The sequence below is a fragment of the Hypanus sabinus genome, chromosome 3, assembly GCF_030144855.1.
Source record: "Hypanus sabinus isolate sHypSab1 chromosome 3, sHypSab1.hap1, whole genome shotgun sequence".
NCBI lineage: Eukaryota > Metazoa > Chordata > Chondrichthyes > Myliobatiformes > Dasyatidae > Hypanus > Hypanus sabinus.
The window spans coordinates 84,880,819-85,006,619 of record NC_082708.1 but is presented as its reverse complement, the minus strand read 5'-3'; the positions used below and the strand labels follow the sequence as shown (position 1 = coordinate 85,006,619).

Here is a 125,801-nt window from a genome sequence, read left to right as displayed (position 1 = left end):
TTTTTAGAGTTTATTTGTAGACAGCCTAACAGCACAGGTAGCCAAATAAAACTAAGCAAATACGCATAGCTGAAGCATTTGCCTGTAAATCCTCACACTGTTTCATTTGCACTTGATAATTGGAAACAATGCAGTTCTTCACAAATCTCATTACTGTTTTATTGGGATAAAGGGAGATGAAAGTGGGTGAACAGTGGAAATGTCCTTCGTTCGTCAAATACAATATCACGTCAATAAACTGGTAAAGCTTACACTTTATAATATGGTTCCCTGGAATCCCCAGCGAATTTTCCTTTAATGGAGCAACTATGTTACTTTGCAGTGGGGGAGGGGCGGGAAGGAGAAGGATTTCGCGAGTTAAATGAGGAATGAAATCCAAATCGTTAAAATAAAAGTCGCAGAGTGAATAACTGCGCAGTTAACTGGAAGTGCATAGATACACACTGTTCAGTCCCTTGCTGCCATGTCATATCGTTCTGCTGAACTGAAGGAACGACACGCCCAGGCTGGGCACCAAATGCAGTGATGTAAAAGGTAGACATTGCATCGCGCCAGCCAGAACCCGACCGACCTTCGCTTGTTCCGTGGATCCACAGCGCCCACTAGAGCTTTTATCTGAACATTTCGCAAGGTTGGCATCGACATATCAGTCCGGAGGCACGCTCATGGCCAATCCACCGCACGGTAAACTTTCTTTTCGATGTAATAGTAATCACTAAAATACTATCAAGATCCCTCTGACCTGGTCAGTTAGTTTCTTTCGAAGTCATTGGAATAATTTAGGAGGTTCACGGGAATTAAACATCGGGGAAAAAAGCTAAAAGAAAACGTTGAACTCTTTAAGACATCGAAGTCGCCGAAGATGATATTTTCTCATGCACTAACCATCTTTGGTTGTTTTCTGTTTGTATAAAGCGAATCGTTAAAATATGAAACCACGATGGACCGCAGTTACAGCCAAAGTGATTGATGTTCCATTGACCAGTCTATTCCACCCCCCCCCCCCCCCCTTTGCAAAGCGGTTGTAATCTTCCAAATCTATACCAGTTCGATATACTTTCGGAAATGCGAAGTACGATCAACTGAAAGCACGCTTTTCCAATCAATGGCAAATATAGTGTACAATTAGTAGAAATTGTATTTTCACATTCAAGTAGGAAATGCAAAATTGGTTTGGATTGGACAAAGGCCCCAAATTGTACGTGTTCTTTATTTATGTATTATATCTAATCGTACAAGGACACGGAAGGTTTGAAGAGTGTGATAGTTTGATAAATCAACCAAACGTTCAAGTCGACAGACATGATCTAATTTTCAACTGGGTTCAGAAAGGCGACTGGCCGGAATCCTGGGCTCCTAATCCTAATTGGATTTTAATTATAAACCTGTATTGTGGCTTTAAATAAAACAAAATCTCTGTAGGTGATTGAATCATCCTGAGCGGTGCCAAGTTTTCTAAAGATAGAGATTTTTTAAAAATTTCGGCTTTAGCCATCGGAATTTGAAAATATTGCAAAGTTTAAAACAAAACTCTCATAGAACGCGTTTCAATTTAATTTCAGTTCTCAATGTTAGGTTGATAGTAAATAGTTTTAAATAATGAATCGAAGGCGGAACGTTCAGGTGGATTTTGATTTATGGGTCAGCCCACATGAAAATATCCTAAAAAAGGTCCCATACTGATGCTGATAATCTTGAATTCAAATAATTCCCCATGAGGTGAATTTAGTGTTGACTGTTTCATCTGTCTGAGTCCTCTAATTCAACTGTCGTCTTAGTCCCATTTCCTTGTTGCCTTCAGTTTCTCAAGCAAAGAAACAAAGCATGAAGTAACAACGAATACTTTTCTGATGGACCCCAATCCAAGTTCGCACATTCTTATCTAGATCAATTATCACCCCATTTCGCATTTGATTAAAACTGCATCAGCATTTTTTGGTGATTTACTGTTGTGATAATCTGGGCATTTTCTTCCTTTGCCCACCAATCTGGGAATAAATGAGTTGAACAGAAATCGTCACGCGTGTCTCCCAACAACAGCAAAACATTAGAAACGATCGTAAACCCTTTCAACATCACCCCTAACGACTACAGCTGTCGACACGTTTACTGCAGAATTTTATGTGGTAATTTACACGATGCTCATCAATTCGATGGAACGGTTGGTAATTAATAGGCGGGAAAGGAAATAAGCTTTGAGAAGCGTTGAGGTGACCGCAACAAAATGTAAATCCACCTAAAGACCGTCTTTTTTCAGTGGGGAACTCCACAGCTAGCTCGCAGCATTTCCCTTGGCTGGGCCGAATTAATTGGCAACAGCCGTCGAAAAGTTTTTTCTTTGTAAAACCTTGTCTCCACTAAATTTCCTGTTATTATTCGGCTTGCGTTACGCACGGACCGTGGGCTCACAATTAGTGAGAACTGCATTTCCGTATTGAACAAGCAGTTCAGAATACAAGTGAGGGGCAGGGGAAGCGAATTCGCGCCCGCCAGTGCTTTGTAACATTATTTAAAAAGTGGTTATTATATTGCTAACAAGTAGCCAAAATAGCCGAAAATCCACGTTGTTTATGGAGGTGGATCTGTGGAACTTTGACCTGTTTTAGTTTTAACCTCAAACGTACAGGCGGATTTGCTAACCGTATGATCTTTCCCGTTTTACTGTGACCCAAACAACAAGAATAATTGGCAGCACCGCGAGGCCAAAGGAATAGGAACTACCAGCCCTGTACGCGATCTATAATGAAACTAGACGACGACCCAGAATTGTATCGGTTACACGTTGCACTGGACCCAGAAAGCTGTTTCAAAGCAAATTCACCAGCCCATTAAATCAGCTTTATCCTACAATGTTCCTCAGTGCGTTCGTTATGCGCGGCAGACCATTATAAACTACTATTTATCACTTGAAAAAGCACTAGACATTTCAAGAGCGTTTGATAGTGTTACTGGTCGAGTATTGTCTCCAGGTCTAAAATATAGAAACGAATATAAAACGTGGCAGCGGAGTTCACTATCGAGTTTGAGCCCTTCTTAATATTTATCTCACCTCTTTAAAAATAGAACATCTTTTCGGAATTCATATTAAGCAACTAGTCATAATAATTAGTTTCAGCTGATTTCGTTTTGTCTGTTTTTTTATTTTATTGATGTGATTCCCTCATTCCATTTTTTTGTCAAGTCAATATTTATTTACTTTGAAATGGATCAAAATTTAAAACAATCTATAATATGGTGTATTTTTTACATTTTGATCACAAGAAGTAACTCTAAACGTAGTTTTTAATATTAAATGGGGAATCTACAGTTTTTCAGTGAATGTTGAACATGTAGAGGTAGAGTGTAGTGAGGTATTTATATATGTTGTCAATTCTCAATGTCTGATAAATCCATGTCACGCGGTGAAACACTTTGAGAATGAAATATAAACTTCTTACAAGATGCTGTAGTTATCCTAAGAGACACTAATACAAAAATCTGTACGTCTCCAACTACAATGTCATATGACTCCTCCTAATCCGCTATTTATATTACTAAAACAATGGAGGAGCGAATCAAATGAAAAGCTTCTGAGCAAGTCTGCTTCAGCTATTCAGCGTAAAGAAAGTCACATCATGGAATTTCACGTTTAAAATGTAAAGTGTTTAAAAAGTATTAGAACTGTTTGAGTAACAAGGTGAATTCACAGCTCGTGCTGCACCGAGGGTGGACACGAGCTCACTTTTCGCATGTTTTTAAAAAATCTTTTATCTTTATTTCTCATTTCAGATTAACATGCAATTAAGAGCAATTTTTTTTGTTAAACTTGTTTACAAGTCTTGCTCTTGTTTTATGAAGATGTTGTTTAACCGCGATTTAATTCCCGCGTTCGATTGTTACATGTGCATATCTGCGAGCGAGAGAAGGCGATACAATCTCACTTGGAGAAGGACTAAACTAGTGTTCATTCAGGGACAGGTGAGGCAAGTCTCTACAGACGAGCTTTTGAAAGATGTATGGGTAGATTTCCGGTTCAGTGAACCCAGATAAACGACAATCAGCAGAAATTGCTTTAAAAGCTAACCCGGAAATCCTGGCTTTTACACTTAAAGTTTTTAGTTTAAAAATCTTTGCCTTAGTTTTATCTCACGAAAGGCTCGGGAATTCATAGAAGTGTCACAACCGCACACAATTTCACAACAGGAATTATTTTATTGTAATAATTTCAAAAGGGCGGTTTATCTAATTCCGTGGAAGTCATCAAAGCGAGCGAATGGTAATCTGACGGAAGAGCAGACGGCAGACGGGCTCGTAATCCAACAACGAGGCTCCGCTTTAAGAGACCAGTATTTCAAAGCATTATAATGACTTGTATACTTTCTGAACTCGAATTCTATTACACTGTTTGATTTATTTTAACTGTTGTCATTCTTTCATCTTTAATATTTCTGTTGGTTCTTTTCCTGTTTTAATGAGTACAGCCCGATCCTATTTTTATCCCGGGGGCTTAAGGGTCCCTGTTTGAATCGGCTACCTGAAATTTTAATACTAGTGCGCTGTAGTTTCGAGAACTGCGATAAAGGGCCCAGGGCCAACAGCAGGTAGCCTGCAGGGAGACGCTGCTAGCTTCTGTTTCGTGAACAATTAGACCCGAGGCTACCGTCAGAACAATGCAACAGTGACATCATAAACCGGGGGAAAATGAAAGCCGGTTATTTCTCTAAAATGAAATCGCTCTCATGTAGCTATCTGCTGTAATTGCTGGGATGTTTTCATTCTATAATAATTTATTGTTCAATCAATGATTATCAGCATTATTCATGTTTACTTAAGATGATGTCTCAATACAATTTTATTCACTATACTCTTACCAAGTGATGAATCAAATTTCTCCCCTCTCTCCCCTCCCCCATATAACACGTATTCACTATCTCATAAAACAATGAAATACAAACGCGAAATTCACGGTGATCAGAAAAGCGGAACGCCTTTCAGGACCTATGTCTCTGGCTTTCGCTAATTAATAGAAATGATTCTAAATCAGATTTGTATTGGTAGCAGTGCGTTAAAATCCCATTTGATAGATGATGCACGTGTGATTTATGGGAGTTTGCGTTATTCTATATCTTGCAAACATTTAATAAACAAATATAGAACATACAGGCAGCAGCTTTACGGTTACATTAATGAAGTAGCTTCTAATTCTCGGAGTTGACCAGACCGAAGTGTTTGTAGCTGGTACGATTTTACTGCATCTGCCCCCCACCCCCCACTCAGAATGTTATTTGCTGTGGCAGCTTCGCCATATCGAACCAAACCATCCTTACGGTTGCTTCAGACTTCTGAAGCAAAACCTAAATTAACGCTTTTGGCGCGGTGGATTAGATCATGTGACCAGGACAAACGATTAACCTACCTTTGGCTCCCCCTAGTGCAAACTCGTACTGTGAAACAGACCAGCTGGTCAAAACATTTCAGGTTAATTCCCTTTACTGGATGAATTGGTGCCAATTCTCGGGCAGTCATTGATAGATTTCCAGAGTGAGATGCAGAATAGGGGTGAAAAATAACTGCAAATAGACCAAGATATTTAAACACAAAGTACACTGCAGATGCTGTGGTTAAAGCGGGCAGCATCGGTGATATTTATTGTGCAAACTGGACAGGTACCTTGCAGGGTTCAAAGGTACATTTAAATATACATCCTGAAATGCTTTTTTTCACAAGTAAAAGGAAGATTTCCATAGTTAAGGTTCCTGAATGACTTAAAATAAGACGTTTAAAATTTCAAAGAAGTCAAGATTCTGTAAATAGTCCAGTTGAATGTTTGGGGTGGTACGAGACGTGGTGGCTAGCCAGCACAAGGCTTTACAATACCAGCAACCTGGGTTCAATTCCCACCGCTAGCTGCAAGGAGCTTATACATTTTCCCCGTGACTGTGTGGGTTTCCTCCTGGTGCTCTGGTTTCCTCCCACAGTTTGAAGACGGACTGGTTGGTAGGTAAATTGTCCCGTGATTAGGTTAGCATTAAATTAGGGGAGTGCTGGGCGACACGGCTCGAAGGGCCAGAAGGGCCTAATCCCCACTGGATGTCGAGAAATAAATAAAGACACCTGAAGTATATAGAAGCATGGAATAAGACAACGAGAGGCAAAGAAAGAAAGTAGGATATACTAACATGTAACATAAAAGGATACTCAATTTACAGTCAGTCATGATGGAATAGCACTTCCCATTTACCTCAACTAGATATTCTGCAGAAACACCCAGTCATCTCAGTATAAGCTTCCCACTTTCCCACATCTGCCATAGTCAGGCATCACTTGAAGGGATTCCGTGTGGTCAGCAACCTGTCTGGGGAGCCAGTCACTTTACACGGTTCTCACATACGAGGATCCAGAAAGCAATCTTTAATTAACCTTTTAAATATTAGAACTAAAGATTGCAACAAATATATGATTAAAGTAAAAGCTGGATTATCGTTAAGGGAAATTAAAATATATTAAAGCATTTCATATTTTAAAATATTCAACTACAACATCATGAACCTGGTTTTTAGGAGGCAAATAATCTTCTGTAACTATGGTTTCATCTTTAAATACTCATTTAGACATCATTTAACTGAGCATAAGATTCTCTTTTTAACTGCATTGCTTTGCAAATCTTGTCAATTCCGATAATTTCATCTTAACTGTGGCACTGAAAGCTAACACCACAGCCCGTGGAAGGATACTGAATCACTCATAGCAGCTTTCATGCTGCTGCATTAAACCATATCTGTACAAAAATCCTGAAATTATTTTCATTCAGAATAATGATGACTTTGGTTAGGTTCCCTGGACCTGGAGACTACACAGTGATAGAGTCACGCCCTTCAGCCCTACTCATTCATGCTGACCAAGTTTCCAACCTGCAATTAGCGTAAATCTCTCTGAACCTCGCATATCCACTTACCTGTCCAAATGTTTTTTTTTAAAACATTGTAATAGATTTCCATTCATCAGGATGAGCGGGGTGTCATCTTCCGAATGGCATTGTAGCCTCTAATGCATCAACTATAAATACTTAAATGTAGATTTGAAACTAAAGTGGGCCTCTTTAAGGAGCAAACAAAAAATCCTGTGGAGGTAAAGAGGTCTCCAGAGTACTAAGTGAGTCTGCTGTATACATGTTCACGATGTCAGATGGTACTATCGACATAATTATAAAGATGGGAGTAATGTAATAAAAGCACAAGATAGAGTGGAAGGGGTTCTTGAGGTTGATGTTATTCAAAGTAGAGAATTTACTCAGTTTGTGTCTCACATTGTTGAATTAACTACTGGTAGAGATGGCAGCTGCTTTTCATCCTCAGATATCTAACAGAGCAATAGAGGAATATTCTAAAAAGGGAGAAGATTGCTAGTGCCATATTCTATGTATTATAATTGTTTTTTACCTTCTCCCCCCTTACCCCACCCCCAACCCTTTGATGGGTGTTTGTGTTAAATTCTCTATGTTACCTTTGAAGACACTAGAGAGAATAAGGAACAACATTATTAGAATGGTCCAAGAGTTGGATGTTGGTTACGTGACAAATCAGAATCAAGTTTATTATCACCGGTATGTGGAATTATTCCCCTCAAGGCAGGGAGGTTGCATAAATAACCAACTGAGATGTTGAAATCATGAAGGATATTGATGAAAACCCAGGATATTTTCAACAGCAGAGATATCAGTAACTACAGAATATAGATTTCAGGTAATTGACAATAATTGAGAGAGACTTATTCTCTGCAGTTGCTGACAACTGAAGAGTTAAGAGATGTATGTCACATTCCTGTTGACTCTCAATAAGCTAAAATATCGGTGGACTAATAACAACAAGATTCCATTTGGCATAGTTTTATTTACCCATCTTCCCTCTTCCATTAAAATGAAAACCATAGGACAATAGAGGGAACAACATTAAGTAGTTAGCTCAGTAAGTGTTGTGAGAGTGCATGGTGAATATATGGTCAGATGCTTAGCTGTCACAACCAATAAAGAACTGCTCAGTCCCGTTGTGTGCTGCAACCCAAGTGTGAAATCTTACAGCACAAGATTACAAGCTGTCATGCCTCCCACGGGAAGGTTAGTAGAGGTGTACCTTATGGCATTTAAACTGCAAGATACCGTGAGTTCAAGTTATCTTGTTAAATAATTGAATGTATATATTTAAAGTCTAACTTCTTTCCCAGATCCTAATGCACAATGTTTAGTTAATGGGTGGACAGCTCTAAATTACCTCGTGTCTGACTTTAATCCACACAGTATAACACATTCAGATGCATATGCCAAGTGTTTTCTCGATGAAAATTCAGTTATGTTAACATCATAATTTTTTAAAATATACCTCATTTAATAGATTGATCAATTTCACTGATAGGGTAAAATTTTTGCCATTAAGGTCATGTGCTTCCTTTGGCCTACAGAGCTGCCCATGATTTAATAGAGGTGAGTCTATGCTTCAACTACTGCCATTGTGTGTTGTAGGTACTTGCACAATGATATTAGGCAGGGAGCTCAAAGACTTTGATCCATTAATAATAAATTAACGAGATATATAACTAAGTTCAGGCATGTCCTGCTTGGCAGTGATATTTATGGGTTTGGGAGGACGCTGACAGAAGAGCCCTGATATAGTGCTCTGAGAGTTAGACAGTGCAGCTGTGGTGTGATGCCAGAGGAAACCAGCATTTCATGCAATGGATGAAAAATCAGATTGAAGGATTATTTTGTCTTGGGTTGTGTTGAGTGTCTTGAATATTGTTGCAGCTGCCTCCAGACATTAGTGCAAAGATATTGTACTTCTGATATACCGCATACCCTTAGGTGGTGGAAAGCCGCTGGGAGATTGAGAGGGAGGTAGGAGGCCTGAGTACTGGACCATGGACCTGATATAATAGTCACACCAATTTTTATGGTGAGTATATTTAAGATTCAGACCAATGGCAACTGCTGTTGATGATGCTATGAAGTATCAAGTTGGTTTACCTGTTTTTTTTTAGGATAGTCAGTACTTGATACTTGTTTGGTGCAAGTGTTTTTATTTTATCTTTACAACATGGTAACAGACCCATGTGGCACAACGAGCACGTCAGCCAGTACACCCATGTGACCAATTAGCCTTCTAAACAGTATGTCTTTTGAATTTGGGAGGAAACCCAAGCAGTTGTGGGGAGAACGTACAAGCTCCTTATGGAGAGCTACGGGAATTAAAGCAAGGTTGCGGCGCTGTACTGATTTGACACTAACTGCTACACCACCATGCTGCTCCCTCTGTCTTGTTTGTTTAGTACCTGGCCAAATTTGGGATGTTGTCCAGGACATGCTGAATGCAAACATAGTTTGCTTAATTATCAACAAAATTGTAAACAGAGCTGACTTCTCTGCAACCATCTGACTGTACAGTGGAGAAAGCTGATGGATAAGGAGCAATGCCTCGGGTGTGGTATGATTGGTTTCCCATAACCATAATAAATTTCCTTTGTGCTAGGCATAACTGTAACCATTGACTGCCTTGAGCGGCTTTACTAGATCTCTGTGTTGTCATGTCAGATCAAATGGAAGAAGGGTCTTGGCCCAAAACATCGACTATCTATTCCTCTCCATAGACCTGCTGCACTCCTCCAACATTTTGTGTGTGACCTTGATTATAGTCTCAAATGAACTGAGGTGTGAGCTAAGTGGTCCTGGAGGAATGAGAATCAGAATCGGGGCTAATATCATAGGCATATGTCATGAAATCAGTTGTTTTGTGGCAGCAATATATTGCAATACATAATAATAAAATGACTATAAATGACAATAAAAATATATATATATAAATTAAGTTAAAAGTTAAGTTAAATAAGTTGTGCAAAAAGAGAACAAAAAATAGAGAAAAATATAGTGTACATGGGTTTGTTGTTAATTCAGAAAGGTGATGGCAGAGAAGAAGCTGTTCCTGACACGTTGAGTGTGTGTCTTCAGTATCTCCTCTTATTGGACTCCTGGCTCGACTGTGGTTGGCTTTGTGGCTATGGACTCACTTTTGTAAACTTCAGTATAGAATGGTATTTGCTTACTTTTTTTTGTTTGCAAAATTAATTTTTTTCCCTACCCATTGGTTTTTGATGGTCTTTTCTTATTGGGTTTCTTCATTTTGTGGCTGCTTGTAAGGAGATAAATCTCAAGGTTGAAGATAGCATTTGTATTTTGATAATAAATATCCTTTGAACTTGGAACTTTTTATCCTGATGGCAGCAATGAGAAGAGGGCATGACCTGGGTGATGGGGGTTCTTAACAATGAATACTGCCTTTTTGAGGCATTGCCTTATGAAGATGACATCTCTTCCCAACCCCCACCCCCCCCACCAGACCAGCAGAATCTAGAGCTAGCTGGCACAGAGAAGAGACATTAAAGGTGATCTGAAGGGCAAGTTTTTCATGTAGAGGGTGGTGAATATTTGAGATGAACTTCTAGAAGCTGGTGGTGAAAATGTGTACAATTACAATGTTTAGAAGATATTTGGACAGATACTTTGATGGGACATTAAGGGCCCATTTCTGAGTTGTACCCTTCTGTGATTCTTTGATGAGTTGGTACCACAGCACAAGTGATGGCTGGGTAGGTAGGGATTATTCTGCTTCTTATGGACAACACATGACTGGCAATGTAACACATACTGATAAACATACTGATTTGCTGGAATATTGGGTTACGCAGTGAGGAATATTCTAAAGTACAGGTGTTCATCTCAGAGCAGCGATGCGATTGGGTCCAAAATATGTATTCCACTGTGCATCTTGATCTTGTGATAAGACCAGAAGGCATAGGAGCAGAATTAGGGCCAAATGGCCCATTTGGTCTGCCCCACCATTCCATCATGGCTGATTTATTAACTATCTCAACCCCATTCTCCTGCCGTCTCCCCGTGACCTTTGACACTCTTATTGATCAAGAACCTATCAACCTCCACTTTAAATATAGCCAATTACTGCTGCCACAGCCATCCGTGGCAACATATTCCTCAGATTCACTACCCTCTGGCTAAAGAAATTCCTCATTGTCTATGTTCTAAATGGATGTCCCTTATCTGAGGCTGTGCCCTCTGGTCCTGTACTACCCCATAGTAAGAAACATCCTCTCTACATCCACTCTATCTAGGCCCTTCAATACTCAGCGGGTTACACCCACCCCCACCTCATTCTTTTAAATTCCAGCAAATATAGGCCTAGAAGCATCAAACTCTCCTCACAGATAACCATTTCATTCCTGGAATCATTCTCATGAACCTTCCTTGGACCCTCTCCAATGCCAACACATCCTTCCTTAGATAAGTGGCCCAAAACTGCTCACAATACTCTATGTGGGTCTGACCAATTCCTTCAGAGCCTCAACATTACATCTTTGCTTTTACAAAGTATATTCTAGTCCTCTCGAAATGAATGCTAACACTGTATTTGCCTTCCTGAATCAATCTGAAAGTAAACCTTTAGGGAATACTGCACACAAGGATTCCCAAATACCTTTGCAACTTTAATTTCTGAATTTGCTCTCCATTTAGAAAATAGTCTATGCCTTTATTCCGACTACCAAAATGCATGACCATACATTTTACTAGACTATTCCATCTGGCACATCTTTGCCATTCTCTTAATCTAAGTCCTTCTGCAGACTCTCAACTGTACCTGGTCATCCACCTGTATTTGTTTGCAAACCTGGCCTCAATGCCATCAATTCCATCATCCAAATCATTAATATGAAAAGAAGCACTTCCAACAATGACCCCTACAGATAGTCACTGGCAGCCAATCAGAGTAGGCCCATTTATTCCAACTCTTTTCTTCCTGCCAGTCTTCTATTCATGCTAGTATTTTTCCTATAGAACCATGGACCTCATCTTGTTTAGCAGCCTCCATAAGCAGCGTCTTGTTAAAGGCCTTCTGAAAATCTAACAAAACATCCACTGACACTTTTTTCTATCATGGCCTCTATTTCCTCAAAGATTCCAACAGGTTTGTCAGGCAAGATTTCCCCTTAAGGAAACCATGCTCACTTCAGCCTATTTTATTACATACCTCCAAGTACCCCAAAACCTCATCCTTAATAATGGACACCAATATCTTCCCAACCACTGAAGTCCGGCTAATTAGCCTTTCATTTCCTGTCATTATTATCCCTTACTCCTTAAAGAGTAGAATGATATCTGCAACTTTTCAGCCTTCTGGAACCATTATGAAATCTAGTCATTCTCAGAAGATCACTACTAATGCCTCCACGATCTCCACATCTTCATCTTTCAGAGCCCTAGGGTTTAGTCCATCGGGTTCAGGTGACTTATCTAACTTAAGACCTTTCAGGTTCACAAGCACCTTCTTCTTAGTAATAATGATTACACTCACTTCTGCATGCTGACATTCCTGAATTTCTGGCATACTGCTGGTGCCTTCCAGTGAAGACTGCCATTCCTTTGTCTGACATTACTACCTCTCCAGTATCATTTTCTGGCAGTACAATATCCACTTTCACCTCTCTTTTACTGTTATAGATCTTAAAAAATGTTTGGTTTCCTCTTTTACATTATTAGCTAACCTACCTTCATATTTCATTTTTTCTCTTCCTGGGGTTTTTATTGGTTGTTTTCTGTTGATTTTTTAAAGCTTCAAAGTTCTCTAATTTCCCACTAATATTTGCTATATTATATGTCCTCTTTTTTAAAAATCTGTATTTGAGTTTCCTTGTCAGCTAGGGTTGTCTCACTCTCCCTTTAGAATACTTCATCTTTGGGATGTATCCACTGTAACTTTCATCTACCAAATTGCCCTCAGAACTCCAGCCATTGCTGTTCAGTCACCATCCTTGTCAATGTCCCCTTCCAGGCAACTTTGGCCAGCTCCAATCTCATGCCTCCGCAATTCGCTTTATTACTCTGTAATATTGATACATCTGAATTTATCATCTTCTCAAACTGCAGGGTGAATTCTATCACATTATGATAACTGTCTCCTAAAGGTTCTTTTACCTTAAGCTCACTAGTCAAATCCAGTTCATTATACAGCACCCAATCTAGACTTTCCTTATCCCTAGTGGGCTCAACCATAAGCTGCTCAAAAAGGCCTCATAGGCATTCTGCAACTTCCTTCTCTTTGGATCCTGCACCAACTTGATTATCCCAATGTACCTGCGTATTGAAATTCTCCATGACCTTGCCTTTTTTACATGTCTTTCCTATCTCGTAATTTGTACCATACATCCTGGCTACTGTTTGGAGGCCTGTGTATAATTTCCATTGGGGCATTTTTACCCTTGCAGTTTAATGTGTATCATAGGATACACATTATGCTCCCAACTATGATCTTCTTTCAGCCACGACTCAGAGGTGCTCCAAGCATCATTCCTACCAAACTCTAACTGCGCTTCAAATTCATGTATCTTTTTCCATATACAGCATGCATTCGAAAATAACACCTACAGTCTGTATTCATCACCCTTTTCAGTTTTTCTTCCATATTACCAGAAGTTGAATTCTTATTCCTTTTAAACATTTTGTCTTTTTATTTATTCTGGAGACTTTTGCAATCTCTCCTGTAGTGTCCTTCTCTTTTACTTTATCCTCACTTTTCCAAATTGCTGAACTTACTGTTTGGATTAAAAACACATTTCAACCCAACCTACTGATTGCAATTTTTGCATATCATCCTTCCTCACACCTCTTAAAGTCTAACCCTACGTCCTCATTTTGAGAGATGGGAACAGTTAAGGCCAGCTAACAGGGCTCTGTTGAAGCTTTACAGGCCAATCTCCTGTACGGTGGACACAATGGATCACAGAAACATTGATGATCCCCAACCATATCATCAACTCTGGATGATGGTGATGTGAGGATAACAAGGGCCTATATTCTACTGGGAGCTAAGGGCCCAAGAAGAATAATTCCTCACAGTCTAACTAAATACTGCATCTACTTGTATACCACGTGCCACATCTTCTGTGCTATCACTCCCATTCTCCACCCCCATCAAAACAATTTAAACATCCCCATCAGCTCTAGCAATGCTGCCTGCAAGAATATTTGTTCCCCTTGAGTTCAGGTGTAACCTGTCCTTTTTGTACAGGTCATATCTTCTCCAGAGGAGATCCCAATGAAATCTGAAACCTAGTACCAATTCATCAGCCATATATTCATCTGTCAAATTATCTTATTCTTACCATCACTGCTGCATGGCATGGGCAGACATCCAGTGATTACCATCCATGAAGTCCTACCTTTCAGCTTTCTACCTAGTTCCCTATATTCTCTCTACAGGACTTCATCCCTTTTCCTACCTATGTTGCTGATATCAATATGTACCATGACTTCTGCCTGCTCAGCCTCCCACTTTAAAATGCTGTGGCCCTGATCTGAGATATCCCTGGCATGTGGGAGGCAATAAACTATCCAGGAGTCTTTTTCACATCCTTTGAATTTCCTGTCTACTCCTCTAACTATGGAATCCCCTATGACTACTACACTCCTCTTCTCCCTCCTTCCCTTTTGAGCTACAGAACCAGACTAGGTTCCAGACACCTGTTGCTGCAGCTTTCCCCTCCCAACAGCATCGAAAAGTCATCTGCTTATTATTGAGGGGAATAGTCACAGGGAGAGTCTGCGCTGTCAGCCTATTCCTTTACCCTCTCCTGACAGACACTCAGCCTCCTGTCTCATGCAACTTAGGAATGACTACCTCCTTGTAGCTCCTATTACCTCCTCATGCTCCCAAATGAGCAGAAGGTCATCCAGTTCCCTGACACACTTTGTAAGGAGCGGCAGCTGGATGAAACTCGTATAGTGAGACTGGTGGTCTCCTAGGGTTACCACATCTCACATGAAGAACATAACACTAATCCCAGTCCCATTCTCACTGCACTAGCTATGCATTAATAGGCAAAGAAAGATGGAACTTCCCCAGAAACCTACCTGGAGCCTTTGCCTCTCTGAAGCTTCTTGATCTAAAGCCTGAAATTAGATACTCTTAACGTTGGCTCATGCCCACAATGGCTGCTCTGCTTAAACATAACTTATTGGCCTTTACCAACTGTCTAATAGATTATTATAATAGAGGCATGCCAAATGTTCCAAAAGCCCGCGAGCTCTTTTTAACTCTTGCCACCAAGCTTGCGACGATTCAAGCCTGCTGAAAAAAAAACGTGGTGCAATCCTAAGGAGGCCAAGATAGATAGTGCTCTCAATGGTTATTGGTAAAAATGGTTGCAAACATTTTGATCTTGTTTATTGATTGATATTTATGACGTTCCTCCACCAGATAGTTATTTTATTTTCCATCATAATTAAAATTTAATGTGGCAGAACTCATAGCTTTCATCGGATTCATTCATTGTGGGATAATTTTGCTCTCTGTAGCAACAAACACAAAATGCTGAAGAAAATCAGCAGGTCTGGCAGCTTTCGGAATGAGCCCCTTCATCTTGACTGGAAAGGAAAGAGGCAGAAGACAGAAGAATGCAAGCTGGCAGGAGAGGGGGAATAAAGTGATCGTTAGAAAAGGTTAAGGGTTAAGAAAAAATCTGATAGGAGAGTGGACCATGGGAGAATGGAAAGGAGGGAGGTGATGGGCAGATGAGGAGGACAAGTGGTAAGAGGAGAGCCAGAATTAGGAATTGAGAAAGAGAGAAGGGTAGGGGAAGAAATTATTGAAGTTGGAGAAATTTATGTTCATGTGGCCAGGTGGGAGGTTACCCAGATGGAATATGAGGTGTTGCTCCTCCAACCTGACGGCCTCATCATGGCAGTAGAGGAAGCCGTGGACCGACATGTATCTGCAACATAGTGATTTGACCATAAACTTCACAAATGTTACTTTAATATTGAGTCAACTTATGCAGTTAACAGATTCTTACCATTAAAAGCAGTTTTTCAGTGCGCATGATTTTATTTCCCAGAATGATGTTTCTGGCTAAATGATGTTAGATTTTAGAAGGTGGAATGTAATTTAATTTTAATTTGCTAATTATGATCATCATCCAACATTAAATATTTTTTTAATTTATTCACATTTTGTCAGTTATTTGCTGAGTAATTTGACATGCCAAGACACATTAGTCAGTCACTTATTTTTGTCCAAATGACGTACGTTGCTTGAAAGTACATTTGATGTGTGACACTAATGAAAAGTGCATTGTGAAGGATATGATAGATCAGTAACTTTTAATTATATAGGTATGTATTGATCAGCAATCAGTTTCCTTTATACAAGCTCTGTTCTCACAGTAACATTTTGATCCTGGTGTCTAAGGATTTTTATCAGTATTGAGATTGAGATAGTCCAATGGCAAAATATGTTTGCAACTGAACATTATAAATGGTTAATGTTGAGAGAAAAGCTTTGTGACTACTTTTAAACATGAATGTCTTTTGCAGTACAGAAATAATATATTGATTATTTTGCAGTATAATTACTTATGATGCAATGAACCATACAAAAGCTTACAATGTGTAAATTAAATCTAATTAGCACAAGCCAATAATGCATTAACTAACAGAAAAGCTGACAAGCTTTATTTTAGCAAAAAGCTATTTCTTATGATTTTGAATTATAGGAGAAAGCATAGCAAAGAGACAATTTGAATATGTATATTAGACTAATTAACTTCATCACACCCTAATAATATCTTTGAACCAGCACAAAGAACCTTACACACGGAAAATACAATTGAGCCCTATTCACTTCTGATAAAGAAAGTAATTTTTAATTAACTCAAACTGTTTTATGAAATTGGAGTAATTTGCATAATTTATGTTATCTTAGTAACAATGGTAGTAAATTTCTAACTTCTGGGAATGATGACTCTTTAGGGAAATGAAAAGCAATGATGCCCAGAACTTTATCTCCATCTAGTACCACTGGTCTCATTACATTGTAGCGATAATAGTGTGACATATTCTGTCTCCAAAATATATTCCAATTTACTTGGTAAGTTTTTCCGGTTATTATACAAAACTAAGGACCATGAATGTTGGGTGTGCAGGCCTGCATTTGACACTTACCTGGAGAGGTAGGGAGAAGAATCATATTCATGATCTGAACCTTGACATTACATGTCAGGTTATCTCACCAGCTCTATAAGTCACAAAGATGACTAAGTCACCTTTTCTCACTTCCTTCTGCTGACCTCATCATTAACATCAGAATGGACCACAGAAAGGACTACTGACATCAATTCTTTTATTCCAATGTAATTCATTATCCCATGACTGATTTCTCTCATCTGGTTACCATCTTCTTAAGAACATAAGATTGTAAGGAATGGGAACACATTGTAATGTGACCATCTCTCATTCTTCTAAACTTGGAAATCTGGAAACTATTCAAATTGCTTGTGGAATCTGTGAAATATTCTTTCAGTCCTACTTGGGCCCCCTCTCAATCTGTTTTTTCCACATTTTGGTTGCTCCTTCCTGCTCTGTTCAAGAATTTGTAAGCTTCATCACCATTGCTGCTAGATCTCACTTTCCATCTCAAGAGTTTACTGACAGAATTAGACATAGGATTGGGTAATATACCAGTCTGGATTGAGGGTTAGTTCACATTAGTTCAGCAGTGTAAAGATTGTTGATAGTATCCTAACTGCTTACTGTCAACATCAATGATTTGGATGAGGGAAACACGAGTAAATCTGCAAATGCTGGAAATTCAAGTAACACACACAAAATGCTGGTGGAACACAGCAGGCCAGGCGGCATCTACAGGAAGAACTGTCAACGTTTTGGGCCGAGATCCTTCGTCAGGACTAACTGAAAGGTAGTAAGAGATTTGGAAGTAGGAGGGGGAGGGAGAAATCCAAAATGATAGGAGAAAACCTGAGGGGGTGGGGTGAAGCTAAAAGCTGGAAAGATGATTGGCAAAAGGGAGACTGAGCTGGAGAAGGGAAAGGGTCATGGGAAAGGAGGCCTAGGGAGAAAGAAAGGGGGAGGGGAGCACCAGAGGGAGATGGAGAACAGGCAGAGTGAAGGGCAGAGAGAGAAAATAAAAGGGGAGGGGGAAAAACTAAATATATCAGGGTTGGGGTAAGAAGGGGAGGAGGGGCATTAACGGAAGTTAGAGAAGTCAATGTTCATGCCATCAGGTTGGAGGCAACCCAGACGGTATATAAGGTGTTGTTCCTCCAACCTGAGTGTGGCTTCATCTGACGGTAGAGGAGGACATGGATAGACATATCAGAATGGGAATGGGAATGGGATGTGGAATTAAAATGTGTGGCCACTGGGAGATCCTGCTTTCTCTGGCGTACAGAGCGTAGGTGTTCAGCGAAACAGTCTCCCAGTCTGTGTTGGGTCTCACCAATATATAAAAGGCTGCATCGGGGGCACCGGACACAGTTTATCACACCAGCCCACTCACAGGTGAAGTGTTGCTTCACCTGGAAGGACTGTCTGGGGCCCTGAATGATGGTGAAGGAGGAAGTGTAAGGGCAGGTGTAGCACTTGTTCCGCTTACAAGGATAAGTGCCAGGAGGGAGATTGGTGGGAAGGGACACAAATGGACAAGGGACCCATGTAGGGAGCGATCCCTGCAGAAAGCAGAACGGGGGGGGGGGTGGGAAAGATGTGCTTGGTAGTGGGATCCAGTTGGAGGTGGCGGAAGTTACAAGAGAATTATACGTTGGACCTGGAGGCTGGTGGGGTGGTAGGTGAGGACAAGGGGAACCCTATCCTGAGTGGGGTCGTGGGCGGATGGGGTGAGGGCAGATGTATGGGAAATGGGAGAAATGCTTTTGACAACAGTTGATGGTGGAAGAAGGGAAACCCCTTTGTTTAAAAAAGGAAGACATCTCCTTCGTCCTGGAATGAAAAGCCTCATCCTGAGAACAGATGCGGTGGAGATGAAGGAGTTATGAGAAGGGGATAGCATTTTTGCAAGAGACAGGGCGGGAAAAGGAATAGTCCAGGTAACTGTGAGAGTCAGTGGGCTTATAGTAGATAAGCCATCTCCATAGATGGACACAGAAAGATCAAGAAAGGGGAGGGAGGTGTCGCGAATGGACCAGGTAAATTTGAGGGCAGGGTGAAAGTTGAAGGCAATGTTAATGAAGTCAACGAGCTCAGCATACGTGCAGGAGGCAGCGCCAATGCAGTCATCAATGTAGGAAAGGAAAACGGGGACGGATACCTGTATAGGCTTGGAACATGGACTGTTCCACAAAGCCAACAAAAAAGCAGGCATAACTTGGGCCCATGCGGGTACCCATGGCTAAACCTTTGGTTTGGAGGAAGTGGGAGGAGCCAAAGGAGAAATTATTGAGAGTAAGAACTAATTCTGCTGGATGTTGAGTGGTGGTAGAGGGGAATTATTTAGGTCTGGAATCCAAAAAAGGAGAGAGCTTTGAGACCTTCCTGGTGGGGGGTGGAGGTATATAGGGACTGGATGTCCATGGTGAAAATAAGGTGGTGGGGGCCAGGGAACTTAAAATCATTGAAAAATTCAAAGCGTGATAAGTGTCACGAACATTGGTGGGATAAAACAGTGTTAAGGTATGCAGAAATGAATTCCATGGGGCAGGAGCAAGCTGAGACAATGGGTCCACCTGGACAGGCAGGTTTGTGGATCTTGGGTAGGAGGTAGAAACAGCACGTGTGGGGTGTGGGAACTATGAGGTTGGTGGCAGTGGATGGGAGATACCTAGAGCTGATACGGCTGGTGATGGTACGGGAGACAGTGGCCTGATGCTTCCTAGTGGGGTCGATCGAGGGGTAAATAAGAGGTGGTATCAGAGAGTTGTCACTGTGCCTCGGATAGGTAGAGGTCAGTATGCTGGACTACAACAGCGCCCCCTTATCAGTGGGTTTTATAGTAAGGTTGGGATTGGTGTGGAGAAAGTGGACAGCAGAGCGTTTGAAGGAGTGAGGTCAGAATTGGAACATGGTGTGGTGAAGTCGAGACAGTTGATGTTCCGTCTGCAATTAGCAATAAGGAGGTCCAATCCAGGCAGAAGACCAGAGGACGATGTCCATGAAGAGGAGGGGGGTTGAAGACATGAGAAGGGGTCATCGGTGGGGGTGCGAGAGTCCTTGTCAAAGAAGTAGGCTCAAAGATGGAGGCAACTGAATGAGGGAATCAGGCACAATCGATTCACATGTGCTGACGATGTCTGCCACTCTAGGTTTTTAATAGGGATGCAGAGGCTTCAAGAGATAGAAACAAATGGAAAATATTTAAACAGCAAAAGGTTAAAAAATAATTGTATTTTATGATTTCTGTGTTCTTATATATAAATAACTGAAAAGCAGTCTGTGTGGATTGGTGATAACATATGACTAGGCATAGCTCAAATATCATCTATAAGTTTGCTGACGATACAACCACTGTTGGTAGAATCTCAGGTGGTGACGAGATGGCGTACAGGAGTGAGATATGCCAACTAGTGGAACAATGCTGTAGCAACACTTCTCCGTGGATTGTCACCTTGTTGTGGTGGAGAAGCTTGTGTGGTCCTGAGATTCCGAGAGCGATGCCATCTGGAGCTATGCTCCTGGTTGGGTCACCCATGGCGGTAAGGTCGAAGGTGAGGCCCCTGACAAAGAACAATCTAATCAAGACCTGAATGGTGGAACAGGCGGATGAAGGCTGCAACAAATCCATCAGCTCCAATCGTCGTGGTTTCCATGCCATTGGAATCGGTTGATTTGTGAAGTATCAAGCGCTTCTTGGAGTGCAACATCAAGTACACGTTAAACAAATACACAGGTGTCTAAATGGAACAAAGACCATCATCCTTGACCTCGACGGCTGTAGCAACAATCTGGCACTCAACGAAAGAGCTGATTGTGGACTTCAGGAAGAGTAAGATGAAGTAACACATACCAATCCTCAGAGTGATCAGAAAGTGGAGAGAGTGAGCAGCTTCAAGCTCCAGAGTGTCAACATCTCTGAGGATCTAACCTAGTTCCAACATATTGATGCAGTCATAAAGAAGGCAAGACAGTGGCTATACTTCATTAGAAGTTTGAAGAGATTTGGCATGTCAACAAATACAATCAAAAACTTCTATATACTGTGCAGAGCACTCTGACAGGCTGCATCACTGTCTGGTATGGAGGGGCTACTGCAAAGGATCAAAAGAAGCTGCAGAAGGTTGTAAATCTAGACAGCTCCATCTTAGGCACTAGCCTACAAAGTACCCAGGACATGCCTTTTTCTCACTGTTAGCATCAGATAGGAGGTACAGAAGCCTGAAGGCACACACACAATTCAGGAACAGCTTCTTCCCTTCTGCCATCCGATTCCTAAATGGACATTGAAGCTTTGGACACTACCTCACTTTTTTAATATACAGCATTTCTCTACTTGCACATTAAAAAAATCTATTCAATATACATTATTGATTTACTTGTTTATTTATGTTTTTTTTTCTCGCTGCTGGATTACGTATTGCATTGTACTGCTGTTGGTAAATTAACATTTCATGTCACATGCCAGTGATAAAAAACCTGATTCTGATTAACTAGAAGTTAACATGCTGGTACAGCAAACAGTCAGGAAGGCAAATAGAATGTGGGCCTTTTTACAAGAGGATTTGAGTTCAGGATTAAAGGCATCTTATTACAATGCTCAACCAGATTGATTCATGTGATGAGAGATTAAACTGACAACAACTAATATTCTGGCTCTGAATATTCCTTTAATTAAGAATACAGGAAAATGGAAGTGAGGTAAAGTACAAGTTAGGATTGTATTTGACTGGGAGACCAGGCATGTGGGGGGGGGGGGGGGGAGAGGGAGAGATAGGGGGAGCAAGTAACAGACTCCTACTTCTATTTATGTTCTGAATCTTCCTCACCCTCTCTGACTTCACAGAATAAGTTAAAGAATTTTTTAAATGTTATTTGATATTATTTCAATAGATTGTTTCCAGGCATATATGCATCATTTGCAGGGGTGACAGAATAAATTTCACTAACTATGACAGGTGCACTAAACATCTAATTTGGCTGAGCAGTCAGGTTTTCGATTAAATTCCTTCCTATGGAGCACAATAATGTTATGCAAAAGTGAAGTGTTATTACTGTAACTGTTTGCTTGAAGCAAAGTAGCATCCCAATTGATTTCATGTGTTTACTGAAAGTACCTTCAAAATAATTGAAGAAATACAAGCACTGAAAACAATTATTTCATATAAATCACAAGGGAACACTTGGGTCATGTAATTGTACCCATTAAATAAATGAAAATGCAGGGCAATTAGCAGGCTGGCATTAACCATGTGAGTATCAAAGACCTGAAGTAGTAACAGAAATTGTACTAATTTTCATTTAGTTTTTATAGTGTGGAACAGGGATTCTGGTTCAATAAGCCACACTGCCCAGAAACCCACCCAATTAATCACAGGAATTTTTACATTGACCAATGAACCTACCAACTGGTATGTAGGAGCACTCGGAGAAAAAAAAAACAAGCTCACGGGAAGGACATATGAACTTCTTAGACAGCACTGGAATTGAACTCCAATGTCCCAAGCAGTCATAATGTCATGCTAACTGCGACACTACAGAGGCGCCCCAGTTGTGTAGCTACTGGGTATGAGGTAAATTCTATTTGGATTGTATACCATAAATTCCAAGTGAATTATTAAATACAAATACATTTGACAAGAGGGATAAAACAGCGACAACATTAATGAAAATTTGGTCTAAGGATGAAAAATATCATGGCAAACCATTTCTCTTCAGGTTGAAGGAAAGCACATAGTGGTCCTCAGGATTAGTGTTTAATAAATTGGGTACTCTTGGTGCCATTTTTTAAATGTGCAGATCACACAGACTTGGAAATATAGAGAACAATAAGGGTGGTAGTGTTAAGACTGATGGTTCAGAAGGGGTATGTGACAGATGGAATTTATAGCATAGAATACAATTTGATAGGAAAAAGGGGCAAATCTAAAGAGGGTACAGGAAGAGAAATGCAAATGCATCTGTAAATAAATCTTTCAAAGAAGCAGGACAGAATCAGAAAATGCACATTGGACAGAGTCACGAAATGCAACAGTAAGGAATTTATGAAAAAGCAATGGCTTGGCTGCAATTGGAATATCATGCCCAATTCCGTAAACTGTTTTTGAGAAGACATGATGGTTTAATTGGAATGAAGAAAAGATTTACTTGCAGGAGCAAAGGATTTATGTTACAGAAGCTATTCCTGTCAGATTGACAAATGTGGCACACTCCAATTAATAATAAGCTGAGACAGCACACTAGAAAAACTTCTCAACAGATTTAAATACATTAAAAAACCAAGAAAGATGCATTGCTTAACAGCATGGTGTTTATAAATTCAGTTGTAGGTTTTCTACAGGGACCAGTATCAATGTTTTAATAGAAGGGCTTTGGTCAGAGGTGGAAGAGGAAAAGGAACAGAGTGTGTAAACTTGAGATTAAAGCTTAGGACTCAATGTGGTACTTAAACTCATCATAAACAATGCATAACAGGCACAGATCAGGCACTGTTTGTGTTTTAAACAGCCAATGTGCAGTAGCAGTATAAGTACCAAACATAACACATTATGGATTCTGGTTAATTGGGGCAGCCATTTATTTGGGCCAACTCTTAAAAAACAAAAACTAAATCAAGAAAATAGGCAGGATTTCCTTCATTTATTTGGGACACTATGCCACTATTGGGACAGGAGATTATTGCCAAACAGTTTCTGTCTGGCAGTAGTTGCATATGTTTTGTGTTCAAAAAGCAGTGATTTTTGTCACTGATAGTTGGCGAGAAATAAGTCATAAAACAATTCTGATGAAGGGCCTTGGCCTAAAACATTGACTGTTTACTCTTTTCCATAGATGCTGCCTAGTCTGCTGAGTTCCTCCAGTACTTTGCGTGTGTTGCTTCGATTGCCTGCATCTGCAGACTTCCTCGTTCAGATCAATTTTGGTCAACACAGTTTCAAGCATTCAGTTTTGGAAATGCTGGGAGTGAAACTTAAGATCTTGGCGGATGCAATTGTGGAAAACAATTCAACAAAATTGTCTGATGCAGGCAGAGGCAGAGTCATGATGGTGCTAAGTTGCAACTCCTTTGTTTTCATCTACGAAAAAAGCTTAATTTCTACCTTTGGTGTCACTCCTTTTCAGGGTGGATGGGGTTCTGTTGAAGATCCTGATCTGGAGTTACACTCAGAGTTCAGTTATTCGCAGTTGTGGGACCTGCTCCCTGGGCCTCACAGCTGGGCACTTTTCAATATCCCACGGACAATGCCTAGAAGACAAGCACACCTTCGGGGTTCTGTAGTTTTATGGCCCTGTGGATTCTAAGCCAGTGCTGCTAACTTAAGTGTCGCAGGAGAGAACAGAACACTGGGAACAGAGTATCAGGTGTCGAAGCTGTGTATAGTGAGCTGTGCCCTCTCTCTCTCTCTCTCTCTCTCACTCACTGGTGGGGGAGAGATCCTTGATGACTCTTGGGTCATCAAAACTTGGGGAGAAAACTGGTCTGGCAGACATTTAACACCTGCATTTTTCAGGTATCGAATGGAACTACTGAAGACATTGCCTGAAGGCAGTCCAATATCTGCACTAGGCATCTGTGCTGATTAGTCAATCAAAAGAATGAGCCTACTTACACTGGGCAAATTCACCCATCAATAATTTTAGGAACTAATACACAATTTTATCGTACTGTAGAGGTATTGGTGTTCTAATTTCTTCTGCATTTCATTTAAATAACTGTTACTCAGTTAAACTATGATTAGTCTTTTAAAAAAAAATACTTTTTAACTATTTCCATGAAACTGGCCAATTGGGGCAGCCACATAATTGGGCCAAAATATACTGGTCCCAATGTATTCTAATTAACCAGAATCCACTGTACCATCATTTATTGTATGGCTTATATGGAGTGCAGACATTTGACGAGTTGGCGCTTGGCCTAGTGGATAAGGTCACTGGTTCGAGCCTCAGCGGCAGTGCACTGTGTCCTTGAGCAAGGCACTTAACAACACATTGCTCCTCGGCGACACCAGTGCCAAGCTGCTTGGGTCCTATTGCCCTTCCCTTGGACAACATCAGTGGTGTAGAGAGGGGAAGGCTTGCAGCTTGGGCAACTGCCGGTCTCCCATACAAACCTGCCCAGGCCTGCGCCCTGGAAACCTTCCAAGGCACAAATCCATGGTCTCACGAGACTAACGGATGCCTATTAATCATTTGATGTTTCCAAATGCCTTTTTTTCCTGGTCATAATGTCTATTTGCAACATGCCTATGAAATATTTTGATTAAAGGAACTTTAATCCATTAGAAACTTGGTTGGTTATTTTCACAAATAAAGGTATATGACAATTTGCAATTGCAATGTTTGGCAAAGTGCTTTAGAGTAACGTATAGCAGCTCTATCATTTCGTTTAAGACCTTATTTTATTTGTGAAGTTTGTACATTTACAACATGGGAAAAAAAAGCAGGCTAATTCGTGCTAAATAATGAAAAACAAATCAGAACATTAAGAGGTGCATGTACTGTGGATCCAGAACAATAATTCCTTTCACCCCCATAAATACAATTAATAATCTTACCTGTGAATGACGGGAGCCATTCCACTGACAACAGCATTATATTTGTTAACACACCACAGAGACTCCTAAGTTCATCAGGGTTGGTTGGGCAGTCAATTCTGATTGCAGATCCAAAATGTTTTTAAAATGTTATGTTTTCCAATTTGTTTCATTTACAATTGATATTACTACATCATCCCAATACTACTTAACATTTACATCAAATTGGGTTTGCTAAGTTAACTACAGCGGAACCCATTTTTAGAACATCTCTGAGCGTTTTGAACTCCCTAAATCTTTTGAAGTCTCAAACCTGCTGAAGCCAATTTGTTGTGGAAACTGATGAGGATGATCTCTGCATCAGCAAATCAGAGATGGTCTATACAGGGTTCCATTGCATTTGTAGATGTATGAATTTCAGTTTTAAAATCACATTTCTCATTCTGATAAGAAATGTTGTAGAGCACAGCCCACATCTGATCATTCGAACTTTATCTTTCCCAAAAACACTTCAACATGAAGCTACAAGGTTTAAAAAAAGAACACAAGCACAAAGTTATCCAACAGAGCTTTTCAGTGAGAAGGACAGCTTTGGCCTGGACTTCCCCTTGCCCAGGATCAGTTTTTGTTCTTCCTTTTGTTGACGCTGTCTTTCTTGCTCAAGCTTCATCCTTTCTTCATGGATTTTTCTTTGCTCTTCAACAATTTTCAATTGCTCCTCAGCCTGTAAATCACACAGATATTATTTAAAATTTTTCTATCAGTTGTTCCCATGCAAAAAGTGGTAGCATTATGCAATTAGCTCAACACAATTGCTTTCTCTCTAGAAATACTTTAGCTTCCACAATCATTGGAATAGTAAATTTGTTTTACAGTCCTATTCATATTCTCTTTAATAAGATTATTCTGAAGGTTAACATCTAACAATAGTTCAGATAAACATTACTGATACCTTGCAATCCTCAACTTGCATTGCATCACCATTAACAGCTGTGACTATAAATCTAAACTGCTGAATTATTTCTCCCCCTAAATCTCTTTCTACCTTTTATGTTCAAGGTTCACAAAAATTTGGATGCTTGGTAAGAGTTAAGGGGTTATGAAAAGGTGAGAGAATGGGTGAAAAAATAATCAGTAATAATAAATAATCGTCATCATAATAATCATCGGCCATAGTGGGGTGTGTCAGGAATGGTCAGGAGGAAGAGTATAGGAAACTGATACAGGATTTTGTGATATGGTGCAACTCAAACTACCTGCGTCTCAATATCACCAAGACCAAGGAGATGGTGGTGGACTTTAGGAGACCTAGGCTTCATATGGAGCCAGTGATCATTAATGGAGAATGTGTGGAGCAGGTTAAGACATACAAGTATCTGGGAGTGCAGTTAGATGAGAAGCTAGACTGGACTGCCAACACAGATGCCCTGTGCAGGAAAGCACAGAGTCGACTGTACTTCCTCAGAAGGCTGGCATCATACAATGTTTGTAGTGAGATGCTGAAGATGTTCTATCGGTCAGTTGTGGAGAGCGCCCTCTTCTTTGTGGTGGCGTGCTGGGGAGGCAGCATTAAGAGGAGGGATGCCTCACGTCTTAATAAGCTGGTAAGGAAGGCGGGCTCTGTCGTGGGCACAGAACTGGAGAGTATGACATTGGTGGCAGAGGAGGGCGCTGAGTAGGCTACGGTCAATCATGGAAAACCCTGAACATCCTCTGCACAGCACCATTCAGAGACAGAGAAGCAGCTTCAGCAGCAGGTTGCTGTCAATGCAATGCTCCTCAGACAGGATGAAGAGATCATTACTCCCCAACGCCATTCAGCTCTACAATTCAACCACCAGGGGCAAGACATGTTAAAGTGCCGGGGTTAGGACTGAGCTTAAGTTATCACTCAATGCACTTTAGTAAACTATTTAAGAACTTTTTAAAAGCTATTATTGCTTTTTGGGAGGGTGATTTTAGATGCATAATCATATTTATACAGAGTTAAATACTGTACGTAATTAGTTTTGCTACAATAAGTGCATGGGACACTGGAAAAATGTTGAATTTCCCCTTGGGGATGAATAAAGTATCTATCTATCTATCTAAAGCAGGTTCAATAGGCCAAATGGCCCAATTTTGCTCCAATAACTTATGATCCATTTTTTCTAATCTCGGACCTTTTTTGTCTGATTTCACTTCTTTGAGGTGCCTTGGGGGTATGTTATGCAAAAGCACCACACAAATATTTATAATGATTATTATTGGGTCACCTTGTTTGTATTGAAACAACTGATTTTTTTGATAAAATTATTACACAATAATATAAAAAAGCACTTATTTTCTGCAATATAAACTTTTCCAAAAGGAGGTTGCCTATTTTGGCCATATACAGAAAACAGTTACATTTTTAACACTGACTTTAGTTATTTAATTTATGGATGTCACACATCCAGGCAAATTTTTCACACAATATGCTTTTCAAATGGCTTGCTGCATCACTGGCAGCAGCTGCAAGCAATAAAATAAAGGCAATCAATTAAAGTACTTGGATTTCCTTCATAATTATATTTGCAATTTGGGGCAATTCTGCTAAATGTAGATCTGAATTCTCAAGTACTGTAATGAATATTTTACTTGACATAACAGAATTAGCTATGGATGTCCTTTGAACTTTACCCTGCAAATAAAGGTTGTATTAGAATTCTGCTGATTACAGGCAACTCTTAGATGCTTCAAAAAATATAAAATTTTAACCAGCTTAGTGAGCAAGGTACAATCAATGTGTTGATTACCAATTTTAAGAAGTAGTACTAGAAAAGGATATGGTTTAAAAAAAAACAAGAGAGCTAAGTGTTCCATTTAAAATTGTGTAATTGAGATGTGCTTCATTGGTCAGTAACCAGAAAATACGAAAAACATTCTCCAGCCATTTTTATTGAATAAAAGAACTGTGTACATTGAGGGAAATGTGGAAGGTGGATGACTGAAGCTTTAAGAGTCATAGAGTACCATAGCACACAGAATCACACCCTTCGTCTTATCGAGTCCATGCTGACGTAATCTTCTGGCTAGTCCCATCTACCTGCACTCAGACCAAATCTCTCCAAATGCCTCCCATCAATGTACCTACCCAAACTTCTTTTGAATGTTAAAATTGAACCCACAGCTTCTAAGTCCATTGCCAGTTTGTTTCACAATTGCACCACTCTGTAAGTCAAGAAGCTCCCCTATTCCACTTAAATATTTTACTTTCACCATTAACTTAAGATCTCTAGTTTTAGACACATCCAACACAAAGGTAAAAGCCTGCATACATTCACCCCATCAATACCCTTCATAATTTTCTATATCTCTATATGACTTTCCCTCATTCTGCTACACTCCTAACCTATCTCAGGATCTCAAGACCTAGCAAAATCCTTGTAAATGTTTTTCTATACTCTTTCATGCTTAAGAATATTTTTTTCCTGTAGGTAGGTCATCAGAATTGCTCACAGTATTCCAAACTTGGCCTCACCAACCTTTGAACAACTTCAACATAATATCGAAACTCCCGTACTCAATGCCCTGTTTTTATAAAAACCAATGTCCAGAAACACTCTGTACAACCCTTCAAGGAATTATGGACCTGTAATCACAGGTTCCTTTAAGAGAGCCATACAGCATTATGGCTTTGAAATAGATCCCATGCTCATCTAGTCCATCCAGAAGTTTTATTTTGCCTAGTCCAGGGGTCGGCAACGTTTACCACTGAAAGAGCCAATATGGACCCATTTCCCACAGAAAAGAAAACACTGGGAGCCACAAAATGAAATAACACTGCATACAACGGTTTTTTTTGCCTTTATGCTATGTATAAACAAACTATAATGTGTTGCATTTATGAAATTGATGAACTCCTGCAGAGAAAACGAAATTACATTTCTGCATGCAACAAAAACATTTTGAACTCCGAAAAAAAGACGTTGGGTTGAAGGTTACTCCGTAGGTAGCCTACCTTGGATCGAAGAATTAAAAGAAAGCGCACACTGGCGGGTGTCAGGCATTGGCAGTGGTGATGTATATTAATAGCAATAAAAAACACGTTGTAGCGGTGTGCTACACGCAGCGCTAAAATAAAGACACTGCAGTCAAAGATAACTTTATTCGAACTAAACAGCCTTGCTTTAAAGCCTCCCTCAACCCGTCCCCTTGGGCGCGGATGCTCCAAAAGACACGTACTCACAAACCCCCGTAGGCTATCTCCCTTCCGGAACAGAGGCTAATTGTGAGCCGGTTCGGATGTGCTAGGAAACGGTGTCTCCGCAAAGTTTTCAGATTGTACAAGATCACCATAATCTTCAAATTTCGAATTACATTTCAAAAGCTAACAAACCACGGGGAGCCGCATCACAGAGATCAAAGAGCCGCACGTGGCTCCGGAGCCGCAGGTTGCCGACCTCTGGCCTAGTCCCATCAACCTGCACCCAGATCAAAGACCTCCATAAACCATCCCATCCATGCACTTCTCAAATGTTGAAATCAAAACTGCATTCACCAAGACCACTGGCAGCTCGTTCCAATCTCACCACTCTCTAAGTGAATATGTTCCCCCTCATATACCCCTAAAACACTTCACCTTTCACCCATGACGTCTAGTTCTAGTCTTACCCAATCTCAGTGAAATAAGCCTGCTTGCATTTACCCTATCTATACCCCTCATCATTTTGTATACCATAATTTTATATAAAACAAGGTGAGCTCAATGTCAAATGATACGAAAATTCTGCTACCCTTTCGAGATATACCATGTGTTGATTTGGAAAACATTATTGATGCACAAAACCTTTGGGAAATTGAGCAGCAGGCTGGTTCAAACGTTCAGATGTTAGAAAACTTCAGTGAAGTGCTTCCATTCAGATTCATCTCAACAGCTCTTGATCAGGTTATCTTTTACTGTCAAACCTAAGTTTATCTTATATTTCAGCTTCAATGTTGGTGTAATGTTACATAGGTTGTAACATTTTTGAGTTGGTGAGAATGATAGTTCAGGAAGGGCAGAATTTGTTAGGTGTGTCCAGAAAGGATTCCTGAGACAATGTGTGTTCAGGCCTAAAGGAGTAATCCAGCGATTACTAAAAGAAAGGTCATACTGGATCCAGTACTAGGCAATGAACTGTATCAGAGGTGGGACTCTCAACAGATAATTCCAATGTTCGAGAAAGGCCCTAAAAATAAGCAGGGGAATTATAGGCTGGTGAGTCTGACATCAGACACGGGTAAATCATTGGAAGATATTCTAAGGGATCAGGTATATATGAATCCATGGGATTACTGTCCATGTTTACTATCTCTAATCAGGGCCTGTCTACCAAAGTACTTACACAGTATATCCTTATAGTACAAGTATTTGGATAGATAAAACCAGATTAGGGATAGTAAATATGCTTTGTGTGTGATATATTATTTTCTGGAGTTTTCAGAGATTATGAAGGTGGATGAAGGAAAGGCAGTGGACGATGTTTACATGGACTTTAAGCAAGACACACCCCTGAAAGCTATAAGGATGCTGTAAATAACTCAACCAGGACTCCTGCCAGTTATGCACCAGGTCTGAGAGACACCAAGCCATGGGGTTTTATCCACCCTAACTCACATGAAGAAAGCTAGCACCTCCTTTTCCATAATCCAGATACAGGCCATGACCACACTACTCCTTTGCTTCAGTTCTGTAGTTGGTGTCTGTCTCCACAGTAAATACAGATGCAGAAATATTATTTCTAAATCTCCCTCACCTTTTTTGGCTCCTTGTATAGATGACCATGCTCATCTTCAAGAAGACCCATCTTGTCCAATGCTACCCTTTTTCTCTCAATAAGGTTTCCCTTTTACCTTGTCTACCAGAGGAACTCTGGTCTTCTTTGAGCCCTCCTGATTTCAGTCTCAAGTGTTCTCTTGCATTGTTTATACACCCCATTTGTTCCTAACTGCCCATACCCGATTTGCACAGTGTTGTTTTTTTCTTTGCCAATGTCTCAATATTCCCTAATAACCAGATTCTGTACTCTCAATATTTCATTTCTGAAGGCCTCCCAGTACAAACATAGAAACATAGAAAACAATACAGGCCTTCGGCCCACAAAGCTCTGCTGAACATATCCCTACCTTAGAACCACCTAGGCTTTACCCATAGCCCTCTATTTTTCTAAGCTCCATGTAGCCATCCAGGAGTCTCAAAGACGCTATCATTTCCACCTCTGGCAGCTCATTCCACGCACTCACCACTTTCTGCATAAAAAAGTTACCCTGACATCTACTCCGTACCTACTTCCAAGCACCACAAGACCTTCAACCCATGACATTGCACAGACTTTTTAACCTACTCCCCTATCAATCTAACCTTTCCCAACACACAGGCCTCCATTTTTCTTTCATCTGTGTGCCTATGTAAGAGTTCATTAAATGTTCTTAATGTACCTGCCACTATCAGCTGTGAAAAATGCACTGACAGTCCACTATCGATGCCTCGTATCATTTTAAACACCTTTATCAAACCACCTCTTATCCTCCATCACTCATGCTAATTCAACCTTTCCACTGTTCACTAATCTAGGCAGCACCCTGGTAAAGTTCTGCACCCTCTCTCAAGCTTTCACATTCTTCCTATTATGAGGCAACCAGAACTGAATACAATACTCCGAAGTGTGGTCTAAACAGAATTTTATAAAGCTGCAATATCGCCTCGCTGTTTTTGAACTCAATCTGACGAATGAAGACCAATACACCATACACCTTTTTAACCACTTCATTAACTTGTATGGCAACTTTGATGGGTCTATGGATCTGGACCCCAGGATCCCTCTGTTCCTCCACAGCTAAAATTCCTGCCATTAACCCTGCACTTTAAGTATAAACCACTTCTATCACTAATCTGTCTATGCTCCTCCAAATGCTCATGAATCCTGTCTCTAAGAATCCTCTCCAAGTTTGCCCACCACTGACGGAAGATTCATTGGTCCATAATTCCTAGGATTAACCACATTACTTTTCTGAAGAGATGAATAACACTTATCACTTTCCAATTTCTAATAGTGTAATATTCCTGTGGCCAGTGAGAAGACAAAGATCATCAATCTCTTCCCTAGATTCCCAGAGAGATCTGGGTATATCCTGCCAAGCTTCGGGAACTCATCTATCCTATTGTTTCTCAAAAATTCCATCACATCTACTTTCTTAATGCCAACAAGTTTCAGTATTTAAGTCTGTTTACATTCTTCAAAATCCCTCTCACTGATGAATACTGAAGCATGCATTAAGGACTTCTTCTAACTCCAGGCACATTTCCTGTCTTATTGCTGATTGGTCCAACTCTCACTTCAGTCATCTTCCTGTTCTCCACAGGTGTAAAATGCCTTGGGGTTTTCCTTAATTCTACTTGTCAAAGCTTTCTTATGCCCCCTCTTAGCTCTTCTGAGTCCCTTAAGCTTCTTTTTGACTACCTTATAACTCTTCAGATCCCATCTGCCACCCTCCAAACATCTGTTACTACTCCTGTGGCCAGTGAAGATGCAAAGATCATCGCCAAAGGCACAGCAATCCTTCCCTCACCTCCTGTGGTAACCTGTGGTTTAGCCTGTCTGGCCCCAGGGAGTTACCTACCCCAATGTTTTTCAAAAGAAGCTAACACGTCGTCTTTCTTAACGTCAACTTGTTACAACATATTAGACTGTTCTACACTGACCTCATATCTGTCCAGGTCCATCTTACTGGTGAATAATGAAGCAAAGTATTCATTAAGGACCTAACCTACCTCTCTTCTGATTTCAGGTACATGACTCCTCTATTATCAATCATCTGTCTTATACTCATTCTAGTCAACCTCCCGTTTTTCACATACGTGTAGGGATTTTCCTTAATCCTACTTACTGAGGCCTTCTTGTGTCCCCTTTTAACTCTAAGTCCCTTCTTAAGCTCCCTCCTGGCTACCTTATAACTCTCCAGACCCCAGGCGACATTGTGGAATCATGGGAAGTTCACATCTACAGATGTGCTGGGCTATCTGCACCACCCTTTGCAGAGTCCTGCAATTAATGGAGATACAGTTCTCATACCAGGCAGTAATACAGCCAGTCAGGATGTTCTCAATTGTGAGGGAGCAACCTCCACATTTCTGCTGTAATTTTCCTGCATATATCTGTTCCCAACTTACACTCCCAAATTTCTGCCCAATAGCATTATAATTTGCCTACTTCCAATTAAATACTTCCTCATACTGTCTATGGCTATGTTAAAGGTATTTGTGGTCAGTCTCCAAAATGCTGGTTGTGCATTACAGAAGGGATGGAGATGGGCTAACCCCTACTGACAAAAATGGATCTGAGGTTGAGAGGGTAAACAGCTTTAAGTTCCTCACCATCCACATCACCGAGGACCTTGTGGTCTGTATACACCAACTATGTGGTGAAACATAGAAAGCCTACTGCACAATACAGGCCCTTTGGCCCACAAAGTTGAGTCAAATATGGCCCTACCGTAGAAATTACTGAGCTTACCCACAGCCCTCCATTTTTGTAAGCTCCACGTACCTATCCAAAAGTCTCTTAAAAGACCCTGCCATATCCGCCTCCACCACCACTGCCAGTAGCCCATTCCACGCACTCACCACTCTCTGTGTAAAAAAACTTACCCCTGACATCTCCTCTGTACCTACACCCTAGCACCTTAAACCTGTGTCCTTTTGTGGCAACCATTTCAGCCCTGGGAAAAAGCCTCTGACTAACCACACGATCAATGCCTCTCATCATCTTATACACCTCTATTAGATCACCTCTCATCCTCCTTCGCTCCAAGGAGAAAAGGCTGAGTTCACTCAATCTATTCTCATAACGCATGCTCCCCAATCCAGGCAACATCCTTGTAAATCTCCTCTGCACCCTTTCTATGGTTTCCACATCCTTCCTGTAGTGAGGTGACTACAACTGAGCACAGTACTTCAACTGGGGTCTGACTAGGGTCCTACATACCTGCAACATTACCTCTCTGCTCCTAAATTCAATTTCACGATTGATGAAGGCCAATACACTGTATGCCTTCTTAACCACAGAGACAACCTGCGCAGCTGCTCTGAGCGTCCTATGGACTCGGAACCCAAGATCCCTCTGATCCTCCACACTGCCAACAGATTTACCATTAATACTATATTCTTCCATCATATTTGACCTACCAAAATGAACCACTTCACACTTAATCTGGGTTGAACTCCATCTGCCACTTCTCAGCCCAGTTTTGCATCCTATCAATGTCCCACTGTAACCTCCTACAGCCCCCAACACTATCCACAAACCCTCCAACCTTTGTGTCATCAGCTAACTTACTAACCTATCCCTCCATTTCCTCTTCCAGGTCAGTTATAAAAATCACGGAGAATAAGTGTCCCAGAACAGATCCCTGAGACACAACACTGGTCACCGACCTCCATGCAGAATATGACCCCTCTACAACCATTCTTTACACTCTGTGGGCAAGCCAGTTCTGGATCCACAAAGCAATGTCCTCTTGGATCCCATGCCTCCTTACTTTCTCAATAAGCCTTGCATGGGGTACCTTATCAAATGCCTTGCTGAAATCTACAAACCCCATTTCCAGAAAAGTTGGGATATTTTCCAAAATGCAATAAAAAACAAAAATCTGTGATATGTTAGTTCACGTGAACTTTTATTTAACTGACAAAAGTACAAAGAAAAGATTTTCAATAGTTTTACTGACCAACTTAATTGTATTTTGTAAATATACACAAATTTAGAATTTGATGGCTGCAACACACTCAACAAAAGTTGGGACAGAGGCATGTTTACCATTATGTTACATCACCTTTCCTTTTAATAACACTTTTTAATCGTTTTGGAACTGAGGATACTAATTGTAGTAGATTTGCAATTGGAAATTTTGTCCATTCTTGCTTGATGTAAGACTTCAGCTGCTCAACAGTCTGTGATCTCCGTTGTCTGATTCTTCTCTTCATGATGCGCCATACATTTTCAATAGGAGATAGATCTGGACTGGCAGCAGGCCAGTCAAGCACACGCACTCTGTGTCTACAAAGCCACGCTGTTGTAGCCCGTGCAGAATGTGGGCTGGCATTGTCCTGCTGAAATAAGCATGGGCGCCCCGGGAAGAGACATCGCCTTGATGGCAACATGTCTCTCTCTAAAATCCTAATATACGCCTCAGAGTCAATGGTACCTTCACATACATGCAACTCACCCACGCTGTGGGCACTGATGCACCCTCATACCATCATAGATGCTGGCTTTTGCACCTTTCGCTGATAACAATCAGGATGGTCATTTTCATCTTTGGCACGGAGAACTCGATGCCCGTTTTTACCGAAAACTAGCTGAAATGTGGACTCATCTGACCACAGCACATGGTTCCACAGTGTTTCGGTCCACCTGAGATGAGCTCGGGCCCAGAGAACTCGCCCGCGTTTCTGCATAGAGTTGATGTATGGCTTCCTCCTTGCGAAATACAGTTTCAAGTTGCATTTCTGGATGCAGTGACGGACTGTGTTAAGTGACAATGGTTTTCCGAAGTACTCACAAGCCCAGGTGGCTATAATTGTTACAGTAGCATGACGGTTTCTTAAGCAGTGCCGCCTGAGGGCTCGAAGATCATGCACATTCAAACGGTGGTTTCCGACCTTGCCCTTTACGCACTGCAATGTCTCTGAATCTTTTCACAATATTATGTACTGTAGATGTTGAAAAACCTAAATTCTTTGCAATCTTGCATTGGGAAATGTTCCTTTTGAACTGACTAACAATTCTCTCATGAATTTTGACACAAAGGGGTGAGCCACGACCCATCCTTGCTTGCAAAGACTGAGTCTTTGATGGACGCTACTTTTAAACCCAGTCATGATACCTCACCTGCTACCAATTAGCCTGCTTAATGTGGAGTCTTCCAAACCGGTGTTACTTGAATATTCTGTGCACTTTTCAATCTTATTTTAACTCTGTCCCAACTTTTGTTGAGTGTGTTGCAGCCATCAAATTCTAAATTTGTGTATATTTACAAAATACAATTGGTCAGTAAAACTATTGAAAATCTTTTCTTTGTACTTTTGTCAGTTAAATAAAGGTTCACGTGAATTAACATATTACAGATTTTTGTTTTTATTGCATTTTGGAAAATATCCCAACTTTTCTGGAAATGGGGTTGTATATACACTACATCCACTGCTCTTCCTTGATCAATGACTTTAGTCACATCCTCAAAAAATCAATCAGGCTTGTAAGGCACAACCTGCCCTTGACAAAGCCATGCTGACTATTCCTAATCATATTATACCTCTCCAAATGTTCATAAATCCTGCCTCTCAGGATCTTCTCCATCAACTTACCAACCACTGAGGTAAGACTCACTGGTCTATAATTTCCTGAGCTATCTCTACTCTCTTTCTTGAATAAGGGAACAATATCGGCAACTCTCCAATCCTCTGGAATCTCTCGTCCCCGCTGATGATGCAAAGATCATCGCCAGAGGCCGAGCAATCTCCTGCCTCGCTTCCTACAGTAGCCTGGGGGTACATCTCATTCAGTCCCGGCGACTTATCCAACTTGATGCTTTCCAAAAGCCCCAGCACATTTGCTTTCTTAATATCTACATGCTTAACCTTTTCAGTCTGCTGCAAGTCATCACTGCAATCACCAAGATCCTTTTCCAAGGTGAATACTGAAGTATTCATTAAGTACCTCTGCTACTTCCTCCGGTTCCATACATACTTTCCAATTTCACACTTGATAGGTCTTATGCTCTTGCTCTTCACACACCTGTAGAATGCCTTGGGGTGTTGCTTAATCCTGCCCGCCAAGACCTTCTCATTGCTCCTTCTGGCTCTCCTAATTTCCTTCTTAAGCTCCTTCCTGTTAGCTTGATAATCTTCCAGATCTCAACATTACCTAGCTCTCTGAACCTTCTGTAAGCTTTTTCTTCTTGCCTAGATTTATTACAGCCTTTGTACACCACGGTTCCTGTACTCTACCATAATTTCCCTGTCTCACTGGAACGTACCTATGCAGAACTCCACACAAAGTATCCCCTGAACATTTGCCACATTTCTTCTGTACTTTCCCGAGAACATCTCTTTCCAATTTAAGCCTCCAATTTCCTGCCTGATAGCCTCATAATTCCCCTTACTCCAATTAAACGCTTTTCTAACTTGTCTGTTCCTAACTCTCTAAAATGCTATTGTAAAGGAGATAGAATTATGATCACCATCTCCAAAATGCTCTCCCACTGAGAGATCTGACACCTGACCAGGTTCATTTCCCAATACCAAATCAAGTACAGCTTCTCCTCTTGTAGGCTTATCTACATATTGTATCAAGAAACCTTCCTGAACACAACTAACAAACTCTATCTCATCTAAGCCCCTCTCTCTAGGGAGATGCCAATTGATATTTGGGAAATTAAAATCTCCCGTCATGACAACTCTGTTATTATTACACCTTTCAGGATCTGTTTCCCTATCTGCTCCTCAATATCCCTGTTACTATTGGGCAGCCTATAAAAAACACCTAGTAAAGTTATTGACCCCTTCCTGCTCCTAATCTCCACCCAAAGAGACTCTGGTGACAATCCCTCCCATGGTGTACACCTTTACTACAGCCATTACACCCCACCCATGAAGTTGATACCAAAGTGTACCATAACTTCTGGCTGCTCACCCACCCCTTTCTCTGTGGATAGCACATGGGAAGCAACATACAATCCAGGAGTCTCTTTCACATCCACAGAATTTCTTGTTTGTTACCCTAGCTACTGAATCCTTAAAACCACCTCTCTCCTCTTCCTCCCACCCCCAAACCCGAGCCACTGAATCAGACTAATACCTGCGGCTTTCCAGTGGCAGACTTGTTATTGAGGGGAATGGGTGACTGGACACAGTGGTACTGTGCACTCTCTCTCTAACCCCTTTCCCTCTCCTTACAGTCACTCAGCTAGTTGCCTCCTGCAACTTGGGTGTTACTGCCTCCCTCTAATCCTATTTATTAACTCTTCATTATCTTGAATCTTGAATTGTCCAGCTCCAGTTCACTAATACAGGTCTGTAAGGAGCTGCACCAACATGCACTCAGATTTACCAGGCATCTCTGCCAGAAAGGAAGCTTTCCCAATCCAAACTGCTAAATCCCTTCTGGTTTTATTCCAATTTAGAATCTCAACCTGAGGACCTGTCCTCCCTTCATCCAAAGTGTTCCCCTGCATACACTTCCATCACCTATCCTACACCTGATTAGGAAAAAAAAACGGAAGTGTATGCTAAGTATATGAAATTGGTTTCAAACAAATCTCAAGGTTTATAGAGAATGTAAGCGAAAATTTAAAAGAAATAAGGAGGGCAAAGGGGGCCATGAAATTACCTTGGAAGAAGGAGTATTGAAAATCCTATGAAATCCTATGGAAAATCCTATCTAAGGAATGAAGGAATAAGTACCCTAGGTACTGGAGGGATAATATACAGAACCAGGAGATATGACTGAGATCTTAAATAAATATATAAACAATCCTAAAATAAAAAATAAATCCTTCTCATCACTATTCACTAGTGAAAAGGATATGGAGATTGGACAGTTAAGGAACGGTACAATTGTATTCTGGAGTATGATGGTATCAGGATGGACACTTAGGCTTGAAAGGATCCATCCTAGGATCTCACAGGAATAAAGCAAACACTGCTGGAGCTCTGACAGAGAATTTTGTATTATATCAGCCATAGATGAAACACCAAAAGACTGGAAGATAGCTATATGTTGTCTCCTTGTTCAAAAAGGCCAGAAACTTAAAGGCTGTCAAATCTTACATCTTTGATTAGGAAGTTGTTGAACATTCTGAGATCATGATTATGTTCACTTCAGAAGGCTATTAGGAGCCAACATGGTTTTGTGTGCGAGAGATTATGCCTCACAAATCTGACTGAGACATCTGAGGTAATCAGAAAATTGAAGATAAAGTGAACACATGGCTTATGCAGCAGTACTAAATGGTAGGCTAGTCAAGGACAAGGCACAAAGAACTTGAGGTGTTTTGGCAAAATGGACCCAAAATTGACTATGTTTTAAGAAGCAGAGGGTAATCACAAAGAAGATACGCCAGTGGCTATGCTTCATGAGGAAACTTGGTATGTCACCAAAAACTAGCAAATTTCTATAATGGAGAGCATTCTGAATAGTTGCATCACCACCTGGTTAGGAGGCACCAATACACAGGTTCGGAAAAATTAGCTGAGGGTCGTCAACTCAGCCAGCTCCAACATGGACATGATTCTCCCCACCATCAAGAACTTCTTCAAAAGGCAATGCCTCAAGAAAGCAGGATCCATCGTTGAAGGATCTTACCATCTGGAACATGCCCTCTTCTCATTACTACCATCAGGAGGTGGTACAGGAATCTGAGACACACACTTAACATGAAAAGAACAGCCTCTTCTCTACTTTTGAATAGTCCATGAACATTTCCTCTCTATTCGTCTTATGCACTATTTATTTTTTATTGTAACATAGTAACTTTTTGTCCTGCATTGTACTGCTTCCACAAAAACAAGTTTCACATCATATGATAATAAACCTGATTCTGATGGTGGATAGGTGGTGATGACTGAAAATCTGTGTAGTTATACACACATGAACTTCTGCTGTTATGAACGACTTGGATGACACTTGGATGAAAATGAAGTGGGTATGATTAGGAAGTTTACAGATGACATAAAATTGATACAGATACAGAGCAAAAACGGGTGTCTAAGGATAAAAGAAAACATTAAATATGAAAACAAGCTAGCAAACAATATCAAAGTGGATAGTAACAGCTTTTTCAAAATATATAAAATATAAGAAAGTAGATATAAGACCTCCAGAAAATGAGGCTGGAGAAATAATGGGGGGACAAGGATATGGCAGCTGAACTAAATGAGCATTTGCATCAGTCTTCACTGTGGAAGACACTAGCAGTGTGCCAGATGTTGAACAGCACAAAGGAAGTGAAGTGGGTTCAGTTACTATTACAAGGGAGAAGGTGCTTAAAAAGTTGGAAGCCATAAGGGTATACAAGATACCCGGACCAGATGAACTGCACCCCTAGGGAGGTAGCAATAGAGAATACGGAAGCATTAGGAATGAGCTTTCAAAAATCATTGGCACCATGCCAGACTGCAGAGGGCTGGAAAACTGAAAATGTCACTCCACTCTTTAAGAAAGGTGGAAGGCAGCAAAAAGGGAATTATAAATCAGTTAGCCTGACTTCAATGGTTGGGAAGATCTTAGAGTCAATTGTCAAGGATGATGTTATGGAGTACTTGGTGACATAGGACAAGATAGAACAAAGTCAGCATGATTTCCTAAACGGAAAATCTTGTCCAACAAGCCTTTTGGAATTCTTTGAGAAGATTACACGTAGGATAGATAAAGGGATGCAGTGGATATTGTATATTTGGACTTTCAGAAGGCCTTTGACAAGGTGTCACACATGAAGCTGCTTACCAAGTGAAGAGCCCATGGTATTACAGGAAAGTTACCGGCACTATTAGAGCATCGGCTGATTGGTAGGAGGTAGCGAGTGGGGATAAAAGGATCCTTTTCTGGTTGGCTGCAAGTGGCCAGTGGTGTTCTGCAGGAGTCAGTGCTGGGACCGCTTCTTTTATGCTGTATATCAATGATTTAGATGATGGAGAAGATAGCTTTGTTGCCAAGTTTGCAGACGATACAAAGATTTGTAGAGGAGCAGGTAGTGTTGAGGAAACAAGTAGGCTGCAGAAGAACATAAGACAGATTAGGAGAACGGGCAAGAAAGTGGCAAATGAAATATGTTGGAAAATGCATGGTCAAGCACTTTGGTAGAAGATATAAATGTGCAGACTATTGTCTAAATGGGAAGAAAATCCAAGAATCTGAGTTGCAAAGGGATTTGGGAGTTCTTGTGCAAAACACCCTATAGGTTAACTTGCAGCTAGTCGATGGTGAGGAAGGCAAATGCAATGTTTGCATTCATTTCAAGAGGTCCAGAATACAAGAGCAGCGATGTGTTGCTGAGGCTTTATAAGGCACTGGTGAGGCTTAACATGAATATTGTGAACAGTTTTGTGCTCCTCATCTAAGAAAAAGATACGCTGAGATTGGAGAGGGTTCAGAGGAGGCTCCTAAGGATAATTATGGGAATGAAAGGGTTATCGTACATGGAACATTTGATAGATCTAGATGTGTTCTTGCTGGAATTTAGAAGGATGGGGGGGGTGTGGAATTCTCATTGAAACCTTTTGAATGTTGAAAGGTCTAGACAGAGCAGATGTGTAAAGGATGTTTCCCATGGTGGAGGACTCTAGAACAAGAGGGTACAGCCTCAGGATAGAAGGGCGTCCATTTAAAATAGAGATGCGGAGAAATTTCTTTAGTCAGAGGGTGGTAAATTTGCGGAATTTAATACTATGGACAACCGTGGAGGCCAGGTCGTTGGATGTATTTAAGGTAGAGCTTGATAGGTTCTTGATTGGACACTGCATCAATGGTTATGGGGAGAAGGCTGCTGAGTGGGGCTGAGGAGGATAAAGAAAGGATCAGCCATGATTGAATGGAGGAGCAGACTTGATGGGCCAAATGGCCTATTTCTTCTCCTATGAAATAGAGGACCTGGAAAGTTGGGCAAAGTGCTGACAATTTAATCCAGTACTTGTGAGGTAATACACACTAGGATATCAAATGGCTAGAAGTTTTGGAGCAATGATATGCAAGAGGCTTTGGGATGCATGTTGATAACTCCTTCCAAATGACAAAGGCTGAATAGGGTAACGAAGAAGGCATTAGTTAGACCTCACAGCGTATTGTGTATTATTCTAGTTGCCACATTACAGGAAGAATACAGTGAGGCATAGAAGAAATTCACCTTGAATTTGTCTGGAATGTTAAGTTATAAGGAGATATTAGATAGGCTAGGTTTAGATAGGAAGCTGAGGGAACCTTACAGAGGCTTACAAATTTAAAAGGCACAGATAGGATACACAAAGTACACTGCAGATGCTGTGGTCAAATCAACACATACAAACACGCTGGAGGAGCTCAGCAGGTCGGGCAGCAATTGACTGCTCATTTCCACGGATGCTGCCCAACCTGCTGAGTTCCTTGAGATAGAATATACTGTCTTTTACCCAGAGCAGGAGTATCTGAACTACAGAGCCACAGGTTTAAGCAAAGAGGGAGAAATATAAGAGATCTGATGATTAACATTCCCCACCTACCCCCCACCCCCAATCCCAGGGCAATGAAAACCTGGAAGGAGATGTTCGAGAAGGTAATGGAAACGGAAGGTTACAGGCTGTATGTGGGTAAATATGATTAGCAGACATCATGGTAGGAATGGATGAGGTAGGTCAAAAGGCCCAATACCGTGTTATGTTTCTATGATCACATTAAATAAAACAACCATAGATCCATACTTACCAACTTAGCCTGAGCTTCTGCTATTTTTCGATTATTTTCCTCCAATATTCGCTCAAGTTCTTCCCGTTTAGCTCGTTCTTCCTCCTAAATGAGACAATAAGATGTTAATGGAGTGAAATCATTTTAAGTTTGCATCTAGACTAGCTGCTTCTTCCCTTAGTATCCTTTCCTTCTTCCCTACACCCAAGACAGCCACTTTTATTGCCAGTCATTCTGGTGAACTATTTTGCCCCTAGTTACAATTTCTCCTGGATTACATCATACCCCCAACCCCAACCCCTCAAATGACAATGACCCACACCCTTTTTTCAGCCTTGCTGATATTACTACTTTCTTTAAACCACACATAATACAACTTCTACAGAAACTTTACCAATTACATTAAAAAATAAAAAAACAAAGTTTTTTTTCATCAATTACAAATACCTACGTATGCTTTACCTATAACTCCATTAATCAGCATTAAAAGTTGAATATTTACTGTCTCGTCCAGTGTCCTGCAGAGTGTGCTCCTCGGCTGCCATATGCGCCAGCTTCCTCTTTAAACTGATTTGTACTGTTAGCTTGGCAACACCTGCATCAGCAGCTCAGCCAATAACAAGAAACACAACACAACGCAGGCTGAGCTGAGGAATGCAGATGTTTACGGTAAGAAGAAACAATATAAATCACCATTCCTAAGGCAAACAATTAATAAGAAAGATACATTTACTGTTAGTGAAAAATACAAGCTTTAATCCATCCTTTTGTGGAACTGAGAGCATCTTTCACAGTGGGAAGAAATGATGACTTTTTTCTGTTCTGAGAACAAATCACACAAGTAACCTTGAAGCTACTCATGATACATTAAGTTTTGAAAATTAAGACATTGTTTGCCTTTATTCATTTAATAAATACTGGTTAACTAATATTGGCTTTGTCATAAAGTATCTTTCTAAAGACATCAAAATTCTAGATTCCCCTACAGAACAAAATTAAACACTACCAAATAAAGTTCTTAGAACTGGATTTTCCAGAACAGAAAAATTACATTTTCAATACTGTGAATGGCCCAGGAAATTTGCCCTTTGTCTGCAGGATGACAATGTAAACATGAAGCCGAGCAAAACTATCAGAGACATGAGAAAGAAAAATAATCTTACTATGAATAGTAATGTGCTACAAGCCGATACTCATCAACCCTAGAAATTCAAATAATCTGAATAAAGTTAGAGTAAATAATACAAAATGCTATACCTTAAGATATAATGCACTGAGTACTTCAAAATAAAAGCACATTGAAATAAGGTACTACTATCATGCAACTTATAATACAATACTGATCTGAAAGCGTTTTATAATTTCATTAAGTTGCAATTAAGTTAAACAATAAAGCTCATCCCTGTATCAAATACAAATATGATATACTTACTCTAAGGCAGCTGATATTCTGAAATTAATATTAATTCAACTCCAAGAAACCAACTGATGCAGTAATGAAAAAAAACTAACATCTTTCACTTAATGTTAAAAACTACAGGACAAGTTCATAAATACAATATGTAAACATGAAACCACCAGGGATTGTAGCCAAAAATCATTGTAGGGTTTATTTCTGAAACAATTCATCAAATTTTTATGTGCAACCTAACATTACATGACAACCCAACTACTAACTAACCTCTTGAAGCCACTGTGGAATTTTAAAATATAGCCATACATGGGTTGGGGATCATTTTAACTTTACCAACGTGCTGTTTTATTGACAGATGTGGCACCACATGAAAATATGCTGTATTGCACGAAAGTGGCAGGCTCAGTATAATCACCTTTCAACATATAACACTTGGAGAAAAATACCCAGCCCTGAATTTAAAGCGATAAAATGGAGATATGAATTGCTTATATCTTTTAGAGGGTATATAAGAAAACAATCAGTGTCAGTCTCACCAAAGAGAGATCAGTAGCTACTTCAGCTTATTCATAAATCTGGGGTTCGACCTAGCTTGAGGAATGGGGATGCAAAACCAAAGGACAGTCAGTTTAGAGGGGGAAGGGCACATGGATGAAGCAGAAGCTTGGCAATGATGAGAAGGTTATTCAAAGTTTCAAAAGAATTAGAAATGAATGAAGTCATTCTTTTTGCCAAATATTTGGAAGCAATTTTGATCTAGAAAGCAAAAATAAAAGTAAACATATTTGAAGCCACCCAGTCATTTAACAGTAAGAAAATACGCCAGGACTTGCATTGTTGTTGATCTACACAATAATGAAATTAAATCATCGTGTTCTTAAAAGTGATGTCATATGGTCAAAACTAAATGCAATATTAAACTTCATTTGTTAGTTTTAGTTTCTTCAAAGCAAATAATGGATAAAACACTATTTTGTGCCACTTTGGTCTTTCCTAATTCCACTCAAGAATTCTAAACAACTGGAAGAAAACTATATACACTTTTGAAACCTATATTATTTCAAACTTAAAGAGTTACCAAATTGCAATTGAGACTGATACTGCACTACACTACAAGACTATTTCATTTCAGAATCCAGAGGTAATGAGTGTCAGCAAACTTCAATAAATATGTAGCAATTCACTATTTCAGAGGAAGATATTTTTCTGCTTTTGCTACTGTGACCACGTAACACAGAATGTCCAGCTTCACATTAAAACAGGAACTCACCAGCTGATTTAGGAGAAAAAAATTACTTATAAATATACTCAGGAGGAACGTTAAAGGCCTAGTTCCTAGAATCATTTGAATAAAATGAAGGCCAATGTCAGAAACCCAACAGAGGAAGCGTCTCTGTTGCATCTTATATAAGATGGATATGCAGCAAACATGAACCACTTGCCATACACGAGTATTGTAGGTTCATCCACTTTGACCTATTACAGTAGTGGGAAAGACCAAGTCATGGAATCAAAATGGAAAACAAAGTGATTACACAAATGAAGGGCAAATCATTCTCCTGTAAGAGCCTTTAAAAGAAAATCTTTTTGCATAATTAGATAATAAAGTCTGCAGCCATGGCAAAAGTTTCAATTAAATAAGTGTGAAAAGAGATTTTCAACTAGTACACTGGTACTTTGGTATTGTTTCTTCTAAAGTTCTTTAATTTAAACAGCAAATGCCATGGCACAATGCTTGTGTAGCCTAATTAAATACTACATTCAGCATCTTAGGCTCTAATGGAAGAAAAATGCAACTTAAAAAAAACAATGTTGTGGTACTGAAGACTGCAGGAAAAGAGGTAAATGCATTCTGATTCCATTTATTGATGGTAACTAAGTGGTGACTATTAACTGTGACTGAAAGTTTTGCCATGGACTGTCGTTTGCTTTTCCAACGACCGAGCGTTACCTCTCTGGCTTTCTGTGCAGCAAGCTCAGCATGTCGCTGTCGCTCAAGCTCCTCCAACAGTTGTTTTTCCATAATACGCTTAGCCTCCTCGACACGTCGGAGTACCTCGCGTTCAATCTCATCTTTGCGCTTCTCTAACTCTTCTTCCACACGTTTAGCTACAAGTTCCTCTACTCTTCTTGCTGTTTCTTCTTCAATCAACTTTTCTTCTATTTCCTGTTGTCGACTTCAGGAAAGAAGGGAAACAATTAATATACAAATCTCTACTAATAAGTAGCAGCACTATACAAAACAAATATCACAATCCATTAGCTCACAGTAGTCTCTCTTGCTTCCTATGAATCAGAATGCTGCAAGCTTCAATTCCACTCAAAGTTTGGCTATATAATAAGCTAACAGTGTAGTGTGTTACAGAGACAGCACAACATTGTACATATCCCACACCAATATGGAAGAAAAACAAGATTCTGTACAATAACTTGAGGGACAGCATGGAAGCTCTTCATGGTCATTACAAGTATTCCCCAGTTTACGAATGTTCGCTTTACGCCACTTCACTTTTACAAAGACCTACATTAGTAACCTGTTTTTGCATTACACAGAGGATTTTCACTTTTACGAAAATTTTCCCCATATAAATTAATGGTTCTTCACTTTACACCATTTCAGCTTAAGAAAGGTTTCATAGGAACGCACTACCTTGGTAAAAGGGGGGGGGGGGAACACCTGTATTCAGTAATTAACAATGCTGAAATACCCTTAGTGGAAATTAATCAGTTTTTGCAGGTCTTCATGTGCTAAGTGAGCCCATTTCATAAAGTTGCCATAAAGTGTACTTCAAAAACACACAGTTTTTAAATACAAGCACCTCCTTAATTGTTGGAGCAGTCAAAGTGTGAGTGAACCAGTGCTATAGAGTGGTCGGGCTTTGACTCAACAGGCTTGGACATGAACAGGCAGAGACTAGGACTTGAAAAGACTAGAGGTATGACAAGTATAGACAGGATGATAGTTTAGGCAGTGGAATGTTCCTCCTGTGGGATGTGGGATTTTAGAATACCCAGTCTCCCTGATGACTACATCTATAGGAAGTGCACCCTTCAGGTCCAGGTAAGACTTTTACTGAGTGGTCACACCCAGAGTGCAGGCTTTAAATACGTGGTGACCAGGAGAAGTTAGGGGAGTAAAAAGTCAGTACTGGGTTCCCCTCAGCAACAAATATATCCCTTTGGATACTGCTGGGAGTGTTGACCAATCAGAGCACAGCAGCAGCCAGGCCAGTAGCACTGTGGTCAACTCTGAGGCTAAGCAAGGAAGGGTAAAATTAGGCAGAGCAATAGTGATGCGAGACTAGATAGTTAGGAGGACAGACAGCAAATTCTAAGGCCGCAAAAACAAAGGGGCAAGGATGGTTCATTGCCTCCCAGGTGCTAGGATCCAGGATGTCTTAGAGCAACTAGAAGATTCTCAAGAAGGAGGGTGAACAGCCACAGGTCCTGTGCAGCCAGTATAGGAAGTTTGGGAAGAGGCTGAAAAGCAGGACCTCCAAGGTAGTAATCTCTGGATTACTTCGAGTATCATGTGCCAGTTAGGGCAGAGTTTCACATTTTTGGATCATTGGGTTATCTTCTGGGAAAGGTATAGCCTGTACAGAAATGGTGGGTTACACCTGAACCTGAGAGGATCAATATCATTGCTGACAGATTTGCTAGAGCAAATTAGTTTAAACTAAGTTGCCGGGGGGGATGGATGCAATTGGTATACAAGTCAATGCATTGTGTAGTGAGTCTGTGAGGAAGGACACGCAGATGACTGGGGAAGATTGCAGTCAGTGGAATGAGCTTAAGTATAACATGGCAGCAAAATCAAAAAGAGCACTGATATATGACGGAAAGTGGTGAATTTGAATCCACATAGTACACAGAATAAGGTATATATCTTGTAATGCAGTTAAGAGATAGTCAGATTTGATGCTGTGGGCATTGGTGGTTGGAGGATGATCATATCTGGGAGCTTAATCTCCATAGATTCACCTTGTATCAAAAGGACAGACAGGAAGGCAAAGGTGCTGGCTTTGCTGGTTAAAAAAAAATCAAATCCTTAGAGAGAGTTCATATAGGAGTGGAAGATGTAGAATCCTTGTGAGTAGTTAAGAATCTGTAAGGTCAATAGGCCCTGATGGGAATTACATACAGAATCCCAAACAGTTTCTAGGTTACAAATTATGACACGAGATCAAAAAGGGATGTAAAAAGGGCAATATTACAAGTCATGGGATATCAATACAGTACTGTGCAGAAATCTTAAACGCCCTGGACTTTTTACATAAATTTCATTTTAGATGGTTTTTTGAATCCTGCATTAGTGTGTCAGTAGAAAAGAGCATTTAAAAATTTATTTTCTAAAAAATTAAACATTACAAAGAATGCTTTATATTTCCTTAAAAAGTAACATTAAATAATAGACCATTTTAAAATAAAAAAAAACTTGATTACTTTGTAGGTATAAAGCTCAGTGCATAATTAAAAGATAAACAGGATGCTAACAATCAAAGTTATAACAAGTTGAATGAACTAAGCTGATTAAATGCAACAAAAATGGGTGCAGAAGGAATCAAACCTGGCAAAGGACAACCAAACTAAAAGGTCACAGTGTAGCAGGTATGATAGATTAACTTGCAATTCATCAATTCTAATATCACAAGAGTAAGCTGAGCAGCAAGACACAAGGTTGTCATCCTGCATCAGCAAGCAGAAATTTCGTATCAGACAGCAGAATCAAGATGTGCTGTCCAAGCTCTTTCGAAGAAGCACAAAGAAACGGGCAAGGTTGAGAGCCAGAAAAGCAGTGGCTGGTCATGGAAACTGAGTGCGTAGATGAGATACATCAAACTGAGGTCCCTTCTAAATCAAAACACATCCTGCACTGCTATTAGCTCTGAACTCACAGAAACCACTGGAACCCAAGTACATCCCTCTAGAGTCTGGAGAAGTCTTGTCAGAAGTGGTCTTCAAGGAAGAGTTGTTGCCAAAAGGCCAATCCTCCAAAGTAGAAACAAAGCCAAGAGACTGATCTACGTACAAAAACACAAGTACTGGGGTGCTGAACAGTGGCAACATGTGCTCTGGACTGATGAAAGTTTTGGCTCAAACAGGAGGCAGCTTGTCCACAGAGGAGCAGGAGAGTGCTACATGGACAAGTGTCTTCAGCCAACAGTAAAGGACAGCAGAGGTTCCCAGCAGAGTTGGGGCTGCATTTCTGAAAAAGAGTTGGTAATCTGGTCTGAATTAATGGAATTGTCAATGAGTACAAACAGATTCTTATCCATCGCGCAATGTCATCAGGGAGGTGCCTGATCAAAATCTTGCTGCAGAATGAAGTTGAGAATGACCTGAACCACATGGCCAATCTTCAGTGAAAAGAACAAGTACTGCAACAGACGGTAAGGCCTTCAGAGACTTCTGATCTCAACATCAGAGGTATTTGGGATTACCAAGAGAAACAGAAGCAAGTTAGCCGAAGTCTGCAGAAGAACTGTGGCAAATTTGCCAAGATGCTTGGAAGAAACTACTAGCAATTTTCTTTTAAAACTGTATGACAGTGTACCTCAGAGAATTGATGCAGTTTTAAAGGCAAAGAGGTCACACTACATATTGATTTGATTTTGATTTTTACTGTTTACTGCTCCTGACAGCATTTGTTTGGATATAGATATCTGTATAACATTTCATTTCATCATTCTGAAAGCATCTTCACTTTACAGATGCTGATGACTTTTGCATAGTACCGTAGATAGAGAAAAATTAAGTTGGTGCTGGATTTTGTAGAAGGGGGATTTGTAGAATGCCAATGAGATGGATTTTTCGAGTAGCTTGTGGCTGAACCACTGGGGAAAGACAATTCTGGACTGGGTGTTGTGTAAGGAATGAGATATGATTAGGGAGCTTAAGGTGGACAACCTTTAGAGGCACTGATCTCAATATTTCGATATTTCTTGTCATTGTTTGCTCTGTTGTATTTGAACTTTGCTTTTTGCACAAAGGTTGTCTGTCGGTCCTGTTTTTCATTGATTCTACTGTTTCCTGGATATTACTGTGGACACCAGCAATTAACTAAAGTTAATTGGACAGGGTCACTAGTAGAGACGACAGCAGTATAGATTGCCAGGTATGATGTTGTGGCCATCACTGAATCGTGGCTGAAGGATGGTTGTAGTTGGGAGCTGAATACCCAAGGTTACACGTTGTATCGGAGGGATAGGAAGGTAGACAGAGGGGGTGGCGTGGCTCTACTGGTAAACTAAGGCATCAAATCAGTTGAAAGATGTGACATAGGATCAGATGATGTTGAATTCTTGTGGGTTGAGTTAAGAAACCGCAAGGGTAAAAGGACCCTGATGACAGTTATATACAGGTCTCCCAACAGTGGCTGGGAGGTGGACCACAGATTACAACAGAGAACAGGAAAGGCATGTCAAAAGGGCAATGTTATGATAGTCATGGGAGATTTTAATATGCAGGTTAATTGGGAAATTAAGGTTGGTGATGGATCTGAAGACAGTGAGTTTGGTGAATGCCAAAGAGATGCCTTTTTAGAGCAATTTGTCATTGAGCCTACTAGGGGATCAGCTATACTGGACTGGGTGGTATGTAATGAACCAGAGGCAATTAGGGAGCTTAAGGTAAAAGAACCCTTAGGAACCAATGACCACAATATGATTGAGTTCAACTTCAAATTAGGGCCCAGAGCTCGGAAAAAGCAAAACAACGGACTTTTAAAATTGTAAATCAGCGAGTTGTTTGTATGTCTCCCCTCTAACTGTGAAACGGAGACACCTCTTTTTCTCTTATTAGGGAGAGAGAGCCTGTAATATGTCAAATATTGTGTGAACAAGTAATTTTTGGGATACTGCAAGTCTGTGTCTTTATTGATGCTTTGCTTAATGCTTGAGTGCTCAGTTGGGGAGGCACTGATGCTGTTTTTTGCTGGTTAGGGAGAGGTGGGAGGGGCTTTGAGGTTCTAACATTTAACTGTCATTCATTCTTTGGGGTATTCCTCTGTTTTCATGGATGGTTGCAAAGACAAATTATTTCAGGATGTATACATTGCTCTGACATTAAATGTGCCTTTGAAACTTCATAGGGAGAAAGTAAACAACAGTCAACATTTCGGGCTGAGACCCTTCGTCAGGACTGAAGAAGGAGGGGTCAGAGGCCCTATAAAGAAGGTGGGGGGAAGGGTGGGAAGGAGCCAGGTCAAAAACCAGTAAGGGTGGGGGAGGGGATAGGCAGGAAAAGTGAAAGAGGAATGTAAGGGAAAGCACTATGGATAGTAGAAGGAGGCGGAACCATGAAGGAAGTGATAAGCAGCAGGAGGAGGCACAGTGAAACTCCCCCACCTTCTTTATATGGCCCTGCCCCTCCCTCTTCAGACCTGATGATGGGTCTCAGTCCAAAACATTGACTGTTTGTTTCCACGGATGCTGCCCGACCTGCTGAGTTCCTCCAGTGTGTTGTACATGTTGCTTTGACCCCAGCATCTGCAGAGTATTTTGTGTATAGGGAGAAAATAAAGCCTGACATAGCAGTATTTCAGTGAAGTAAAGGAAATTACAGTGGTATGAGTGAGGAGTTGGCTAAAGTAAATTGGTAGGAGCTGCTGGCAGGGATATCAGCAGAGCAGCAATGGTGTGTGTTTCTGGAAAAAATGATGAAGGTGCAGGACATGTGTATTCCAAAAATGAAGAAATACTCAAATGGCAAAAGAGTACAACCGTGGCTGACAAGGAAAGTCAAAGCTAACGTAAAGCAAAAGACAGATATAGCAAAGCAAAAATTTTTGGGAAGATAGAGGATTGGGAAGTTTTTAAAAACCTACAGAGAGCAACTAAAAGAATCAATAGAAGAGAAAAGATGAAATATCAAAGCAAGTCAGCAAATAATATCAAAGTGGATAGTAAAAGCTTTTTCAAGAATGTTAAAAATAAAAGACAAATGGGACTGGATATACAGCTGGTAGAAAATGAGGCAGGAGAAATAATAACAGAGGACAAGGAGATGGCAGATGAACTAAATGAGCATTTTGCATCAGTCTTCATTGTGGAAGACACTAGCAGTGTTTCAGATGTTGGTGAACTAAGAGAAGTGGGGACAATTACTATTACAAGGGAGAAGGTTCTCAAAAAGCTGAAAGACCTAAAGGTACATAAGTAACCCAGACCAGATGAACTACACCCTAGGGTTCTGAAAGAGGTAGCGTTAAGAGATTGTGGTGGCATTAGCAATTATCTTTCAAAAATCATTGGGCTCTGGCATGGTGCCAGAGGACAGGAAAATTGAAAATGTCACTCCACTTTTTAAGAAAGAAGGAAGGCAGCATAAAGGAAATTACAGACCAGTTAGCCTAACTAACCACAGTGGTTGGGAAGATGTTAAGAGTCAATTGTTAAGGATGATGTTATGGAGTAATTTGTGACACAGAACAAGATAGAACAAAGTCAGCATGGTTTCCTTCAGGGAAAATCCTGCCTGACGAACCTGTTGGAATTCTTTGAGGAGATTACAAGTAGGATAGGTAAAAGGGATGCAGTGGATATTGTATATCTGGACTTTCAAAAGGTCTTTAACAAGGTGTCACTCATGAGGCTACTTATTAAGTTAGGAGCCTGTGGTTTATAGGAAAGTTATTAACATGGTTAGAGGATTGGCTGACTGGAAGGAGTCAGTAAGTGGAAATAAAAGGATCCTTGTCTGTTTGGCTGCCAGTGACTAGTGGTGTTCCACAGGAGTCAGTGTTGGGACTTCTTGTTATGCTGTATAAAAAATTATTTAGATGATGGCTTTGTTGCCAAGTTTGCAAATGATATGAAGATTAGTGAAGGAGCAGGTAGGATGCAGGAGGACCTAGACAGATTAGGAGAATGGGCAACAAAGTTGTAAATGAACTACAATGTTGGAAAATGCATGGTCATGTACTTTGGTAGGAGAAATAAATGTGCGGATTATTTTTTAAACAGGGAGAAAATCCAAATATCTGAGGGGTTGAGAGTCCTTGTGCAGAACACCTTGAAGGTTAACTTGCAGGTTGAGACGGTGGTGAGGAAGGCAAATGCAATATTAGCATTCATTTCAAGAGGTCTGGAATACAAGAGCAGCGATGTGATGCAGAGGCATTGATGAGGTCTCACTTGGAGTAATGTGAACAGTTTTGGGCTCTTCATCTTAGAAAAGATGTACTGGCATTGGAGAGGGTCCAGAGGAGGTTCACAAGGATGATTCCAAGAATGAAAGAGTTATCATCTATGTTCCCTCTAAGCTGTGTGAGTGCACATACATTTTTCAACCAGCGCACAAAGGAAATTAATATGCGCACAAAAGGTTAGCAACCTAAAATAATGCAGTAATTAATAATTACACTTATTGAAAATAACTAGAGAGTCGACTTTTCAAATACCACAATGCACATCACTAATTTACGTCACTTCACCTTTCCTATTCTGGTCTGTACAGCTGCATCACGGAGGCAGCTATCTTTGGCAGACAGTGTTCATATCGTAAGGTTTACAAAGACCTGTTTCAAATCCTGTGGATCCTAAGTTTTTATTGAAAAAATATTGATTCACCATGTCGAATTCAAAAGAAGCAAAGGGAAGGCATGAAGCGCAAAAGAACTGCAAATTTATTTAAAGTTGAATGGCTTAACAATACAGTAGAAACTGCTACATCGAAAGCTCATGAGGTCATGAACCTTCAGCTACCAGAAATATTTATGAATGATTCGGAAGTTGGAGTTACATGTTTGTATTGTCACGATGTGAAAGTTGCTGAAGAATTTGCTAGTGGAAAGAAGTGGGATGATATTTGGAAATGACTTTTTGAAGCGTCATTTGGCAAGTACATTGCATTTGGACAGTGTACAAAATGAATCAACTCAAAAACAAGCTGAGAAACCATTTAGGTGAATGTCACTTGGTTACGTTAATGAGAATCAAAAGCTTTCAATTGGATGGAAGTTCTATTAGTCTAGATAGAGTTTACAACGAATGGGTAAATGCCAAAGACAGGAGAGAGAAAAAATAACTCTGACTTAAATATGTATGTCATTCTGCACAGTTTTAAATCAAGTATTTTGTAAACCTACATAAACTAAGCCATATGTGCATTCAGTGCACACATACTTTTGTCACAGGAAAAAATTTGCACAATGTAAGATTTTTGCACACACTGACTACTAAAAATTAGAGTTTTCATTGGTTATCAGACGAGGAACTTTTGATGGTGCTCCGTCCATACTCGCATGAATTTAGAAAGGGGGGGGGGGATCTCATTGAAACTTTTTGAATGCTGAAAGGTCTACCCAGAGTAGATGTGGAAAGAATGATTCCCCATGGTGGGAGAGTCTAGGACAAGAGGGCACAGCCTCAGGATAGAGGGGCATCCAATCAAAACAAAGATGTGAAGAAATTTCTTTAGCCAGAAGATGGTGAATTTGTGGAATTTGCTGCCACATGCAGCTGTGGAGGCCAGGTCATTGGGTGTATTTAAGGCAGAGATTGATAGGTTCTTGATTGGACATGGCATCAAAGGTTACAGGGAGAAGGCCGGGAAATGCACCTAAGAAGAATAACGTGAGCTGCTTTAATGACTACCACCTGGTAGCACTCATACCAACAGTGATGAAATGCTTTGAGAGGTTGGTCATGACTAGGCTGAACTCCTACCTCAGCAAGGACCTGGACCCATTGAAATTTGCTCATCGCCACAATAGGTCAATAGCAGATGCATTCTCTTTCTTTTCTTTTTCAATCTTATTATTAATATCAACAAAATAAAATTGATACATAGATAATGGGATTACAAACATACACATTACAACTGAACATGAAAGAATACATAAGCAATAGTTACAGTATAAATGAGTATTCCCAAATCATGGACGATACAAGTAACAAATAAACAATAATCTAATTATTAGATTAGGTAATAATCTAATAATAAGGCAATAATAGGTAATAATCTAATAATAAGGGGAAAAAATGAAAAAAGAAAAAAGAGAAAGAAAAAATGGGAAAAAAAGGGCTGTTTATAATATCTCACAAAAATACAAAATCATCAGTGTCGTCAACTCCGATCCTCTCAACATATATAAAATCAAAACTGGAAAAACAAATAGGCTTGGAACAGGGTCATATTACATCATGTGAAAGTATTGAATAAATGGTCTCCATATCTTTTCAAATTTAATAGAAGTATCAAATACAACACTTCTAAATTTTTCTAAATTTAGACATAACATAGTTTGAGAAAACCAATGAAATACAGTAGGAGGATTAATTTCTTTCCAATTCAACAAAATAGATCTTCTAGCCATTAATGTAAGAAATGCAATCATTCGACAAGCAGAAGAGGATAAATGGAGTGAGTCCATCATTGGTAAACCAAAAATTGCAGTAATAGGATGAGGTTGTAAATCAATGTTCAATACCGTAGAAATAATATCAAAAATGTCTTTCCAATATTTTTTCAAAAGCAGACACGACCAGAACATATGAGTTAAAGACGCTATCTCAGAATGACATCTGTCACAAATAGGATTTATATAGGAATAAAAATTAGCCAATTTATCCTTGGACATATGAGCCCTATGAACAACTTTAAACTGTATTAATGAATGTTTAGCACATATAGATGATGTATTAACTAAATGAAGAATTTTATCCCAATTCTCAATAGTAAGGTTAAGTTCTCTTTCCCAATCATTCTTAATCTTATAGAAGGGCTCTGAACGTATCTTCATAATTATATTGTAAAGTTTTGACATTAGCCCTTTCTGAGAAGGATTTAGTTCAAACAAATTCTCCAAAATACATGAACACAAAAAATTTGGAAAAGTAGGAAGTACAATATTTAAGAAATTCCTAATCTGTAAATATCTAAAAAAATGAAATCTAGGCAAATTATATTTATTAGATAATTGTTCAAAAGACAAAGCAATTATCCAAAAATAAATCAGAAAATCATAGCTTGGTCTATAATAGAAGGATAAAAAAAGCAATTGGATACAATAGGAATATTTAAAACAAGCTGAGTCAATCCAAAAAATTTCCGAAATTGAAACCATATACGTAAAGTATGATTACTTATCAGATTGTCAATTTGTTTCGGCAATTTAGAAAGAGCAAAGGGAAGAGAAGACCCTAAAATAGAACCCAATGAAAATCCTTGTACAGATTTAATTTCCAGGTTCACTCAATGAGGGCTAGAAGATAAATACCAATCCTTTAACCAACATATCAAATATCGGATATTAACTGCCCAATAATAAAATCTAAAATTAGGCAATGCCAATCCACCTTCCTTCCTTGCCTTCCATAAGTATTTTTTTACCTAATCTAGGATTTTTATTCTGCCATATATATGAGGAAATTTTTGAATCAACATTAGCAAAAAAAGATTTCGGAATAAAAATTGGTACCGCTTGAAATATATACAAAAACTTGGGTAAAACAACCATCTTAATAGCATTAATCCAACCTAGCAGAGATAAAGATACTGGTGACCATTTAGTAAACAAACATTTAATCTGATCGATTAGGGGTAAAAAATTAACCTTAAATAAGTCCTTATAGTTTTTTTGTGATTTTTGTGATTTTTTTGTGATTTTAATCCCTAAGTAAATAAGAGTCATTAACTAATTTAAAAGGTAAATTTCCATAAATTGAAACATGTCTATTTAAAGGAAACAATTCACTCTTATTAAGATTTAATTTATACCTGGAAAAATTACTAAATTGAGCCAACAATGATATAACTGCAGGAATGAATTTCTCAGGATCAGAAATAAATAATAATAATTCATCTGCATATAGTGATAGTTTATGTATATCCGTCCCACGATTAATGCCAGAAATGTTCTGTGATTCTCTGATAGCACTTGCCAAGGGTTCTAAAGCAATATCAAATGATAATGGACTAAGAGGACAGCCTTGTCTAGTACCCCGAAATAAACAAAAAAAGGGAGATCTTTGATTGTTAGTAAGCACCGAAGCTACTGGAGTATGATATATCAGTTTAATCCAGGAAATGACTGTCGGACTAAAATTAAACTTCTCAAGCACAGTAAATAAGTATGGCCACTCAACTCTATCAAATGCTTTCTCCGCATCTACTGAAATGACACATTCTGAAGTGCAATGTGAAGGAGTATAAACAATATTCAATAATCTCCTAACATTGAAAAAAGAATAGCGATTTTTAATAAAACCAGTTTGATCTTCCGAAATAATTTGGGGTAATACCTTCTCCAGCCCGGATGCCAGTAACTTGGAAAAGATCTTGGAATCTACATTCAATAAAGATATTGGTCGATAGGATGCACAGTCAATAGGGTCTTTATCTTTCTTCAGTATTAAAGAAATGGAAGCTCGAAAAAAGATTGTGGCAGATCACCCAATCTAATTGCTTCTTCAAAAACCCTGCATAACCAAGGAGAAAGAGTAGCGGAAAAAAACATTTAAAAAATTCTACTGTATACCCATCTGGACCTGGTGCTTTCCCAGAATTCATAGAGGAAATAACCCCTTTAATTTCTGCATCCGTAATAGGAGTTTCTAATATTGAAAGATCATCTGATGATAATTTTGGAAAATTCAATTTCCCGAGAAAATCAGACATGGTATTATAATCATGAGGGAATTCAGAATGATACAGGGAGGTATAAAAATCTTGAAATGATTTGTTTATCTCATCATGGTTAATTGTCAGATCCCCATTCTGCTGACGAATCTTAGTAATTTGACGATTAACCAAAGCATTCTTCAATTGACTAGCTAACAGTTTACCCGATTTATCACTATGTATATAAAAATCAGATCTGGTTTTCATTAATTGATTTTCAATCGAAGATGTAAGTAATAAACTATGTTTCATTTGAATTTCAACCCTTTGTTTGTAAAACTCCTTTCTAGGAGTAGTCGAATATTTCTTGTCAATCTCTTTAATTTTATCAACCAATCCTTAACGCATTTTCTCAGACCAACTGAGTAGGAAATAATCTGTCTACGTATATATGCTTTAAAAGTGTCCCAAAGTGTTCCGCAAGAAATATCATCCGTGAAATTAGTTGAAAAGAAGAAATCGATCTGTTCCTTCATAAATTTAATAAAATCTGTATCTTGCAGTAAGGTAGAATCAAATCGCCATTGTCTAGCACTAGAAGCTGTATCCGTAAATTTAATAGAAAGCTTTAATAGAGCATGGTCAGAGATGGCTATAATATCATAATTACAACCGATTACCAATGGAATAAAACAAGAGTCAATAAAAAAAATAATCAATTCTCGAGTAGGAATGATAAACATGTGAGAAAAATGAAAACTCTTTGTCCTTAGAATGCCGAAATCTTCAAATATCAAAAATTCCATTATCAGTCAAACAAGAGTTAATATAAGTGGCCAACTTATTAGGTAAAGTCTGAGTAGATATAGATTTGTCCAACAAAGGATTTAAACAACAATTAAAGTCACCACTCATTATTAACTTATATTCATTTAGATTAGGTAGAGAAGTAAATAAGGACTTAAAAAATTGGGATAATCCACATTTGGAGCATAAACATTAACCATAGCAACTTTTTTGTTAAAAAGTAAGCCAGTAATTAACAAAAATCTACCATTCGGATCCAAAAAGATATCGTGCTGGACAAATGCAATAGAGAAGTCAATAAAAATAGAAACTCCCTTTAATTTAGCATTCGTATTCGAATGGTACTGTTGACCCCTCCAAAACCTAAAAAAGTGATAATTGTCCTCTTTCCTCACATGAGTTTCTTGTACAAAAATAATATGTGCATTAAGTCTTTGGAATACTTTGAAAATCTTTTTCCGTTTAATCGGATAGCTTAAGCCATATTTCTGAAATCAACTCTTTGGTATATAAAAGGTTAACCAAATTATGAACTCATGCACCCAGAAGAGGAACAAAAATAAGGGGCGGACCCGGAAGTGATGGCATCGCGGACATTTTAGCAGTTTAATATCAGCCCAAATGAAAAAACTAAAAACTGATGTAAAGAACCTAAGATTTAGAAAAACACCCCCCACCCAAGAGAAGGCTGGGAAAAAGGAGAGATGAAACTAAATCTATCCCCATATCAGCAGAAGGCAACTCTGTATATAAAGGATAAAAAAGATCCACCCAAACTCTAAAGAAGTAATAATCAATATACTAAAACCAAACTTCTTAATATAATTGGTAGTAAAAAAAAACAAAGAATATAATCACTAGTAACTTAAAAATTGGGTTAGAACCCAAACAAACCGAAAAAAATTTAAACTGTGATAAGAAATGCATTATAGGAAGAAGACGAGAGAAAAAAAAAGGTGATATCAAAAAAAGCCAAAAATATTTTAAAGAAACCGCCATCTTAGTAAAAAAAATTCACCTTCGAAGGATTAATAAAAATGACCAAAGCTAAAGTACAGTGATAAGAAGTAAGTAAAATAAAAAGATTAGTACATCAAATAAAACTTTAACTAGAGTATAAAATATAGAGTAAACCTACACCAATAGCCAGAAACAAAATCTGGTTTCGGAAACAAAAACCATCTTGCAACGATCAAAATCACTCATTTATTAGAGATGAGAATCCGTAGCAGTAGGGAAGTTCTCATTCAAAAAGCTTCTCGCTTCAGATGTAGAAAAGAAAACACGCCCAGATGCATTGGGAGGCGATATTCTGAGCTTCGCAGGGTATATGAGTGCAGGTTTTAGATTTTACTCATAACATTCGGACATCAGAGGTTTAAAAAGCCTTGCCTTCATTACCTCTGGACTAAAATCTTCCACTAATCGAAAATTGAATTCTTGAAATTTGACCATCCCTACACGCCAAGCCACATGAGTAAGTTGCTCTTTAACATGCACATAATGAAATCGGACAATTACAGCCAGTGGTTTAGCTGAAGCACTTGGTGATCAACGCATAATTCTGTGAGCGCGATCAAGTAATGGAGGACTGTCTGGGAATACAAAAGGGAACGCATCCTTTAAAAGTTGAGCAAAGTACTTCGAGGGATCCCCTTGTTCAATACCTTCCGGGAGACCAAGTATGCGTAAGTTCTGTCTTCTAGACCGATTCTCAAAGTCGACACTCTTGGCTTTAAGTGTTTCCACCTGTTTAATCGTCAAAAGTAATTTCTGCTCCAGTTTTTCAATTATCAAGTCTCGCTTCCGAGCGTCCTCTTGCAAAGTTGCAATTAGAACTTGCTGCTGGCTAACTACTGAATCTGTCTTATCCATATAATCTTGAAAAGTCTTTATATATTGTTTGAAAATTTGTTGTTGTTCTTCAAATTTTTCATTTAAAACCTCCAATAATATTTCATAAGTCAATTCGGTGCGCTTAGGATCGGTCTTTTTCTTCTTCCCTTTCCCGTTAGGATCTTTCCCAGGTTCTCGCCCTTTAGATCTAAGAGCCATTTCTGTATTCATTTATTCAAAATTCACAATAAACTCATTAAGTCCAAGAAAGTAGCAAGAATTTTTTGGTGTAGGTAAAAGTAAGTTAAATAAGGGTGATCAAAGGTTAAAAAAAGTAAAGGTTATGGAGCGAATCTGAAACAATGCTCACTCCATGAACATCTCCTGCTGACCTTCCCAGATGCATTCTCAATGGCTCTTCACATGGCTTTAGACCACCTGGACAACATAAACACCTATGACAGGATGCTGTTCAGACTATAGCTCAGCACTTAACACCATCATTTGCACAATCCTGATTGAGTTGCAGAACCTGGGCCTCTGTACCTCCCTCTGCAATTGGATCGTTGACTTCATAACCGAAAGACCACAATTTGTGCGGATTGATGATAACATCTCATCCTCACTGACGAGCAACACTGGTGCACCTCAGGGTCTTGTGCTTGGCCCACTGTTCTGTTCCACTCTATATATACCTGTGACTGTGTGGCTAGACATGGCTCAAATACCATCTATAAACTTGCTGATGATATAACCATTGTTGGTAGAATCTCAGGTGGTGACGAGAGGGCGTACAAGAATCAGATATGCCAACTAGTGGAGTGATGTCACAGCAACCACCTTCACTCAACATTAGTAAGACGAAGGAACACACACCAATCCTCATAGAGGGATCAGAAAGTGGAGAGAGTGAGCAGCTTCAAGTTCCTGGGTGTCAAGATCTCCGAGGATCTAACCTGGTCCCAACATATCAATGCAATTGTCAAGGCGGCAAGACAGTGGCTATACCTCATTAGGAGTTGGAAGAGATTATGTCAAAAAATTCACTCAGAAACTTTTATAGATATACTGTGGAGAGCATTCTGATAGGCTGCATCACTGTCTGGTATGGTGGGGGGGCACTACTCCACAGGACTGAAAGAGGGTTGTAAAATTAGTCAGCTCCATCTTGGGTACTAGCCTACAAAGTACCCAGGACATCTTCAAGGAGCGGTGTCTCAGAAAGGCAGCATCCATTATTAAGGATCTCCAGCAGCCAAGGCATGCCCTTTCCTCACTGTTGCCATCAAGTAGGAGGTACAGAAGCCTGAAGGCACACAATCAGCGATTCAAAAAAGGCTTTTTTCCCCTCTGCCATCTGATTCCTAAATGAACTTTGACATTGGGCTTTGAACCCTTGGACCTTCTTAGAGATATTATTTCTGATTTTTAATTTATTCAACACATGTACACTGTACATTGATTTACTTATTTATTATTTTGTTTTTATATTATGTATTGCATTAAACTGCTGCTGCTGCTAAGTTAACAAATTTCACGACTCATGCCAGTCATAATAAACCTGATTCTGAAATGGAGTTGACGAGAGAGAAAAAAACGATCAGCCATGATTGAATGATGGAGCAGACTCAATGGGCCAAATGGCCTAATTCTGCTCCTATGTCTTATGATCTCATGCTTCTAGGGCAATTTAGAAGGTGCAAAATAGATAATCACAAAAGATGAATCTAAAGAGTGATTGAAGATACAGGCTGAAAAGGGAAGTCAAGACAGCATAAAAGCAAAAAAAGGCACATAATACTGCAAAAATTAGTGAAAGTTCGAGGATTGGGAAGTATTTAAAAACCAACAGAAAGAAACAAAAAAACCTTGACAGAAAAGATGAAATATGGAGGTAAGCTGGCCAATAATGTAAAAGATGCCAAAAATCTTATCAGATAAAGAAAGAGTAAAAAAGAGGCTGGAGTGCATATTGGATAATGCTAACACACTCAAGAGACACGCAATACATGAGATTGGTTATGTCCGCTACGTTACATTCCCCGATTGGGACTATGGACGTACGTGCGGTCGGACATTGTTCAAATGGACATTCAAATGCACACCTGTATTTATATCAGGATTCCCAACCTGGGGTCCATGGACCCCTTGCTTAATGGTAATGGTCCATGGCATAAAAAAAGGTTGAGAACTCCTGATTTAGATTTTTTAAAGCCTTTGACAAGGTGCTGCATATGAGACTGCTAAACAGGCTAAGAGTCATGTTTCTACAGGAAAGATACTAGCATGGAGAGAAGACTATCTGACTGACAGCAGGCAAAGAGCCAGAATAAAGAGGACATAGTGGTGTTTCGCAGGAGTTGGGGTTGGGACCACTTCTTTACACATTAAATGTCAATAACTTGGATAATAGAATTGATGGCTTTGTGCCAGGTTTTCAGACAATAAAAGATAGCTGGAGAAGCAGGTAGTGTTTAAGAAGCAGGAAGTCTGCAGAAGAACTTAAGTGAGACTGGGAAAAAGGGCAACGAATTGGCCGATGGAACAGTGTAGGAAAAAAATATATGGTCATGCACTATAGAAGGAGGAATAAAGACATGGACTATTTTCTAAATGGAGAAAAATTAAAAACTCAGAGGTGCAAAGGGTCTTGAGAGTCCTTGCGCAGGATTCCCTAAAGGTTAACTCACAGGCTGAGAAAGTGGTGAGGAAGGCAAATGCAATGTTAGCATTCATTTTGAGAGGACTAGCATATAAGAGCAAAGATCTAATGTTGCTTAATAAGACTGAACTTGGGAGTATTGTGAGCAATTTTGGAGCCCTTATCTAGGAAAAAGGTGCTAGCATTGAAGAAAGTCCAGAGGAGGTTCAAGAGAATAATTCTGTGAATCTACGTGTTAATGTATGAGGAGCATTTGATGTCTCAGGGCCTGTACTCATTAGAGTTTAGAAGTGAGGGGGGAGATCTCATTGAAACCTATTGAATACTGAAATGCCTTGATAGAGTGGATGTGGAGAGAATGTTTCCAATAGCGGATGAATCTAGGACCAGAGGGCACAGCCTCAAAATAGAAGGACACCCACTTAGACTTAAAATTTCTTAGTCAGAGGATGGTGAATTGTGTCATTCATTGCTACATTCAGGTGTGGAGGCCAGGCCTTTTTGTGCATTTAAGGCCGCAGTTGACAGGAGCTTGATTAGACAGAGTGACAAAGGTTATGGGGATAAGGCAGGAGAAAGGGGTTGAGAGTAATAATAAATCAGTCATTATGAAACGTTAGAGCAGACTCAACGTCCTAATTCTGCTCCTATGTGTTATGGTTTTAATGCTACTTCTCGATGCTTTTTTTTTATACCAGTTACTTTTTTCAGCACAAATGCATAAGGGAACCACCCGTTACGGTCAATGAAAACTGAGCTGAAGTTTGTGGAGCAAAAACAAGTTTACATCTCCAAACTGTTGTAGGGGAAAGAATAGTGAAGCCTAGTAAATAATAAATAGTGATGTGGATTGTGATATTATGATAACGGAACCATAGCCATATCCTAGAAGTAGAGACATGGAATGTTAGCAGTGATTACCTCCAAGATTCATGAGTTTTGTTATGTTACAGCGTGCATCTATTGTAATAGAAAATTGAATTTACTGTTAGACCTGTGGACAATTATATTACTCTGTAATCAGGATCTAGTCCATTATCTAATTAAATCTTGCTGTAGTCACTATTCTGTTATCAAAATGTAGTTTTACTGGTAATCTCAACAAATGGGAATGTAAAAAAAAGCTCTATCAAATTCAGATCAGCTTTGTCTGGCCTCCTGGTGCACAACAGTTTTTAAATAAACATAAAGTACACTGCAGATGCTGTGGTCAAATCAACACATACAAACAAGCTGCCCGACCTGCTGAGTTCATCCAGCTTGTTTGTACGTGTTGAGTTTTTAAATAAATCACCATTATTTCAAACACAAACCCAGTGTGATCTTTCAGCTTACTCCTGCAAAACTCAAAAACAAGCTCCCAAATGGAATGAGTGTACAACAAAGCAGAGGATTTGTATCTGCAAGGAATTGGATGTATGTCAGAAGTCTCATCAGAAATACAATTCCTTGGGTAACTTCCTCCAATTTTACAATTTTTATAGATATTTGCTCCAACTGAATTTGTAACCTGAGAAACACAAGTTCAGTTGTTCCACCACTTTGCATCATGAGATCCCAGGCTTTGAAATTCCCTTCCGTATCTTATGTATTATTTAATGTCTTCCATATCTTCCCTTCTATTTCTGCTTCCTTTAACCAAGACCTAACAATGCATTTTTAATAATAATAACCCATGAAAAGCCTAGATGCAAACTGTTCTAAATATATTAATGTATATGGTATATTTTCATTTGCATTAGCTGCAACCTAACTCGAACTCCCTCTTTCAAGTATACAAGGTAAAACATATCTATTCTGCATGTAAATCACATCCACATCAAGTCTTATCAAACCCAACAGAAGCTGCCTACAGATGACAACTATGGAAAAGAGTACTATCGACATCTCAGCCCAAAATGTCGAATATACTGTTAACGTAGATGCTACCTGGTGAAGTATTCTATATAAAGTTAATGTTAAGAATTCCAAATCAAAAATAATGAGATAATGTAAACAGATATTTTATGTCTTTATTACCAAGAAAACAAACAACAATCTAAAAAAAAGTTGCAAATCAAGAAATGGAAGAGAGAAACTCAGAAATCATCACCAGTGAAACAGTACCAAGGTAAGTGCCAGAGCTACATGCCCATAGATCGTGATGCATTTTACATCAGGGCTTAATACGACCTTAAAAATAGCTATGAGATAGTAGATTATTAGGTTTTAATTTTCTGTAATTGAGAAAGGTTCCATTAATTTAGAAAATAGCAAATGTGACTACTCAAAAATAGAGACAACAAAAAACTATAGGGCATTAAATTTGACATCTGACGTTGGGAAAATTAAGCAGTTATTAATGTAAACTTTATTGCAGGCGCGTTGTTGATTTCAAGGTGAAATCAGCCAAGTTCAACACAGACTTGAAATGATGTTTATTGGATATCTTTGAAGAAACATGTTCTGTGGATGTTTCAGATTTAGATTTCTAGAAGGCATCTGGTAAGACACTACATTAAGTGATAAAACACAGAACAGTATAGCCAGTATGGCCCTAGGCACATAATGTTGTGACAACCTTTTTACTTCACAAATTGACACTTCCCTCCTATACAGCCTATCACCCTCGATTTTCCCTTCATCCAAGTACCTATCTGGTTTCTAAAGGTTGTTATAGCGGGGTGGTTGTGGGGGGTAAGCTCCTACCACCACTTAAATGCTCCCAGTAGCATGCATCTCAAATAGCCTTTGACAACCAAGTCCAGCTCCTGGCCTTCACATGTGGCTCAGTTACTAACCCCAGAGGAAACATTTCTACTGACAGGAGAAGGAGCAAAGGCAGGTTCCTGGAGTCTTAAAACCAGTTGCTTTGGGCAGATGTATCTCATCAGCTGTGATTGACAGCTCTTCTAGAAGGAAAACTCTAATCTCAAACCTCTAATACTTTAAGGCTATAACCACTCACAGGGAAGGCTCTGAAGGTAAACCCTGAGGAAAAATGTGGAGCTGTTGGAGTTCCTAAGGCAGTCCTACATTGAGTTCAATGCTGACTGGCAACTCCTGTGACACTGCTGATGCTGTATCACTCTATGCTTTCCTTTGAATTCATCAGTTGCATGGAGAGGGGAAAGCTGCTCTTTATGGTCAACTGCGCGCCAACGGAGAGCCTCAGCATACCTATCTAAAAGTGTTAAATATCCCTAATGCATCAGCCTCTACCACCAACCTGAGTAGTGTCTTCCAGGTACTAAGCACTTTTGATTTTTTAAAAAATTGGAAAGTAAAGCTCATAGTGCAGGAGTCACCAAAGGGTCTTGGCCCGAAGCATCAACTGTACTCTTTTCCATAGATCCTGCCTGGGCTGCTGAGTTCCTCCAGTTTTTTGTGTGTTGCTTGTGTAACCCCCTGGGTCACCTCAGGCTCGCTCAGCTCATTCTCGTCTGGGGGAGCAGCCTTCGGCCCCGCCAAACTGGGTAATCAGCTGGTGTGGAATAGGGTCTGTTCCTTTCAGGAGTTCCTTGGTACATTGCTGGGAACGTGCTCCCCCAGAGATCCCAAGCCGTTCCCCCACTGGGCCTCCTCTAAGTTTCCCGACACCTCTCAGATCAACTGAACAACTGAGGGAGGAGCTGATCCCCTGGACAGATCCCCTTGGCACCACAAGCAATTTATCTGCCCCCCTAGCCAAAAGGGATACCCTAAAAACTTTCCACCAATCTCCTGCCACGGACATGGTAAGCCCCCCAGCTGCAGCATTTGACTTCCAGTCGAACCACACGCATTTTCCCACACTTTCACATAACTGACAGCTGTTACCCCTAGGTAATTGTACCCGACAGTTCTAATAATGCCACCAGCCTGCTTACTCAAACTTCCAACCAATTCCAGTTGCTTTCCCTCAGCCAAGCACTGCCACGCACCCAACAACTGAGAGGTCCGCTCCGCCCCTTTAGGGCTGGACATTATTCCAACAACCAGGCGGAGCCCACATAGCTGGAACATCCCAACCTGTCACTCCTCACTCTCCACCCAGTACAGACAACCCATGGTCCCACCACCATTTCGTCAGCGCTAGTCTGAACTCGAACAACGACCTCCGGGCTACCACCAGCAGCCACCCCACCCAATACACATGCAGTGAAAACCAGCAATCGCACACCCGCAAAGGCACACCAGCTCTTCGCCGCAGACATAATTTAAAGAGGGCGATCACACAGCTTCCGTAGAAATCAATCCCTGACGAGCACCCCACAATGTAACCCCCTGGGTGGCCTCAGGCTCACTCAGCTCATTCTCATCTAGGGGGAGCAGCCTTCGGCCCCGCCAAACTGGGTAATCAGCTGGTGTGGATGCTGTGTGATGTCCCCGCCTCGCCCAAAAACAGACAGTACACCATATGCGATTAAATGAGTACAATTTATAAAGATTATTATAACTAAGTGATTAATAACGATACAGCATATATGACGGAAAAGAAAATAAAGAAAAGGGGCCAACTTATCAAAGTCCAAACCACTTCGTGCACAACCGTTGGAGCTCAATTACTGAAGTCTTCTGGCCACCATTCGATCCCCTCCAATCTCCTCGACTTGCAGCTCAGGACCACCCGAAGTGGTCAACCAAGCACATCTATCTTCGTCTCCTCTCCTTGGGGTACATCCTGGCTTCAGACCCCTGCTTGGGGTCCGTTCCTCGCCCAGTTTACAGCTTTGCGGCCTCTCTCTCTCTCACCCCCTCGCGCCAACTCCCCAAAAGCCCGCCAACAATAGCTTACAGACTCAGAAGAAAGAACAATACTAATCCCAATTGGTTAACAAAGGAATACAATTCTCGTTATCAGTAAATTTTAACCCAAGCAATCTTACAGCACTCTCTTGCAACAAAGAAGCATTCCTACTTTTAACAAAACAAAGAAGCCATTTTGATTCACACAATAAGAAAAAGAAACCTCCCTTTACACTTGGATTTCCAACATTTGCAGCTTCTCGTTTGTAGATACATTAATTTGATTCAGAAATGTGAGAAAAATCGTCATTTTCACATGAAAAAGTGTCTTAGTGCAAGATTTACAAATAGAACGTATGCAAGTACAACAAAGACATCCGTTAGTCTTGTGAGACCATGGATTTGAGCCTTGGAAGGTTTCCAGGGCGCAGGCCTGGGCAGGGTTGTACGGGAGACCAGCATTTACCCAAGCTGCAAGCCTCCCCCTCTCCATGCCACCGATGTTGTCCAAGGGAAGGGCACTAGGACCCAAGCAGCTTGGCACCAGTGTCATTGCAGAGCAATGTGTTGTTGCTCAAGGACACCACACGCTGCCTCAGCTGAGGCTTGAACAAGAAACCTTCAGATCACTAGACCGATGCCTTATCCACTAGGCCAAGCACCAACACAAGTACAACAAATAATTAGAAAAATCAATAGAATGCTATCATTTATCAGTCAGGAAATGAATTTCCATTAAGATATGTACTTGTTAAAAGGCTTTGGTGAGACCTCATCTGGAGCTAGGTTTTTTTATTTAGGGTGTTGACATGTTGGAAACTTTTCAGAAAAGGATTACTAAAGTGATTTTTGCTTTTATGATGAAAGGTTGGACTATGCTTCTATCTATTCCAGATTAGAAGAGTAAAAGGTGACTTAAATGAAATATACAAGATCCTGGGGAGGCTTCTCAGGGTGGATGTGGATTATTTCTCCAAGGTTCATGTGTCTTTTTGAACTCTTCCACAGATTATCGTGAAAGCAGATCTTTTGAATAATTTCAAGGCAATGGATGGATTCTTCTTAAGCACATGAGTGAAGGGTTACTGGGTATAGGCAGGAACACAATGAAGTTACTGTCATAAACACAAGAGTATGCAGTTGCAGAAAATTTACAGCAACACACAAAATGCTAGAGGAACTCAGCTCGTCAGGCAGCATTGATGGATGGGAATAAACACGATGCTTCAAGCTGAGACCCTTCGTCAGAACTTGGAGCAAAATCCGAAAGAAGAAAGTAGGAGGGGAAAAAGCAAGGAGGGGAGGGAGAAATATAGTAAGAGTAAGGAGAAATAGAGATATCTATGTTAATGCTGTCAGGTTGGAGACTACCCACATGGAATATGAGGTGTTGCTTCTCCAACCTGAGTTTGGCCTTATCATGGCAGTAGACAAGGCCATGGACAGATATGACAGAATGGAAATAGGAAGCTGAACTGAAATTGGTAGCCACCAGGAGAATGTGGTGGATAGAGCAAAGGGTGCTCGACAGAGCAGTCCCCAATCTGCAATGGGTCTCACCACTGGAGAAGGGGCTGCATTTGAAGCACCATACAATAGATGACCCCAACAGACCCACAGGTGAAGTATTGCCAACACATGGAAGTACTGTTTGGGCCCTGAATGGTAGTGAGAGAGGAGAGGCAGGTGCAGCACGTCATGTTTGCAGTGCTAAGTTCCAGAAGGAAAATCAGTGAGGAGAGTAAAGTGGACAGGGAAGTCATGTAGAGCAATCCATACTGAAAGCAGAGAAGGGAAGGTGGGGGAAAGATGTGTTTAGTGGTAATATCTCATTGGAGATGATGGAAGTAATAGTGTTAAATTAATGTTGGTGAACCCAGTATAAAGTACTGGAGATAGATGATGCAATCTGAAACAAACTAAATGGTCTAACTGCTCACTAAAGCATACAGAGAAACAGTTAATGTGTGAAACTAATCATATATCACATGATGAAAGATCATTGACCTAAACCATTAATTTTCCCTCACCATGGATTCTGTCTAACTTGAGCAACTTTTAAACAATGATATTGTAAATGAACAGTTTGTAACTAACTTAAACAAAACACAACAGTTTTCCATATCAGAAAAGTTCTTTCAGCAAGTGGTGTTCCTGCAAACCTACCCAACCCAGCTGCACACTATATTGTGGACCTAAAGCACCTGAAGCCTATTGATCAGGCCCTAAGCAGCATAGGCCTAATTTACATAATGACAAAGAGCAACCTAGAAGGATTTGACAGAAAACAAAGCTCACTAATTGTCAATGACAGTAAAAACAGAATTGAATATACATACTGCATGTGCAGACATACACGTACATTCTACACACTATACATACAGTGGCATGCAAAAGTTTGGGCACCCCTGGTCAAAATTTCTGTTTCTGCTAAGCTAGTAAAAGATGACCTGATTTCCAAAAGGCATAAAGTTAAAGATGACGTATTTCTTTAATATTTTAAGCAAGATTACTTTTTTATTTCCATCTTTTATAGTTTCAAAATAACAAAAAAAAAGGAAAAGGGGCCAAAGCAAATGTTTGGGCACCCTGTATGGTCAGTATTTAGTAACACCCCCTTTGGCAAGTGTCACAGCTTGTAAACGCTTTCTGTAGCTAGCTAAGAGTCTTTCAATTCTCGTTTGGGGGACTTTCGCCCATTTTTCCTTGCAAAAGGCTTCTAGTTCTGTGAGATTCTTGGGCCGTCTTGCATGCACTGCTCTTTTGAGGTCGATCCACAGATTTTCAATGTTTAGGTTGGGGTACTGTGAGGGCCATGGCAAAACCTTCAGCTTGCGCCTCTTGATGTGGTCCATTGTGGATTTTGAGGTGTGTTTAGGATCATTATTCTGTTATAGAAGCCATCCTCTTTTTATTTCAGCTTTTTTTTTACAGACAGTGTGATGTCTGCTTCCAGAATTTGCTGGTATTTAATTGCATTCTTCCCTCCCAGTGAAATGTTTCCCCGTGCCACTGGCTGCAATACAAGCCCAAAGGATGATCGATCCACCCCCGTGCTTAACAGTTGGAGAGGTGTTCTTTTCATGAAATTCTGCACCCTTATATTTCCCCAAACACATCATTGCGGCCAAAAGGTTCTACTTTAACTTCACCAGTCCACAGGCATCAGGCTTGTTTAGATGGTCCTTTGCAAACTTCTGACTCTGAATTTTGTGGTGAGGACGCAGGAAAGGTTTTCCTCTGATGACTCCTCCACGAAGGTCATATTTGTGTAGGTGTCACTGCACAGCAGAACAGTGCACCACCACTCCAGAGTCCGCTAAATCTTCCTGAAGGTCTTTTGCAGTCAAAAGGGGATTTTGATTTGCCTTTCTAGCAATCCTACGAGCAGCTCTCTCGGAAAGTTTTCTTAATCTTCCAGTCCTCAACTTGATCTCCACCATTTAACTGCCATTTCTTAATTACATTACAAACTGAGGAAACGGCTACCTGAAAACGCTTTGCTATCTTCTTATAGCCTTCTTCTGCTTTGTGGGCATCATTTATTTTAATTTTCAGAGTGCTAGGCAGCTGCTTAGAGGAGCTCATGGCTGCTGATTGTTGGGACAAGGCTTCAAGAGTCAAGTTATTTATAAAGCTTTTAAATGTGCATCACCTGGCCTTTCCTAATGATGACTGTGAACAAGCCATAGTCCTAACAAGCTAATTAAGGTCTGAGACCTTGGTAAAAGTTATCTGAGCGCTCAAATCTCTTGGGGTGCCCAAACTTCTGCATGGCGCTCCTTTCCTCTTTTTCCACTCTAAAATTGTACAAAACAAAAATAATACACTAATCTTGCTTAAAATATTGAAAAGAATGTTTCATCTTTTAACTTTATGACTTTGGAGATCAGTTCATCTTCTACTCACTTAACTATTCAGAGTAACAGAAATTTTGACCCGGGGTGCACAAACTTTTGCATGCCACTGTATATTAATATCATCAGTATGCACCATGTCGTATGACATGGGCAATCACTGTCTATGACTATGATTGTTTTTGGCAAATTCTACAGAAGTGGTTTGACACTGCTTTCTTCTAGTAGTAAACTGAGAATATTAAAAATGCCACAAAAAAACACAAAAAGAACCAACATTATAAAAATAGAAAATTCTCTTCATCCTTTTTATCCTTTTCTAAACTCCATCCTGAGCAATCCCAAGCCCAGCCATGAAAGGAGGGTTGGGCATGGGCTGGTAACCCCAGCCCATAAAAGAAACAGAAACATCAACAGAAGCTACAAAGATGTCATCCCTGGGAAAGGAAGGATACACTAAGAAGACAAGCAACAGCCGAGGACAACTTGAAAGATTGTCTTAGGACAGAGGACTCTGGTGAGCTGTTGTTGACAGCCTATGCCTGGGCTTAAGTAAGTAATTCTTTTCTAAGGTCTACAGTTCTTAATGAAATCACACAGCAGGTAGACCCTGCTCCAGGATGCACACATTGCAGATCCAAAACCATAAATCCTATGAAATGTTGGCAAGATCCAGATCAATGTTGTTAAATCTTCAGGAATAAATGCTGGAGCCTCAAACTCACTAAAAAATAATATTTAAGAAATGTTGAAAGTTCTATGGAAAGCAGTATTTCCAGTAAAACCATGATTAATGCTGTAATTTCAAGACTACAACCCATGTCACATATGCCGGCTGGTGGTTTAGCGATATCAGCACTAGACTTCCAGGTGAATGGTCTCAAATCTGGCCAGCCCCTTACACTCTTTCCACCCGTGCTGGGTTGAGTGTTGGACTAGCAATTTGGCCTTGTAAAAACAGAAAATGCTAAAGAAACTGCATAAGATGCCGCCCAAAGCCACAAGGCGTGAAAAAGGACAACAATAACCCATGTCACATACTAGTATCTAAGAAATAGATACAGAATACAATTCAATATGTGGCTAAGGTGCCAATTTCAGCAGGCACCTGTACAAACAAGATGGCTTCCATCTGAATGAGAGGGAGCTAATCTCTTCACTGGGAGATTAAGAGGGTCTAAGCTAGAGTGGCAGAGGGATGGGACCACAGCAGTAGGGCAACACTAGGACTGAAGCAAAGAAAAACAGTAAACAAGACTGAAAGGAAGGACAGTAAGGGACAGGCTAATAAACACGGTGGACCCGGCTGAAAGGTATTTATTTCAACACTAGGGATAAGGAGGAAGAACTTGGAATTATGATATTGTTGCCAGTAAAGAGATCTGGCAGTGTGAGGGACAGGACAGGCAGCCCCAAGCTGCTGGGTTTCATTCTCTTAAATGTGACAATGAAGAGGTTACTTCAGAGATGGGGGAGTTGCACAACCAATAAAGAAAGAGTTCAACAGCAGTACTGAGGACACTGGAGGACTCATCCACAGTGGAAATTTGAATGGAGCTCTGAAATAAGAGTATATAAGCTGATGGGAGTCACCCTCCCCATACTGCTTAATAGCCACTGAGAGGAGGAGGAGGTAAAAACATGCAGATAATGGAAGGGTGCAGAAACAACAGGGTTGCCATAGTAGGGGATTTTTAACACACCCAGCATTGAATAGAACTTCCTTATTTCAAGAGGCTTAGATAGGACAGGATCTCTTCAGTGTACCCAAGAGAGTTTCTTAGAACAGTTTGTGGAGAGTCCAACTACAGGAGAAAGCACACTGGACCTGGTTTTGAAAAACGAGCCAGACCAGGTGACAGACCTGAAAGTGGATGAACACTGTGGGTCTAGTGACATCTGCTGCTGTCAGGCAAGTCCATGTCTGACAAAAGGGAGCTGATTAGAGTTCACAATTAGCATATTCCAACAAAGATGGTAAGGGTAAAGGAGCCTTGGATGACCCGAGAGGTCTAAATTTAGACAGGAAGAAAAAGGAAGCACATCTAATGTCTAGGAAGCTAAAATCAGACTGGGCCCATGTAGAATATAAAGACAGCAGCATAGTGATCAAGCAGGTGATTAGGAAAGCCAAAAGAGGGCATGAAATGTCCTTAGTGAGCAAGATACAGAGAATCCTAATAAATGCTTTACTTATATTAGATAACTAAGGAGAGGGTAAGCCTGTTCAAGGATAAAGAAAGGAATTTGTTCTTGGACTCGAGGAAGTGGTCAGTATTTACTGATGAAGGTAGTGAAAGCAGTGTAGGGCATGCTAATATACTGGGGAATTCTGAAATTGAGAGGAGGTACTGCTGAGTCTTCTGAAAAGCATGGATAACTCCCTAAGAAAGGAAACAGGGATAATGCAGGCCAGTATGCCTCACTTCAGTGGTAGGGAAGCTATTGGAGATGATACTAAGTATAACATTTTATATACTTGGAAAGGCATGGCCTGCTTCGTGACAGTCAACATGGCTTTGTGCAGAGCAAGCTTAATAAACTTGATCAAGTTTTTTTTCTAAGTTCCAAAAGAACCTCGATGAGGGTAAGGTAGTCAATGTTATCTACATGGACTTTAGTAAAGCATTTGATAAGGTCATTCATCATAGGCTGATTCAAAGATAAAGATTCACAGGGTCCAGAGTGAATTGCAAGTTTGGATTTGGAACTGGCTTGCTCATAGAAGACAGAGTAAGGGTGAAAGTTTGTTATTCTAACTGAAGGTCTGTGATCAGTGCTGGGACCTCTGCTGCTTATAATTTAAGTGAAAATGTAGATGGGTGGATTACCAAGTTTGCAGATGGCACCAAGATTGTAGGAGATGTGGACTGTATGAAGGACTATATACAAGAAAAGCAGGACATAAATCAGTTACAGATATGGGGAAAGAAGTGGCAGATAGAGTTTAATCCGAGAAAGTGTGAAATGCTGCACTTTAGGAAGTCAAATTAAAGGAGAAGTCATCACAAACAAGAGAAAATCTGCAGATGTTGGAAACTGGAGCAACACACAAAATGCTAGAGGAATTCTGCAGGCCAAACAGCATTTATGGGAAAGAGTACAGTCAATGTTTCGGGCCAAGACCCTTGGGCAGGACCTGCTGCTTGTAATTTGCATGAAAATGCAATGGGTGGATTATCAAGTTCCTGCCTAAGGTTTTCGGCCTAAAACGTCAACTGTACTTTTCTCCCCCACAGATGCTGCCTGGCTTGCTGAATTCCTCCAGCATTTTGTGTGTGTTGCAAAGGAAAAATCATAGTCAGTAAACTCATTACTAGTGCTGAGGAGTGGCTATGTAAGTGGATAAGTTGGTAAAAAAGATTGCCTTCATTGGTAGAGATGTCTGGTATAAGAGTAAGGAAGTAATGTTCCATCTATGTTAGATCACGCTTGAAGGAAGGATAGGAACAACATGCAGAATAGGTTTACCAAGATGCTGTCGTGATTACAAGCTATGAGTTATAAAGTTAAGCAAACCTGGGTTGTTCTCTCTGGAGCATCACAGGGTTAGGAGAGACCTAGTAGAGGTGTTTTTTTTTAAGAATTCTGTGGACAGACAGAGTAGTCAGCCAGAATCTTTTCCCGGAGCAGAAATGTCAAAAACAGATAATATACTTTTAAGGTTAAAAGGCAAATTTTCTTTTGTGTTTTTTTTAAACAGAGAGTGGTGACTGCCTAGAATAGGTTACCAAGGGAACAGGCAGCTGTTAGAATTTAAGAGGCTTTTAGACAGACACATGAATATGAAGGGAACTTGGGAGGATATGGATGATACATAGGACATCTAGTATAAATTGGAATAAAAAATAACACAACATTGTGGGCTGAATGGCTTATCCATTGGTGTAGTGTTCTATGTTCTAATATATCAAACTATACTAAAAACTTATTGAAAATATAAAGTTAAATTGTGAAAATATTCTGCTACTCCAACGTTTAAAAAAATTTCATGAATCATGTATGTGCGACTTTTTCCAAATGGATCCTGGACACTTTAAAGCAGACTTGAGCATCTTGTGGAAAATATGTACTAGTGTACTCTAAAAAATATTTGGTCTATCAATTAGTTAAAACCAATCCTAAGAGTAAAAAGCAGTCCTTTCTTCTAACATCATGAAATAATTTTCCCAGGGAAGCAGGCAAATGGACAAAATACACAAAATGAAACCTAAGAAAATCTCCGTTACATAAAATGACCAAAACTAGTGCATGAACTCTGTCATCGGAAAGACTGATATGTCTATTTTTCTGCAGTCTATTGACATCTTTTTGAAATGTTGCAGATCACACTAATCATCTCAGTCTAGGTGGTGATCAAATTCAATAAATAACTTTGTATTAACATTCAATAAGCAATACCATGGTTAAATTTCTCACTATTGACTAGAAATGCAAGTCGAACAAATAAACAAGTATTGCAATGAGTGACAGATCCCACGACTCCCTAAAAAACACTTACAAGTCAAAAGCATGATTAAACACACTATCCAGGCTGAAATGGTCCACTTGACCAGGAGCCTTATTATCTGCTTTTTCATTACTAGTACACAGTAACTGATCTAGAAAGTGAACAACAGTTATCTATCCAAGTTACCCTAGAAGTAGCACTAGGGACATTAAAAGTAATAGGTACAAGTAAAGTCCAGGGTGGGCAGGGTCTTTTATTATGTTGGCAACTTTACTGAGGCAGCGAGAAGTACAAGGTAGATTTAAGGGGATTTGGGCCAAATGCAGGCAAATGGGAAAACTTGGTTGTACAATTGAGCTGGACTCAAGGGCCATTTTCAAAGTTCTATGACTTAGGGTTTGGTAAGCAATTCAGAACCAAGTATAATAATGTAAAGGCATCAATCTCATGTACCTTGTGAGGGAAAAAACTCATCACTGTGAACCTCTTCCCCATGATCTAACTATATAGCCACAATGTTACACCCTCCTAAAATTCTGCATATGATAACCAATCGTAGCTCTCAAAATATTTCAAGCTACTCCTTCAAAATCATGATCCTCAATTTTTGGGGATTAAAAAAAGGCAATTTAGCTGATCTGCTTCGAATTGCTCTTCCCTGCATGATTGACCTTCCTTGTTCTGTTTGAGGCCTCCATCAATCAGAGTTGACCTTGGTTATTGCACCCTAGCTGTCTACATACGCAAGGCTGGGAAGTATGATATGGAGAGCAAGCTCCCCCTCTCCAAACATCTGATGAACGCAAAGGAACGGCAGAGACTGATACAGTTTGGTACCAGTGTCGCAGGAATTGCCACTTTCTTGTTACTTCACCCATTTCTATCAGCACACTACACAAATTTTTTATGTCATTTTCTGCACTCACTACAAAAAAAAACAAAAAAATCGTTCCTTCCCATAAATTATCCAGCTGCCCTTAAAGGTATTATTACCTCCTTAATATTTTCATGTGATAGCAAGTTTCACAACGACTTTGGGCAAAGGCCTTTCTCTTAAAATTTTAGATGTATTTTGTTTTACCTTATTCTACATTAAATTCAAAGCTAACTAGCATCTCCTGTGATGACATTGGTGCCAAACTGTATCAGTCTCTGCCGTTACTTTGGATTCACCAGCTCCATGGAGAGGGGAAGCCTGCTGCATGGGCAGCAACTTGCTCTCCATATTGTACTGCCCTGGCTTGTGTATCGACTTTGACGCAAACAGCTAGAATGCAACGTCCATAGTCAACACCAACCAAGGGCCTAAGTATGTTTACAGAATTTGGGCATCTGAGGAAATCCTACGCAGGAAAATCCAAAAACCCTTACATCAGTGGTCCTTATCAAAGTTGTTTTCAATTTCATTTGCTGGTCCACAAGATCTCTATCTTGCAAACACCTACCCAAGAGGAGTCTGAGAATACCTTCTTTAGAAGCACTGCAGCAGTTCGAAAAGGTGGTACAAGGCGACCTAAAGGACTTTGAGAAATGGACTATTCATGCTGGACTTAACAACAATGCCTAGGTTTTGAAAAAATAAATGAAAATGCAGAGTGGTCCTTCAGCACACATATTTCATCTCTTAACAACCAATTGTATTGATGTGGGAAATGAAGAGGTAAAAGGAGAGAGAATAGAGGAAGTGCAATGACACGGAAAACATTAGATACACATAGACCAGTGTGTCACAAAGGAAACAACCCCCTTCAAAATGCTGAAAGGGACGGGGAATGTAACTGACAGTGAACTCCCATTGGGAGCTAGCTGAAATAGCAAAGGATCATTCATTGAACACAGAGTCAAGCATCATTTACGGAAGGTGGAGGAGAGATATGATTAAGAAAGAAGGAAGCAGTGGACATAGGTGGCTGGCCTAAGCCAAGATGGTGAACCCCAGAAAGAGTTAGATATCTGACTGTGATGGTGAGAAAAAGGTGGAAATTGTTTTGCAAAAGAGATGAAATTAGAGTACTGCATGAATAGAAAACAGCACCAATGTAATGGAGAAAGAGTTGGGAGTGGTCTGAGGAAGAAACAAAGACTATTCCATTAAGTTCACCAAATGATATGGCTTGAGCTCATTCAACTGCCTGTATCTACACCTTTGATCTGGAGACCATGAGTGATATTGACAAAGTTGTTCAATGTGAAGATGAGTTCAGCCAGGCAAATTAATACGTTTAAAGCAGGGAAATGGTTAAGTCTGCTAGAGGATGAAGCACATAGCCATCAGATGGAGATGCAGAGAGACTGCACATCAGAGAGTCGCTAACCAAAGCAGCAGATAACACCTTAAGTATTATAGATGAAAGTGGGAAGAGAACAGATCAAGGGAGAACAAATGTAGTAAGATCTAACTTCAAAGTGACAAGAACAGGCTAGAACAATTGATCTATACAGTGAATCCTGATTTGAGAGAGGCTGGGAGGAAAAACTGGAAACAATGGAGGGAAAATCTGAGGAAATGAGGTGAGGTGACTGCTTTAGAGGTATTGGTCTGTTTGATGCAGAACATGGTACAGATATAAGGGTGCATTAGAGTTGGTGTTTGGCGCTTTAGCAACAGATTTTGCAGATAAAGGTGTGTAACTACCCTTTATCTGGCATCACCTGTCAGAAAAATTCCCTTTGTTTCACCCATTTACCTCTCCTACTATCTACGGCAGGGTTTCTCAACTGGAGTTCCAGGGAACCAAGAGGTCACTAGGGGTTCTACAAGAGATCGTGATTTAAAAATCATTTTTTAAACTTTGCACAACACATGATGCTAGTGTTCACAGTGGTGGGCAGTGGTCAAGCAGCCCTGTTAACAATCTCACTAGAGGACTCTCAGCCCAGTATGGCAGTGCACAGTAGGACCATGTTTATTTAAGTCCATTCTCAGTTTTTAACATGAGACGAGATAATTTGGTGAGTGCTGTATTTTCATTCTAAAGAAGGAATTTTTACGTTCTGCGACTCAGCTGCTGGCCTGTCGCTTTGTTGTTGTAAACGTTGCAAAAGGTGGATTGCGTAGGTTAGAAGTAAATTGAATTGTGGTTTTCATATTTTTTGTCTTTCTCGTTTAGTTATTTATTATGCTGTTTTTTTATACAGCTATATTTTACAAACATGTCTGATAGTCCAATGTGGTGGTATTTGGCAATGGGTTTTACAGGGACTGATGATCCAAGTTGTCCTATTCCATCGTGCCTTGTCTGTGGCAAACAAATTATGAATGCAGCAATAGCTCCAGCAAAATTGAAAAGACAGTTAACTATAAATCACAGCAACATGGCATACAAAAATGCTGATTATTATACATGGTTATGGAATCTCCAAAGAGAGTAAAACTTTTGTTAAAAGCACAGTCAGCAAAAAGATTCAGGAAGCAAGTTATTTAGTAGAACTTATTACCTAGAAGAGGAAAAGTCACACAGTTGGTGAGAACCTAATAACGCCAGCATATAGTTATAGTGGCTAGGACAAGATGCAGTTAGAGAAAATGAAAAGGTCTCACTCTCAAACAGTACAATAGTCAATGCACTGATGACATGTCATATGATGCTGAAGAGATATTGTAATAAACTGATAAACAACAGCCTTTCTATCCAGGTTAGAGTCAACTGATTTCACCAAAGTCATGTTGCAGCATTTGTAAGATTAGCAACTGATGGTGAAATTCAAGAAAAAAAATTCTGTTGCAAAGAGTTGCCTGAAACAAGCAAATGCCAAGATATATTTAATGTTTTGCCTTCATATCTGGAAACAAAAGGTCTGTGTTGGCATCTGTACTGATGGTGCACTATCAATGGTTGGCTCCATGGGAGATCTTGTTTTTCTTGTAAAGAAAATCCTGACTTCGTCAAAACATACTGCTTTCTTCAGAGAGGTGTTATTGTCAAAAATTCTTGAGAGATGAAATTGAAAAAGGCTGGATGATGCTACAAAGATGGTTAACTTTATTAAACAAAGACCAGTTCACTCAAAAAAGTTTAAAAAACCGTGAAAACCTGGACAAAGAGTACACCAATCTCCTACTACATACAGAAATCTGGTGGCTTAGCAGAAGCGCTCTCAACAGGGTGTTTGAGCTGAAAGGTGAATTGCAGGAGTACTTTCAAGAAAATAGGCCAGATTCTGCTGAGTGCTTTGAAGATGAAGAATGGATGCAGAACCTAGCCTACTTAGCAGACATTTTTCATCAAACGAATCAGCTGAACAAGGCCCTGAAGAAAATGTTTTGACTTCAAGTGACAAGGTTCTTGGATTAAAAGGAAACTGAATCTTTGGAAAAATCATGTTGCAAAAGGAAATCTTGAAGTGCTTCCACTGCTGTTTGGGCTTGAGAGTGAGGAAGAATATCAGTCTTGATTCTTATTGAAAACCACCTGCAAGAATGCAGAACAAAATTGAAAAGTATTTTTCTCCCTTTCAACACAAATGTATGTCTGGGTGAGGGACTCTTCCTTTGAATTTTCTGCTCAGCCTGAGAACTTGACTTTGAGAGAAGAGGAAAAGCTTCCTGAGCTGCAGCCTGATCATGCACTCGAGATTTATTGACCTGCCCCTGGACAAGTTCTGGATTTCTGTGAAAAAGACCATCCTGCCTTTCATAGGAAATCAATGAACATTTTGCTGCAATTTTCCACTTCCTATATGCATGAGCAAGCTTTCTGCTGTTTAACAAGCATCAAGAGCAAGAATAGAAATAGTCTCATTTCAGTTGAGGTGAAATCCGTGTGCTCTTATCTTAAGTTTGACCCAGAATTGAGTACTTGTGCAGTATTTGCAAAGGTTTCACATTTTAGGCCTATATTTGAGCCTGGCCATGTCTTTTTTTTAAATTCTTGCATAAAATTGTACCTTAGGCTATATTTTTATTCATATCGCTTTGGCTTTATGGTTGTTAGTAACTTTATTATTCAGCACTGTCAATAAATTTTCATGTTGTAAATAGCAATATCTGTAATTAAAATCAATTTACAAACTTTATTTAAATCTATCTAGCTCATCTTTAGAAAAAACAAACCCCTTTTCGGCTTTAGCCTGTTATTTAACAGAAATTTATAATATTTGCCATGAGTTTTTAAAATTTATTAAAGCAAAAGAGATTAATTTCAAGGAAGGTAAGCTAAGCTAAGCTTTTTTCAAGAAAGACTGGCTAAAAATTCATTCTCTACTCAAAAGAGCATTGACAATTATTATATCAACAACTTACTATCATGCCAACGAACTGGGAGCTGTAGATATAATATTTTTTATGCAGGGGTTCCCTGAGATCTGAAAATTATTTCATCCCAGATAAAGTTTTTTTTTCTTTACACAGGTTTCCATCTTGTTGGATTTTTATTTTCTTGAACGATTTTGAAAGATAAAGGAAACACAGTAAAATTCACTGGGAAGGTGGGAGCTTTTGTTAGATTCTGTAACATCTGTACATTAATAAAGGAGACTGATGGATCAAAAAGTACCCTACATTTTATGACAAAATCCATTGAATATAATACATAAAAACTTTTGGTACAAAAGTAGGAATATAATGCAATTTCAGGTTGCTTACTACAGAAAGGTTACCAATGACAGAGTGAAGTGCAGATTTATTCAGCATTAGGAAATGTGAATTCAAATATAACAGATGGCTGAAATAAAACTGAAGCTGATTTTATTATAATACAGGAAATTGCAGAGTAACTTGTGTTGATACTTAAATGCCCTTTTTCAGAATAGGACTTCACTTTACAACAGAAATGAGGAAGAATTTATTTAACGAGAGGGTGGTGGATCTGTGGAATTCTTTGCTACAGATAGTGTCGAGACCAAGTCACTGAATATACTTAAAGCAGAGGTTGATAAGCTCTCGATTAGTAAGGGTGTCGAAGGTTGTGGGAAAAGGCCAGAGAATGGCAATAAGAGGCAAAATAAATCAGCCATGATTGAATGGTGGAGCAGACACAATGGGCCAAATGGCCTGATTCTGTTGCGCTTTATAGTTTAAACAGGAGCCAGATTGACAGCAGCTCCACAAACTTCTGCAAAGTAATCTATTTGGTCCACAGTAAATAGCCTGCCAATTTATTATTAGGGATGATCTGCTTCCTCAATTTCAGATTTTATTATTGCTCATATTTTATTCTCTTAAACTATATCTCTGTTCTGAACATACTAATGTCATTCAGGCAAAGAAAACTTCTACATTCACACTTCAAGTTAAAAGGTCATTTTCTTCTCATCATGGGTCAGAGTCAATTATTCTGACACGTGACTAAGGTGACAATCAGTCATCATTTCTTTATCAAATACCAATACTATTACTCATTTTTGCATTAACTATTCGCAATACCCAAGAAGACATTCTCGTAATGATCACATAGACTGGACAGCAGAGAAGCAGACTGCAATTCGAAGACCACCTGCCCAAGATATTAGAAAGGATTTCAATAAAACGGCAGTTGGACTATGAATTTGTGGATTTCGGCACGAATAAAAATTAGAAAATAAGCAGCAGTACACAGTACCGTCAATTGTTTTTGTGGTCATATTTACCCACAAATATGACCTTCAGCCAAAACCTGGTGAAGCCTCTAATCTGATTTTCGTTCATTAAGGGGAACAGCCCCCATTTTACAAGAGCCACTTCAGCACCACTGTGAACCACCACCACTCACACCCCCGAATGGAATCCTCACAAGTCCCTCCCTTCCAAGCCCCACATCATTCAGTACTCAATGCCGAGGCCTAGGTGATAGGCCGTGGGAGATGAGGGGGGCGGATTGAACGGAGCCCGTGTCTCGGCGCACTCACATCTTACGCTGCCTTTCCAGCTCGGCCTTCTTCTCCTCCTCCTCGCGCTTCTGCTTCTCGTCCAGGCTGCTGCGCTTGCTCAGGTTGCGGCCGAAGATGTCGATGCGCTCGGGAGTGTTGCGGCAGCGGGAGCGGGAGCGCGACTCGCGGTTGGTCGCGTGCCGCCGGCTCTTCTTCTCCCGGGACTTGGAGCGCTTTCGCGGCCTCTCCTTCTCCCGCGAGTGCGAGCGCGTCCGCCGCTTGCCGTGCTTGCTGCTCTTGGCGTGTTTGGAGCGCGACGAGCTGCGGCTTCGAGACCTCCCCATGGCCGCCGCCGCGGCCTGCGCTCACTCCCGGGCTACGCTAATGGAGAAGGGAAGCAACCGTGTACTGGACGGCTTCTCCTCGTCTACCGACAGGCGACTACCCACCCTCTCCTGGAACTCCTCCGGCAGATTCACAATTATTCTCCCCCGAAGACCCAGAGACGCTGCAGAAACACACACAAAATGGCGACCCCTGTAAATATGGAGAATCACCGGCTCCTGCGCCACAATGCACCGCGCTCCCTCCCACTGCAGGTTCCGGAGATTGCCGATTGCCTCCGGAGATTACCGACATCTTCCGGAGATTGGCGAGTGACGCCAACGCGTAGCCAAACGAAAGAAAGGTCGCAGGAAGATCCTGCGGAGTGCTGTTTGCACCGTCTATTTCCCTGTGCTATACCGATATATCGCAAACCCCATCATTTAAAGAAAACTAGACATCTCCACTTTCATGTTTCTCCCCTGTCATCAACCCTTTCCTGTCCAATTTTGGAGTTAAAATCTCCCATGACAAGTTCTATATCCTGAGATTTACATTGCTCATAAGCACTGTCGAAATCGTCGATACACTCTTCTTCCGCATCATTTGTCGGCGTATAGTCTTGGATTATGCTAATTGTGAAAGGGTTTCCCCTTAATTTAACTAAAAGCAGCTGGTTGGATATCAGCCAATATCTCATAAGACATTTTGAAACTTGTTTGTTTAAAATAATTCCAACTCCATACATATGCTGTTGACCTCCAGAATACATTGTCAGAGAACAATTCTTAGTGAATTTGTCACTGTCGGTCCATCTAATTTCTGACAGGCCTAAGATATCAACTTCCAACCTTTCATTTAATGTGTTGTCCAACTTTCCTTTCTGGTGAAGTGTACCGATGTTCCATGCTGCTACCCTTAGCCTTTCCCTATTGCTTATAGTCTCTGGATGGCGGTCTGGTGTCACCTGCAGCCCATGACTACCCCTACCGAGTGAGGTGTTGTTCTGTTGATTAGAATCAACCCCATTCATGCTGTTGTCTGGTTTCCTTCTTTTGTTTCTTTCCATGATGGCAGAAATTTCTACAGTGGTTTGCCGTTGCCTTCTGTTGTCGCAGTGCTCATCTAACGAGAGCATTTAACCTCTACTGGTGTTCCCAGTTGGGAATCATACACTAGACATCGCCCAACCTTTGCTGTTGTTGTACAAAGACAATCCTCCACCAAAGCTTGGAATCCATTTTTACCAACAGACACATTTCTACGATAACAAGGCTTAGCCTACTAAAACATTACATCTGGTCAACTTTGCTGTATGCTTCCGAAACATGGACTGTAACACCAGCACTCCAAAGAAACTTAGAAGCAACAGAAATGTGGTTTCTTAGACAAATGCTTTAAATATCACATAGAAATAGGGTAACTAATGAGACAGTTCTCCAACATGCCTATACAAAAAGGCCATTAATGAGAACATTAAATGAGAGAAAACTTAATTTCCTGGACCATGTCATCAGAAAGGGAGAAATAGAACACCTTATATTACAAGGCCGTATGCCTGGGAAACGTGGAAGAGGAGGGTAAAGAACTAACAGATCTAAATCTGTGAGATATCATTGACGCTGTGAGGGATCATTCAATGTGGAGAGCCATGATTGCCCAAGCGTGTAAAACGCAAGGCACTTGAAGAAGAAGAGATATCTGAATGGAATGAAGACAGCGACTAAACCTGGAGGGTACAAACTTTCAAATGCTCATAAATTGAGTGAAGGCATTTCTTTTCATCTCAGTCCCAGTGGCCTACCCAATAACTGAGACAGCGACTCCTCAGCCAGAGCAAATAGCCTCCTTGCTTCCACCTTTTCGGATCCTGCGAAACAAACTGACCGCGCTGAATATATTCAGCAGGGTATATGTGGAACATGAAGCCGTCAATGTTTGATGCCAAAAGCTGGAGTGAAACAAGTTATGCTACAGAGAGGACAGAAAGGATTACAGCTTTGCATTTTGCAATTACATTGCTTTTACACTGCATTTATTTCATAGATTGTGCCAGATTCAAATTTACGTTTATTGACAAAAGCAGACGTACACAGGGTATAAATGCCATGAAAATTGGCTTTTTGCAGCAGCTGCACAGTACATGACAAATATAAGTTAACCTAAAGTGAAAACCGACCTAAGTAATACATAACTTACATATGTACAAATACACGTAACAAAACAAACATAGTAACACTGGTGTAAGATTGAATCAGAATCAGGTTTGTTATCACTGATGTGTTGTGAAATATGTTTTGTGGCAGCAGTACAGTGTAATGCATAAAAATACCTTAAGTTGCAACAATCCTGTTTAAATTACAACCAGTTTTCTGAATCTATTTCATAATTCCAGCAACAACATCATCTATTTTATTTATGGTTTTCACATTTTGTTAGAAACTTGAAGTTACAACGAAATCTCTCAGTTTTCAGTACTGTGGTTAATATATACCTAGTTAACCCAATCTCTCCTCATTTGGCAATCCCTCTTTCTCTGGAACCAGTCCAGTCATTGTTAAAGTGACTGGACTATCCCTTTTTATTAGAGAGAGGTGAACAGAGTACCTGATGCTAAAGTTGCCCTATATAATTGCAGCAAGATTAACCAGGATTGAATGGAATAGTAGGTAACATCCCATGGCATATTTAAGCATTCTAAATTCCTAAATACTGACAAGGAATTAGAAAAGAGAGAGTGGCAAATTCATTTTTGGAAAAATACACTCCTTTTACAATTGCAGCATCTGACTGAAATTTCCCTGGCGTCTTCACTATAATCCATTCCCTGTGTGAAGCACTTCCTGGTGGTAGGGATCAAAGTTCCCCTTTTATGACCTCACCCTTGTTTCTATAGCCTCAATCTGGGGTAATTAAGCACAATTTAATTTAACTATAAATTAGATGAACATGAGGGAGAGAGAAACAGGGATTTGGTGATTGGTCAGATGAAGTGGTTCAACCTACCAGGCAGCATGGTGGGATAGTAGTTAGTGTGACACTTTCCAGTCCAGCAATCAATGTTCAATTCCTGCTGCTGTCCGTAGGGAGTTTGTCCATTCTCCCCGTGACTGTGTGAGTTCACTCCAGGTTTCTCTGCACAGTCCAAAGACATCCGGGTTAGTAAATTGTGGGCATGCTACGTTGGCGTTCCAAGTATGGCGACACTTGCATCTTTGGACTGTGTTGGTTGTTGATGCAAACGTCACAGTTCACTCTATGTTTTGGTGTCCTAATCTTTCTTTCTTCCTTGCCTAAAGAAAAAACTGACTTGCAGTTGCACTGCATTTGAAGTGCACTGTCTGATGTAATCATCTGGGAAATATGGAAAAACCATTTGGGCATCGAAGGTCCGATAAAAAACAAGGCAATAGTAATAAGGTTGTTTTAGATTTTTTTGAGAAGTAATTTATTAATGGGCCACTGGGATGATATCTCGCTTGATTTCACGGTGGTTTGCGGAATTTAATGTTTCATCTGAGAGATGCACTTTCCCTTGTTGTCACTCACAATAGGAAGTGTTAGCCTATGTTGTGACCATATCTCATTGATCTGGAACACAACTACAGCTGTGAAGATCCCTGCTACACCTGATGACCCTGTGATCTCTGTCTCAGAGGCCAGTGTTAGACTGTCTTTAAAGAGAGTGAACCCTCGCAAGGCAGAAGGTCCTGATGGAGTACCTGGTATGGCTTTGAAAACCTGGGCCAGCCAACTAGTGGGAGTATTCAAGGACATTTTCAACATCTCACTGCTACGGGCAGAAGTTCCTACTTGCTTCAAAAAGGCAACAATTATACCAGTGCCTAAGAAGAATAATGTGGGCTGCCTTAATGACTATCGCCCATTAGCAATCACATCGACAGTGATGAAATGCTTTGAGAGGTTGGTCATGACTACATTGAACTCCTGCCACAGCAAGAACCTGGACCCATTGCAATTTGCCTATCGCCACAATAAGTCAACGGCAGATGCAATCTCAATGAATCCTCACACAGCTTTAGACTACCTGGACAACACAAACACCTATGTCAGGATGCTGTTGATTGATTATAGCTCAACATTTAACACCATCATTCCCACAATCCTGATTAAGAAGTTGCAGAACCTGGGCCTCTCTGCAGTACCTCCCTCTGCAATTGGATCCACAACTTACTAACCAGAAGACCACAATCTGTCCGGATTGGTGATAACATATTCTCCCCACTGACAATTAACACTGGCTCACCTCAGGGGTGTGTGTGTAGCCCACTGCACTACTCTCTATAAACACATAACTGTGTGGCTAGGCATAGCTCAAGTACCATCTACAAATTTGCTGATGATACAACCATCATTGGTAGACTCTTAGGTGGTGATGAGAGGGCGTACAGTACTTTATAGTTTTTTTCTTTTGTATTATGCATTGCATTGAACTGCTGCTGCTGCTAAGTTAACAAATTTAATGTCACATGTTGGTGATAATAAACCTGATTCTGATTCTGGTCCATTGAAGTGGAATTTAAACATACAACCTGTTCCTTAGAGATGAGAGGTCTACCAATTAAGCCACAACTGACACAATGGATTATGTATTTAAAAGGAAATGACTAGAAATTAGTCTATAAGACATAGTAGCAGAGTTAGGCCATTTGGCCAATTGAGTCTGCTCTGCTATTCCATCATGGCTGATTTATTATCCCTTTCAACCCATTCTCTTGCCTTCTCCCTGTAATCTTTGACACCCTTAGTAATCAACAATCTATCAACCTCCACCTTAAACAATAGCCAATGACTTGGCCTCCACAGCCATTTGTGTCAATGAATTCCACAAATTCATCATCCTCTGCAGAAAGACAATCCTCCTAATGTCTGTTCAAAAGGAATGTCCTTCTATTCTGAAGCTGTGCTGTCTGGTCCTAGAATCCCCCACTATAGGAAGCATTCTACCCATGTCCACTCTTTCTAGGCCATTCAGTTTCAATGCGTTCAATGACAGGTTTCAATGTGATCTCCCTTCATTCTTCTAAACGTCAGTGATTACAGACCCAAAGCCACCAAACACTCCTCAAATCCAGGTTAGTTCTTGTGAACCTCCTGCAGACCATCCCCAATGACAGCACTGCCTTTCTTAGATAAGGGACTCAAATCTACCCACCATATTCCTTTTTTTTTGTAATTTATTTTTTTATTGAAGTTCATCATCAAACAAACATTTCCGTAAGATGTATTTCAGACATTGTACATTAATCTCATATAATCATATATATCACAAATCTCCACAAAGTATTTATCTGAGGTATACACTTATAGAAAAGAGTGGAAAGAAAAAACAAGCAAAAGGAAAGAACTATGTACAAGTAGGGAGTGATTTTTTTTACAACATATTCATTGATTTGTGAGAATAAAATCAGGCCTATGAGGCAATATGTAGTTAAACCATTTTTCCCAGTATGAATCAATTTGTTCCAACTAATGATTAACAGATGCTGTTATCTTCTCCATTTTGTAAATGTCCATTGTAATTTCCATCCATGTATTTAAAGTTGGGCTCTCCTGTGATAACCATTTCCTAGTAAGAGTCTTTTTACCAGCCACCAACAGTATATTCATTAAATATATATCTCTTATATCTCTTTTCAACCATTCTTGAGGTATATACCCAAAATATATGGTCTTACGCTCCAAGGGTATTTCACATTTAAAGATGTCTTGTAGGGTATTGTGTATCCCCCTCCAACAGTTTTTGATAACAGGGCAGTCCCAAAAAAGATGAAAATGATTTGCATTTTGATTTCCACAATTTCTCCAACAAACAGGAAAGTTACCATCATAATGGGATTTCTGAGAAGGTGTAATAAAATATCTTACCAAGTTTTTCCATCCAAACTCCCTCCATTTCTGTGAACTGGTACACTTCCATTGATACCTCCATATTGTTGTCCATTCTTCCTCAGATATAATTATCCCTCCTTCCTTCTCCCATTTTGTTTTAATGTATGAAGTCGAATGTGTTTTAAGATTTGACAACCCCTTATACATGCTTGAAATGATTCTACTACCATTATCTGAATTAAATGCTTTTCTAAATAGCTCTATCAAACACGTACTTGCCTTGGTTACATTTTTAAGTGTCTTATTAACATATTGCCGCATCTGTAAATACCGATAAAAATCTTTGTAAAGTTCTCCTTCGGGTGTACTAATAACGCCGAATTCAACGTCGAGATAAACCACAGTCAATGACACCAGATCGCAGTAAGATTAACCATTTACTGTTCACTCTTCACATTAACATATGGTGAAAACTGTTGATACAACAATACAAGATTGATACAGTATTTGTTCCTTCCTTAATATCACATTTCAATTGTAAATACTTGCAAAGGTGACTATAACTACATTACACTAAGGTGCAGTATACAGGCAGAGTTTACCTGCTCCATTGACTACTTTAAATACACTTCAATGCAAACTATCCGCAACCCTTTAACTAACGAAAGCATAAACATTATCGACCGTCGTTACTTTTAACAGGATTGGCATTAACATCTTAGTTCAATATATCGATTATCTATTAACTTACAGCGTTGCTCTCACTGTGATTTCTAATGCCTGCAAAACAACTTCTGCTCAGGTGTGCCTCGTGGTGAGCCCCCACCCTCGCGCTAATTTCAAACCGGTGTTTTCCCACAAGACGCGGCAAAACCGGATGTGACGTCATCGCATGCCGATATATTTTACATGCAATGAATATACTTTAAACACTTCTAATTCTAACTAGAAAATACTATCGAATGAATTACTAAGCGAAAATATTATAAACTAAATAACTGTCGTAAAGACAGCACAATCTTGTTTTTCTAAGTGTTTCTCTTTAAGCATTTCAAAACTGAACAGAGTTCCTTCTTTCATTATGTTGCAAAGAACTGTTATTCCTTTAGCTGTCCAGTCCTTAAATCTAGCATCCAATTTATATAACCATATAACAATCACAGCACGGAAACAGGCCATCTCGGCCATCCTAATCCATGCCGAACTCTTAATCTCACCTAGTCCCACCTACCCACACTCAGCCCATAACCCTCCACTCCTTTCCTGTCCATATACCTATCCAATTTTACCTTAAATGACACAACTGAACTGGCCTCTACTACTTCTACAGGAAGCTCATTCCACACAGCTATCACTCTCTGAGTAAAGAAATACCCCCTCATGTTTCCCTTAAACTTCTGCCCCCTAACTCTCAAATCATGTCCTCTCGTTTGAATCTCCCCTACTCTCAATGGAAACAGCCTATTCACGTCAACTCTATCTATCTATCCCTCTCAAAATTTTAAATACCTCGATCCTTTATTCTTTATCCTTTAAATACCTTTATTTGGTGTAAAATCTGAGTCATATGCACACCATTTAAGAATTGCAATATCTCCCTCTAGATTATATTCTTTTATAGTAGTTTTCCATATTTTAAGAGTCAATTTCACCTATGGGTTATCGATAATATTTATGTACCTTTGCAGGTTGTTATCAGCTAAAATTGCTTGTATGGGGATGGGAAGTACCCGCTCCTCAATGTTTTTCCATTGAGCGTCATATGATGGGTTGCACCAACATATCACAGCTCTCAACTGTGCTGCAAAATAATAATCTTGAAGAGAAGGTAGGCCCCATCCCCACTTTTCCTTTGCTAATTGCAAATTTTTGAGACTAACTCTAGGCCTTTTACCCTGCCAAATACACCTTAATAACATCTTGTTCCATTCATTGAATTGATTTTGATTAATCTCTATTGGTAGGGTCTGAAAGAGATATAACAGTCTGGGCAGTATATTCATTTTAATAGACTCAATCCTTGAAGTGAGACTGAAAAAAGGAATCAGTTTCCATCTTGCCACATCTTCCTTAATTTTTTTATACAAAGGCTGATAATTACATTCTGATATTTTTGCCCAATCTTATCAGAATGTAATTATTAGCAAATATTTGAAAGACTCTGTGTGCCATGCCCAGGGGTACCTACTTTCAATTTCTCTTGGTGGGCTATAGTAATATGAATGTAATTGGGTTTTATCTATGTTGATCTTGTATCCTGATAATTGACCATATTGTTCAAAAGATTGCATCAATTTAGGTAAAGAGTTGTTGGTTGCCCTAGATAAATCAAAAAGTCATCCGCATAACAAGCCAATTTATGCTCTGTCCCTTTAATAATAATTCCCCTGATATCTTCATTTTGTCTGATGTATTGAGCTAATGGTTCCAGATATAATGCAAAGAGTAGCGGTGACCATGCATAACCCTGTCTCGTGCTCCTTTCCATGGTAACACTATTGATAAATATCCATTGATTTTAATCCTCACAGTAGGATTGTCATATAGTGTCTGTATAGATTTAATAATTGTGTCTTGGAATCCAAATCTATGTAAAAATCTGTAAAGAAAATTCCAATTAACCGAATCAAATGTTTTTTCAGCGTCCACGTCCACTATTGCTTCAATTTTATTTTTTTGTGTATGATCCATAATGTGAAGTGTCCTTCGTATATTGTCTTGGGTCTGGATTTGTCATATAAAACCTGTCCGATTGTTACATATCAGTATGGGTAGAAACTCCTCTGATCGTTTGGTCATGATGCAGGTAAATAATCTATATTAAGAATAGATATAGGTCTAAATTACCTGCATTCCATTTTATCCTTGCCTTCTTTCGGTATAGCTGAGATTATCACTTCCTTCCAACTGGGTGGCATTTGTGCCTTTTTTAGAGCCCAGTTCAGTGTGGGGAGTAAAACAGGAATTAACTCATTTTTAAATTCTTTGTACCACTCTGCCGTATACCCATCTGATCCTGGTGACTTGCTTAATTTAAGCCTACTAATTACAGCTTTTAATTCAACTTCAGTTATGTCAGCAGTCATCGTTCTATTTTGTTCTTCACTTGAAGTGGATAACTCTAGAGAATTCAAGAAGGTGTCAATTTGAGTTATGCTTCCCCCTGGAACTTTGGAATATAGAGTTTAGTAAAACACTTCAAAAGCTTCTTGAATTTTACTTAGCTTATTTTTTATCATTTTCATTCTTGGGTCCCTAATTCTATGAATTGTATTTTCTGCTATCTTTTTTTCCAGTTTCCATGCCAGTATTTTCATAGATTTCGATCCACTTTCATAATGTCACTGTTTCAGAAACATTAAATTTTTCCTGATTTCTTGCATAGCCAAACTATTAATTTCATTCCTAATTCGTTTAATTTCCCCTAATGTATCCTGTGACAAATTCAATTTGTGTTTTTTTCCTCTAGTTCCTTCAGCCTATTTTGTAATTCCTCTAATGTTTTATTCCTTATTTTTTTCTTATATGAAGATACCGCTATAATTTTCCCTTTAAGACTGCCTTCAGAGTATCCCATAAAATGGGAGATGAAACCTCTCCATTATCATTAAATTCTAAGTAGAGACCAATTTCTTTTTTAATTTGTTCCTTAAAGTACGGATCATTAAAGTACGGATCAAGACTTGAATTTAGTTTCCAAATAGTATTCTTTGGTTGTAGGTCAAAATCAACAGATAAATATATAGGTGCATGTTCACTTACATCTATTGTCCCAATTCCACAGGTGTTTATTTTGTCTTTTCCAAATGTTATGAAATAGTCTATTCTTGTATATACAGAATGGGGAGCAGAATAACGAGTGTAATCCCTTCTGTCAGGGAAAAGGTCCCTCCATATATCAATTAACCCAACATCCTCAAAAAGTGTATTAACTCTCTTATGTAAAAATTTTGTTTCATAGGTTTTTCTATTGGAAGAGTCTAAGTTTGGTTGTAATTGTAAAGTTAAGTCTCCCCCACATATCAGGAGACCTTCTGTTTCAGTAATTTAATATCAGTAATTTTCTGAAAGAAACCAATATCACTTCCTGGGGGTGCGTATATATTCAGTAGAGTAACTGAATTTCCATCTATATTCCCCCTTACCAGAATATATCTGCCCCTTTATCTCCCATTTTGAATACTTTTTCAAAATTTAGCTTACTTGAGATAAGAATTGCAATTCCTCTCCTATGTCCTGATTTATATGAGAAAAACAACAAATTAGTGAAGCCCATTCTCTTTAGTTTTTTATGCTCATTATCACTTAAATGAGTTTCCTGTAAATATACTACATGAGCTTTTTTTTCATTTTGGATAAAATTCTCTTATGTTTGATTGGACTTAATAGCCCATTGACATTAAAAGAAATGAATTTTACCTTGTCCTTCGCCATCTGTATTTATTTGTCAATGTATCATTGAAATTAGAATAAAACTTAATTGATCTACTCCCTAGACAAATAAGAACCAAGAAAAGCAAATAATAACAAAAATGGCAACATGTGATTCCAAGGCTGAGGTGTCTAGTAGATGACCCTGTGTTGAGCTGGAGGAAATGTCTAGCTGTGGGGGATAACCATTCCTACTTGTGAGTTGAGGGTCCCCATTGCAGTATTCATAAAAGTCAGTGAACAAATCCATTACACAGAAAAGATTTCCCTGTGTACTCCTCCTATATATACACACACACACATATATATTACATACAAATGTTTGTACGTACACATATATGCACACATAAATATATTCTCATTTTGGTGGGGAAAAAGGGGTAAGTGAGCGAATAAAGAATAACAACTAAGTAATATAAAATCCACATTATAATAAGTATTTCTCCAGATAGGTATATCACCGTCCACTTTTGCTTCTGTTTAGCTTCTCAACATTTTTAAAGTTAGCCAAACCTTATGGCTCTTCTGAATGGGGTGAGGACTGTTTTTAGGAAACTCCTGTTCTCTTGCTGATATATATCTCTCGGCTTCCTCCCATCTCCTGCCTTCTCGATTCTTGCACTATTTCCCAAGCAGAGCGGGATAATTCCTCTGCCAGGCTTTCCCTTGGTTTGGTCACACTGACAGGCAACCCTCTGGCCTTCATGTCTGTAGTCGCCTCTTCCACTGTCCGGTACAACCGCGTCCCGTCGTCATAAAACACTCAAAGTTTAGCAGGGTACAGAGTTTGAAATCTAATCTTTTTTTGCTTTAGTACTCGCTTTACTTCAGAGTATTCTTTACGTTTCTGCAGGACTGCGGCGGGTGGGGGAGATAATCTTGGTCAAAATATATTACTTTATCATCTAAAAACATTCTCTTCTTACCCCAGGCTCTTCATAGAATCTCCACATTGGTGCTGTACCGAAGGAATTTAATTATTATTGAGCGTGGCTTATCTTGGGTAGACTTCGGGACTAACGCGCAATGCGTTCTCTTGATTTCCAGCTCCATAGTTGAGGGAAGCTCCAGCACATCCCGCAGCAACTTTCTGACAAACTCCGTCATAGACGAGCCCTCCGCTCCTTCGGGAACGTTGTAGATTCTGATATTTTTTGGCTGTGATCTTCCCTCCAGGTCAAGTAGTTTACCTTCTTGGTGATTTAATATTTTTATCATCCTACTCAGTATTCGTTCAATGTTTTGAATGTGATCTGCCACCTTCTCAATTCGAGTCTCTGTCACAGCTATTTTTTGATTGACGTTGGCGAGCTCTGACTTAATATCGTGTAGCTGCTGCTTTATTTCTTTCTGGAACTCCCTTATCTCTTTAAGAATTTCGATCGTATTCGCCGCTTCGCCTGAACGAGGCCCAGTGTCCACATTGCTAGCACGCGGTCGGGTAGGAGAGCCGCTCGCTGCACTCCTCTCGGACGCAGGCTCCGCAGTGTCGCTTTTTTTATTTCCATTCTTTTTCCCCATTCTTGCCCCTCCTTTCAGTTCAAATATTTCTTGAAAAATACTATATTTGATGGGTTAACAGGGCTTAATATGCGTTTTTCCGGAGGAGCTGGTGACTTAAGCTGCCATTCTCAACCATGGCGTCACCGGAAACCTACCCACCATATTCCAAGTTTGGTCAGTCTGATACATTATAAAGCCGAATTATTACATACTTTAGTCCTCTCCTTGCTACATTTGTAGAAGTTTTCGAGTGTTTTAGTTGACAAACCAGATCTCCTCAAACTCCTATTGAAATGTAGCTGCTATCTTGCCTTCTTTATAGCCATATCAATAAGTTGCATCCAGGTTAGGTCCTCAGATATAGACACCCAGGAACTTGTAACTGCTCACTCTCTCCACGTCTGATCCCCCTATGAGGATTGGTTTGTTTTCATCTTCCTCTTCCTGAAGTCCATAATCAGCTCTTTGATCTTGTTGACATTGAGTGCAAGGTTGTGGCAGCAACACCACTCAAGTAGCTGGTATATCTTGCATCTCTACACCATTTTGTCACCATTTAGATTCTGCCAAAAGTGCTTGTATCATCTGCAGGTTTATAGATGGCATTTGAGCTATACCCAGTCACACACTCATGGGTATAGAGAGAGCAGAACAGTGGACTAAGCACACGCCCCTCAGGTGCAGCCGTGTTGTCATCGAGGTGGAAATATTATTCCCAATCCACACAGCCTATGGTCTTCAAGTTAGGAAGCTGAGGATCCAGTTGCAGAGGGAGGTGCAGAGGCGCAGGTTCTGCAGCTTTTTGATCAGAACTGTAAGGATGATGGTGTTAAATGCTGAGCTATAGTCGATAACCCACATCCTGACATATTGTAGGTATTTGCATTGTCCAGATCATCCAAGGCTGTGTGGAGAGGCATTGAGATCGAGTCTGCTGTAGACCTACTGTGGCGATAGGCAAATTCGAGTGGGTCCTGAGACAGGTTTTGATTCTAGCAATACCAACCTCTCAAAGCATTTCATCCCCGTACATCTGAGTGATTCTGTCCTACAGTCATTGAGGCAGCTCAGGCTGCTCTCCTTGGGCACTGGTATAACTGTTGTCCTTTTGAAGCTGGTAGGAACTTCTGACTGCAGCAGTGAGAGATTGAAAATGCCTGAAAACTCCCACCAGTTGGTTGGCACAGGTTTTCAGAGCCTTACCCGGTACACCATTAGACCCGGCCGCCTTGTGAGGACTCACCCTCTTTAAAGACTGCCTGACTTCAGCCTCTGAGACAGAGATCACAGGGTCATCAGATGCTGCGGGATCCTCATAGCTGTGATTTTATTCTCCCTCTCAAAGCGCGCTTAAAAGGCATTGAGCTCGTCTGGTAGTGAAACATCACTGCCATTCATGATGCTTTGCTTTCTATGAAATAATAGCCTGCAAACCCTGCCAGAGTTGACATGCATCCAATGTCACCTCTAACTTCTCCCAGAATTGTTCCTTGGCTCCTGAAATAGACCTCAGCAAGTCATAACCGGTTTGCTTATACAGACCTGGATCGCCAGACTTAAGTGCCACAGATCTAGCCTTCAGAAGACTATGAACCTCCTGGTTCATCCATGGCTTTTGGGGTTGGGAATGTACAGTAAATTTTCATAGGTACACACTCATCCTCATAGGTTTTAATGAAGTTGGTGACAACTGTGGCATACTCATCCAGGTTCGAAGATGAATCCCTGAGCACAGTCCAGTCCACCGATTCAAAGCAGTCCTGTAGGTGTCCCTGTGCTTCCCTTGTCCACACCTTCTTGGTCCTCACTGCTGGTGCTGCAGTCTTCAGTCTCTGCCTGTACTCAGGGAGTGGAAGTACAGCCAGGGGATCAGACTTCCTGAAGTGAGGATGGTATGGTAGGCATTCTTGAGCTTAGTGTAACAGTGGTCCAGTGTGTTATTTTCTCTGCTACTATAAAATGTTGATAATAATTATTCAGTGACTTTATCTAGCTGGTTAAAATCCCCCAAAGTGATGTGAGGTCATCAGGATGTGCTGTCATCAGGAACAGCTCTGATAGACTGTAACCATCCACAAGAGGTGTGGAGCAATAAGCTAGTGGAACTTTGTAGGTGTCTTTTGCCTTCAGTAGGAGACTCTTAACAGTTTGCACTGTTCTTTCCACTTCTCCATTTGCCTTTGGGTACTGAGGAATTCTTGTGTGTTTGAACCCATAGTCGCTAGCAAAAGGCTTTGAATTCTGAGCAGCTGAATTGTGAACCGTTGTCAGAATAGTCTCTGGTATTCCATGGTGAGTGAATATGGCTTTCAGGTGCTATGTAACTGCTGCTAAGGATGTAGAGGACCGCTTGGACATCTCAACATTCCGTGAGTAGCAATCCACAGTGAGAAGATATTCAGCTGGGAAATCTCTGTGGAACAAGGAGGTTCAGCGTGATCTTTGTTCCTATGCTTCATGTTGCTTTGCATAATCTCACAGCTTTGTGCTCAGGCCAGGTCACCACACAGATTGCCTTGCTCTTAGGCAGCAGTTTTTGATGCCTTGTTGTCCTTGGTGGATATGACTGAAGATTTTGGTGTGCATAGAAGCAGGAATGGCAGGTCAGGAGCCCTTTAGCAGCAAAACATTGAGAATGGTGAATGACACACATCCAATGCTGGAGGAACTCAGCAGGCCAGGCAGTATCTGTGGAAAAGAGTGAACTGTCAACGTTTCAGGCCAAGACCCTTCATCAGGACTGGAGAAAAAAAGTTGAGAAGTCAGAGTTAGAAAGTGAAGGGAAGGGAGGAAGAAACACATGATGATATGTGAGACTGGGAGGGGAAGGGGTGAAGTAAAGAGCTGGGAAGTTAATTGGTGAAACAGATACAGGGCTGGAGAAAGGGAAAATTAGACACCTCCTCTTATTTACCCTTCAAAATGGATCCCACTAGGGACCACCAGGCCATTGTCTCCCACACCATCACCACCCTTATTAGCTCTGAGGATCTCCCATCCATTGCCACCAGCCTCATATTTCCCTCACCCCACACCTCCCATTTCTACCTCCTACCCAAGACCAACAAACCTGCCAGACCTATTGCTTCAGCTTGTTCCTGCCACACTGAACTCATATCTGCATACCTTGACCCAGTTTTATCCCCACGGTTCAGTCCGTCCCTACCTACCTTCATGACACCTCACACAGTCTAGATCTTTTAAGTTCCCTGGCCCCGAGCATTTTATTTTCACTATGGATGTCTAGTCCCTATACTGCTCCACCCTCCACCAGGAAGGCATCAAAGATCTCCATTTCTTTCTGGAAACCAGACCCAAACAGTTCCCCTTCACCACCTCTCTCCCCCATCTAACAGAACTTGTCCTCATTCTAATAATTTTTCTTTTGTCTCCTCCCACTTCCTTGAAACAAAAGGTGTAGCTATGGAAATTGCATTGGTCCCAGCTATGCCTGCTGCTTTGTTGGCTACGTGGAACCATCTATGTTCCAAGCCTACACTGGTGTCTGTCCCCCAATTTTCCTGCGCAACCTTGATGACTGCATTGATGCTGCTTCCTGTACCCATGCGGAGCTCGTCGATTTCGTCAACTTTGCCTCCAACTTCCACCCTTCCCTCAAATTTACCTGGTCCATTTCCGACACCTCCCTCCCCTTTCTCAATTCCTCCTTCTCCGCTTCATCTGCTCTCAGGATGAGGCTTTTCATTCTAGAAAGGAGGAGATATCCTCCTTCTTCAAAGAAAGGGGATTCTCTTCCTCCATCATCAATGCTGATCTCTTCCTTTTGTGCACATCTGCCCCCACACCATCCTCCCACTGTCCTACCAGGGATAGGGTTTCTCTTGTCCTCACCTACCACCCACCAGCCTCTGAGTCCAGCAAATAATTCTCCATAACTTCCACCATCTCCAACAGGATCCCACCACCAAGCTCATCTTTCCCTCCCCTGCACTTTATGTGTTCCGTAGTGATCGCTCCCTACACGACTCCCTTGTCCGTTTGTTCCTCCCCACTGATCTCCCTCCTGGCACTGACCCTTGCAAGCGGAACATGTGCTACATCTGCCCCTACACTTCCTTCCTCACTACCATTCAAGGCCCCAAACAATCCTTCCAGGCAAGGTGACACTTCACCTGTGAATCTGTTGGGGTCATATATTGTATCCAGTTCTCCTGGTATGGTCCCCTGTATATTGGTGAGACCCAGCGTAGACTGAGAGACGGCTTAGTCGAGTACCTATGTTCCGCCTGCTAGAATAAGTGGGATCTCCCAGTGGTCACCCATTTTAATTCCACTTCCCATTCCAATATGTCCATCCATGGCTTCTGTCATGATGAGGCCACACTTAGGTTGGGATTTTGTGCTGGCTGCTACCCTCAATCAGGCAGGCAGGCCAGTAGCATTCTTTTCTTGTACCCTTCAAGGCCCTGAAATTCAGCACTTCGCAGTGGAGAATGAAGCCCAGGCCATAGTGGAAGCGCCGGCAAAAGGTTCACCTTGCTGACCGACCAGCGCTCAGTTGCGTTCATGTTCAGGAACCAACAGCGGGGCAAAATCAAAAATTTTGCAGTGGAGAATAGAACTCTCCACCTACAACTATGATATCCTGTACCGGCCTGGAAGGCTCAATGAGCCCCCGATGCCCTATCCCAGGGAGAGTGTGCCAGTGCACAGCTCGACCAGCTATACGCCCTCCATGCAGATCTTTGCCATCCAGGGGTCAGTCACAAGTCCGCGCAGTGTTACTTCTGCTGACTCGAAAAGCACCCCTGAAAACGCTGCCCGGCCCGAGAAGCTAACTGTTCAAGCTGCAGAAAGAAGGGCCATTTCGCCAAGGTCTGTAAGTCTGAACCACGAGCGGGGTCGGGCAGCGCCGCGTGCGAGGCATGGGGGTCGCCATCTTGGTTGCTGCCTGTTTGACAGGGGCAGCACTGAGAGTTTTATTCACCCGGACACAGTGCAACGCTGCGGACTCGTGACACGGCCGGTAAGCCAGAGGGTCACCATGGCTTCTGGGTCACATTCCACAGACATCCGGGGGGAGGGTTGTGTAGCGACATTGGTGGTGCAGGGCACAGAATATCAGGACTTTGCGCTACTGGCCATGCCTCAACTGTGCACACCTGTGCTATTGGGGCTGGACTTCCAGAGCCACCTCGAAAGTGTGACTATGGCATATGTTGGGCCCCTCCCACCACTCACTGTCAGGAATCCTCAGTTTTGTGGGACTTCGCCATATACCCCGCTACTGACCACACACACACACCGAACCACACATCCCACCCAGCACCATGCCGACAGCTGCGCTACTGACATGACTTGCAGCCTCTCCACCCTCAAGATCCCTCCCCCACTGCTGTTCGCCAACCTGACCCCCAACTGTAAACCTGTGGCAACTAAAAGCAGGAGGTACAGCGCGGGGGACAGGGCCTTTGTTAAGTCAGAGGCGCAGCGGCTGCTCAGGGAGGGGATCATTGAGCCAAGCCCCAGTCCTTGGAGGGCCCAGGTGGTTGTTGTTCGGACTGGGCAGAAAAATAGGATGGTCGTGGACTATAGTCAAACCATCAACAGGTTCACGCAGCTTGACGCGTACCCCCTACCCCACATCGCGGATATGGTCAACCAGATAGCTCAGTACAAGGTGTACTCGACAATAGATCTGAAATCCGCTTACCACCTGCTCCCCATCCGCCCAGAGGACCACTCCTACACCGCCTTTGAGGTGGGCGGCAGGCTCTATCACTTCCTGCGTGTCCCCTTCAGTGTCACGAATGGTGTCTCTGTCTTCCAGAGGGAAATGGACCGGATGGTGGACCAGTACCAACTGCAGGCCACATTTCCCTATCTGGATAATATCACCATCTGTGGTCGCGACTGGCCGGATCACGACGCCAACCTCCAACAATTTTTCCAAGTGGCCAAAGCTCTGAACCTTACTTATAACCGGGAAAAGTGTGTGTTCGGAACCACCCGACTCGCTATCCTTGGGTATGTCATGGAGAACGGGGTCATTGGCCCTGACCCCGACCGTATGCGCCCCCTGTTAGAAATCCCGACCACCCTCAGAGCCCTCAGATGGTGCCTGGGCTTCTTTTCCTATTACGCCCAATGGGTCTCTAACTACGCAGACAAGGCCAGCCCCCTGGTCAAGTCCACCACATTTCCCCTCTCTGCCGAGGCCCGCACGGCCATCAGCTGCATTAAAGGGGACATTGCCAAAGCAACGATGCATGCTGTGGACAAGACCATTCCCTTCCAAGTAGAGAGTGACACCTCCGACTTGGTGCTGGCTGCTACCCTCAATCAGGCAGGCAGACCAGTAGCATTCTTCTCTTGTACCCTTCAAGGCCCTGAAATTCGGCACTCCGCGGTGGAGAAAGAAGCCCAGGCCATAGTGGAAGCTATTAGGCACTGGAGGCACTATCTCGCCGGCAAAAGGTTCACCCTGCTGACCGACCAGCGCTCAGTTGCGTTCATGTTCAGCAACCAACAGTGGGGCAAAATCAAAAATGATAAAATTTTGTGGTGGAGAATAGAACTCTCCACCTACAACTATGACATCCTGTACCGGCCTGGAAGGCTCAATGAGCCCCCTGATGCCCTATCCCGGGGAACATGTGCCAGCGTGCAGCTCGACTGGCTATACACCCTCCATGCTGATCTTTGCCATCCAGGGGTCACCCGATTTTACCATTTCGTGAAAGCCCGGAACCTGCCGTACTCCTTTGAGGACATCAGGACGATGACCAGGGACTGCCAAGTCTGCGCTGAGTGCAAACAGCACTTCTACCGTCCTGAAAAGGCGCAACGTATCAAGGCCACCCACCCCTTTGAGCAACTGAGTGTTGACTTTAAGGGCCCCCTTCCCTCCACCGACTGCAATGCCTACTTTCTCAACATTATCGACGAGTACTCGCGGTTCCCCTCTGCCATCCCCTGCCCTGACACCACTGCCACGTCCATCATAAAAGCCCTGCGCCAGCTCTTCACTCTGTTCGGATATCCCTGCTATATCCACAGTGATAGAGGGTCCTCCTTTATGAGTGACGAGCTGCGCCAGTACCTGCTGGCTAGGGGCATTGCTACTAGTCGGACCACGAGCTATAATCCCTGGGGAAATGGACAGGTGGAGAGGGAGAATGCCACAGTATGGAAGGCCACAATTTTAGCCCTTAAGTCAAAGGGGTTGCCGGTCTCTCGATGGCAGGAGGTCCTCACCGAGGCACTCCACTCTATCCGCTCCGTTATGTACATCCACCAATGCCACCCCTCACGAGCGCTTATTCTCTTTTTCCAGGAAGTCTGTCACTGGGACCACCCTACCAGTTTGGCTGACGACCCCAGGGCCAGTGCTGCTCCGGAAACATGCGAGGAGCAATAAATATTCCCCGCTGGTCGAGAGGGTTCACCTTCAACATGCGAACCCCCAGTATGCCTACGTGGTCTTACCTGATGGGCGGGAGAACACGGTCTCCATCCGCGACCTGGCGCCTACGGGAGCAGCAGACCCCTACCCCGAACACTCCACGGTAACTATGAACCCTGTACCTGAGGTGACACCGCGCACACCGAGCCCTACAGACTCCTCACAACACTCCTATACCAGGCGCCTCGCACACACATGAGGGATCACTGACGCCTAGTGGGCTGACACCTCTAGTCAGGCCGGAACCAGCACAACCACCGTCTCCGGTACAATCACCACCGGCACCTGTGCAATCACAGCTGGTGCTACGTAGATCACAGCAACAGATTTGACCACCTGATAGACTTAACCTGTAAATATACTTGTAAGAAACTTCGCCCAATGGGGACTCTCTTTTAAAACAAAGGGGGGGTGAATGTGGTGAACTACATCTGGACACACCCCCTGCTGACTGCTCCTGTGGCTCCTCCCACAGACCCCGGTATAATGGCGATTGGAGGCACAGCCCCGGCCTCAGTCTCCAGGATGTTGTGTGATGGTCATTTGCTGCTTGTGCTTTCTTCCAGCCAATAAAAGCCTACCTTAACTCAACTCACGTCTCCGAGAGTTATTGATGGTGCATCAGTGCCAATATGCACCGAGACTTCTGGCTGCTCACCCTCACACTTTAGAATGCCATGGACATGATCCAAGACATCCCTAATCCTGGCACCAGGGAGACAACATACTCTATCAAGCCCACAGAACGTTGTCTCTGTTCCTCTGTCTAACGAATCTCCTATCAACACTGCAGCCCTCTTCACCTGTCTGCTATTCTGAGCCACAACACCCGAATCAGTGCGAGAGAGCCGGTTACACCTGTTATGAATGTACCACAGCTCTGAGGTGCCGAAGGGGTGGGAGCAGCCCCCTCCTTCTGGAGAATCGCAAGAGCACTATTAATTCGGGTCTCGGACCCAGGCAAATGAGAGACAATGTAATGGATTTGGCCATGGCTCAGAGACACCTGTGCTGAGGGACACTCTGCTACGTGACAGCTACCACGGATATGGACACCCTCGGGCAATGTGGGGGTGGGGATTGCATCACCCTATTTGATGGACATCTACAACTCTGCAAGTCAAGATAAAAGGGGACTGAAGAAGACAGTACCCCAGAGAGACGCACCAGAAGGACTCGATTGCTCAACGCTCCTGTGATAGCTGGAAGCCAGTCAAAAGCCACGTGCGCTCCGTAACTTCTCTGCCTGGGGAGCGGGTGGCTGATAATACCGAGAAGGACTTCGAACTAATAACAGGGAAACAACGCTCCCCTGATTCAACGGTGTTGCTTCGTCAAAGACCCGGGCAAGTTTGTCGTTTCTCCTCACTCTCTCTGAAACACGTGAAACCCAGCGATTCCCCAAAAAATACTGAAGCCTGCAGACTTCTGAGTGACTTTTATATTTCCAACGGACAATATATTATCCCCTAGACAACAGTCGAGATTATTTCTTAATGATGATTATTGCTATACCCGCGCTTTAGATTGAGTTTGGCAGATGTATATGTTCTGAATGTTGGTATTAACCTTACTTTTGTGCCCCACTTTATGAATAAAACCGTTCGAAAATAGTGCCATCAGACTTCAACGGACCTCTCTATCTTTGCTGGTGAGTTATCCAGTTATGGGATACGTAACACACCGTTCAGTAGCATCTGAAGCTGTGTACTTACTGTTGAGGGGAACAGCCACAAGTGTACTCTGCACTGGCTGTGCATTTCCCCTCCTGACTTTCCTATGGATTTGGTCCTTCTTCAACAGTATGAATTTCATCCAGCTTACTCTGTGTTACAGGAAAGCTTTCATGTACCTGAGCTAAGTAGATGTTGGTGTTTTCCCTGAGGGCAGAGTCAGCTTCCGTCCACTTACTTTTGCATGGCATCCTTGAAAGAGTGTCTGGTGTTGTGAAAGGTTTGCCGGGGACATGTTCAATACCATGCCATAAATCTCATTCTGAATCTTTGCAGATGTAGAGGCAAGTCATCCAGGTGTTTTGAGCTGAGGAGACTAACAGGTGTCTTATGGTCTGTTTCAAGCAGGAGTTTAGTGCCAATCAAGAAGCCCACACAAGAACCAACATCTCGTAGAACATAGAACAGCCCAGGAACAGGCCATTCGGCCCACAGCATTGTGCTGAACCAGCTAAAAATAAAAATACCCAAACACTAATCCCTCCTACCTACACCATGTAAACATCCTTCATTTTCCTTATATTCATCTGCCTATCCATACATCTTTTAAAAGCCCCAAATACATTTGAGGCTCTACCACCATACCAGGCAGCACATTCCAGGCATCCATGACTCTCTGAGTGAAAAAACTTACCCCTCACATCCTCCTTGAATCTACATGCTCTCAGCTTCAATGCATGCCCTCTGGTATTAGAAATTTCAACCCTGGGAAACAGATACTCTCTGAGCCTCTCATAATCTTGTAAACCTCTATTGGATCTCCCCTCAGTCTCTGACATTCCGGAGAAAACAGCCCAAGTTTATCCAGCTTCTCGTTGTAGCATGCCCCCTCTAAACTACGAAGCATCCTGGTAAGTACTGGGATCGGATTGTGTGAACTCCAACCAAGGTCCCGAAGGAGAGTGCTGAGCAGCCGTGTGGAGTTCTCCAGTACATCTTCAATCTGAGTCTCAGCCTGGAAAGATGTCCCGACTGTGTGGGAAACATCACGCGTGGTCCTAGTTCCCAGGAAGGGCCAACGGAAAGTCTTGAATCAGAATCAGGTTTATTATTACCGTCATGTGTTGTGAGATTTGTTAACTTAGCAGTAGTAGTTCAATGTGATATATAACACAGAAGAAAAAAAGGAAAAATCAGTAAGTAAATCAATTACAGTATACCTATATTGAATAGATTAAAAATCATGAAAAAGCAAAAATAATATATATTAAATAACTAAGGTAGTGTTCAATCCAATGGCAGAAGCTGTTCCTGATTCGCTGACAGTGAGAAAAGGGCATGCCCTGGGTGTTGGTTTCCCTTAATAATAGATGCTGCCTTATAGACAATGTCCTGGGTACTTTGTAGGCTGGTAGCCAAGATGGAGCCAACTAAATTTACAACCCTCTGCAGCTTCTTTCGGTCCTGTGCAGTAACAGCGCACCCCCCACCCCCATACCAGACAGTGATGCAGCCTGTCAGAATGCTCTCCATGGTATATCTATAGAAGTTTTTGAGTGTATTTGTTGATATACCAAATCTCTTGAAACTCCTAATGAAGTATGGTCGTTGCCTTGCCTTCTTTGTAACTGCGTCGATATGTTGGGACCAGGTTAGGTCCTCAGAGATCTTGACACCCAGGCACTTGATACAATGGTTGTATCATCAGCAAATTTATAGATGGCTTTTGAGCTATGCCTAGCCACACAGTTATGGGTATATAGAGAGTAGAACAGTGGGCTGAGCACACACCCCTGAGTTGCACAAGTGTTGCTTGTCAGTGAGGATGAGATGTTATCATCAATCCGCACAGATTGTGGTCTTCTGGTTAGAAAGCCAACAATCCAATTGTAGAGGGAGGTACAGAGGCCCAGGTTCTGCAACTTCTCAATCAGGATTGTGGGAATGATGGTATTAAATGCCGAACTATAGTTGATGAACAGCATCCTGACATAGGTGTTTGTGTTGTCCAGGTGGTCTAAGGCTGTGTGAAGATTCATTGAGATTGCATCTGCCGTTGACCTATTGTGGCGGTAGGCAAATTGCAATGGGTCCAGGTCCTTGCTGAGGCAGGAGTTCAGTCTGGTCATGACCAACCTCTCAAAGCATTTCATCACTAACCATGTGAGTGCTACTGGGCAATAGTCATTAAGGCAGCTCACATTATTCTTCTTAGGCACTGGTATAATTGTTGCCTTTTTGCAGCAAGTGGGAACTTCTGCCCGTAGCAGTGAGAGGTTGAAAATGTCCTTGAGTACACCCGCCAGTTAGTTGGCACAAGTTTTCAAAGCCTTGCCAGGTACTCCATCCACTTTGTTTACCCTCTTTAAAGACAGCCTAATATCAGCCTCTGAGACAGAGATCACAGGATCATCAGGGGCAGCAGGGATCTTCACAGCTGTAGTTATGTTCTCCCTTTCAAAGAGGGCATAGAGGGCATTGAGTTTATCTGGTAGTGAAACATTGCTGCCATTCATGCTATTGGATTTTGCTTTCATCACCGGGTTCGGATATGACCCAAGTGCAGAGCGAGAAACACTCTGATAGTTCACAGGCTTTAATGTGTTAGAGGAAAAAGAAAACAATAAATGCTAGGCCAAACAGGGTTGTTAACTAAAATTCTCAAAAGGAAGACAAAGCCTACACTGTGGCTGAAAGGAATAACTAAATATAAAACAAATATCGCTAGTCTTCAGTCAGTTGACTCGACGGTCCAGTTTCTCAGGCAAGGCCTAATGCAAGCAGGCAGCAAAACATTGCTGTGCTGTGTTCAAGTCTCAACAAGCACTACAATGCAAAGAATGGAGTTAAATACCAGCACAATGAAATAATAATTAGCTAACATATGCATATTCACGAGCGCAACTGCTGAATCTGTGGTTGCAACAGAGCCCCCCTCTCTAAGTTTAGCACCTGAGGCACTGCAGACCTGTGTCCGCTGGAGGTTCCACATGAGTGACTTGTCCAAGATGTCCTTCGCCTGGATCCAAGAACGTTCTTCTGGACCAGATCTTTCCCAGTCCACAAGTACTGGACCAAACCATGTACCCAGTGAGTTGCCAGGAGGAGTTGCACCAGCCGTTGTACCAGGTGGGGCGGAGAGGGAGGTGGGGTGACTGGGGCCAGGGTAAAGGTGGTAACCGGCTTGAGCTAGGAAACATGGAATACTGGGTGGATCTTCAGCGATGCTGGCAGATGCAATCTATATGACACCTTGTTGACAGCATTTTCCACTAAAAACGGCCCCACGTAGTGTGGTGCCAATTTCTGGTTCTCGACTTTCAGGGGAAGGTCCCTTGATGCCAACCAGACCCCCTCTCCTGGCTTGAATGGCCTTCGCTGTCGACGGAGTTGATCAGCCTGCTGGGAATGTTGTTTCTGGGTGTGCAGTAGAGAAGCCCTGGCTCGTCTCCAGGTGGGCTTGAGGCTCTGGATCAGCTGTTCAGCAGCAGGAACTCCTATGTCAATCTCCTGATCAGGGAAGAGCGGGGGCTGGAATCCCTCCTGGCATTCAAAGGGAGACATATCCATGGAGGACAACTGGAGGCTATCGTGGGTGATCTCTGCCCAAACCAGTTGGGAGCTCTAGGACATGGGGTTGGAAGAGGCAAGGCTGTGCAGGATTGTCTCCAACCCCTGGTTCACTCTCTCAGTCTGGCCATTGGATTGGGGGTGGAAATCAGACAAAAGGTTCCTACAAGAGAGCAGAAAGCCTTCCAAAAGTGAGAAGGGAACTGTGGTCCACGATCAGATACTGTCTTGAGGAAATCCGTGGAGCCTGAACACGTGTTGAACCATGAGGGTGGCAGTCTCTTGGTGTGGATGGGAGCTTGACAAAGGCAATGGAGTAGGCTGCCTTTGAAAATCGATCCACAACGATCAAAATGGTGGTGTTTCCATTGGTTGGGGGAAGTACGGTGATGAAATCTACTGACAGATGGGACCAGGAGCCGTGGCGCACAGGCAGTGGACATAACAGACCCCCAGGATGCTGGGGTGATGTCTTATTCGGAGCACGGGTAGGACAGGCAGATACAAAGTCGTGGACATCCTGGGACACAGATGGCCACCAAAATGGTCTCTTTATAAATTCTTGGGTCCACTGAATTCATGGATGTCCATCCACATGGGAGGAGTGACTCCCATTCCAACACTTTGGAACACTTCGCAGCAGGGACAAACAGCCGGTTGGGAAATCCCCCATCCAGGCCTGGATCTGATTGTTGGGCAGCCCTCACCTCTGCCTCTATTTCCCAGATCACCAGAGCAGCGATACAGGAGGAAGAATGGGCTTTGGTTTGGCATTGTCCTCAGATCCGTCGAGCTGCCGGGAGAGAACCTCGGCCTTTGTATTCATGCTGCTGGGACGATAGGTGACGATGAAATTGAACCGTGTGAAGAAGAGAGCCCATCGGGCTTGACGAGAGTTGAGTCTCTTAGCATCCTGAATATAGCAGAGGTTCTTGTGATCTGTCCAGACCAGGAATGGATGCTCTGCCCCCTCCAGCCAGTGTCACCAATCCTCCAGGGCCAGCCAGAAGTTCCCGGTTCCCAACGTCGTAATTCCTCTCAGCCGGAATCAAGTAATGGGAAGGAAAGACACAAGGGTGTAGCCGGCTATCCGCAGATGAGCACTGAGAGAGGACACGATGGATGGCTGAGATGGGCCTGGGTGTTGCAGCAATGAGGCAGTGGTGAAATGTCGCTTTAGCTCAGAAAATGGTTGATCAGCAGTGTCTGTCCAATGGAATCCTGCCAAGGTCTTCTTGGTGAGTGTGTTAATTGGAGCCGTGATTGAGCTGAAATTCCGGATGAAGTGGTGATAAAAGTTCACAAACACCATGAAGCCCCATACCTGTTTGACTGTAGATGGTTTGGGCCACTCTGTAATTGCTTGAACTTGACTAGGGTCCATTTGAACACTGGATGGGGTATGTGGCTCAAAAGCGACAGCTGGTCTTTATGGAATTCACAATTTTTGAGCTTGACATACAGGTTATTTTCAAGAAGGCGTCTGAGTACTCTCCGGACATGCTGGACGTGCTGCTGATGAGAGCGGGAATAGATAAGGATGCCATCTAAATACACAAACACAAACTGGTTCAACATGTACTTTGAACACTTCGTTAACCAAGTCCTGGAATACAGCAGGGCGCTGGCCAGACCAAAAGGCATCACCAGGTACTCATAATGGACATCCTGTCAGATCGCCAGCAGGTGGTAAGAGTGGGCTCCCTCACCTCTGCCCCCCGACACTCAACAAAGGTGCCACTCAGGGCTGTGTACTAAGCCCCTCCTTTACTCTCTGTATACCCAAGACTGTGTTGTCACCCACAGCTCCAATCTGCTAACTAAATTTGCTGACAACACTACACTGATTGGCCTAATCTCAAATAATAATGAGGCAGCCTACAGAGAAGAAGTCATCACCCTCTCACAGTGGTATCAAGAAAACAACCTCTCCCTCAATGTCACAAAATCAAAGGAGGTGATTGTGGATTACAGGAGGAATGGACACAGGCTAACCCCTAGTGACATCAATGGATCTGGGGTTGAGAGAGTGAACAGCTTTAAGTTCCTCAGCATAAACATCACTGAGGATCTCACATGGTCTGTACACACCAGCTGCGTGGTGAAAAAGGCACAACAGCCTCTTTCACCTCAGACGGTTGAGGAAATTTGGTATGGACCCCCAAATCCTAAGAACTTTCTAGAAGGGCACAATTGAGAGCATCCTGACTGGCTGCATCACTGCCTGGTATGGGAACTGTACTTCCCTCGATCGCAGGACTCTGCAGAGAGTGGTATGGACAGCCCAGCACATCTATAAATGTGAACTCCCCAATATTCAGGACATTTAGAGACAGATGTGTAAAAAGGGCCCAAAGGATCATTGGGAGTCCAAGTCACCCCAACCACAAACTGTCCCAGCTGATACCATCCGGGAAATGGTATCACAGCATTAAAGCCAGGACCAACAGGCTCCGGGACAGCTTCTTCCACCAGGCCGTCAGACTGATGAACTCATGCTGATACAATTGTATTTTTATGTTATATTGACTGTCCTGTTGTACATAATATTTATTACAGGTTACTATAAATTACACATTGCACATTTAGACGGTGACGTAAAGGTTTTTACTCCTCATCTATATGAAGGATAAAAGTAATAAAGTCAATTCAATTCAACACAATTCAGTTTAATAGTGGCCATCAGAGGTGTTGAAAGCTGTTTTCCGCTCACCCCCTTCTGTTAAATGAACCAGATTGTAAGCATTGTGCAGATCAATTTTGGAAAATATGGTTGCTCCCTGGAGGTGTTCAGACACAGACGCCAGCTGGGGAAGAGGGTAGCGGTTCTTCACAGTGACGTTGTTCAGTTAGGGACCATATGGCCGGTGTGGGGGCAGGGTGGTGGCCTTCCTTTTACCAAGGACCTCAGTAAGACCTGCAGTGAGAACCCCAGACAGGTCCACATCCTTAGCTACACGGGAGGGGATTCATGGAACAGAGCTTGAGCTGGACCCAGACAGATAGACAGGCACTCTTCGGAGACCAATCAATCTGTGGATTATGTCGGGATAACCAGAGCTGACCAGGAACCAGTGGCAGTTCAGGTGAATTAACCAGGTTGAAAGGTATTTCTTCATGGTGGTTGCCTTCCAGTGCCTGGAGGGGTTGGGTGGAAAGTGGATCTGTCTGGTTTCCAGGGGAAACCAGTGCCTTGACATTGGTCTTTTCTCTTAATTCCTGAGTTGGACGTCCCCATCTTTGAGTGAGAGAGATGTCCATGAAATTCTCGGCTGCACCGGAGCCGATAAGCACTTTAAGTTGACAGGTCTGAGATCTCCATGACAAGGAAGCTGTGAGCTTTACAAATTAGGGGAAGCTGACTGAAGAGAGAACCAACCCATCAGGATTTCCCTCCCTGCTGACGGGTATTCTCTCGCTTGGGAAATGCTGCCCGGATGTGTCCTGGATCACCACAGTGGAGGCAGGAACCTGTTCTCCTGCTCTGCTCTCACTCCTCCTGAGACAGGAGCATGTGCCTGCTTGCATAGGCTCCTCTGTGGGCTGGGTGCTGGGTGGGGAGGGAGGGGGAGAGGGCGAGGGAAGACGGTGATCAGAAGTTTGAAGCATTCTTCCCCTGTACCACTCAGTTACCGGGTCATCAGCTCAAATAGCCAGATTAATCAGGTCATCCAGACTATCCTGCTCGTCCCAGACAGCGATCTCACACCAGACCTTTGCATTCAGTCCATGCTGGAAGGCAGTGATGAGGGATCTCTCATTCCAACCCGTCTCTACTGCAAGGGTATGGAATTTAACTGCATAGGCTCTCACCGTTCCTCTGCCTTGGCACAGGTCCAAGAGTCAGTGGGCAGCCTCCTGACTCCTTACTGGAAGATCAAAAACCCTTCTTAACTCCGCCATGAAATGTCAGAACGACTGGGCTGTGGGGTATCTTTGCTCCTGTAACCATTGAACAGGCTGAGTGGAGGTCTGTCAAGAAGATTGACCATGTACGCCAGTTTTGTTACTGACCTCACAATCAGTTTGACTTTTATAGGAAATCATTACCAATCAGTTTGAAAATCATTATAATTACATTATGAGGTAGCAAGGTCAAAACACATGCTGCACTTGAAGCAGCACCATTGTGTTTTAATCCTTTTTAAGGTTAATCTCAGCATTCCTCCATTGTAGTCTTGCTGATAAATGATAGAACTCTTTTATTTCAGCACTCAAAGTCGTTTCCTTGCACCACTTCCCTCTACTTCCTCGTTACATTGTTTAAGGTACTCCAGGCCTGCTTTGCCATACAAATGTTTCCCTCCATGTAAGAAGTTATAAAAGGGACTGGTTTTACAACATCAGCTGTAGATGCTTCTTCTGATTCAAGATTAATTTTATTTCCTATGTTGTACATGTGAATACATTTATTTCATTCCTTCACATCATATGCTTCATAGCATGCTGTATGTTATGATTTAATATATTGATCATCATCCTTCAACAAATAGTACAATAATATAATATGTTTGAATAGGCCACTAACTCCAGTAAAATCCAAGGTCTGGAATAGCCTTTGCAGTTTGGACATGGAATGTATGTTTCCTCTTGTGGGAGAACTTAGAACTACAGAGCCACTCTTGAAGAATAATGGATTGTCAATTTAAAATAGAGAAGAGGCAAACTATTCTCTCTAAGTAGATAGTATTTTATTTTAAATTCTCCTTCTTTAGTGATATTTGAAGAGAAGTCTGACTAGGTAGATACTGTTGGTCCATGACAGATGAGAAGAGCTCGGTTTTATTGCGACAAGCACAGTACCAGAGCACCAACGCTCAGTGAGAACCAGCCCAGTCACATACAGAGGGGAGAGGTGACGATTTCACACCCTGGTTACAGTCAGGGTGACCCACCAACTGACAAGTTAACTACTGAGCTAAAAAGTAACAATAAATGAACTTGAACTTATCACCATAATTCCAGAAAAGCATTTAAAAACAAGGATAATCATAAGCACTGGCCACTAAGTATGCTGATGACCACACCCCCATAGTGCCACGCTGCTCCCACCTGAGGAGTCAGCCATCCCTACAACCCCCGCATCCATGATGCAGTCCAACAGACCCATTGGTTGTTGACACTGCCGCCTGGGTCACAGAGGGGTGCCTGTAGAGGGGTGCCCCCAGGGTGGTTCTGTTTGGTGAGGCCAGAGAAAGGGCACCTAGAATGTCACTTCCTTTCTTTAGGAGGTGGCAGTGAAACCTCCTGGCACTGGAAGGGGCTGCCCTAAGGGCCCTTCTTGACCTAATGCTGGCTAAGCATGATAAGAGATGCGAAGAGCTCATTTACCTCAACTGCTGGTTTTATTGTGACAAGCACAATAACAGATAGAGTGCCATCGCTCAGTGAGAACCCATTCAGTCACATACCGGGGGGGGGGGGGGGGAGGTGATTATTACATACCCCAGTTACAGTCAGGGTGACCCACAAACTCACAAGCGAGCAACTGTATAAGCCGAGCTTAAATGTCACAATAAATGAACATCTCACCATAATTCCACAAATGCATTTAAAACAAGAATGGTCAGTAACGTGGGCTGCTAGGAACGCTGGGGTGAGCTGTTGGCCACACGCCCGAAGTGCCACAATACTTCATAGAGCAATGTAAGAGGTCACCATGAGTAAGTGTAAAGGCAGAGTGGAGAATTACTGCCAGATAACAGAAAGCATAAAGCAGGTTTGCATGCAGAGTCACCTCTTAATGGTGCCACCTTACCACTCCACTCAAATGTGTACAAAATCCCTCATCCCACCTTCTGTGTCTGCCCTGTGTCCTTATGATTCCCTCTCCTCCTGCGTCCCATCAATTGGCCAGGGAACACAGCATTTGGTGGCCAACAGTCATTATCCTAAAAACATTAAGAATTTATAGACTGATCTCCGGAGACGTTACAGGAAGATAAAGTAACTTCCCTGATTGGGTCGTGCAAGTGGCTGTCTTAATCAGAAAGGATAGAGATGGCTTATTATCTTTCAAATTTTCATGTATTTTTAATTTTCATAAAGCTTCTTTTAGTTACACGATGAGTATTTCAAAACTTGCTTTTTCTCTTCAGAGCATTCACACTGTATATTTCTTCTCATTAAAATGTATCTAGAAACTGCTGCACTTTCAAAATTATGTTCTATCTGGCAGTGAAGGGGTTAACTGGAGAAAGAAAGTTGAGTGCAAGTCATGTTAATTTACTATTTGAGTTCAAACAATATGTAGTTTGGAGAAGGGAAGGCAGCATTGTTTGACTTATTAAATAATGGTGTACACTTTCTTACTCAGATGTATTCAGTTAGAAAAGGAAACTCACATGTGAAACCCCTGTGCAGGAAATACTCCATTCCTGTCAATGAAAAATGTCACTTTGTCATCACATGACTATATCCAGTTTAAACAATAAGTGCTTCCTGCAGTCAGGGGCCTGGACAAATGTGTGAATATTGGGAAAGAAGCTCTAGCTTGTACAAACATTTTACAGGAAAATTCTGTAGAAACTACAAGGTTCTTGTAAATATTTCTTTTGGGAACCAGAACAACAGTGAGATCTTTTTTATGCCTTGGTTAATTTGATCAACTCAGACCATTTAATGGCAGCCTGACTCTTGCACAAACATGTCTAAGGAACACATTCTCATGAAAATGTGCCTACTTAAGGAAGGGCTGATGTTTTTTCTTCACTGTTTTCCTTTTAGTCTGTGTTTTGCTGGGATCGGAGCATGGTGTGGACAAACTGTGCTCACAGCTGTTGACACACAAGGTTGAAAGCAACAGAAACCACCCATGACATACAGCTGTTGAATTCTCAGTTTTACAATGTCTTTTCTGCTGTGTGGTACTTAATATGAAAGAACTCCCTTTTCTATCTAAGGATATCATTTATAAAGTTCACTGCATCTGAGCAGAGGCTATTTTATTGTTCATGTTACCTGTACAATAAAGGGTGGACAAGCTGGTTGCAATTTTTTAAATATACACTACCCTTGCAAATGAATAATCTTGTATTCAATAGATGCACCAACCATATGCATGGGATTAACAACATATTTTAAAGGGAAGTTACATTAACAAATTTCTAGCTGAGAATTGACAATGCTGAAAAAGTTTTTAAGTATCCAAATGTTATTCAAAAGTACCAACATATCCTCTTTCTCAACGTCAACATACTCCAGCAAACTAGCCTGTTCTAAGCTGACCTCATACCTGTCCCGTTCCGCTTACTGGTGAATACTGAAGAAAACTATTCATCAAGGACCTCACCTACCTTTTCTGACTTCCTCTTTTACTCCTGATCTGTCCTACACACATTCTGGTCATCCTCTTGTTCTTCACATGCATGTAGGACTTTTCCTTAATCCTACTCACTGAGGTAGGAGGTACAGAAGCCTGAAGGCACACACTCAGTGACTCAGGGACAGCTTCTTCCCCTCTCCCATCTAATTCCTAAATGGACATTGAACCCATGAACACTATCTCACTTTTTTAATACATATTATTTGTTTTTTGCATGATGTTTAATCTATTCAATATACATATACTGTAACTTATTTAGGTATTTATTCTATATTATGTACTGCATTGAACTGCTGCTGCTAAATTAACAAATTTCACGACATGCTGGTGATGATAATCCGATTAAGGTTCTGAGACCATCTCATGTCCCCTTCTAGCTCTCCTAAGTCCCTTCTGAAGCTCCTTCCTGGCTATTTTAAAACTCTCCAGACCCCGGAATGATCCTTGCTTCCTAAACCTTAAGTATACTTTTTACTTCTTCTTGACTAGATGTTCTTCATCTCTTATCACCATGGTTCCTTCATTCCACAATCCTTTCCTGCCTCGATAAGATAAACCTATCCAGAACCCAATGCAAGTTCTCCCTAGACAGCTTCCACATATCCCTTGACATTTCCCTGAGTGTACCTATTCCAAATTTATGCTCCCAATATCTGTCTGTAGCACCATAAATTGACCTCCCCCATTTAAATACTTCTCCATAATGTCTGTTTCTGTTCAGGTAACAGTCAAGGAGTCGTGGTCACTGTCTCCGAGTTGCTTACTCACCAAGAGATCCATAATGTGAAAGATGTAATTGAATGTTTTATTATTGCTGGGATCACTTTGAATTCCTCAAGATGCATAAGATTTTGGCCATCGCTCCTCCCATTCAAGATATAATCAAGAGTTTGATATGTAATGGATTTGGCGCTAGTTTGGTATTGGCATTCAGAACTTCATCAAGTAAACTTATTCCAACCTCACTTACAATGAATCTTTCAGTAGGTACTACACAAATAGTTCTCTCCTCCAATGATAATGTGACAAATTACATGGCTGATTAGTGTTAGTCAAGATGGCTTTGTGAAGGGCAAGCCTTGCCTCACGAGCCTGATTGAATTCCTCAAGGAAACGACAAAACAAGACAGAGCAGTGGTGTGGTGGATATGGATTTTAGTAAATCATTTGACAAGGCTCATACAGAAAGTCAGGAAGCATGGGATCAGGGGAAGCTTGGCTGCAAGGATTCAGAATTGGCTTGCTCTTAGATGGCGGAGAGTGGTAGTACATGAACATATTCTACCTTGAGTTTGGTGACCACTGGTGATCTGCAGTGATCGTCTGGGATCCTTTCTCTTTATGATTTTTATTAATGACTTGGATAATGAAGTGGAAGGGTGGGCTACTAATTTGCTGAAGACACAAAGGTTGGTGGTGTTGTTGATAATTTAGGAGGTTGTCATAGGTTACAAAAGGAAATTGCTAGGATGTAGAACTCTGCTGAGAAGTGGCAGATGGAATTCAATCTGGAAAAGTGTGAAGTGACACACTTTAGAGTACAGGGTTAATGGCAGGAATCTTAGCAGTGTGGAAGAGCAAAGCGATGTTGGGGGTCTACATCCAAAGATCTCTCAAAGTTGCCATGCAAGTTGATATGGTAGTTAAATCCTGAAGAAGGGTCTCGTCCCAGAATGGCAACTGTTTGTTCATTTCCATGGGCTCTGCCTGACCTGCTGAGTTCCTCCAGTATTTTGTGTGTGTTGCTTTGGATTTCTTGTGGATCTGCAGAATTCCTTGTGGCTAAAAAGATGCATGTTGTGTTGGACCTCATTCAACAGGAGATCAAGTTCAAGAGCTGTGAAGTAACATTGCAACCCTATAAAACTTTGGTTGGACCACACTTAAGAGTATTGTGTTCAGTTCTGGATGCTCCATTATTGGAAGGATGCAGAAGCTTTAGAGAGTATGTAAAGGGCATTTACCAGGATGCTGCCTGGATTAGAGAGCTGGTCTTATGAGGACAGGCTGAATGAACTAGGGCTTTTCTCTTTGGAGTAAGAGAAGTGATTTGACAGAGGTGTACACAACATTAGAGTCATAAATAGAGTGGAAAGTCAGTGCCTTTTTTCCGGGATGGAAATGGCTAATATGAGAAGGAGTAACTTTAAGGTGATTGGAGGAAAGAATAGTGGGTGCCAGAGGTAGGATTTTGTTTCACACAGGATCGTGAGTGCTTGAAATGCAGTGTCAGATGGTGGAAAAGTCAGATACATTAGAGACATTTCAGAGACTCTTGGATGGACACATGGATGAAGGAAGAGTGGAGGGCTAGCTAGTTAGTTAGAGCTTTGTTGTCATTGCTGAGGACAAAGAGATTGCATGCTACCCCATTTTGTGCAAACCAGCATACTGGCGATTCAATTACTGAAAACACAATGACCACATTTAAAATGATGCCTGAGTTATTTAGAGTGACATCGAAGTCACAATTAAATTAAAAACAAACAACTTTAAAATGGGGCATTGTTCAGTTGCACAACAGCCCTGAGGGTGGGGGGTGGGGGGCTATTTTTCAGTCTGGATGCTCATGCAGAGTTGTTTCTGTATCTCCAGCCAGGTGGTAGGAAATTGAATAAGTAAGTCCATCATCCCACCCCAGTAACATGGAGGTCCATCTCTATAGATGGGAAGGGATAGCTTGATCTTTGAGTAGGATAAAAGGTTAGCAGAGCATCATGGATCAAAGTCATAGAGCTGTACTGTGCTATGTTCTGTTTTCTATTTATCCTTTGCAAAATGAGGAAGTTGCTTCATTGGAAAGTTACTAGTTTAAACTTGGCACTAAGCCTCCAAAGTATTAGAAAGGGTGACATGAGACTTTCAGTTATGAGAAGAACACAGTCATACCTTTATACTCCAGTTAGGACCTAGAGAGCTGAAGGTATAAGGACTACAGTGGAGCGAGGGAAACAAGGGGCTGGCGAATAAAGACTCCTTGGAAGGTTGCAGGGCTAGATGAGTTCACAAGGAAAGGGAAGGGGAAATCACGAGGAGTTTCAATAGGTACATTAAATGTCAGAGAAATGTATACAATATACATCCTGAAGTTCTTTTTCTTCTCAAACATCCACAAAAACAGAGGAGTGCCCCAAGAATGAATGACAGTTAAATGTTAGAACACCAAAGCCCCCCCCCCAGATTCCCCCTCCCATGCACAAGCAGTAGCAAAGCAATGACCCCCCTCCCCTCACTGGCAAAAGAGATATTGAAGATAGAAATAGAGCTGTTTCTGAAGATGCAAGCAAAGGAGTCATCTTTGAATTTCTACTCTGAGATAGGAAGTGAATTGCAAGCCAGTAACCCCAGAGGTAACAGACAAATAGGACTTGGATTCATGTGTTAAAATAGTCATATCCACAGATAGAAAAATTGTGGACAGAAGTTTTAGAAGGTGAGCTAAGCCGGAGGAAGAGCTGGCGGCAAGAGCAGGCAGCCATATACATGGAACGGAAAGGAAACAGAAGCTTAGCTCAGGGTCAGATAGTCTACTAAGACAGTGAGAAGCCCACTTCAGCCTCAAGCAGAGGCCAAGATAACATCTGGCAGGCTTTCCTGGAGTGCAAGTTCTTATAGCTAGGCTTTGGGTGCTATCAGAACTTGAGGCAATGCTCCAGATGTACTCAGAGAAGGATATTTTTTCCACCTATGAAATATTTAAGATCTTGGCCTTGTTTATACTCAAGTTTTCTTCATAGTTCTTGTTTTCCAGCAAAGGCTGATAGAAATCAACTAAAATACATTCATAATGCACAGATAAACAATCACATTTTTGTAAAATTTCAAACTATCTTTTTTCAATTTTGAGGGTTTAGCTTAAATTTGTAACCTATTGATTGAGGTATTAATCATGTAGATAGTCAGAGGTTTTTTCCCAGGGCTGAAATGACTAAAACGAGAGGGCATAGTTTTAAGGTGCTTGGAAGAAGGTACAGAGGAGATGTCAGGGGTAAACTTTTTACACAGAGGGTGGTGAGTGTATGGAATGGGCTGCCAGTGACAATGGTGGAGGCGGATACGATGGGGTCTTTTAAGAGACTTTTAAGAGTCTTTTAAGGTAAATGGACCTCAGAAAAATAGAGGGCTATGGGTACCCATAGGTAATTTCTAAGGTGGGGACATGTTTGGCACAGCTTCGTGGCCGAAGGGCCTGTATTGTGCTGTAGGTTTTCTATTTTTCTATATGCCTGCGGAGAGCCTATTTGGGAACTAAATAGATCGTAACAAATAAATGCCTAGACTTTAAACCGTGTAATCTTACACATTACCTTGCAATTTCCAAGAACAATAAAAAATTAATGAAAATTAAGGATGCACAAAGTATTCAATTTTTGCTTCAGGTTCTTCTGTGCTTTTAAAGCATCAATTCAGAGCAGACTCAATGGGCCAAATGGCCAATTCTGCTCCTATATACCCTATGCTCTTAAGCACAAAGAACTCTGTGAATATACAGTGCTGCCCCACAACATGCAAAACGCTTCTAGGTGCAGATGGGATTTTTTTTTACGATGGGTTTATATATTTTCAGACCACTTCCAGCAGGAGGCTTTCAAAGCACATTTTGTCAGCTGCTATGACAGGACAGTGAATCAGGTGGGATTCCTTTCAGAGGCCCTCCCTGCTTCAGGAGTACTGGCCTCATCTGACCTAATCCTTCACCTGCTGACGACTCTCCCACCACACTGACTAACGATTGAATCTTACAAGGTTAGGCCGGGTGGATGCCTGGGATAACTACATATGCATGTACCATGCCTATGTAGGGATTGCAGGTACCATACCACCTCCAGCATCTCTGCTGACTGCTGACAAGCAGCCCTCACTGCCACAACTTCCAATACTTGCTCTACCCAAAAGTACCTAACCTGCTCCTGGACCTGTACTAGATCCTGGCCGTGTGTTGATTCAGGGAGGCTTACAGATCTTGCCTCAGACACAACTGAGTTTCCGAGCAGCCATTGTTCTGGCTTCGTACAGCAGCAGGCCCCAAGGAAACATTTAGCAACTTGTTTTACTACTCTAGTCCTTCTGATATCAGGCATTTCACCAGGTACTCTACTGAACCTTACAGCGTGGAAGGGGGAGATTTGGTCAACATGCCTTTGATGCTATTCATGTTTGTCAATGCGAAAATAACCTGTCTTTGCTGCTGCCTGCATCCTCTGGCGCGGCAATAGGAGAGCTGTGACAGTTCTAAATGGCATGTGCGTGTGCTACAACATTAATTTACACTTCAGCCCAGGTAACAATCTCTGTAGCGCACATTGCTGATGAGCGCCCGAGCCTGATTCATGCTCGCTGCACCTTACACCAATCCAGGGTGCAAGACAAGTAGTAGTGGTCGATCGGTGACCATGCCATCAGGCTGAGACAGGAAACTGCAAGTTCTGTTTCAACAAGGCACGCTAACTTTGTTGTTATTAGCTGGCTGTACCCAGCTTATGCTACATACATATCCCATCTGCTATTCATCGCATTGTCCTTGCATTTCGTAGCCTGGGAAAAATACACACTCAGGACAACAAAGACTTTTTCTGGTCTTTAATTCCTTTATCTGTTTTAGATGTTTTTATGCACAAAGAGGATATCAAAATAAAAACAACAAAATGAATTTAAACAAAACACAATTTCCGCTGTTACAATCAAAGCTTAATTTTGGTCCGCACACTTGTGCATCAATTAGTTGCATATGCGATATGAAAATGAATAAAAATATCCTGAACCAATGTAGTAGTGACAATATTAAAAATCAATACAAACAACATTAGAATCCCACCAACCCTGTACCTTATACATAGATCAAAAATATGAATAAATACATCTCATTTTAACTAAGGGGAATACTCACTTTGGCACACCTGCGCTTAACTTCCTGTTCACCGCCTCAATTGGCCCTTCCTCCGAACGTTCCTCCGTGTATGTGATGTACCCCTTTATCACCCTGTAGACAGTTGGTTTCCAAGCATCCTGGACCTTATTACAACCTAATGGTCTGTTCCTGACGTAAACCAATGCATTTACGTCAATCTGGGGACAATGAATTTTATCCTCCCATAAGGCAATGCGTCCTGCAGCCTTCTGTTCAGAGTTTTCTTTCACTCTGGCATGAGCATCGCTCAGTTGTTTCTGGTGTATGTCTAACCAGTCATATTTCCCGTCTGCAGACTGTTCTCGCCCCAGCAGAGCATCCACGGGCAAGTGGGGATCAACCCCAAAGAGGAGGTAATAACGGGAATATCTGGTGGTTGCGTGAGGTGTCACATTAAACGCATGCACTAACTTGGGTAGATGCTCTGGCCACCTGCGTTGCATTTCCGGAGGCAACGTACACAACAAATCACTCATCGTCCTGTTGAAACGCTCACTCTGACCATTGCCAGTAGGATGATGGGGTGTAGTTTGACTTTTCTTTACCCCGTATAGTTTGCAAAGCTCAGCTATGCCCTCACTTTATTGTTGGTAATTATTGTCAATAATTACAGTTAACTTGGAACCAAATAAGTAACTACCAAACATCTCTACTATAGCCCACTTCAGTGCAAGCAGCTCTAATTTCATGCTGCTATAATTCTTATCAATCTTTGCAGCATTTCTCAATCGTTGGCTTGTATATGCAATAACGCTCTCTGTCTCTCCCTGTTGCTGGTATAAAACAGCTCCTAGTCCGTGACTGCTTGCATCGGACCCCACTATGAAAGGCTGTGTGAAATCAGCAAGGCCGAGGATTGGTGAACTGGTCAGTTTCTCTTTGAGCAAGTCAAAGGCAGTTTGACATTCATCTGTCCAAGACTGCTTTAACAGCTGGTTTGCTTTACTAGGACTCCCTGAACCAAGACACAAATTCACTACATCATACAGCGGACCTGCAGTCTTTGAGGAACACCGAATGAACCGTCTATAATAACTACAAAAGTCTTTGGCAGTAGATGGTACTGGCCATTGCTGGACAGCTGAGACCTTCTCTAGATCTGTGCCTATCCCCTTGGCTGATATCTGGTAACCTCTGACTGTAGAAAATTACATTTTTCCAGTTTCACCTTCAGACCAATCTCCTTGAGACACTGGCACACAGCCTCTGCAAGTGTGCCTGGAAAGATGGCGAATACACCAAAATATCATCCAGATACACCAGCATAAGTTGGAAGACTAAATCATTCATGGTTGCCTGTATGAGTCTTTGAAAAGTTGCTGGCCCATTGCAGACCCCAAATGACATGTGAAGATATTCATATAGACCAAACTAGGTTGAGAAAGCAGTCTTGTTCCTATCACACTCCTCTACCGCCACTTGGTGATAACCACTTGCAAGGTCTATCATTGAGAAATACTGTGCTCCCCACAGAACATCTAAACTCGTATTAATACACGGGAGCGGGAATGCGTCCTTTCCGGTCTTAAGATTCAGTCTCTGATAATCTACACATAGTCTCATGCTGCCATCAGTCTTCCGGACCAACATGAAGGCATATGCACAATTGCTCTCCTGAATCACACCCCTGTTGTGCTCTTTCACTTCATTCTACTGATTTGGTGGAATTGACGGTATGGCTGTGAAACAGGCTCATCATCAACGAAATGAATTTCATGCTTGACCTTGTCAGTGTACCCAAGGTCTTCACTTTCGACTGCAAAGATATCCAGGTACTGTACTTAACCAGTAAAACTCTTTGCTGAGCTTGTTGTTCTTCATTACCCCAAAGTTGAGTTTGTCTAGAATTGACTTTAACCTGGGGTTACTACGACAATGATGATGACATTGACTCAGGCCTGAGAGACCAGCGTCGTGCATTTTCATGCCTTACAAGGCACAGAACGAAAGACTGTGGCGCGCCACTCCTCACACAAGCTACCCTCCTCCTTTACACCAACAGTTCAATGCCAACTGAGATCGACTGAAACCTTAAAGCACCTTGCTGATCACTATCTATGCAATCTACCTTTGAGTATACCCAGCCGGGTCCTCGGTGAGAGCCATACATCCTCTGGAGAGAGGTTTAAAACCTGTACTGGCAGTGTACGACTATGAGAGTCACCAAGCATGGGAATAACTACAAGACAACCTGGTAGAGGGGTGTGAAGTGGCTCAAGTAACATCTTATGGTCAGTACCAGCGTCTCCAGTGGCCTTCCTAGTCACAATGGTAACTACATTAGGTATGCGCTCGGAATCTTTTCCCGATATTCAGACTATATCTTTCTTTTCAGTAGTGCGCACCTGCACTTTCTGGAAAACATCTCTCCAATCAGAATCCAAATTTCCTTCTAGGGTCGTGTCAAATTCAGCATAGACAAGTTGTCTACATTGGCTTATAATGTTCATGCCTACAATGCACGGGACGGGTTGTTCAGTTCTAACAGGAACTCTGACTACTAGAATGCCACAATTGGGAATCTTCACTCCCATCGCTTGAATCTCCAGCTCTAGATACACAAGGTAAGGAATATCAAGACCATTAGCAGCTGTTAACCGAAGCCAGCCAGCAGTGGACAACATATACTCATCCTCTCCATTTGTGTTCTCGAAAGCACATTGCAGCACTGGTCATGGGATGACTGTACATTACCTGAGTTTGTGAGATTGCCCCAAATTGCCCGACTCACAACAACTTGGAGGCTGGAGGATTGGGGCTCTACGTCCCTTGCCCTTTGCTTCTGTGGGCAATTCTTGGCCAGATGCCCTTCCACCTGACACTTGAAACATATTGGTTGTCCATCCTTTGTGAAGCTAGGCTGTAACTTAGGTCTGCTGCTAGTAGCATGTGCAACACTTCTCTGTGCAGCAAGATCTTTCACTGCTTGAGTCAACTCACGAATGGCTTTGCCCCGCTCTGCAACTACTTTAAGGACATCATCTGGAGTGACAGATTTAGGTTCCTGAGCTTTGAGAGTTGAGCACTGTGCTTGGCCGCTGCTACACTTTGACTTTACAGTCTTTGCATTTCTCGACGACTCTTCTGAAAACCACAGAGGAGCCTTCTCTCGCACTTCTATCATTGAGGACTTGGGGCTTTCCTGCATGAATAGGTGGAGCTCCCTTCTGAGGGAAGGATCTCTGATGCCCTCTATAAATTGATCTCTGAGTGCCACCCTCTTATTGGCCACAGCATCAGGGAAATGCTTCATTAGCAAGTTAAGAGCTTGGGCTTGGGCATGTGGAAACTCTCTTACATCTTCACCCTTGTGCTGTTTGCGACTATAAAAGTTATGCAACAGCAGGGATGTACAACGGTTGTCACTAAAAGCTTCCCTGAGATAGGGGAGCGAGTCATCAGCCTGGTGTTCATCAGCCTACGTGCTTCTTCCAGAGCTGCACCTCTGAGCAGTGACGAAACAAAATCATACTGAATCTGGTCAGACTGATTTCTAGCATAAAGCACCCGTTTGACTTCTTCAATAAAGTCATCAACAGAACCACCCCCCCCCCATCGTTCTCAACATCCCCTGTAAATGGAGCGATGTGTCTTTCCCTTCGAACATATACATAGGACCTTTTGCTTAGTATATCTATAGTTGTCATGGTTTCCTCATGCCTACTGCGCAACTCTCTAATTTGTTATTCAAATCCGGTTCAGTTTCCTCAATCTCTGAGTGTAGCATTTTGAAAACTCAAGTCTTTAAAGTCTCTACAACAAGCCTGGGAAAGGGGCTGCTGACGTCTCGGCAGAAAACACGATGACCTCATGGCCGCAGTTGCTTTGGATCACCATTACAGTTCGACGTCCTGGCGTCAGTCCTGATGTCCCAGCCCGGTCTCAAGCCTCTACCAGTCTTCGTGTGATAGCAGCCTCTCCTTCTGTCCCACGAGAGCGGCTGTCTTGTTCTTCAGCACTACCATATAATGTATTGTATATTGTACTGCATACAGAAATCAACAACCCTCTAAGCTGGCTTGGGATTATCCCACTCCTGGTACCAAATTTTGTAGCCTGGAGAAAAATACACATGCAGGACAACAAATACTTTTTCGGGTCTTAAATTCATTTATTTGTTTCAGATGTTCTTTTGCAGAAAGGGGGTATCAAAATAAAAATGAGAAAATGAATTAAAAAATCCAAAGTTCCTGCTGTTACAATGTCAGTTTAATTTGAGACCACACCCTTGTTGTGCAGTATGAAAGTAACTAAAATAAAATACACAGAACCAATACGGTAGTGGCAAATCTAAAAAAAAGTACAAACAGCATTAGAATCCCACCAACCCTGTACCTTACAGACAACATCAAAAATAAGAATAAATGCATCTCATCTTAACTAACACTGGCACACATGTATAAGGTCCAAACACGTTTAGGCCGGACATAAAGCGAGTTCTCCTCGCTCACATTACGTGAACAGAGATTAGCACATTCACATTACTCTGTTACATACACATTTAGTCATGAAAGAATTACTGGAAATACTAACCTACTAGACCGATAAGGTACTTTGCACAACCACACTATCCAGCGGCCATACCTTCCTCGCGAAAATCTAAAGCATCCACATATAAAACGTGTCAAATTTCCGATATTCTAGATTAACAAATGGGTATAAAATGAAATTACGTGGATATTATTCACCTTTCCTCCTCACATAACCAATATTCCTGGGGGAGAAAGCAGCTCCCAGTACTCGAT

The 125,801-nt window shown here is 41.3% G+C and overlaps 1 protein-coding gene across 2 annotated transcripts; it reads right to left on the bottom strand.

Moving 5' to 3' along the window:
- Window positions 1-25,373: 25,373 nt before the first annotated feature.
- arglu1b (arginine and glutamate rich 1b) lies at window positions 25,374-83,637 on the bottom strand. 2 transcript variants are annotated; one of them, XM_059964754.1, is made up of 4 exons: window positions 83,084-83,635; window positions 46,325-46,550; window positions 42,981-43,064; window positions 25,374-26,251 (listed from the first exon to the last, which is right to left on the bottom strand). In XM_059964754.1, exons 1-4 carry the CDS (start codon window positions 83,386-83,388, stop codon window positions 26,084-26,086), a joined length of 783 nt encoding a protein of 260 aa, XP_059820737.1. In that variant the 5' UTR covers window positions 83,389-83,635; the 3' UTR covers window positions 25,374-26,083. The 2 variants fall into 2 exon arrangements, 1 of the variants encoding a protein (XP_059820737.1); XR_009511244.1 differs by lacking the exon at window positions 25,374-26,251 and having other exon boundaries at window positions 43,462-46,550; window positions 83,084-83,637.
- Between the last annotated feature and the right edge of the window lie 42,164 nt (window positions 83,638-125,801).

Coding starts and splice junctions, on each gene's coding strand:
- arglu1b (XM_059964754.1), bottom strand. CDS start 83,388: ATGGGGAGGTCTCGAAGCCGCAGCTCGTCGCGCTCCAAACACGCCAAG. Junction 46,551..83,083: donor CTGGAAAGGCAGCGTAAGAT/GTGAGTGCGCCG, acceptor TCTTTCCTGAAG/TCGACAACAGGAAATAGAAG. Junction 43,065..46,324: donor CTGCACAGAAAGCCAGAGAG/GTAACGCTCGGT, acceptor TGTCTCATTTAG/GAGGAAGAACGAGCTAAACG.